The sequence below is a fragment of the Phyllobates terribilis genome, unplaced genomic scaffold (assembly GCF_046119375.1).
Source record: "Phyllobates terribilis strain yellow unplaced genomic scaffold, ASM4611937v1 Scaffold_12__6_contigs__length_324123572, whole genome shotgun sequence".
Taxonomy (NCBI): domain Eukaryota; kingdom Metazoa; phylum Chordata; class Amphibia; order Anura; family Dendrobatidae; genus Phyllobates; species Phyllobates terribilis.
Window position 1 is genome coordinate 19,440,900 of NW_027362772.1, and position 144,179 is coordinate 19,585,078.

General features: G+C 43.5%; 2 protein-coding genes across 3 annotated transcripts in view; both read right to left on the reverse strand.

Annotated features, from left to right (window-relative positions):
- Window positions 1-47,025: 47,025 nt before the first annotated feature.
- LOC141171939 (sodium/potassium-transporting ATPase subunit gamma-like) lies at window positions 47,026-78,621 on the reverse strand. Of its 2 annotated transcripts, none has more exons than XM_073655652.1 (6): window positions 78,201-78,621; window positions 53,345-53,380; window positions 52,149-52,223; window positions 50,227-50,260; window positions 49,415-49,455; window positions 47,026-47,857 (listed from the first exon to the last, which is right to left on the reverse strand). In XM_073655652.1, exons 1-6 carry the CDS (start codon window positions 78,229-78,231, stop codon window positions 47,838-47,840), a joined length of 237 nt encoding a protein of 78 aa, XP_073511753.1. In that variant the 5' UTR covers window positions 78,232-78,621; the 3' UTR covers window positions 47,026-47,837. The 2 variants fall into 2 exon arrangements, with proteins under 2 accessions (XP_073511753.1, XP_073511752.1); XM_073655651.1 differs by lacking the exon at window positions 78,201-78,621 and adding an exon at window positions 54,573-54,682.
- A 37,311-nt stretch (window positions 78,622-115,932) lies between these two features.
- The window catches only part of FXYD1 (FXYD domain containing ion transport regulator 1), a 41,376-nt gene continuing 13,129 nt past the window's right edge, over window positions 115,933-144,179 (reverse strand). The window contains exons 2-8 of the mRNA XM_073655653.1: window positions 141,445-141,505; window positions 134,932-134,973; window positions 120,839-120,913; window positions 119,154-119,190; window positions 118,890-118,939; window positions 118,472-118,505; window positions 115,933-116,459 (exon numbers count right to left, since the gene is read on the reverse strand). Coding sequence (XP_073511754.1) covers window positions 118,483-118,505; window positions 118,890-118,939; window positions 119,154-119,190; window positions 120,839-120,913; window positions 134,932-134,973; window positions 141,445-141,499 — 282 coding nt within the window. The 5' untranslated portion in view covers window positions 141,500-141,505 and the 3' untranslated portion in view covers window positions 115,933-116,459; window positions 118,472-118,482. The remainder of the gene's footprint in view (window positions 116,460-118,471; window positions 118,506-118,889; window positions 118,940-119,153; window positions 119,191-120,838; window positions 120,914-134,931; window positions 134,974-141,444; window positions 141,506-144,179) is intronic.

Genomic DNA, 144,179 nt, shown 5'->3' on the forward strand with positions numbered 1-144,179 from the left:
ACCAGCAGAATAGTGAGTGCAGCTCTGGAGTATAATACAGGATGTAACTCAGGATCAGAAATGTACTGTATGTACACAGTGACTGCACCAGCAGAATAGTGAGTGCAGCTCTGGAGTATAATACAGGATGTAACTCAGGATCAGTAATGTAATATATATGTACACAGTGACTGCACCAGCAGAATAGTGAGTGCAGCTATGGAGTATAATACAGGATGTAACTCAGGATCAGTAATGTACTGTATGTACACAGTGACTGCACCAGCAGAATAGTGAGTGCAGCTCTGGAGTATAATACAGGATGTAACTCAGGATCAGTAATGTAATGTATGTACACAGTGACTGCACCAGCAGAATAGTGAGTGCAGCTCTGGAGTATAATACAGGATGCAACTCAGGATCAGTACAGGATCAGTAATGTAATGTATGTACACAATGACTGCACCAGCAGAATAGTGAGTGCAGCTCTGGAGTATAATACAGGATGTAACTCAGGATCAGTAATGTATGTACACAGTGACTGCACCAGCAGAATAGTGAGTGCAGCTCTGGAGTATAATACAGGATGTATCTCAGGATAAGCAATGTAATGTATGTACACAGTGATTGCACCAGCAGAATAGTGAATGCTGCTCTGGAGTATAATACAGGATGTAACTCAGGATCAGTAATGTAATGTATGTACACAGTGAATGCACCTGCAGAATAGTGAGTGCAGCTCTGGAGTATAATACAGGATGTAACTCAGGATCAGTAATGTAATGTATGTACACAGTGAGTGCAGCTCTGGAGTACAATACAGGATGTAACTCAGGATCAGTAATGTAATGTACGTACACAGTGACTGCACCAGAAGAATAGTGAGTGCAGCTCTGGAGTATAATACAGGGTGTAATTCAGGATCAGTAATGTAATGTATGTACACGGTGACTGCACCAGCAGAATAGTGAGTGCAGCTCTGAAGTATAATACAGGATGCAACTCAGGATCAGTAATGTAATGTATGTACACAGTGACTGCACCAGCAGAATAGTGAGTGCAGCTCTGGAGTATAATACAGGATGTAACTCAGGATAAGCAATGTAATGTATGTACACAGTGACTGCACCAGCAGAATAGTGAGTACAGCTCTGGAGTATAATACAGGATGTAACTCAGGATCAGTAATGTAATGTATGTACACAGTGACTGCACCAGCAGAATAGTGAGCACAGCTCTGGAGTAAAATACAGGATGTAACTCAGGATCAGTAATGTACTGTATGTACACAGTGACTGCACCAGCAGAATAGTGAGTGCAGCTCTGGAGTATAATACAGGATGTAACTCAGGATCAGTAATGTAATGTATGTACACAGTGACTGCACCAGCAGAATAGTGAGTGCAGCTCTGGAGTATAATACAGGAGGTAACTCAGGATCAGTAATGTAATGTATGTACACAGTGACTGCACCAGCAGAATAGTGAGTGCAGCTCTGGAGTATTATACAGGATGTAACTAAGGATCAGTAATGTAATGTATGTACACAGTGACTACACCAGCAGAATAGTGAGTGCAGCTCTGGAGTATAATACAGGATGCAACTCAGGATCAGTACAGGATCAGTAATGTAATGTATGTACACAGTGACTGCACCAGCAGAATAGTGAGTGCAGCTCTGGAGTATAATACAGGATGTAACTCAGGATCAGTAATGTAATGTATGTACACAGGGACAGCACCAGCAGAATAGTGAGTGCAGCTCTGGAGTATAATACAGGATGTAACTCAGGATCAGTAATGTAATGTATGTACACAGTGACTGCACCAGCAGAATAGTGAGTGCAGCTCTGGAGTAAAATACAGGATGTAACTCAGGATCAGTAATGTAATGTATGTACACAGTGACTGCACCAGCAGAATAGTGAGCGCAGCTCTGGGGTATAATACAGGATGTAACTCAGGATCAGTAATGTAATGTATGTACACAATGACTGCACCAGCAGAATAGTGAGTGCAGCTCTGGAGTATAATACAGGATGCAACTCAGGATCAGTAATGTAATGTATGTACACAGTGACTGCACCAGCAGAATAGTGAGTACAGCTCTGGAGTATAATACAGGATGGAACTCAGGATCAGTAATGTAATGTATGTACACAGTGACTGCACCAGCAGAATAGTGAGCACAGCTCTGGAGTAAAATACAGGATGTAACTCAGGATCAGTAATGTACTGTATGTACACAGTGACTGCACCAGCAGAATAGTGAGTGCAGCTCTGGAGTATAATACAGGATGTAACTCAGGATCAGTAATGTAATGTATGTACACAGTGACTGCACCAGCAGAATAGTGAGTGCAGCTCTGGAGTATAATACAGGATGTAACTCAGGATCAGTAATGTAATGTATGTACACTGTGACTGCACCAGCAGAATAGTGAGTGCAGCTATGGAGTATAATACAGGAGGTAATTCAGGATCAGTAATGTAATGTATGTACACAGTGACGGCACCAGCAGAATAGTGAGTGCAGCTCTGGAGTATAATACAGGATGTAACTCAGGATCAGTAATGTAATGTATGTACACAGTGACTGCACCAGAAGAATAGTGAGTGCAGCTCTGGAGTATAATACAGGATGCAACTCAGGATCAGTACAGGATCAGTAATGTAATGTATGTACACAATGACTGCACCAGCAGAATAGTGAGTGCAGCTCTGGAGTATAATACAGGATGTAACTCAGGATCAGTAATGTAATGTATGTACACAGTGACTGCACCAGCAGAATAGTGAGTGCAGCTCTGGAGTATAATACAGGATGCAACTCAGGATCAGTACAGGATCAGTAGTGTAATGTATGTACACAATGACTGCACCAGCAGAATAGTGAGTGCAGCTCTGGAGTATAATACAGGATGTAACTCAGGATCAGTAATGTAATGTATGTACACAGTGACTGCACCAGCAGAATAGTGAGTGCAGCTCTGGAGTATAATACAGGATGTATCTCAGGATAAGCAATGTAATGTATGTACACAGTGACTGCACCAGCAGAATAGTGAGTGCAGCTCTGCAGTATAATACAGGATGTATCTCAGGATAAGCAATGTAATGTATGTACACAGTGACTGCACCAGCAGAATAGTGAATGCGACTCTGGAGTATAATACAGGATGTAACTCAGGATCAGTAATGTAATGTATGTACACAGTGAATGCACCTGCAGAATAGTGAGTGCAGCTCTGGAGTATAATACAGGATGTAACTCAGGATCAGTAATGTAATGTATGTACACAGTGAGTGCAGCTCTGGAGTACAATACAGGATGTAACTCAGGATCAGTAATGTAATGTACGTACACAGTGACTGCACCAGCAGAATAGTGAGTGCAGCTCTGGAGTATAATACAAGATGTAACTCAGGATCAGTAATGTAATGTATATACACAGTGACTGCACCAGCAGAATAGTGAGTGCAGCTCTGGAGTATAATACAGGGTGTAACTCAGGATCAGTAATGTAATGTATGTACACGGTGACTGCACCAGCAGAATAGTGAGTGCAGCTCTGAAGTATAATACAGGATGCAACTCAGGATCAGTAATGTAATGTATGTACACAGTGACTGCACCAGCAGAATAGTGAGTGCAGCTCTGGAGTATAATACAGGATGTAACTCAGGATAAGCAATGTAATGTATGTACACAGTGACTGCACCAGCAGAATAGTGAGTGCTGCTCTGGAGTATAATACAGGATGTAACTCAGGATCAGTAATGTAATGTATGTACACAGTGACTGCACCAGCAGAATAGTGAGTACAGCTCTGGAGTATAATACAGGATGTAACTCAGGATCAGTAATGTAATGTATGTACACGGTGACTGCACCAGCAGAATAGTGAGTGCAGCTCTGGAGTATAATACAGGATGTAACTCAGGATCAGTAATGTAATGTATGTACACAGTGACTGCACCAGCAGAATAGTAAGTTCAGCTCTGGAGTACAATACAGGATGCAACTCAGGATCAGTACAGGATCAGTAATGTAATGTATGTACACAATGACTGCACCAGCAGAATAGTGAGCGCAGCTCTGGAGTATAATACAGGATGTAACTCAGGATCAGTAATGTAATGTATGTACACAGTGACTGCACCAGCAGAATAGTGAGTGCAGCTCTGGAGTATAATACAGGATGTAACTCAGGGTCATTAATGTAATGTATGTACACAATGACTGCACCAGCAGAATAGTGAATGCAGCTCTGGAGTATAATACAGGATGTAACTCAGGATCAGTAATGTAATGTATGTACACAGTGACTGCACCTGCAGAATAGTGAGTGCAGCTCTGGAGTATAATACAGGATGTAACTCAGGATCAGTAATGTAATGTATGTACACAGTGACTGCAACTGCAGAATAGTGAGTGCAGCTCTGGAGTATAATACAGGATGTAACTCAGGATCAGTAATGTAATGTATGTACACGGTGACTGCACCAGCAGAATAGTGAGTGCAGCTCCGGGGTATAATACAGGATGTAAATCAGGATCAGTAATGTAATGTATGAACACAGTGACTGCACCAGCAGAATAGTGAGTGCAGCTCTGGAGTATAATACAGGATGTAACTCAGGATCAGTAATGTAATGTATGTATACAGTGACTGCTCTAGCAGAATAGTGAGTGCAGCTCTGGAGTATAATACAGGATGTAACTCAGGATCAGTAATGTAATGTATGTACACAGCGACTGCACCAGCAGAATAGTGAGTGCAGCTCTGGAGGATAATACAGGATGTAACTCAGGATCAGTAATGTAATGTATGTACACAGTGACTGCAACAGCAGAATAGTGAGTGCAGCTCTGGAGTATAATACAGGATGTAACTCAGGATCAGTAATGTAATGTATGCACACAGTGACTGCACCAGCAGAATAGTGAGTGCAGCTCTGGAGTATAATACAGGTTGTATCTCAGGATAAACAATGTAATGTATGTACACAGTGACTGCACCAGCAAAATAGTGAGTGCTGCTCTGGAGTATAATACAGGATGTAACTCAGGATCAGTAATGTAATGTATGTACACAGTGACTGCACCAGCAGAATAGTGAGTGCAGCTCTGGAGTATAATACAGGATGTAACTCAGGATCAGTACAGGATCAGTAATGTAATGTATGTACACAGTGACTGCTCCAGCAGAATAGTGAGTGCAGCTCTGGAGTATAATACAGGATATAACTCACAATCAGTAATGCAATGTATGTACACAGTGACTGCACCAGCAGAATAGTGAGTGCAGCTCTGGAGTATAATACAGGATGTAACTCAGGATCAGTAATGTAATGTATGTACACAGTGACTCCACCAGCAGAATAGTGAGTGCAGCTCTGGAGTATAATACAGGATGTAACTCACGATCAGTAATGTATGTACGTACACAGTGACTGCACCAGCAGAATAGTGAGTGCAGCTCTGGGGTATAATACAGGATGTAACTCAGGATCAGTAATGAAATGTATGTGCACAGTGACTGCACCAGCAGAATAGTGAGTGCAGCTCTGGAGTATAATACAGGAGGTAACTCAGGATCAGTAATGTAATGTATGTACACAGTGACTGCACCAGCAGAAGAGTGACTGCAGCTCTGGAGTATAATACAGGATATAACTCAGGATCAGTAATGTAATGTATGTACACAGTGACTGCACCAGCAGAATAGTGAGTGCAGCTCTGGAGTATAATACAGGATGTAACTCAGGATCAGTAATGTAATGTATGTACATAGTGACTGCACCAGCAGAATAGTGAGTGCAGCTCTGGAGTATAATTCAGGAGGTAACTCAGTATCAGTAATGTAATGTATGTACACAGTGACTGCACCAGCAGAAGAGTGACTGCAGCTCTGGAGTATAATACAGGATATAACTCAGGATCAGTATTGTAATGTATGTACACAGTGACTGCACCAGCAGAATAGTGAGTGCAGCTCTGGAGTATAATACAGGATGTAACTAAGGATCAGAAATGTAATGTATGTACACAGTGACTACACCAGCAGAATAGTGAGTGCAGCTCTGGAGTATAATACAGGATGCAACTCAGGATCAGTACAGGATCAGTAGTGTAATGTATGTACACAATGACTGCACCAGCAGAATAGTGAGTGCAGCTCTGGAGTATAATACAGGATGTAACTCAGGATCAGTAATGTAATGTATGTACACAGTGACTGCACCAGCAGAATAGTGAGTGCAGCTCTGGAGTATAATACAGGATGCAACTCAGGATCAGTACAGGATCAGTAATGTAATGTATGTACACAATGACTGCACCAGCAGAATAGTGAGTGCAGCTCTGGAGTATAATACAGGATGTAACTCAGGATCAGTAATGTAATGTATGTACACAGTGACTGCACCAGCAGAATAGTGAGTGCAGCTCTGGAGTATAATACAGGATGCAACTCAGGATCAGTACAGGATCAGTAGTGTAATGTATGTACACAATGACTGCACCAGCAGAATAGTGAGTGCAGCTCTGGAGGATAATACAGGATGTAACTCAGGATCAGTAATGTAATGTATGTACACAGTGACTGCACCAGCAGAATAGTGAGTGCAGCTCTGGAGTATAATACAGGATGTAACTCAGGATCAGTAATGTAATGTATGCACACAGTGACTGCACCAGCAGAATAGTGAGTGCAGCTCTGGAGTATAATACAGGTTGTATCTCAGGATAAACAATGTAATGTATGTACACAGTGACTGCACCAGCAAAATAGTGAGTGCTGCTCTGGAGTATAATACAGGATGTAACTCAGGATCAGTAATGTAATGTATGTACACAGTGACTGCACCAGCAGAATAGTGAGTGCAGCTCTGGAGTATAATACAGGATGTAACTCAGGATCAGTACAGGATCAGTAATGTAATGTATGTACACAGTGACTGCTCCAGCAGAATAGTGAGTGCAGCTCTGGAGTATAATACAGGTTGTATCTCAGGATAAACAATGTAATGTATGTACACAGTGACTGCACCAGCAAAATAGTGAGTGCTGCTCTGGAGTATAATACAGGATGTAACTCAGGATCAGTAATGAAATGTATGTGCACAGTGACTGCACCAGCAGAATAGTGAGTGCAGCTCTGGAGTATAATACAGGAGGTAACTCAGGATCAGTAATGTAATGTATGTACACAGTGACTGCACCAGCAGAAGAGTGACTGCAGCTCTGGAGTATAATACAGGATATAACTCAGGATCAGTAATGTAATGTATGTACACAGTGACTGCACCAGCAGAATAGTGAGTGCAGCTCTGGAGTATAATACAGGATGTAACTCAGGATCAGTAATGTAATGTATGTACATAGTGACTGCACCAGCAGAATAGTGAGTGCAGCTCTGGAGTATAATTCAGGAGGTAACTCAGTATCAGTAATGTAATGTATGTACACAGTGACTGCACCAGCAGAAGAGTGACTGCAGCTCTGGAGTATAATACAGGATATAACTCAGGATCAGTAATGTAATGTATGTACACAGTGACTGCACCAGCAGAATAGTGAGTGCAGCTCTGGAGTATAATACAGGATGTAACTCAGGATCAGTATTGTAATGTATGTACACAGTGACTGCACCAGCAGAATAGTGAGTGCAGCTCTGGAGTATAATACAGGATGTAACTAAGGATCAGTAATGTAATGTATGTACACAGTGACTACACCAGCAGAATAGTGAGTGCAGCTCTGGAGTATAATACAGGATGCAACTCAGGATCAGTACAGGATCAGTAATGTAATGTATGTACACAATGACTGCACCAGCAGAATAGTGAGTGCAGCTCTGGAGTATAATACAGGATGTAACTCCGGATCAGTAATGTAATGTATGTACACAGTGACTGCACAAGCAGAATAGTGAGCACAGCTCTGGAGTAAAATACAGGATGTAACTCAGGATCAGTAATGTACTGTATGTACACAGTGACTGCACCAGCAGAATAGTGAGTGCAGCTCTGGAGTATAATTCAGGAGGTAACTCAGTATCAGTAATGTAATGTATGTACACAGTGACTGCACCAGCAGAGAAGTGACTGCAGCACTGGAGTATAATACAGGATATAACTCAGGATCAGTAATGTAATGTATGTACACAGTGACTGCACCAGCAGAATAGTGAGTGCAGCTCTGGAGTATAATACAGGATGTAACTCAGGATCAGTATTGTAATGTATGTACACAGTGACTGCACCAGCAGAATAGTGAGTGCAGCTCTGGAGTATAATACAGGATGTAACTAAGGATCAGTAATGTAATGTATGTACACAGTGACTACACCAGCAGAATAGTGAGTGCAGCTCTGGAGTATAATACAGGATGCAACTCAGGATCAGTACAGGATCAGTAATGTAATGTATGTACACAATGACTGCACCAGCAGAATAGTGAGTGCAGCTCTGGAGTATAATACAGGATGTAACTCCGGATCAGTAATGTAATGTATGTACACAGTGACTGCACAAGCAGAATAGTGAGCACAGCTCTGGAGTAAAATACAGGATGTAACTCAGGATCAGTAATGTACTGTATGTACACAGTGACTGCACCAGCAGAATAGTGAGTGCAGCTCTGGAGTATAATACAGGATGTAACTCAGGATCAGTAATGTAATGTATGTACACAGTGACTGCACCAGCAGAATAGTGAGTGCAGCTCTGGAGTATAATACAGGATGCAACTCAGGATCAGTACAGGATCAGTAATGTAATGTATGTACAGAATGACTGCACCAGCAGAATAGTGAGTGCAGCTCTGGAGTATAATACAGGATGTAACTCAGGATCAGTAATGTAATGTATGTACACAGTGACTGCACCAGCAGAATAGTGAGTGCAGCTCTGGAGTATAATACAGGATGCAACTCAGGATCAGTACAGGATCAGTAATGTAATGTATGTACACAATGACTGCACCAGCAGAATAGTGAGTGCAGCTCTGGAGTATAATACAGGATGTAACTCAGGATCAGTAATGTAATGTATGTACACAGTGACTGCACCAGCAGAATAGTGAGTGCTGCTCTGGAGTATAATACAGGATGTAACTCAGGATCAGTAATATAATGTATGTACACAGTGACTGCACCTGCAGAATAGTGAGTGCAGCTCTGGAGTATAATACAGGATGTAACTCAGGATCAGTAATGTAATGTATGTACACAGTGAGTGCAGCTCTGGAGTACAATACAGGATGTAACTCAGGATCAGTAATGTAATGTACGTACACAGTGACTGCACCAGCAGAATAGTTAGTGCAGCTCTGGAGTATAATACAAGATGTAACTCAGGATCAGTAATGTAATGTATATACACAGTGACTGCACCAGCAGAATAGTGAGTGCAGCTCTGGAGTATAATACAGGGTGTAACTCAGGATCAGTAATGTAATGTATGTACACGGTGACTGCACCAGCAGAATAGTGAGTGCAGCTCTGGAGTATAATACAGGATGCAACTCAGGATCAGTAATGTAATGTATGTACACAGTGACTGCACCAGCAGAATAGTGAGTGCAGCTCTGGAGTATAATACAGGATGTAACTCAGGATAAGCAATGTAATGTATGTACACAGTGACTGCACCAGCAGAATAGTGAGTGCTGCTCTGGAGTATAATACAGGATGTAACTCAGGATCAGTAATGCAATGTATGTACACAGTGACTGCACCAGCAGAATAGTGAGTACAGCTCTGGAGTATAATACAGGATGTAACTCAGGATCAGTAATGTAATGTATGTACACGGTGACTGCACCAGCAGAATAGTGAGTGCAGCTCTGGAGTATAATACAGGATGTAACTCAGGATCAGTAATGTAATGTATGTACACAGTGACTCCACCAGCAGAATAGTGAGTGCAGCTCTGGGGTATAATACAGGATGTAACTCAGGATCAGTAATGTAATGTATGTACACAGTGACTGCACCAGCAGAATAGTGAGTGCAGCTCTGGAGTATAATACACTGTCTAACTCAGGATCATTAATGTAATGTATGTACACAGTGACTGCACCTGCAGAATAGTGAGTGCAGCTCTGGAGTATAATACAGGATGTAACTCAGGGTCATTAATGTAATGTATGTACACAATGACTGCACCAGCAGAATAGTGAATGCAGCTCTGGAGTATAATACAGGATGTAACTCAGGATCAGTAATGTAATGTATGTACACAGTGACTGCACCTGCAGAATAGTGAGTGCAGCTCTGGAGTATAATACAGGATGTAACTCAGGATCAGTAATGTAATGTATGTACACGGTGACTGCACCAGCAGAATAGTGAGTGCAGCTCTGGGGTATAATACAGGATGTAACTCCGGATCAGTAATGTAATGTATGAACACAGTGACTGCACCAGCAGAATAGTGAGTTCAGCTCTGGAGTATAATACAGGATGCAACTCAGGATCAGTACAGGATCAGTAATGTAATGTATGTATACAGTGACTGCTCTAGCAGAATAGTGAGTGCAGCTCTGGAGTATAATACAGGATGTAACTCAGGATCAGTAATGTAATGTATGTACACAGCGACTGCACCAGCAGAATAGTGAGTGCAGCTCTGGAGGATAATACAGGATGTAACTCAGGATCAGTAATGTAATGTATGTACACAGTGACTGCACCAGCAGAATAGTGAGTGCAGCTCTGGAGTATAATACAGGATGTAACTCAGGATCAGTACAGGATCAGTAATGTAATGTATGTACACAGTGACTGCACCAGCAGAATAGTGAGTGCAGCTCTGGAGTAAAATACAGGATGTAACTCAGGATCAGTACAGGATCAGTAATGTAATGTATGTACACAGTGACTGCACCAGCAGAATAGTGAGTGCAGCTCTGGAGTATAATACAGGGTGTAACTCAGGATCAGTAATGTAATGTATGTACACGGTGACTGCACCAGCAGAATAGTGAGTGCAGCTCTGGAGTATAATACAGGATGCAACTCAGGATCAGTAATGTAATGTATGTACACAGTGACTGCACCAGCAGAATAGTGAGTGCAGCTCTGGAGTATAATACAGGATGTAACTCAGGATAAGCAATGTAATGTATGTACACAGTGACTGCACCAGCAGAATAGTGAGTGCTGCTCTGGAGTATAATACAGGATGTAACTCAGGATCAGTAATGCAATGTATGTACACAGTGACTGCACCAGCAGAATAGTGAGTACAGCTCTGGAGTATAATACAGGATGTAACTCAGGATCAGTAATGTAATGTATGTACACGGTGACTGCACCAGCAGAATAGTGAGTGCAGCTCTGGAGTATAATACAGGATGTAACTCAGGATCAGTACAGGATCAGTAATGTAATGTATGTACACAATGACTGCACCAGCAGAATAGTGAGCGCAGCTCTGGAGTATAATACAGGATGTAACTCAGGATCAGTAATGTAATGTATGTACACAGTGACTGCACCAGCAGAATAATGAGTGCAGCTCTGGAGTATAATACAGGATGTAACTCAGGATCAGTAATGTAATGTATGTACACAGTGACTCCACCAGCAGAATAGTGAGTGCAGCTCTGGGGTATAATACAGGATGTAACTCAGGATCAGTAATGTAATGTATGTACACAGTGACTGCACCAGCAGAATAGTGAGTGCAGCTCTGGAGTATAATACACTGTCTAACTCAGGATCATTAATGTAATGTATGTACACAGTGACTGCACCTGCAGAATAGTGAGTGCAGCTCTGGAGTATAATACAGGATGTAACTCAGGGTCATTAATGTAATGTATGTACACAATGACTGCACCAGCAGAATAGTGAATGCAGCTCTGGAGTATAATACAGGATGTAACTCAGGATCAGTAATGTAATGTATGTACACAGTGACTGCACCTGCAGAATAGTGAGTGCAGCTCTGGAGTATAATACAGGATGTAACTCAGGATCAGTAATGTAATGTATGTACACGGTGACTGCACCAGCAGAATAGTGAGTGCAGCTCTGGGGTATAATACAGGATGTAACTCCGGATCAGTAATGTAATGTATGAACACAGTGACTGCACCAGCAGAATAGTGAGTTCAGCTCTGGAGTATAATACAGGATGCAACTCAGGATCAGTACAGGATCAGTAATGTAATGTATGTATACAGTGACTGCTCTAGCTGAATAGTGAGTGCAGCTCTGGAGTATAATACAGGATGTAACTCAGGATCAGTAATGTAATGTATGTACACAGCGACTGCACCAGCAGAATAGTGAGTGCAGCTCTGGAGGATAATACAGGATGTAACTCAGGATCAGTAATGTAATGTATGTACACAGTGACTGCACCAGCAGAATAGTGAGTGCAGCTCTGGAGTATAATACAGGATGTAACTCAGGATCAGTACAGGATCAGTAATGTAATGTATGTACACAGTGACTGCACCAGCAGAATAGTGAGTGCAGCTCTGGAGTAAAATACAGGATGTAACTCAGGATCAGTACAGGATCAGTAATGTAATGTATGTACACAGTGACTGTGTAGCACCCTGAGGATTCGGCTGCTACAGGGGTATTGCACCTCAACCCAGAGGTGTGATATCCCACTCCCGGGTAAGGATGGAGTGTGGAACTGAGCTCGGTAGGCTGCATGCACTACACACATCCCATTTCCGAGGAACAGGCCGACGGTACTCCCACTTAGAAATGTGCAGGTACGACCGAGTCTGTTCCTGGCTGGAGTGGGAGGGGGGTGGTACATCCCAAGTAGTGTAGGGGCAGATAGGGGGAGCAGCCTGGGTAAAGATAGGAGCTCATTGGGTGCTGGTCGCCTGAGCTCACACATAGAGGGTGTATATAAGGTGGGCACCAACTAAGAACAGGGTCAGTCTGTCAGAGTAAGAAGCAGAGGAGCAGAGAAGCCCCAGAGAGAGAGAGAGGAGAAAGAAAGAGAGACCCAGAGGGGGAAACAGAAGAAAGGAACTCTGAGAACCCAAAGTCCATCAGCGGGTGAAGAGTTGGCATCAGGGTACCGGAACCCAAGCTGGTGGGGGCAAAAACACTCCCCAGCCAGAGACCGGAGGCCGTGGGCAGCGTCTGCCACGGCCACCCACCACATCCACCACGAAGGCATACCACGTGGAGGGTCAGGGAACCCAAGGCCAAGGGTCTCCCAACAGAAGGCCCGAGGGAGCTGTACCTGGGTGGATCAATAGTGGGGACGGCCAGTGAAAGGACAGAAGGAGAGCTCAGGGTCACGCTCCGGACTTGCTTGGGGGTTTGCTGAATCCAGGACCTGGTGGATGCAGCACGGCTCGGGAGGTCACTTAAAGCTGGAGTGACCGGAACATCAGCAGTGAGTAAAGACCCTTAACTGCATAACCCGACTCTGTCTTCATTTAACACCTATGCTGCACCACCACAACCCCCATCCTCTGCACCTGACCCCCTGAGGCTATACCCCACCCGTTGGGGGTTATACCATAAAAAGCTGCACCTACACCATCAGCCTCAGCGCACCCTGCTGCAGCGGCGGCCGTAGTGACCGCAATACAACGGGTGGCGTAGTCGACATTAAGAACTTAATAACATCTGTAGGACTGCCACATACTCTGAGCTTGACACCCTGGGCACGGACCGGGTCATAGCCGCTCGGAAGACTACAACCCCCATCTGATCCGGCTCCGGATATTCCCATAAAGAATATGGCCCAGGGGGCGCGTCAACTGCACCAGCAGAATAGTGAGTGCAGCTCTGGAGTATAATACAGGATGTAACTCAGGATCAGTAATGTAATGTATGTACACGGTGACTGCACCAGCAGAATAGTGAGTGCCGCTCTGGAGTATAATACAGGATGTAACTCACGATCAGTAATGTATGTACGTACACAGTGACTGCACCAGCAGAATAGTGAGTGCAGCTCTGGAGTATAATACAGGATGTAACTCAGGATCAGTAATGTATGTACACAGTGACTGCACCAGCAGAATAGTGAGTGCAGCTCTGGAGTATAATACAGGATGTAACTCAGGATCAGTAATGTAATGTATGTACACAGTGACTGCACCTGCAGAATAGTGAGTACAGCTCTGGAGTATAATACAGGATGAAACTCAGGATCAGTAATGTAATGTATGTACACAGTGACTGCACCAGCAGAATAGTGAGTGCAGCTCTGGAGTATAATACAGGATGTAACTCAGGGTCATTAATGTAATGTATGTACACAATGACTGCACCAGCAGAATAGTGAATGCAGCTCTGGAGTATAATACAGGATGTAACTCAGGATCAGTAATGTAATGTATGTACACAGTGACTGCACCTGCAGAATAGTGAGTGCAGCTCTGGAGTATAATACAGGATGTAACTCAGGATCAGTAATGTAATGTATGTACACGGTGACTGCACCAGCAGAATAGTGAGTTCAGCTCTGGAGTATAATACAGGATGCAACTCAGGATCAGTACAGGATCAGTAATGTAATGTATGTATACAGTGACTGCTCTAGCAGAATAGTGAGTGCAGCTCTGGAGTATAATACAGGATGTAACTCAGGATCAGTAATGTAATGTATGTACACAGCGACTGCACCAGCAGTATAGTGAGTGCAGCTCTGGAGTATAATACAGGATGTAACTCAGGATCAGTAATGTAATGTATGTACACAGTGACTGCACCAGCAGAATAGTGAGTGCAGCTCTGGAGTATAATACAGGATGTAACTCAGGATCAGTAATGTAATGTATGTACACAGTGACTGCACCAGCAGAATAGTGAGTGCAGCTCTGGAGTATAATACAGGATGTATCTCAGGATAAGCAATGTAATGTATGTACACAGTGACTGCACCAGCAAAATAGTGAGTGCTGCTCTGGAGTATAATACAGGATGTAACTCAGGATCAGTAAGGTAATGTATGTACACAGTGACTGCACCAGCAGAATAGTGAGTGCAGCTCTGGAGTATAATACAGTATGTAACTCAGGATCAGTAATGTAATTTATGTACACAGTGACTCCACCAGCAGAATAGTGAGTGCAGCTCTGGGGTATAATACAGGATGTAACTCAGGATCAGTAATGTAATGTATGTACACAGTGACTGCACCAGCAGAATAGTGAGTGCAGCTCTGGAGTATAATACAGGATGTAACTCAGGATCAGTACAGGATCAGTAATGTAATGTATGTACACAGTGACTGCTCCAGCAGAATAGTGAGTGCAGCTCTGGAGTATAATACAGGATGTAACTCAGGATCAGTACAGGATCAGTAATGTAATGTATGTACACAGTGACTGCTCCAGCAGAATAGTGAGTGCAGCTCTGGAGTATAATACAGGATATAACTCAGGATCAGTAATGTAATGTATGTACACAGTGACTGCTCCAGCAGAATAGTGAGTGCAGCTCTGGAGTATAATACAGGATGTAACTCACAATCAGTAATGCAATGTATGTACACAGTGACTGCACCAGCAGAATAGTGAGTGCAGCTCTGGAGTATAATACAGGATGTAACTCAGGATCAGTAATGTAATGTATGTACACAGTGACTCCACCAGCAGAATAGTGAGTGCAGCTCTGGGGTATAATACAGGATGTAACTCAGGATCAGTAATGTAATGTATGTACACAGTGACTGCACCAGCAGAATAGTGAGTGCAGCTCTGGAGTATAATACAGGATGTAACTCAGGATCAGTAATGTAATGTATGTACACAGTGACTGCACCAGCAGAATAGTGAGTGCAGCTCTGGAGTATAATACAGGATGTAACTCAGGATCAGTACAGGATCAGTAATGTAATGTATGTACACAGTGACTGCACCAGCACAATAGTGAGTGCAGCTCTGGAGTAAAATACAGGATGTAACTCAGGATCAGTACAGGATCAGTAATGTAATGTATGTACACAGTGACTGCACCAGCAGAATAGTGAGTGCAGCTCTGGAGTATAATACAGGATGTAACTCAGGATCAGTAATGTAATGTATGTACACGGTGACTGCACCAGCAGAATAGTGAGTGCCGCTCTGGAGTATAATACAGGATGTAACTCACGATCAGTAATGTATGTACGTACACAGTGACTGCACCAGCAGAATAGTGAGTGCAGCTCTGGGGTATAATACAGGATGTAACTCAGGATCAGTAATGTATGTACACAGTGACTGCACCAGCAGAATAGTGAGTGCAGCTCTGGAGTATAATACAGGATATAACTCAGGATCAGTAATGTAATGTATGTACACAGTGACTGCACCAGCATAATAGTGAGTGCAGCTCTGGAGTATAATACAGCATGTAACTCAGGATCAGTAATGTAATGTATGTACACCGTGACTGCACCAGCAGAATAGTGAGTGCAGCTCTGGAGGATAATACAGGATGTAACTCAGGATCAGTACAGGATCAGTAATGTAATGTATGTACACAGTGACTGCTCCAGCAGAATAGTGAGTGCAGCTCTGGAGTATAATACAGGATATAACTCAGGATCAGTAATGTAATGTATGTACACAGTGACTGCTCCAGCATAATAGTGAGTGCAGCTCTGGAGTATAATACAGCATGTAACTCAGGATCAGTAATGTAATGTATGTACACAATGACTGCACCAGCAGAATAGTGAGTGCAGCTCTGGAGTATAATACAGGATGCAACTCAGGATCAGTACAGGATTAGTAATGTAATGTATGTACACAGTGACTGCTCCAGCAGAATAGTGAGTGCAGCTCTGGAGTATAATACAGGATATAATTCTGGATCAGTAATGTATGTACATAGTGACTGCACCAGCACAATAGTGAGTGCAGCTCTGGAGTATAATACAGGATGTAACTCAGGATCAGTAATGTAATGTATGTACACGGTGACTGCACCAGCATAATAGTGAGTGCAGCTCTGGAGTATAATACAGGATGTAACTCAGGATCAGTAATGTAATGTATGTACACAGTGACTGCACCAGCAGAATAGTGAGTGCAGCTCTGGAGTATAATACAGGATGTAACTCAGGATCAGTAATGTAATGTATGTACACAGTGACTGCACCAGCAGAATAGTGAGTGCAGCTCTGGAGTATAATACAGGATGTATCTCAGGATCAGTAATGTAATGTATGTACACAGTGACTCCACCAGCAAAATAGTGAGTGCTGCTCTGGAGTATAATACAGGATGTAACTCAGGATCAGTAATGTAATGTATGTACACAGTGACTGCACCAGCAGAATAGTGAGTGCAGCTCTGGAGTATAATACAGGATGTAACTCAGGATCAGTACAGGATCAGTAATGTAATGTATGTACACAGTGACTGCTCCAGCAGAATAGTGAGTGCAGCTCTGGAGTATAATACAGGATGTAACTCAGGATCAGTACAGGATCAGTAATGTAATGTATGTACACAGTGACTGCTCCAGCAGAATATTGAGTGCAGCTCTGGAGTATAATACAGGATGTAACTCACAATCAGTAATGCAATGTATGTACACAGTGACTAAACCAGCAGAATAGTGAGTGCACCTCTGGAGTATAATACAGGATGTAACTCAGGATCAGTAATGTAATGTATGTACACAGTGACTCCACCAGCAGAATAGTGAGTACAGCTCTGGAGTATAATACAGGATGTAACTCAGGATCAGTAATGAAATGTATGTGCACAGTGACTGCACCAGCAGAATAGTGAGTGCAGCTCTGGAGTATAATACAGGAGGTAACTCAGGATCAGTAATGTAATGTATGTACACAGTGACTGCACCAGCAGAAGAGTGACTGCAGCTCTGGAGTATAATACAGGATATAACTCAGGATCAGTATTGTAATGTATGTACACAGTGACTGCACCAGCAGAATAGTGAGTGCAGCTCTGGAGTATAATACAGGATGTAACTCAGGATCAGTAATGTAATGTATGTACACAGTGACTGCACCAGCAGAATAGTGACTGCAGCTCTGGAGTATAATACAGGATGTAACTCAGGATCAGTAATGTAATGTATGTACAAAGTGACTGCACCAGCAGAATAGTGAGTGCAGCTCTGGGGTATAATACAGGATGTAACTCAGGATCAGTAATGTAATGTATGTACACAGTGACTGCACCAGCAGAATAGTGAGTGCAGCTCTGGAGTATAATACAGGATGTAACTCAGGATCAGTATTGTAATGTATGTACACAGTGACTGCACCAGCAGAATAGTGAGTGCAGCTCTGGAGTATAATACAGGATGTAACTAAGGATCAGTAATGTAATGTATGTACACAGTGACTACACCAGCAGAATAGTGAGTGCAGCTCTGGAGTATAATACAGGATGCAACTCAGGATCAGTACAGGATCAGTAATGTAATGTATGTACACAATGACTGCACCAGCAGAATAGTGAGTGCAGCTCTGGAGTATAATACAGGATGCAACTCAGGATCAGTACAGGATCAGTAATGTAATGTATGTACACAATGACTGCACCAGCAGAATAGTGAGTGCAGCTCTGGAGTATAATACAGGATGTAACTCAGGATCAGTAATGTAATGTATGTACACAGTGACTGCACCAGCAGAATAGTGAGCACAGCTCTGGAGTAAAATACAGGATGTAACTCAGGATCAGTAATGTACTGTATGTACACAGTGACTGCACCAGCAGAATTGTGAGTGCAGCTCTGGAGTATAATACAGGATGTAACTCAGGATCAGTAATGTAATGTATGTACACAGTGACTGCACCAGCAGAATAGTGAGTGCAGCTCAGGAGTATAATACAGGATGTAACTCAGTATCAGTAATGTAATGTATGTACACAGTGACTGCACCAGCAGAATAGTGAGTGCAGCTCTGGAGTATAATACAGGATGCAACTCAGGATCAGTACAGGATCAGTAATGTAATGTATGTACACAATGACTGCACCAGCAGAATAGTGAGTGCAGCTCTGGAGTATAATACAGGATGTAACTCAGGATCAGTAATGTAATGTATGTACACAGTGACTGCACCTGCAGAATAGTGAGTGCAGCTCTGGAGTATAATACAGGATGTAACTCAGGATCAGTAATGTAATGTATGTACACAGTGAGTGCAGCTCTGGAGTACAATACAGGATGTAACTCAGGATCAGTAATGTAATGTACGTACACAGTGACTGCACCAGCAGAATAGTGAGTGCAGCTCTGGAGTATAATAGAAGATGTAACTCAGGATCAGTAATGTAATGTATATACACAGTGACTGCACCAGCAGAATAGTGAGTGCAGCTCTGGAGTATAATACAGGATGTAACTCAGGATCAGTAATGTAATGTATGTACACAGTGACTGCACCAGCAGAATAGTGAGTACAGCTCTGGAGTATAATACAGGATGTAACTCAGGATCAGTAATGTAATGTATGTACACGGTGACTGCACCAGCAGAATAGTGAGTGCAGCTCTGGAGTATAATACAGGATGTAACTCAGGATCAGTACAGGATCAGTAATGTAATGTATGTACACAATGACTGCACCAGCAGAATAGTGAGCGCAGCTCTGGAGTATAATACAGGATGTAACTCAGGATCAGTAATGTAATGTATGTACACAGTGACTGCACCAGCAGAATAATGAGTGCAGCTCTGGAGTATAATACAGGATGTAACTCAGGATCAGTAATGTAATGTATGTACACAGTGACTCCACCAGCAGAATAGTGAGTGCAGCTCTGGGGTATAATACAGGATGTAACTCAGGATCAGTAATGTAATGTATGTACACAGTGACTGCACCAGCAGAATAGTGAGTGCAGCTCTGGAGTATAATACACTATCTAACTCAGGATCATTAATGTAATGTATGTACACAGTGACTGCACCTGCAGAATAGTGAGTGCAGCTCTGGAGTATAATACAGGATGTAACTCAGGGTCATTAATGTAATGTATGTACACAATGACTGCACCAGCAGAATAGTGAATGCAGCTCTGGAGTATAATACAGGATGTAACTCAGGATCCGTAATGTAATGTATGTACACATTGACTGCACCTGCAGAATAGTGAGTGCAGCTCTGGAGTATAATACAGGATGTAACTCAGGATCAGTAATGTAATGTATGTACACGGTGACTGCACCAGCAGAATAGTGAGTGCAGCTCTGGGGTATAATACAGGATGTAACTCAGGATCAGTAATGTAATGTATGTACACAGCGACTGCACCAGCAGAATAGTGAGTGCAGCTCTGGAGTATAATACAGGATGTAACTCAGGATCAGTAATGTAATGTATGTACACAGTGACTGCACCAGCAGAATAGTGAGTGCTGCTCTGGAGTATAATACAGGATGTAACTCAGGATCAGTAATGTAATGTATGTACACAGTGACTGCACCTGCAGAATAGTGAGTGCAGCTCTGGAGTATAATACAGGATGTAACTCAGGATCAGTAATGTAATGTATGTACACAGTGAGTGCAGCTCTGGAGTACAATACAGGATGTAACTCAGGATCAGTAATGTAATGTACGTACACAGTGACTGCACCAGCAGAATAGTGAGTGCAGCTCTGGAGTATAATACAAGATGTAACTCAGGATCAGTAATGTAATGTATGTACACAGTGACTGCACCAGCAGAATAGTGAGTGCAGCTCTGGAGTATAATACAGGATGTAACTCAGGATAAGCAATGTAATGTATGTACACAGTGACTGCACCAGCAGAATAGTGAGTGCTGCTCTGGAGTATAATACAGGATGTAACTCAGGATCAGTAATGTAATGTATGTACACAGTGACTGCACCAGCAGAATAGTGAGTACAGCTCTGGAGTATAATACAGGATGTAACTCAGGATCAGTAATGTAATGTATGTACACGGTGACTGCACCAGCAGAATAGTGAGTGCAGCTCTGGAGTATAATACAGGATGTAACTCAGGATCAGTACAGGATCAGTAATGTAATGTATGTACACAATGACTGCACCAGCAGAATAGTGAGCACAGCTCTGGAGTATAATACAGGATGTAACTCAGGATCAGTAATGTAATGTATGTACACAGTGACTGCACCAGCAGAATAATGAGTGCAGCTCTGGAGTATAATACAGGATGTAACTCAGGATCAGTAATGTAATGTATGTACACAGTGACTGCACCAGCAGAATAGTGAGTGCAGCTCTGGAGTATAATACACTATCTAACTCAGGATCATTAATGTAATGTATGTACACAGTGACTGCACCTGCAGAATAGTGAGTGCAGCTCTGGAGTATAATACAGGATGTAACTCAGGGTCATTAATGTAATGTATGTACACAATGACTGCACCAGCAGAATAGTGAATGCAGCTCTGGAATATAATACAGGATGTAACTCAGGATCAGTAATGTAATGTATGTACACAGTGACTGCACCTGCAGAATAGTGAGTGCAGCTCAGGAGTATAATACAGGATGTAACTCAGGATCCGTAATGTAATGTATGTACACAGTGACTGCACCTGCAGAATAGTGAGTGCAGCTCTGGAGTATAATACAGGATGTAACTCAGGATCAGTAATGTAATGTATGTACACGGTGACTGCACCAGCAGAATAGTGAGTGCAGCTCTGGAGTATAATACAGGATGCAACTCAGGATCAGTACAGGATCAGTAATGTAATGTATGTATACAGTGACTGCTCTAGCAGAATAGTGAGTGCAGCTCTGGAGTATAATACAGGATGTAACTCCGGATCAGTAATGTAATGTATGTACACAGCGACTGCACCAGCAGAATAGTGAGTGCAGCTCTGGAGGATAATACAGGATGTAACTCAGGATCAGTAATGTAATGTATGTACACAGTGACTGCACCAGCAGAATAGTGAGTGCAGCTCTGGAGTATAATACAGGATGTAACTCAGGATCAGTAATGTAATGTATGCACACAGTGACTGCACCAGCAGAATAGTGAGTGCAGCTCTGGAGGATAATACAGGATGTAACTCAGGATCAGTAATGTAATGTATGTACACAGCGACTGCACCAGCAGAATAGTGAGTGCAGCTCTGGAGGATAATACAGGATGTAACTCAGGATCAGTAATGTAATGTATGTACACAGTGACTGCACCAGCAGAATAGTGAGTGCAGCTCTGGAGTATAATACAGGATGTAACTCAGGATCAGTATTGTAATGTATGTACACAGTGACTGCACCAGCAGAATAGTGAGTGCAGCTCTGGAGTATAATACAGGATGTAACTCAGGATCAGTAATGTAATGTATGTACACAGTGACTGCACCAGCAGAATAGTGAGTGCAGCTCTGGAGTATAATACAGGATGTATCTCAGGATAAGCAATGTAATGTATGTACACAGTGACTGCACCAGCAAAATAGTGAGTGCTGCTCTGGAGTATAATACAGGATGTAACTCAGGATCAGTAATGTAATGTATGTACACAGTGACTGCACCAGCAGAATAGTGAGTGCAGCTCTGGAGTATAATACAGTATGTAACTCAGGATCAGTAATGTAATGTATGTACACAGTGACTGCTTCAGCAGAATAGTGAGTGCAGCTCTGGAGTATAATACAGGATGTAACTCAGGATCAGTACAGGATCAGTAATGTAATGTATGTACACAGTGACTGCTCCAGCAGAATAGTGAGTGCAGCTCTGGAGTATAATACAGGATATAACTCAGGATCAGTAATGTAATGTATGTACACAGTGACTGCTCCAGCAGAATAGTGAGTGCAGCTCTGGAGTATAATACAGGATGTAACTCACAATCAGTAATGCAATGTATGTACACAGTGACTGCACCAGCAGAATAGTGAGTGCAGCTCTGGAGTATAATACAGGATGTAACTCAGGATCAGTAATGTAATGTATGTACACAGTGACTCCACCAGCAGAATAGTGAGTGCAGCTCTGGGGTATAATACAGGATGTAACTCAGGATCAGTAATGTAATGTATGTACACAGTGACTGCACAAGCAGAATAGTGAGTGCAGCTCTGGAGGATAATACAGGATGTAACTCAGGATCAGTACAGGATTAGTAATGTAATGTATGTACACAGTGACTGCTCCAGCAGAATAGTGAGTGCAGCTCTGGAGTATAATACAGGATATAATTCTGGATCAGTAATGTATGTACATAGTGACTGCACCAGCACAATAGTGAGTGCAGCTCTGGAGTATAATACAGGATGTAACTCAGGATCAGTAATGTAATGTATGTACACGGTGACTGCACCAGCAGAATAGTGAGTGCAGCTCTGGAGTATAATACAGGATGTAACTCAGGATCAGTAATGTAATGTATGTACACAGTGACTGCACCAGCAGAATAGTGAGTGCAGCTCTGGAGTATAATACAGGATGTAACTCAGGATCAGTAATGTAATGTATGTACACAGTGACTGCACCAGCAGAATAGTGAGTGCAGCCCTGGAGTATAATACAGGATGTAACTCAGGATCAGTAATGTAATGTATGTACACAGTGACTCCACCAGCAGAATAGTGAGTGCAGCTCTGGAGTATAATACAGGATGTAACTCAGGATCAGTAATGTAATGTATGTACACAGTGACCGCACCTGCAGAATAGTGAGTGCAGCTCTGGAGTATAATACAGGATGTAACTCAGGATCAGTAATGTAATGTATGTACACAGTGACTGCACCAGCAGAATAGTGAGTGCAGCTCTGGAGTATAATACAGGAGGTAACTCCGGATCAGTAATGTAATGTATGTACACAGTGACTGCACCAGCAGAATAGTGAGTGCAGCTCTGGAGCATAATACAGGAGGTAACTTAGGATCAACTGTTTATATAAAAATGTGGTGTTCTTTCAGAGGGGACATCGAATACCCCAAAATCTGATGACCTTTTCTAATGTCTTCTCTCCTTTATTGTCCACAACAGTTGGAAACTCACCGCTTTTGTCGTTTTCGGCAGCAAGTTCCGCGACATCTTCCACCTGTAAGTGAAACAAGAGATTTTGTTATCTCAGAAGATAAACCTGTTCTCCCAATCCTTTTATAAGGTCGCAGCTTTGTGTAATCGCATAGTTTCATCTTTGCTTTGTTTGTAACTGTTTTTCTATGGTTTCTTTGCAATGTTTCTGTGGTCGGCCGCTGTCAGGCTTTGCTTCATTGCACTGATGTACGGAGCGGCGTTCTTAAGTAGCACATGCTATATATACATGGTATATACACCGTCCAGGAGCGGCACCATCACAACAGATACTCACACGTCAGCACCAGGATGCCGATTACGCACAGGATCAGCGCACAGATCAGACCCCACTTTCTCAGACTTTTGTAATCTGCGATGTGGAAACAATGTAACAATCAACTTCCAAACCAAGTCCTGCAGTTTAACTCTAGGGATTTATTTATGAGGCAATTTCTCAAGGGGTTAACACTGACATATCTGTCTGTGCTAGAAACAATGAAATATTTATGGTTTTATTTTTATTTTTTTTTATCATAGTTCAGCATTTTTCGGGGGGCAATATTCAGGACTTCTATAGAAAGGAAAGAAGAAGCTGCAAATGTGCAGCCCCCTCTCCCTTCAGTGTGTTGTTCTCAGTATATACCATAAATGCCCGAGAAGGGATGACCCCTCTATAACAACATTATAGTAATAGTATAGATATTATGTCTTGTTTTAATTACTTTGTAATAATATTTTGCTACATAAGAGATTAGTTCATTTTACTCACCGTAGTCGAAAATCTCATCATATTCCTTTCTTAATTCCTCATCTGAAATGTAACAAATATTTTTATTTTTTTTAAGCAGCTGCTAATTATTTTCCTATTGTGCTTTAATTACATAATGGATCGCCCTAGTCACGTGATGCGGAGAGGTCAGATGAACCTGTTAATTAATTATAACTATTAATTGTACCAACTTGTCACGTGATCGATCATTATTTTTGAGTTATTCCATATCCACACGATGGGCGATTAACCTCTCGAGCTCAATTCAGAGAACAGGGCTCGACTTTCGCTCCATTCATTGTCTATGGGACTGTCCATTTCTGACAGTCCCATAGACAATGAATGGAGCGAAGGTTGAACATCTGAATCTCTGGAGCCAATGTCAGTCCTGATCTTGGGGTCGAATCCGCAAGTTATTTAGACTTTCTTTTTATTTCTCCTCTTGATATCCATGTGTTTATAGAGTGTAGTAGATAGGTGGGCGCTATAAGACGAGTCTCCTCTCACCTGGGATCCTGGTGGTCACGGTAAATTTTGGTCTCCTGCCTCCTTTTGGGGACATGAACATTGTAGAGGTTTCTATAAGTAACAAGAACACATTAACTATGTGATGACCAGATCTCATCTCCTAGATGGTTACAACTTGCTCAATTCACATTGATTATGAAATATAGAATAATCCCGATAAAAGGCTACAAATTATTACTAGAGTCAAATAAAATGACTCAATTTGTGACAATATTTAAGATCTCTGCTTGCTGTCAGATAAATGAAAAATGCTTATTCACACCTTAAGATTAAAAATCCACTAACATCTCATACTTCTTAAAGCAGAAGGTCTGTTACAATTGCTTAGAGGACAATCCTCTCTGAGCTATTAGAACTTGTTTGCAACAATGTATCAGTCTGGATTCCAAGATGTTGATCTCAGAGAGGATTATTGTCAAGAAGTTTTAGTTCTTTATGGATTTTCAATCACTAAGTAAACAGTCATGGACGAAAGTGTTGGAACCCTTGAAATTGTTCCAGAAAATGAAGTATTTCTCCCAGAAAATTATTGCAATCACACAAGTTTTCTTATACACAGGTTTATTTTTTTGTGTGTATTGAAACAGCACAGAAGATAAGGCAAATTGGACATAATTTCACACTAAACCCCAAAAATGGGCCGAACAAAATTGTTGCATCTTTCCAAAATTGTGGGTAAACAATTTTGTTTCCAGCATGTGATGCTCGTTCAGACTCACCTGTGGCAAGTAACAGGTGTGGGCAATGTGAAAATCACACCTGACACCAGATAAAGAGGAGAGAAGTTGCCTCAATCTTTGCATTGTGTCTGTGTGTGCCACACTAAACATGGAGAACAGAAAGAGGAGGTGAGAACTGTCTGAGGTCTTGAGAACCAAAACTGGCAAACAATATAAAAAATCTTAAGGTTACAAGTCCGTCACCAGAGATCTTGATGTTCCTTTTTCCTTGTTGTGTAACATAATCGAGAAGTTTACAACCCATGGAACTGTATCTAATCTCTCTGGATGTGGATGACAGAGAAAAATTGATGAACGGTTGCAACGCAGGATAGTCCAGATGGTGGATAAGCAGCCCCAATCAAGTTCCAAAGAAATTCAAGCTGTCCTGCAGGCTCGGGGTGCATCAGTGTCAGCGCGAACTATCCGTCCACATGTGAATGAAATAAAATGCTATGGCGGGAGACCCAGGAGATCCCCACTGCTGACATAGAGATATAAAAAAGCTAGATTGCAGTTTGCCAAAATGTGCATGAGTAAAGCCCCCGTCTCACATAGCGAGATCGCTGCTGAGTCACGGTTTTGGTGACGCAACAGCGACCTCACCAGCGATGTCGCTATGTGTGACACTTTGCAGTGATCAGGCCCCTGCTGTGAGGTCGCTGATCGCTGTAGAATGTCCTGGAACTTTTTTTGGTCATTGCCCTCCCGCTGGTCAGCACACATCGCTGTGTGTGACCAGCGGGAGCAGCGATCAGGCTGGTAACCATGATAAACAGCAGGTTACTAGGGGCGCACGCGCACTTAGTAACCCGCTGTTTATCATGGTTACGAGCCTGCTAAAGTGAGCAGTAACCTCCCGCTCACCGTAGCAGAGTGGTAACCATGATAAACAGCGGGTTACTAGGTGCGCGTGTGCCCCTAGTAACCCGCTGTTTATCATGGTTACCAGCCTGCTCCTGCTTCAGCAGGCTGGTAACCAGGAGCCGGACATCGTGGAAAGATTCTTTCCACGATGTCGCTGCTCCCCTGATCGCTGGTGAGCCTGCCTGTTTGACAGCTCACCAGCGATCACATAGCGACGCGGCAATGATCCCTGACAGGTCGTATCATTGTCGGGATCGCTGTAGCGTCTCTAAGTGTGACGGGGTCTGTAGCCAAAATCCTTATGGGAAAGTATCTTGTGGACAGATGAGACCAGGATAGCACTTTATGGTAAAGCACATCATTCTACTGTTTAACGAAAATGGAATGAGTCTACAAAGAAAAGAACACAGTACCTACAGTCAAATATGGTGGAGGTTCACAGATGTTTTGGGGTTGTTTTGCTGCGACTGACACTGGGTGTCTTGACTGTGTGAAAGGAATCATGAAATCTGAAGGTTACCAAAGGATTTTGGGTTGCAATGTAGTACCCAGTGTCAGAAACCTGGGTTTGCATCCTAGGTCATGGGTCTTCTCGCAGGACAATGACCACAAACATACTTCAAGAAGCCCCCAGAAATGGATGGTAAAAAAAGCGCTGGAGAGTCCTGAAGTGGCGGCAATGAGTCCGGGTCTAAATCCCATTGATCACCTGTGGAGAGATCCAGGGCCAGCGTCAGCACCCGGGCAAATGCCGGGGCCCTGAGCAGGCAGAGGGGCCCACTGGCGGTCGCGCACCCCGCTGGGCTATGGGCGGAGGAGAGCGGTGTCAGCGCCCGCCCTTCTCCGCCGCTTGCTCAGGGCCCCGGCAGCCGGATACTTACCTCTCCCCTTGCCTCTGCTGATCCGCTGTCTTCCTGCTCTGCGCTCCCTGTGACGTCTCAGGTCAGAGGGCGCGGTGACGTCTTTACACCGCGCCCTCCCCTGAGCCGTCACAGGGAGCGCTGAGCGGGAAGACGCCGACAACGCTGGAGTTCGGACCCGAGCAGCGGGCAGCAGGTGAGGAGAAGGGAGGTGAGTATTTGATTTTTTTTTTTAATGTATGAAGGCATGGGGCAGTATAAAGAGAAGGGGGGGTGGCATCCTCCATGGAGCATTATAAAGAGAGGGGGGGGGCATCCTGCATGGGGCATTATAAAGAGAGAGGGGGACATCCTGCATGGTGCATTATAAAGAGGGGGGGTGACATCCTGCATGGGGCATTATAAGGTGGGGAACAGCCTGCATGGGGCATTATAAAGGGGGGGGCAGCCTGTATGGGGCATTATGTGGGGGGTAACAGCCTGCATGGAGCATTATAAGGGGGTGACAGCCTGTGTGGGGCATTATGTGGGGGGGTAACAGCCTGCATGCAGCATTATATGGGGGCCAGTATCCTGTATGGAGCGTTATAAGGGGATCGGTATCCTGTATGGAGCATTATAAGGGGACCTGTATCCTGTATGGAGCGTTATATGGGGGCCAGTATCCTGTATGGAGTTTTATAAGGGGACCAGTATCCTGTAGGGAGCGTTATATGGGGGCCAGTATTCCGTATGGGGCCTTATATGGGGGCCGGTATTCCGTATGGAGCGTTATAAGGGGACCGGTATCCTGTATGGAGCGTTATAAGGGGACCAGTATCCTGTATGGAGCGTTAAATGGGGGCCAGTATCCTGTATGGAGCTTTATAAGGGGACCAGTATCCTGTATGGAGCGTTATATGGGGGCCAGTATTCCGTATGGGGCCTTATATGGGGGCCAGTATTCCGTATGGGGCCTTATATGGGGGCCAGTATTCCGTATGGAGCCTTATATGGGGGCCAGTATTCCGTATGGAGCCTTATATGGGGGCCAGTATTCCGTATGGAGCCTTATATGGGGGCCAGTATTCCGTATGGAGCCTTATATGGGGGCCAGTATTCCGTATGGAGCCTTATATGGGGGCCAGTATTCCGTATGGAGCCTTATATGGGGGCCAGTATTCCGTATGGAGCCTTATATAGGGGCCAGTATTCCGTATGGAGCCTTATATGGGGGCCAGTATTCCGTATGGAGCCTTATATGGGGGCCAGTATTCCGCATGGAGCCTTATATGGGGGCCAGTATTCCTTATGGGGCCTTATATGGGGGCCAGTATTCCTTATGGGGCCTTATATGGGGGCCAGTATTCCGTATGGGGCCTTATATGGGGGCCAGTATTCCGTATGGAGCCTTATATGGGGGTCAGTATTCCGCATGGAGCCTTATATGGGGGCCAGTATTCCGTATGGAGCCTTATATGGGGGCCAGTATTCCGTATGGGGCCTTATATAGGGGCCAGTATTCCGTATGGGGCCTTATATGGGGGCCAGTATTCCGTATGGAGCCTTATATAGGGGCCAGTATTCCGTATGGAGCCTTATATGGGGGCCAGTATTCCGTATGGAGCCTTATATGGGGGCCAGTATTCCGTATGGGGCGTTACATGGGGGCCAGTATTCTGTATGGGGCGTTACATGGGGGCCAGTATTCCGTATGGAGCCTTATATGGGGGCCAGTATTCCGTATGAAGCCTTATATGGGGGCCAGTATTCCGTATGGGGCCTTATATGGGGGCCAGTCTCCTGTATGGAGCGTTATATGGGGGCCAGTATTCTGTATGGAACGATTTGCTGGTTTCTGAGCTATTGTGGAATTTACAATAGATATCACTCATGTAATGTAAGAAGTGAAATCTTCGGCATTGTCCTATATATATATATATATATATATATTTCTCCGCCGTATCTCTGCATCATTAATCCTGGTATGTGTTAAAGGGGCCACTGAGACTCTTTTGCCCGGGGCCCAGAAAAACCTGGAGTCGGCCCTGGAGAGATCTTACAATTGCTGTTGGGAGAAGACGTCTTCACATAGGAGACCTGGAGCAGATTGTAAGAAGAGTCCAAGATCCCAGCTGAGAGGTGGAAGAAGCTGATGGTTATAGGAAGTGATTGATTGCAGATATTTATTCCAAAGGAGCAACCAAATATTAAGCTGAGGGAGCCAACATTTCCAGGAATGACTGTAAACAAGAATGTTTCTATTCATTGACAGCAAGGACAGGTTTTTAAAAAGATAGAATAGACATAAAAGTTTTAGTAAATTTTAGAACTTTTCATTAGTGTTCATATCTGTCTGACCTGTACCTGTTGTCATTGCTGGGGGGTCTGTAGTGTCATCGCTGCTGCTGCTGCTGCTGCTGTTTTGCGACTGGTCTTCTTGATAAACTGCATAAAATAATGACATCACCTATAATAAACTTGCAGATTGTGTTGTAGTCCTGATATGTTCGTATAAGCTTTTCATCACTTAAAGGGGATGTCCACTTCCCCTCCCCCAAAAATACTTTTACTAATGTTTATTATATGATTATAAAGAAGTGACTAATATATTTTTTATTTTCATCACCCAACAGCATCTCCACTTTCTCTGTATTTGAATGGTAGTGGCCGACTGCTTAATTTAACAGCTAGACCAGCTCCCTTCAGTCAAGGATGATGCGCGCACACAGAGAAGGGGGCTGGTTTAGCTATTGAAATGAGCAATTTCCCAGAAAACGAAAAGTTGTTTCCCTTTTTTGTTACTTTTGAGCAATTTTTGTATTTGCACTTCTTATTACCCAGCGTCGTCCTCTGCGCTGCTGAATCCTCCGTGCTCGGCCTGGTGCTGTCTGGTAATGTTGATGCTGCAAACGCTGAATATAATCATGATAGAAATCAGATTAGTGAAGGAAATGGACACTTATCATTCTAGTCTTCTCTCCAGGGTCCTTGGGGTATGCGCACACAGAGGATTTTTTTTTTTTGAGGGGGGCCAATTTCTTATGGAAATTTTTGTTTCTTGAAATGGATTTTGCAGCCTTTTGTGTGGAGCAGATTTCATCAGCGGGGAAAAAAAACACCTATGGACCGCAGAGTGTTTTTACAATAAAACAAGAATAGCGCGATTATTTCATGGATTCTTATACAGTGGTGGCCAAAAGTATTGGCACCCCTGCAATTCTGTCAGATAATACTCAGTTTCTTCCTGAAAATGATTGCAATCACAATTTCTTTGGTCTTATTATCTTCATTTAATTTGTCTTCAATGAAAAAACACAAAAAGAATTGTCCTAAAGCCAAATTGGATATAATTCCACACCAAACCTAAAAAAGGAGGTGGACAAAAGTATTGTCACTGTTTGAAAAATCATGTGATGCTTCTCTAATTCGTGTAATTAACAGCACCTGTAACTTACCTGTGGCACCTAACAGGTGTTGGCAATAACTAAATCACACTTGCAGCCAGTTACCATGGATTAAAGTTGACTCAACCTCTGTCCTGTGTCCTTGTGTGTACCACATTGAGCATGGAGAAAAGAAAGAAGACCAAAGAACTGTCTGAGGACTTGAGAAACCAAATTGTGAGGAAGCATGAGCAATCTCAAGGCTACAAGTCCATCTCCAAAGACCTGAATGTTCCTGTGTCTTCCGTGCGCAGTGTCATCAAGAAGTGTAAAGCCCATGGCACTGTGGCTAACCTCCCTAGATGTGGACGGAAAAGAAAAATTGACGAGAGATTTCAACGCAAGATTGTGCGGATGGTGGATAAAGAACGTCGACTAACATCCAAACAAGTTCAAGCTGCCCTGCAGTCCGAGGGTACAACAGTGTAATCCCATACTATCCGTCGGCGTCTGAATGAAAAGGGACTGTATGGTAGGATACCCAGGAAGACCCCACTTCTTACCCCGAGACATAAAAAAGCCAGGCTGGAGTTTGCCAAAACTTACCTGAGAAAGCCTAAAACGTTTTGGAAGAATGTTCTCTGGTCAGATGAGACAAAAGTAGAGCCTTTTGGGAAAAAGCATCAACATAGAGTGTACAGGAAAAAAAAAGAGCCATTCAAAGAAAAGAACACGGTCCCTACAGTCAAACATGGCGGAGGTTCCCTGATGTTTTGGGGTTGCTTTGCTGCCTCTGGCACTGGACTGCTTGACCGTGTGCATGGCATTATGAAGTCTGAAGACTACCAACAAATTTTGCAGCATAATGTAGGGCCCAGTGTGAGAAAGCTGGGTCTCCCTCAGAGGTCATGGGTCTTCCAGCAGGACAATGACCCAAAACACACTTCCAAAAGCACTATAAAATGGTTTGAGAGAAAGCACTGGAGACTTCTAAGGTGGTCAGCAATGAGTCCAGACCTGAATCCCATAGAACACCTGTGGAGAGATCTCAAAATGGCAGTTTGGAGAAGGCACCCTTCAAATATCAGGGACCTGGAGCAGTTTACCAAAGAAGAATGGTCTACAATTCCAGCAGAGCATTGTAAGAAACTCATTGATGGTTACCGGAAGCGGTTGTTCGCAGTTATTTTGGCTAAAGGTTGTGCAACCAAGTATTAGGCTGAGGGTGCCAATACTTTTGTCTGGCCCATTTTTGGAGTTTTGTGTGAAATGATCAATGATTTGATTTTTGCTTCATTCTCTTTTGTGTTTTTTCCTTGCAAGCAAATTAAATGAAGATAATAATACCAAAGAATTTGTGATTGCAAACATTTTCAGGAAGAAACTGAGTATTATCTGACAGAATTGCAGGGGTGCCAATACTTTTGGCCACCACTGTAAGTACCCCTGGTGCTTCTGTCTTCAGATTACATCTCCAGTAATATAATCTTGATTTGGCACCACCTGGTCTTGAAATATTTGCAGGAAATTGTACATTTTCTATCAACTAGCCACTAAAGGGCACAGTGCACCACTGTAGATTTCAGCCTTCTGTCTTGGGCTTCAATGCAGAAGACCTACAGGTGCATCTCAGTAAATTAGAATATCATCAAAAAGTTAATTTATTTCAGTTCTTCAATACAAAAAGTGAAACTCCTATATTATATAGAGTCATTACACACAGAGCGATCTATTATATAGAGACATTACACACAGAGGGATCTATTATATAGAGTAATTGCACACAGAGGGATCTATTATATAGAGCCATTACACACAGAGGGATCTATTATATAGAGACATTACACACAGAGGGATCTATTATATAGAGACATTACACACAGAGGGATCTATTATATATAGTGATTACACACAGAGGGATCTATTATATAGAGTCATTACACACAGAGGGATCTATTATATAGAGACATTACACACAGAGGGATCTATTATATAGAGTCATTACACGCAGAGGGATCTATTATATAGAGACATTACACACAGAGAGGTCTATTATATAGAGTCATTACACACAGAGGGATCTATTATATAGAGTCATTACACGCAGAGGGAACTATTATATAGAGACATTACACACAGAGGGATCTATTATATAGAGTCATTACACACAGAGGGATCTATTATATAGAGTCATTACACACAGAGGGATCTATTATATAGAGTAATTGCACACAGAGGGATCTATTATATAGAGTCATTACACACAGAGGGATCTATTATATAGAGTCATTACACACAGAGGGATCTATTATATAGAGTAATTGCACACAGAGGGATCCATTATATAGAGACATTACACACAGAGGGATCTATTATATATAGTGATTACACACAGAGGGATCTATTATATAGAGTCATTACACACAGAGGGATCTATTATATAGAGACATTACACACAGAGGGATCTATTATATAGAGTCATTACACGCAGAGGGATCTATTATATAGAGACATTACACACAGAGAGGTCTATTATATAGAGTCATTACACACAGAGGGATCTATTATATAGAGTCATTACACGCAGAGGGAACTATTATATAGAGACATTACACGCAGAGGGATCTATTATATAGAGTCATTACACACAGAGGGATCTATTATATAGAGTCATTACACACAGAGGGATCTATTATATAGAGTAATTGCACACAGAGGGATCTATTATATAGAGTCATTACACACAGAGGGATCTATTATATAGAGTCATTACACACAGAGGGATCTATTATATAGAGTAATTGCACACAGAGGGATCTATTATATAGAGTCATTACACACAGAGGGATCTATTATATAGAGTCATTACACACAGAGAGATCTATTATATAGAGTCATTACACACAAAGTGATCTATTTCATGTGTTTATTTCTGTTAATGTTGATGATTATGGCTTACAGCCAATGAAAACACAAAAGTCATTATCTCAGTAAATTAGAATAATTAACAAAAAACACCTACAAAGGCTTTCTAAGCTTTTGAAAAGGTCCCTTAGTCTGTTTCAGTAGGCTCCACAATCATGGGGAAGACTGCTGACTTGACAGATGTCCAGAAGGCAGTAATTGACACACTCCACAAGGTCCCAGAGTCTGGGGGAAGAGTGGAGAGGCCACAATCCAAGCTGCTGGAGGTCTAGTGTGAAGTTTCCACAATCGGTGATGGTTTGGGGAGCCATGTCATCTGCTGGTGTAGGTCCACTGTGTTTTATCAAGACCAAAGTCAGCGCAGCCGTGTACCAGGACATTGTAGAGCACTTCATGCTTCCCTCTGCCGACAAGCTTTTTGGAGATGGAAATGTCATTCTCCAGCAGGACTTGGCTCCTGTCCACACTGCCAAAAGTACCAATACCTGGTTTACACACAACAGTATCACTGTGCTTGATTGGCCGCAAACTCGCCTGACCTTAACCCCATAGAGAATCTATTATAGAGAATCTATGGGGTATTGTCAAGAGGAAGATGAGACCCCAGACCCAACAATGCAGACGAGCTGAAGGCGGCTATCAAAGCAACCTGGGCTTCCATAACACCTCAGCAGTGCCACAGGCTGATCGCCTCCATGCCACATTGCCGCATTGATGCAGTAATTGATGCACAAGGAGCCCGACCAAGTATTGAGGGCATTTACTGAACAGACATTTCAGTAGGACATTTCGGATTTTAAAAACATTTTTCAAGCTGTTATTAAAGTATTCTAATTTACTGAGATAATGACTTCTGTGTTTTCATGGGCTGTAAGCCATAATCATCAACATTAACAGAAATAAACACGTGAAATAGATCCCTCTGTGTGTAATGACTCTATAAAATAGATCCCTCTGTGTGTAATGACTCTATATAATAGATCCCTCTGTGTGTAATCACTCTATATAATAGATCCCTCTGTGTGTAATGACTCTATACAATAGATCCCTCTGTGTGTAATGACTCTATACAATAGATCCCTCTGTGTGTAATGACTCTATATAATAGATCACTCTGTGTGTAATGACTCTATATAATAGATCCCTCTGTGTGTAATGACTCTATACAATAGATCCCTCTGTGTGTAATGACTCTATATAATAGATCCCTCTGTGTGTAATGACTCTATATAATAGATCCCTCTGAGTGTAATGACTCTATATAATAGATCTCTCTGTGTGTAAGACTGTGTGTAATGACTCTATACAATAGATCCCTCTGTGTGTAATGACTCTATATAATAGATCCCTCTGTGTGTAATGACTCTATACAATAGATCCCTCTGTGTGTAATGACTCTATATAATAGATCCCTCTGTGTGTAATGACTCTATACAATAGATCCCTCTGTGTGTAATGACTCTATATAATAGATCACTCTGTGTGTAATGACTCTATATAATAGATCCCTCTGTGTGTAATGACTCTATACAATAGATCCCTCTGTGTGTAATGACTCTATATAATAGATCCCTCTGTGTGTAATGACTCTATATAATAGATCTCTCTGTGTGTAAGACTGTGTAATGACTCTATACAATAGATCCCTCTGTGTGTAATGACTCTATATAATAGATCCCTCTGTGTGTAATGACTCTATACAATAGATCCCTCTGTGTGTAATGACTCTATATAATAGATCACTCTGTGTGTAATGACTCTATATAATAGATCCCTCTGTGTGTAATGGCTCTATACAATAGATCTCTCTGTGTGTAATGACTCTATATAATAGATCCCTCTGTGTGTAATGACTCTATATAATAGATCCCTCTGTGTGTAATGACTCTATATAATAGATCTCTCTGTGTGTAAGACTGTGTGTAATGACTCTATACAATAGATCCCTCTGTGTGTAATGACTCTATATAATAGATCCCTCTGTGTGTAATGTCTCTATATAATAGATCCCTCTGTGTGTAATGACTCTATATAATAGATCCCTCTGTGTGTAATGACTCTATATAATAGATCCCTCTGTGTGTAATGACTCTATATAATAGATCCCTCTGTGTGTAATGACTCTATATAATAGATCCCTCTGTGTGTAATGTCTCTATATAATAGATCCCTCTGTGTGTAATGACTCTATATAATAGATCCCTGTGTGTAATGACTCTATATAATAGATCCCTCTGTGTGTAATGACACTATATAATAGATCCCTCTGTGTGTAATGACACTATATAATAGATCCCTCTGTGTGTAATGACTCTATATAATAGATCCCTCTGTGTGTAATGACTCTATATAATAGATCCCTCTGTGTGTAATGACTCTATATAATAGATCCCTCTGTGTGTAATGACTCTATATAATAGATCCCTGTGTGTAATGACTCTATATAATAGATCCCTCTGTGTGTAATGACACTATATAATAGATCCCTCTGTGTGTAATGACACTATATAATAGATCCCTCTGTGTGTAATGACTCTATATAATAGATCCCTCTGTGTGTAATGTCTCTATATAATAGATCCCTCTGTGTGTAATGTCTCTATATAATAGATCCCTCTGTGTGTAATGACTCTATATAATAGATCCCTGTGTGTAATGACTCTATATAATAGATCCCTCTGTGTGTAATGACACTATATAATAGATCCCTCTGTGTGTAATGACTCTATATAATAGATCCCTCTGTGTAATGTCTCTATATAATAGATCCCTCTGTGTGTAATGACTCTATATAATATAGGAGTTTCACTTTTTGTATTGAAGAACTGAAATAAATTAACTTTTTGATGATATTCTAATATAGTGAGAAACACTTGTAAGTTGACCCTTTTTTTTACATCATGCCGCGGTTCACAATCTATATATACAATCATTGCCAAAAGTGTTGGCACCCATGAAATTGTTCCAGAAAATAAAGTATTTCTCCCAGAACATTATCACAATTCCACATGTTTTGTTATACACAGGTTTATTTCCTTTGTGTATATTGGAACAACACAAAAAAAAACAGAAAAAAATGCAAATTGGACATAATTTCACACAAAATCCCAAAAATCGGCCAGACAAAATTGTTTGCACCCTCAACTTAGTATTTGTTTGCACCCTTTGAAATAAAGAACTGCAATCAATCACTTCCTATAACCATCAGCTTCTTACTCCTCTCAGCTGGGATCTTGGACTCTTCTTACAATCTGCTCCAGGTCTCCTATGTGAAGACGTCTTCTCCCAACAGCAATTGTAAGATCTCTCCACAGGTGATCAATGGGATTTAGATCCGGACTCATTGCTGCCATTTCAGATCTCTCCAACGCTTTGCTTCCATCCATTTCTGGGGGCTTCTTGAAGTATGTTTGGGGTCATTGTCCTGCTGGAAGACCCATGACCTAGGTCTTAAACCCAGCTCTCTATCCCTGGGCACTATATTGGCAACTAAAATCCTTTGGTAATCTTCAGGTTTCATGATGCCTTGCACAGATTCAATGCATCCAGTGCCAGAAGCAGAAAAACAACCTCAAAACATCTTTGACCTTCCACCATATTTGACTGTAGGTACAGTGTTCTTTTCTTTGTAGGCCTCACTCCATTTTCGGTAAACAGTAGAATGATGTGCTTTACCACAAAGCTCTATCTTGGTCTCATCTGTCAACAAGATGCATTCCAGAAGGAATTTGGCTTACTGATGTACATTTAGGTAAACTGCAATCTAGCTTTTTTTATGTCTCAGTGTCAGCAGTGGGGTCCTCCTGGGTCTCCTGCCATAGTGTTTCATTTCATTCACATGTGGACGGATAGTTGGCGCTGACACTGATGCCTCCTGAGCCTGCAGGACAGTTTCAATTTCTTTGCCACTTGATTGGGGCTGCTTATCCACCATCCGGACTATCCTGTGTTACAACCTCTTCATCAATTTATCTCTGCCGTCCACGTCCAGAGAGATTAGCTACAGAGCCATGGGCTGTAAACTTCTTCATTATCTTGCGCACCGTGGACAAAGGAACATCAAGATCTCTGGAGATGGACTTGTAACCTTGAGATTTTTTATGTTGTTTGGCAATTTTGGTTCTCAAGACCTCAGACAGTTCTCTTCTCCTCTCTCTGTTCTCCATGCTTAGTGTGGCACACACAGACACACAATGCAAAGCTTGAGTCAACTTCTCCCCTTTTTATCTGGTGTGATTTTCATATGGCCCACACCTGTTACTTGCCACAGGTGAGTCTGAACGAGCATCACATGCTGGAAACAAAGTTGCTTAGCTACAATTTTGGAATTTTGCCCGGCCCATTTTGGGGGTTTAGTGTGAAATTATATCCAATTTACCTTTTTTTTTTCTCTGTGTTTTTTTTTTTTTTTTTTTTTTTTTCTGTGTTGTTCCAATACACACAAAGGAAATAAACCTGTGTATAACAAAACATGTGGAATTGTGATAATTACTGGGAGAAATACTTTATTTTCTGGAACAATTTCAAGGGCGCCAACACTTTCAACCTTCACGGTAGATACAATGTTTATTTCATTGTGTTCTGTTTATTATTTTTCTGTATTTGTTTATTCTACACAGATCGTAAACATCCAGAACTCAGTGTTCACCCTGCTCCACCCTCCTGTCCTGTCTTACCTGCCGGGCTGGTGACGGTAACAGAAGCTGCAGGGAAATACCAGTGATCAGTATATATATTAGATTATTATACAGTGTGGATATATTATTACATCTATGGATTGTGCTGAGCCTAAATGATCACACGTGATATACTGAATAAAGCTCTGGCAGCCCCAGTTATTGAGAAGTACTGCAAGTTTCTAACAAACGTTGCTCACCATTTTCAAGGTCTCTGCTTGCTGTCAGCAAACGAGGCTAAAAGCAATGCATAAGCCTAGCAAATCTCACAGCTGAGGTTTTGTTACAGTTGCATCCATCACAACTTAGAAAAAGTTGCGACAAAGTTTGATACTAAAGGAAGGCGACCCAAGTAACTTTATTAACTTATTTATTTAACTTTATTGCTCTTTTTGAGAAATATCCTGACATCTTACCTGGTGATACCGGGAGGATGAGAATAAGGAGCAGCAGTCCGGGGACGCTCTGAGGAAGAATAAGAGAATTAGACCAAGACTATAACTATGGGGCAGATTTACCCCTTGCGTTCCTTATTGAGGTTGATAGGAGTAGGAGAGGAGCCGCCATTTATGATTATTGGCGCTATATATTCAGTAAATGCAATTCATTTTGTGATTTGTGTTTTTTAAAGCTTTTTTTTCTGCAAAAAAGGAAACAGTCAGCAATCAGATGGGCTGCCATTGATCTCACTGAGCATTCCTAGTGTTCACCTCTACATTTAAAGCCTCCTTTTTCGATTCTTTCCACATTGCTGACGGACTCCGGGATCTATTATGTATCCAGGTAGCCAGGTTTTCTTTTTACCTTGCCCTAGTTTTATAGCTGGTTAATAGAAAAGGACTTGCGGGGTCCCCACCTGGCACCTAATAATTGCCTCCCACCTGGACCCCTGGATCCGGCAATGTGTCACGGTTTCCATTAATAATGCACATTTCTACAGAATGTCTGATTTGTATCGATTCATTATCATTTTCAATATCTCTGCTTGCTGCAATTTAAAGGAAACCATCAATGTTTCTCTCCTGGCTATCCTCGTCATGCCATTATTATTGTACAGATATCTGAGCTGTCACAGCGCAGAATTACATCCTCCGGAAATATTCGGTTCAAGTCACTGACAGCAAGCACAAATATTGGAAATAATAACTAAAAATTATACACAGTGGAATCTGACATGATAAAACGACAAAACTACCTGAGACCCATATGTCCCTGAGATGGCGGGGTACCCCTGACACCCTAGAAATGAAAAGTGTCATTTGTAAAGAGTCAGAGGGGCGGAGCTTGTCCCTTCCGCCCCCGGCAGGGCATTGTCTTTAGTATGTTAGTTAATTGTTTTCTGTGTTTCTCTTTAAGGCTGAAGCAACAGCGGAATAGCAGAAATGTTACATTGTTTCCGTCTTTGTATCGGTCTTCTTTGTTTCCATCCGGTAGTTTCTTACCTTATTGATGCTTGGATTTCGCATATAGGGAATCATGATGGTCTCCTCCAGATGTGCCGGGACCCCGAGTAACCCGAGAGCTGCGGATTAGTGGGGTGACGGCGATCGGAGGGGGGTATACAGGGAGGATGAGAAGAATGAGCTCTGAGCACGTGAAACTTGTGCGTCCAACATTAGAGGAAGTACCGAAGTGAGCAATTTCCTCCACTCGCCACATCCTTCATGACTAATCCTCTGCGAGAAGGTGGAACACAGCGAGAAACACTGCACAAAGAGGCTAAAGCCGCCCAAAAGCCAGGCTATCCTGTGTGATACTGCCTGCTGAGCCGTGTATCTAATCCTATCCTGTGTGATACTGCCTGCTGAGCCGTGTATCTAATCCTCTCCTGTGTAATACTGTCTGCTGAGCCGTGTATCTAATCCTATCCTGTGTGATACTGTCTGCTGAGCTGTGTATCTAATCCTCTCCTGTGTGATACTGTCTGCTGAGCCGTGTATCTAATCCTCTCCTGTGTGATACTGTCTGCTAAGCCGTGTATCTAATCCTCTCCTGTGTGATACTGCCTGCTGAGCCGTGTATCTAATCCCATCCTGTGTGATACTGCCTGCTGAGCTGTGTATCTAATCCTATCCTGTGTGATACTGCCTGCTGAGTTGTGTATCTAATCCTATTCTGTGTGATAATGTCTGCTGAGCTGTGTATCTAATCCTATCCTGTGTGATACTGTCTGCTGAGCTGTGTATCTAATCCTATCCTGTGTGATACTGTCTGCTGAGCCGTGTATCTAATCCTATCCTGTGTGATACTGTCTGCTGAGCCGTGTATCTAATCCTCTCCTGTGTGATACTGTCTGCTGAGCCGTGTATCTAATCCTATCCTGTGTGATACTGTCTGCTGAGCTGTGTATCTAATCCTATCCTGTGTGATACTGTCTGCTGAGCTGTGTATCTAATCCTATCCTGTGTGATACTGTCTGCTGAGCCGTGTATCTAATCCTCTCCTGTGTGATACTGTCTGCTGAGCCGTGTATCTAATCCCATCCTGTGTGATACTGTCTGCTGAGCCGTGTATCTAATCCTCTCCTGTGTGATACTGTCTGCTGAGCTGTGTATCTAATCCTCTCTTGTGTGATACTGTCTGCTGAGCCTTGTATCTAATCCTATCCTGTGTGATACTGTCTGCTGAGCTGTGTATCTAATCCTCTCCTATGTGATACTGTCTGCTGAGCTGTGTATCTAATCCTATCCTGTGTGATACTGTCTGCTGAGCCGTGTATCTAATCCTATCCTGTGTGATACTGTCTGCTGAGCTGTGTATCTAATCCTCTCCTATGTGATACTGTCTGCTGAGCTGTGTATCTAATCCTATCCTGTGTGATACTGTCTGCTGAGCCGTGTATCTAATCCTATCCTGTGTGATACTGTCTGCTGAGCCGTGTATCTAATCCTATCCTGTGTGATACTGTCTGCTGAGCAGTGTATCTAATCCTCTCCTGTGTGATACTGTCTGCTGAGCCGTGTATCTAATCCTATCCTGTGTGATACTGTCAGCTGAGCTGTGTATCTAATCCTCTCCTGTGTGATACTGTCTGCTGAGCTGTGTATCTAATCCTCTCCTGTGTGATACTGTCTGCTGAGCTGAGTATCTAATCCTATCCTGTGTGATACTGTCTGCTGAGCTGTGTATCTAATCCTCTCCTGTGTGATACTGTCTGCTGAGCTGTGTATCTAATCCTATCCTGTGTGATACTGTCTGCTGAGCTGCGTATCTAATCCTCTCCTGTGTAATACTGTCTGCTGAGCCGTGTATCTAATCCTCTCCTGTGTGATACTGTCTGCTGAGCTGCGGTATCTAATCCTCTCCTGTGTGATACTGTCTGCTGAGCTGTGTATCTAATCCTCTCCTGTGTGATACTGTCTGCTGAGCCATGTATCTAATCCTCTCCTGTGTGATACTGTCTGCTGAGCTGTGTATCTAATCCTCTCCTGTGTGATACTGTCTGCTGAGCCATGTATCTAATCCTATCCTGTGTGATACTGTCTGCTGAGCCATGTATCTAATCCTCTCCTGTGTAATACTGTCTGCTGAGCCGTGTATCTAATCCTCTCCTGTGTGATACTGTCTGCTGAGCTGCGGTATCTAATCCTCTCCTGTGTGATACTGTCTGCTGAGCTGTGTATCTAATCCTCTCCTGTGTGATACTGTCTGCTGAGCCATGTATCTAATCCTCTCCTGTGTGATACTGTCTGCTGAGCTGTGTATCTAATCCTCTCCTGTGTGATACTGTCTGCTGAGCCATGTATCTAATCCTATCCTGTGTGATACTGTCTGCTGAGCCGTGTATCTAATCCTCTCCTGTGTGATACTGTCTGCTGAGCTGCGGTATCTAATCCTTTATTTACCGTAATTACTGATTATATGGAGTTGTATCCCATCCTGGCACTGTATTTTTATAGAGTGATGTATATCCTATCTAATAATTGATGTATACATCTAGAGCAGCTGATGGACGTCAGCGCTGCAGACGATTTTCAGCCATTGCAGGGTTAATAGTGCAGAGCTCCCCTGCGCGGTGCAGCCGCATTGCACAGCAGATCCCCTGTGACTGAGGGGTTGATACTGCAGCACATTGCAGGGTCTCTTCTTAGTGCACAGACCTTGTACATTTTGGGGTCTGGCCATTGTAGGGTTAATAGTTAGGGCAGGGGCCCCTGTGAGGGGGTGTAGGGGCCCCTGTGAGGGTCCACAGGCTTCCTGCTGCAGGTGGAGCACAGAACAGTGGAATCCCTGCTGCATTATTTATCAGTCTCATTTAATAATTCACCCATCTGTGTGCAGAAATAGAGGCGAGGGATGGAGGCGGCAACGGGGGGCTCCACTCCTCTCTGATCTCAGCTTCGGGGGTTTTATTCATTGATTCTATCATCATTATCCCGACATTGCAGCAGGTGCCCTAATATCCCCGGAATATAATGTCTTCCCGTAATTTCATGTTCATCTGTTTCTAGGAAAATTGGGAGACAACCAAAAGTGGAACAGCACATAGGGGGTCCACCAAGACCACCACATTACAAGGGAAGGGGAGAAGCGGAAAAGGTGATGGTCATGCCAGCTGAGAGGGTCCTGTCATTTCACCCATTGTGGCTCTGACCCTTGTGCTCACAGGGTGGTCTTGTTCCTTGTGCTCCTTAGAAAACTCTTCTGTCCCATGAAATTCACCCTTGAGGTGGCTTTGTTCCCTTTATTTTCCCTCAACATGGCGCTATCACCTGGGCCTCCAGGGAGCAGCTCTTTTTCCTGCACCACCCCTCCCTCCACAAGTGTGACTGTTTTCTGGACTCCCCTTCTTTACATGGGGTTCCTTTCCCTGGAGGGGCTCTGTTTATCTGGGCTGTCTCTTCCCGAGAGGTGGAGTGGCTCTGTTATCTTAGCATTCTTCCCTGAGGTGGCTCTGCTATCTAGGCACTTCCACTCCCCCCACCCTAGCGGTAGCACTGTTGTCTTTGCGCTATAGAAACCTACACATTTACCCCAGGAATGGCTCTGTTATCTGTATGCCCTTTCTCCCCTCCCGCCATCATTGGCTCTATATGGGCACTCTTCCTCTTCTGGGGCTTGACCTGTTAGCTTGGTGCTCTGTTATTTGGATGCTCTTTCCTCTGGGGCTGGTTCTGTTATTTGGGCTCTTCCTTCAGTTGTGGCTTTGTTATCCAGGCCTTCTACCCAGCCAGAGGTTGCTCTTTTATGTGGGCACTCCTACTTCTAGGAGTGGCTCTGTAATCTGGCCTCTTTTATGAGTATGGCTCTGTTATTGGGCGTGCTCCCCGGGGCTTGGCTATGCTAGCTGGGCTCTTCCCCAGGGATGGCTCTGTTACCTTAACTCTTTCCTTGGGGTGTCACTGTTATTTGTGTTGTGGCTCTGTTATCTGGGTTCTTTTTGCAGGGCTTGGTTCTGTTATCTAGGCTCTTCCATGGAGGGGAGACTTGGCTCTGTTACCTGGGCTCTTCGCCAGGAGTGGTTCTGCTATCTGAACTCTTTCCTTGGGGTGTTACTGTTGTGTTGTGGCTCTGTTATCTGGGTGCTCTCCCTGTGGTTTGGCTCTGTTATCTGAACTCTTTCCATGGAGTGGCACTGTTATCTGGGCTCTTCCTGCGAGGGTTGGGCACTGTTATCTAGGCTCTTCCCTGTGGCCTGGCTCTGTTATCTGGGTTCTTCCCTAGGGGGTGCTTTGTTCTTTTATCTGGGCTCTTCCCTGGGGTGGGACTTGGCTCTGTTATCTGGACTGTTCCCTGGGGTGGGGACTTGGCTCTGTTATCTGGACAGTTCCCTGGGGTGGGAACTTGGTTCTGTTATCTGGACTGTTCCCTGGGGTGGGGACTTGGCTCTGTTATCTGGACTCTTTCCTGGGGTGGGGACTTGGCTCTGTTATCTGGACTGTTCCCTGGGGTGGGGACTTGGCTCTGTTATTTGGGCTCTTCCCTTGGTGGACTTGGTTCTGTTATCTGGGCTCTTCTTTGGGGGGGGGGGGGGGCTTGGCTCTGGTATCTGAACTGTTCCCTGGGGGCTTCCCTGGGATTTTGGCTCTGGTATCTGAACTCTTCCCTTAGGGGAGAGCTGGATTCTGTTATTTAGGCTCATCCCTTGGGGGCTTGGCTCGGTTATTTGGGCTCTTCCCTTGGGGGGGGCTTGGCTCGGTTATTTGGGCTCTTCCCTTGGGGGGGCTTGGCTCGGTTATTTGGGCTCTTCCCTTGCGGGGGCTTGGCTCGGTTATTTGGGCTCTTCCCTTGGGGTGGCTTGGCTCGGTTATTTGGGCTCTTCCCTTGGGGTGGCTTGGCTCGGTTATTTGGGCTCTTCCCTTGGGGGGCCTTGGCTCGGTTATTTGGGCTCTTCCCTTGGGGGGCCTTGGCTCGGTTATTTGGGCTCTTCCCTTGGGGGGGCTTGGCTCGGTTATTTGGGCTCTTCCCTTGGGGGGGGCTTGGCTCGGTTATTTGGGCTCTTCCCTTGGGGTGGCTTGGCTCGGTTATTTGGGCTCTTCCCTTGGGGTGGCTTGGCTCGGTTATTTGGGCTCTTCCCTTGGGGGGGGCTTGGCTCGGTTATTTGGGCTCTTCCCTTGGAGGGGCCTGGCTCGGTTATTTGGGCTCTTACCTTGGGGGGGCCTGGCTCAGTTATTTGGGCTCTTCCATTAGGGGGGAATTGGCTCGTTTATCTGGGTTCTTCCCTGGGGACTTGGCTCTGTTATTTGGGCTCTTCCCTGGGGGAAAGCTTGGCTCTGTTATCTGGGCTCTTCCCTGGGGTCTTGGCTCTGTTATCTGGACTCTTCCCTGGGGAGGGGGCTTGGCTCTGTTATTTGGGCTCTTCTCTCAGTGGACTTGGTTCTGTTATCTGGGCTCTTCCCTGGGGTCTTGGCTCTGTTATCTGGACTCTTCCCTAGGGGGGGGGGGCTTGGCTCTGTTATGTGGGCTCTTCCCTCAGTGGACTTGGTTCTGTTATCTGGGCTCTTCCTTGAGGGGGGGGGGTGCTTGGCTCTGTTATCTGGGCTCTTCCCTGGGGTCTTGGCTCTGTTATCTGGACTCTTCCCTGGGGGTGGGGCCTGGCTCTGTTATTTGGGCTCTTCCCTCAGTGTACTTGGTTCTGTTATCTGAGCTCTTCCTTGAGGGGGGGCTTGGCTTTGTTATTTGGGCTCTTCCCTGGGGGGAAGCTTGGCTCTGTTATCTGGGTTCTTCCCTGGGGTCTTGGCTCTGTTATCTGGACTCTTCCCTGGGGGGGGGCTTGGCTCTGTTATTTGGGCTCTTCCCTCAGTGGACTTGGTTCTGTTATCTGGGCTCTTCCCTGGGGTCTTGGCTCTGTTATCTGGACTCTTCCCTGGGGGGGGGGGGCTTGGCTCTGTTATGTGGGCTCTTCCCTCAGTGGACTTGGTTCTGTTATCTGGGCTCTTCCTTGAGGGGGGGGTGCTTGGCTCTGTTATCTGGGCTCTTCCCTGGGGTCTTGGCTCTGTTATCTGGACTCTTCCCTGGGGATGGGGCTTGGCTCTGTTATTTGGGCTCTTCCCTCAGTGGACTTGGTTCTGTTATCTGGGCTCTTCCTTGAGGGGGGGCTTGGCTTTGTTATTTGGGCTCTTCCCTGGGGGGAAGCTTGGCTCTGTTATCTGGGCTCTTCCCTGGGGTCTTGGCTCTGTTATCTGGACTCTTCCCTGGGGGGGGGGGGGCTTGGCTCTGTTATTTGGGCTCTTCCCTCAGTGGACTTGGTTCTGTTATCTGGGCTCTTCCCTGGGGTCTTGGCTCTGTTATCTGGACTCTTCCCTGGGGGGGGGGGCTTGGCTCTGTTATGTGGGCTCTTCCCTCAGTGGACTTGGTTCTGTTATCTGGGCTCTTCCTTGAGGGGGGGGTGCTTGGCTCTGTTATCTGGGCTTTTCCCTGGGGTCTTGGCTCTGTTATCTGGACTCTTCCCTGGGGATGGGGCTTGGCTCTGTTATTTGGGCTCTTCCCTCAGTGGACTTGGTTCTGTTATCTGGGCTCTTCCTTGAGGGGGGGCTTGGCTTTGTTATTTGGGCTCTTCCCTGGGGGGAAGCTTGGCTCTGTTATCTGGGCTCTTCCCTGGGGTCTTGGCTCTGTTATCTGGACTCTTCCCTGGGGGGGGGGGGCTTGGCTCTGTTATTTGGGCTCTTCCCTCAGTGGACTTGGTTCTGTTATCTGGGCTCTTCCTTGGGGGGGCTTGGCTCTGTTATCTGGGTGCTGCCTCTGTCCAGTTCCTCCAATGCTTTGATTGTGCGGGTACATTTTTATCTTACGTGACTGCTCTTACAAAGCTCCAGAATCTTTTATCGCTGACCCCATTTAGAGTTAGCAGCTCCTTTAAATGTACTCAGTTACATAGAATTTACTGTGTAATTCCAATCCCAAGACACAAGAATCGCAAAAGACTAAGAATTTATAGAAATAACTTATTTTATTGGCGCGTCTGGGGAAGAAGAGCGAAAAAAATCTAATTTGCATATATAATCCATGCGCATATATCAGATATAGATCTATCCTCTTACAGCCATTTATTAATATAGATTTATGTCACATGCTATATACAAATAATTTTAAGGGGGGGGGTCACTTTTTCCCACCATCCACCCGATTAACCCATTCATTCGTGGAAGAGAGACCTGCAGAAGAGCAGCGGCGACAGACCTGGGTGATCAGCATCAGACCTGGTGGGGTGCTAGCTTTGTATATTCATATGGGGTGGGGGTGGGGAGGGTCAGTGTTACCCATTAACCCCCTAGATCTTGCATTTTGGAGAGATTGTGAATCTGTCCAATCTTTTTGGTAGCTGCTTGGACCCTACATTCTAGATGCGGATGCGGTGGGGGAGGGGAGGAGGTAGCCCGCAGCTTTGTGCTAAGATTTGATATTTTGAAAGGATATTCCCATTGAATGGATGGATCTGCTCAGCCATAGCACCCCCTGTCTGAATCTCTTTGTGCATCTCACTCTGTGTTTCAGGTTGGAGGTGTCTTGGAGTCAATCTTCTAGGAAGAGGAGAAATGGAAGCTCTGTGCGTATTTCTTTTTTTGGCCGTGGGAATAGGGGAGTCACGCAGGGGAGAGACACGCATGCATTGAACACGCTATCCGGGACATTGACATTGATGGGGGACATATTCTTTTTGATCCCTTCCCCCATCGTTACATGACGAGAGGGAGTCCAGAGACTGAATTCTGCAGCAGAAATGGAGGGTGGAGGACTGTGGACTATACGCTTCCGGCAGGAGCTGAGGGGGAAAAGGAAACAATTGATACATTACATAATAGATGTCCAAGGAAAGTGACATCACCTCCAACCCCCTCTAACAATACTAGGTCCAGGACCTCTCTTCTTTCCCTCCAAAAATTTTAGTACCACATCTTTTAAGAAATTTAGAAAAATACGGAAAATGTAGCACTACTTCCTTTAAAAAAAAAAAAATTGCACCATTCCTGTCCCATTCAGTATCTCCACCGAGAAATCTGGCACCGCTCTTGAACTTCTTCCACCGCCACCCAATTGAGGAAATCTACCACCACTCACTTCTTTCAAGACGTCTGGCACCACCCCAGTCCTTTTTAATAAATCTGACCCCACCCCCATCGGGAATCTGGATCGACAGTCATAGGGACATCTGACCCCACCCTCATCGGGAAATCTTCTACCACCCCCCATCAGCAAACCTGGCATTGCTCCCCATTCTTTAAAAATCGGACCTGCCCACATCTAAACATAAGGCCCTGCCCCCCATTCTTTTCAAGAAATCTAGCCCCACCCCATAAGGAGATCTGGTCTCGTCCCCATTACTTTCTAGAAATTTGGCCTCACCCCCAATTCCGCTCTGGAAATCTGCCCACCTCCCATTCCATTCTCTAATCAGGCACCGCCCTACCTAGATCTGACCCCACCCCATTCCATTCTGGACATTTGGCCCTGTCCCATTCCTTTATAGATTTTTGGCTACTCCCCTCCCCCCCCCCATTCTATTCTAGAAATATGGCCACACCCACATTACTTTCTAGAAATCTGGATGCAAACCCATTCTGCTCAAGAAATCTGGCCCCACACCCATTTCATTCTAGAAATCAAGCACCGCCCCAATCAGGAAATCTGGCCCCGCCCCCATTCTGTTCTAGAATTATGCCCCTCCCCATTCCGTTCTAGAATTATGCCCCCCCCCCCCCTCATTCCATTCTAGAAATCTGGCCCCAACCCCCATTTCGTTCTAGAATTCTGGCCCCAACTCCCTTTCTGTTCTAGAAATTTGGCCCCAACCCCCATTCCTTTCTAGAAATCTGGCCCCAACCCCTAATAATCATACACCGCAACAATCAGGAAATCTGGCCCCAACCCCCATTCTGTTCTAAAATCTGGCCCCACCTCCATTCCTTTCTAATAGTCATACACTGCCCCAATCAGGAAATCTGGCCCCATCCTCAGTCTGTTCTAGAAATCTTACTCCACCCCCATACCCTTCAAGAAATTGGACAGTACTCCCACTGCCTGGGACATTTCCAGTTGGGGGATTTACTATAAATTACAGGTGGGGGGTGGTTTCCTTTACTTAATTCCCCCTCCCATCTTCCAAATCGGAGATCTGGTACTATACGAGAGTGACTCTATGCCTGGAGAATCCAGCAATGAGACTGTGTAATACATCAGTTCTCCTGTGGCGGCGCTGTAGAAGAATGAAATACCTGCAGATTCAGGATGATCGCCGGAGGACAATCAATGATCAGACAGTCAAGACAACAACACAAAAAGGGATTGATCAGTAGAGAACTCGCTAAAGGATTGCACTTACTTTGAGTTTGTAGAGGCTGGCGTCCATCGGATTGGGATCCACTAAGTTGAAAAGTAAAAAAATGTAAATGTAATATTATATTTTATAATAAAATTTTTGATATAATGAGCAGCTCTGAAACAAATCTGCTGCCCCCGGTGGCAGCTATAGAGAATGATAGGAGTATGTCAGATTTGCCTTGCTGGAATGCTCATGCCCCCTTGTGGCCGCTTTAGTGAATTACTTCTCAAAATATATATAGTTTAGAGCAAATGTATAATTATGTGAGGGGGCTCCGAAAATGAGGTTTCAAGTAAATGGACCACTAGATAAATGCAATAAGTGCCTTTGAAATGTAATAAATGATTAATGCCGATTTAAGAACTATTGATGAATACCAGACAGAGCGGAAGGTGGGGGGCTCTATAAATATAACATGTCCATCTGAGCCTCAGCTGTGGCGGATGGTATAAAAGAGACTGGGCAATTCATTATAGAAGCTGGCACAGCAGGTGCGATGCCTCTGATGGCAGCGGGTTCATCCAGAGCCGACCCCTCGCTGGGGGCAGATTGACAGCGATTCCTTGTCCATAAAAGCTGCTATTGTTACGAATGGTATCACACTGGCGCTGATACAATGTATTCATCCTGCCCGGCAGGAGCGGCATTATGGAGGCAGAATGTTCAGTCTGATAGAAATGATCCAAAAAAAAAGTTTAAATCTGAAGTTAAAGTGAAGATAGAGAAGTGTCAGGATATTTGAGCGGGGGAGGGGATACGGGCTGGGAAGGGGCAGGGATACAGGCTGGGCAGGGGCGAGGCTTGTCACTTACTTTGCATTCCTTTGTTTGCATTTGAATTTATTACCTGTTTAAAAATAGAAAAGATATAGAATCAAATATACAGAAAGGGTTGAGTATATAGGACTGGTCTGATCCCTCTGGGGTCCGTCCACTACTGGAGAGATCATTAGGAAAAAATGTATATATTTTCCAACAGAAACTCCCCTGAGGGTCCCAGTTTACCTTGGGCCCCATCCCTCTTCCTATTTCTTTACTGACTGACACCTCTTTTCAACCTAGTCCTGATTTAATTACTGAGAGTGTGTTACAATGCATCAGTGCAGGGATTTCTTTGTGATGTTAAAGGGGTTGTCCAGTGAAAACATGTAATCGCCTATCCTCGGGCGGGTAGGCGATAAGTTATTAATTGTTAGGGGGCCGACAGATGGAGACAGGGAACCTTTTATCTTTGTAAGGATGGAGCGACAGGGTGCACAGTGTGGCAGCCATTGAGATGAATGGTCATATATGTGATGTAGAGACTAATCGAGTTCTCCAGAGTAAGAGCCAATTCTAAAGAGCCGCTATCAGTTCTGGCTCATAGATGGGGGTCCAGTAAGGGGCCCATGATTGATGAGGGACATTATAGAAGGAAGAGACTCAGGATGGGGGGTCATTATACCAGGAAAGGGCCCAGGATGGGGGACATTATACCAGAATGGGGCTCAGGATGGAGAACATTATACCAGGAAGGGGCCCAGGATGGTGGACATTATTACTGGAAGGGGCTCAGGATGGGAGACATTATACCAAGGAGCCCAGGATGGGGGGCATTATTACTGGAAGGGGCACAGGATGGGGGACATTATTACTTGAAGGGGCCCAGGATGGGGGACATTATTACTGGAAGGAGCCCAGGATGGGGGACATTATTACTGGAAGGGGCACAAGAAGGGGAAATTATACCAGGAAGGGGCACAGGATGGGGGACATTATATCAGGAAGGAGGACATTATTACTGGAAGGGGTCCAGGATGAGGGACATTATTACTGGAAGGTGAACAGGATGGGGGATATTTATACCAGGAAGGGGCACAGGATAGGGGACATTATACCAGGAAGAAGCCCAGGATGGAGGACATTATTACTGGAAGGAACACAGGATGGGGGATATTATATCAGGATGGGGCACAGGATGGGGGACATTATACCAGGAAGGAGCCCAGGATGGAGGACATTATTCCAGGAAGGGGCCCATGATGGGGGTTATTATTACTGGAAGGGGCCCAGGATGTAAGACATTATACGAGGAAAAGGGATTTTATTCCGGGAAGGGGCCCAGGATGGGGGACATTATAACAGAAAGAGGTCCAGGACAGGGGCTGTTGTTACAGAAAGGGTCCGAGGATGAAAGACATTATTACAGGATGGGGGCCAGGACTGGGAACATTATTACTGGAAGGGGCCCAGGTTGGGCGACATTATTCAGGGAAGGTGCCCATGATGTGGGACATTATACCAGGAAGGTGCCCAGGTTGGGCGAAATTCTGACAGGAAGAGGCCCAGGACAGAGGATGTTATTACAAGAAGGGGCCAGGACAAGGAACGTTATTACAGGATGGGGCCAGGACGGGAAACATTATTACAGGATGGGGACACTATTACATGGAGGATGAACATGTATGTCTTTACAGGATCTTGGCCCATACATCTGACCAATATGGAGGTAGAGGCCCAGGTCCAAATTTTGCACCAGGGCCCATGGGACTCTAGTTATGCCAGAGGCCATTAACACTTCCAAAACAGGTGTAATCGTGCATCATGAGAAGCTATTGGACTACAAAGGTCCCATATATTGTTCTTCTCTTGACCTCTTCTGTCTGTGTTTACTACTGCCATAATAGGACGTATGGACAGGGGTCTTCTACATGAAACTACCCCTTTAATTATGGCCAGGGGATGGCGATACTTACTGATAGCAGTGATGATCCCCAGTACAAACATGACGATTGCAAGAATAAGTCCGGTCATCCGAAGAGTTTCATAGTCTGAAATCAGAGAAGGTTGGAGAAGTGATGGATCCCCGGGGGCAGTGCAAGGACACGGAGCTTCTTACCCTGCTGCCATGTACACAGTATTATAGATAATGCTGCTATACATTGTCCTTACAGTATTGCTGTACAGTATTCCCCCTTTCATCCTATTGTGGCACTGTATGGCAGCATTATTTATAGCACTGTGTACATTGGTATTATTCGGGCATGAAGTGATAAAATGTAAGCAGTCTACAGAAATACTAGAGCACAGCATTGCAGTATTATTATTATTATTATTATTATGATATCAGCACTGTATAGCAATACTATTGGGACACTGTATGGCGGCATTATTTAAAATTCTGTGTACAATGGGAATATTTGGGCGTAGTATAGTGATATGACATGAGCTCTGTATAACAATACTACTTGGCACTGTCTGGCGGCAATATTTATATTACTGTGTACACTGTTATTATTTGGGCATATTATAGTGATATGGGAGCTGTATAGAAAAATATCAATGAAATGTATGACGGCATTTATACTTCTGTATATATTAGTATTGTTTGGGCATATTATAGTGATATGATGTGAGCTATATACCAATACTATTTGGGCACTGTATGGCAGCATTATTTATAATATTGTGTACATTGGTATTTGGGAATGTTATAATGATGACAGCACTGTATAGCAATACTATTAGGGCACTGTATGGCTGTATTATTTATAATATTGTGTACATTGGTATTTGGGCATATTATAGTGATATGATGTGAGCGCTGTATAGCAATACTATTAGGGCACTGTATGGCAGTATTATTTATAATATTGTGTACATTGGTATTTGGGCATATAATAGTGATATGATGTGAGCGCAGTATAGCAATACTATTAGGGCACTGTATGGCGGTATTATTTATAATATTGTGTTCATTGGTATAGAATATAGTGACCATGTCAGAACTGTATAGGAATATTGTTAGGAGATGTAATATGGAATATGGGCATTGGATAGCAGTACTATATGGCAGCCCTGAAAAAGTTGTATTCAATTATCGCCTTAAAATACTGGTGGAATAAATGTACCTGATCCTCATAATATTCTATTATCAACATTCTGGACTTACCATAGACAAAAGGGTTTTCATTTCCATATATGTTAACTGTGAGGAAGACAGAAAAGTCCAAATTATAATGATCACATGACCTTTGTGTTAACCCCATGCAGCCCATTCCTTTCCACACAAGAATATAGAGTAAAATGCATCAATTTCACCACAATACAGAAATGTCCAACCTTGATGCTTATTACCAAATTCAGACCCCCAACTTGCAGACTTCCCCCTTTGCCAGAAGTATAAGGGATAATTTTTAGGCTTGGAGTCATTTATTAGGTTTAATTTTTTGGGTAGTCTTGTAGGGTCTCAGGTGCCCAAGCAATAAAGGGTTTATCTAACGGTAGAGACCCCCAGACTATACTCTTTGAATGCATATACTTAGGGGTCTCTGTGGAGAAAAGTTCAGGACTATATTAAGTGTGAGTGCAAAGTGAGTTCAGGATCCTTAAGAGCATTAATTCCTGAGGGCCGGAGCTAAAAGTCTACGATTGATTTTATTTCTAAGTGACTGAGCCTACTTTTAGCAGCGTGCTGGGAATCTAATGGTTGCACAATTTTATGTAGGTAGGGTTTAACAGCCCAGATCTGAGTATTTCAAAGCTCGGAGTCTTCATTGCAACTCCATTGCTGGCCACCAGGAGGCAGAAGAGAGCAAGAGTTGGAAGATATTTACTGACAAGCCAAATTATGCAGCAAAACAAAGTTAATTAGTATTAGACCCAGAGCGGAGATTGAATGAAGCGGCGGCGTCGTGCATCTCATTTTATGCCGCTCGTTTGTACTGAGACACAAAATAAACACAGACTTGTTACAATTCACAACTTCCAGGGAGTGGTCTCTTTAATTTAAGGCTCTGAAAGTAAAATCCACGTCATGTGCTACATTGTGTGAATCCTGTGCCGGTGCCAAAATAAATACAACCGCCATGTGGCGCCAAATGTAGCTGAATATAGTCATTGATCCCTCATGAGCAACAATTGTCACTTTAAAATTAAAATAGATGTATGGGAAGGACAAAGGCCCACAACCTAACATATGACCATGGGTTCCCCCATTGCTCTTAATGTCGGCCCACAGCCTAACATATGACCATGAGTTCCTCCATTGCTCTTACTGTCGGCCCACAGCCTAACATATGACCATGGGTTCCTCCATTGCTCTTACTGTCGGCCCACAGCCTAACATATGACCATGGGTTCCTCCGTTGCTCTTACTGTAGGCCCACAGTGTAACATACCTGGCGGCGTCCTTGCATGGTGGTCCATCTCCCACTGTGCAAGAGCGCGCACTTGATCTCCTGTCCAGAATGTCTCTCTGGCTTCCCTCCATGCTGTCTGTTTGTTTCTGCTGCTTAAGGGCGGCGCCCGATCACTTCCTGCTTTTTGTACCTGCTGTGGGTCAAACCCCTTGTGCGTCCTCAGCCTATTGCTGTCTGTCACCTGGTATATAACCCAGCTGCTCCAATCAATCCCTGCCTGAGCATAGTGTTTCATTCAGTGTGTGCTTGCACTCTGAAGGTGCCAGTTCCCGTTCTGTGTTCTCTTGTCTGCCTATCCTGGAGGCTGTATTTCCAGGCCTGTCTGAACACGCTCCTAGCCTGTTCCTCCTGCCTTCTAGGGGCCGATTGTAACGGGTCTGGGAGGCGGAACCTCTGAGCTACTATACAAGGGGGCGGCCCTTGTAAGGGAGCGGGTGGCAGTCTCTGGATGAACGGACAGGGAGATACGGCAAGTGATCAGGGCAGTCTCTGGGTAAAGGGTAGGTACGACCTGTGATGGCAGAGCCTCCGGGTAGGCTAGCAGGCAGATGGTAGATGTGTGCTCCCAGGTGAGCAAGCGAGAGTCTCTGGAATAACAGGTGGTCACGGCACGTGACGGCGGAACCTCCGGGCTGGCAAGCAGGTAGGTAACGGAGAAGCGCTCCCAGGTGAGCGGGCAAGAGTCTCTGGAATAGCTGGAGGTCACCGCACGTGACAACGGGACCTCCGGGCTGGCAAGCAGGCAGGTAACGGAGATGCGCTCCCAGGTGAGCGGGCAAGAGTCTCTGAGATAGCTGGTGGTCACAGCACGTGACAACGGAGCCTCCGGGCTGGCAAGCAGGCAGATAACGGAGAAGCGCTCCCAGGTGAGCGGGCAAGCTGGTCCATAGACAGACTGACCGGAGTAGTAAGGCAGACCGTCGGACCTCAGGCAAGCAGGCAGGTAGCTGATATGCGCTCCCAGGTGAGCGGGCAGGCTGGTCCTTTAGACAGACTGACAGGAGTAGTAAGGCAGACCGTCGGACCTCAGACTGGCAGACAGGTAACAAGTATTCAGGCAGGTAACTGGCAGGTAACTGGCAGGTAACTGGCAGGTAACTGGCAGGAAACTGGCAGGAAACTGGCAGGAAACTGGCAGGAAACTGGCAGGAAACTGGCAACGGGACCTGAGGGCTGAAGCACAGGTGAGACACAGGTGCAAACAACATTGCTCGGGCACCGCCATTTTGGAGGAGGTGCCTTAAATATGATGAAGTCCTCCGGCCATTGGCCGGGGACTCTTTAGGGCGGCGCGCGCGGCCCCTTTAAGAGGAGGGGAGCGCGCGCGCGCGCGCCCTAAGCACAGGGGCCGGGAAGGAGCGCGCGCTGAGAGCAGAGCAGGAGGAGGACGCCGGGACGGAGCGCGCGCTGACAGCAGAGCGGGGGGAGGAAGCCGGGCACGGAGCAGAGCGGTGAGGGGAGCAGCGTCCCTGCCTAGCAGAGGGCAGGGACGCCGGCACTACAGTACCCCCCCTTTTAGGCCCCCCCTTTTTTAGGCCAGACAGAAATTTAGCTAGGATGAGAGGGGCATGGATGTTCTCCCGGGGCTCCCACGTTCTCTCCTCAGGACCAAACCCCTTCCAATCTACCAGGAAAAAGGTCTTTCCTCTTACCCTTTTGGTGGCAAGAATGTTCTCTACCTCAAACTCGTCCTCAGCAGAAACCGGAGCAGGAGGCGTACCTGTAGACTTGGAAAAAGAGTTAAGCACCACAGGTTTGAGGAGAGACACATGGAAGGAGTTAGGGATCCGTAAGTTGGCCGGGAGTTTCAATTTATAGGCCACCGGGTTGATCTGACTGATGACCTCCAGTGGGCCGATGAACCGAGGCCCTAACTTATAGGAAGGGATCTTGAGCCGGACATATTTGGACGAGAGCCAGACTTTATCCCCAGGGCGGAATTGAGGAGGGTCCAGACGTTTTTTGTCAGCGTGTCTTTTCATACGCTCGGATGACAGAAGGAGTGCGGACCGGGTACTCTCCCATATGGAGGAAAATTTGTTAACAAGAGATTCCGCAGCCGGATTGTCCGCCGAGGTGGAGACGGGAAACGGGATCCGAGGATGCTGACCGTAGACTACAAAAAACGGGGATTTGGAGGAAGACTCGCTCTCGTGATTGTTGTACGAGAATTCGGCCCATGGCAGGAGATCCACCCAGTCAGAATGGTGGGCATTAACGAAGTGCCGAAGGTAACTGGTCAGGTTCTGATTGATCCGCTCCACTTGACCATTAGACTGTGGGTGGTAAGCGGAGGAGAAGTCCAGGGTGACGTCCAGCAATTTACAAGTGGCTCTCCAGAAACGGGAAGTGAACTGTACCCCACGATCCGACACGATGTGACGGGGCAGGCCATGAAGACGGAAGATGTGGCGGATAAAGTCTTTAGCCAGCTCGGGTGCAGACGGAAGACCTGGCAGTGGAGTGAAGTGAGCCATCTTGGAGAAGCGGTCAGCGACCACCCAAATGACCGTACAACCGGCAGAGACGGGCAGATCAGTAATGAAGTCCATCGCTATATGCTGCCAGGGGGCAGCAGGTACTGGCAGAGGTAGGAGGCGGCCGGCCGGCAGGTGTCTCGGAACTTTGTTGCGGGCGCAGGACACACAGGCAGAAACAAAGTCTATTACATCCTTGTGCAGGTTAGGCCACCAGTAGTGCCGGGTAATAAGCTGGAGGGTCTTTTTCTGACCGGCGTGGCCAGCTAGTTTAGACGAATGACCCCAGTGTAGGATCTTCTCCCGATCAGGTACTGGTACGAACGTCTTACCAGGAGGAAGACGATTTAGACTCACGGGAGCCACCTGCATTACTCTGGCGGGATCGATGATATGTTTCGGATCCTCCTCGAGATCAGACACCAGAAAGGATCGAGTCAAGGCGTCCGCCTTGACGTTTTTGTCAGCCGGGCGAAAATGAAGGACAAAATCAAAACGAGCAAAAAACAAGGACCACCGGGCTTGGCGCGGGTTAAGTCTCTGGGCATGCTGGAGGTAAGCCAAGTTCTTGTGGTCAGTGTAAATTATTACCGGGTGAAGAGCCCCCTCGAGCAGGTAACGCCACTCCTCCAATGCCAGTTTGATGGCCAATAACTCTCGGTCTCCTATGGAATAGTTGCGCTCAGAGGAGGAGAAGAGTTTAGAGAAGAAGCCACAAGTTACCATCCTCCCGGAAGATGATTTTTGAGTAAGTACCGCTCCGGCTCCAGAGGAGGAGGCGTCAACTTCCAGGAAGAACTGCTTGTTGCCATCTGGGCGATGCAGCACCGGGGCGGAAGAGAAGGCCTGTTTAAGGGAAAGAAAGGCCTCCTCTGCTTCGGGTGGCCACTCTTTGGGATTAGTACCTTTACGGGTGAGCGCAGAAATTGGGGCCGTCCGGGAAGAGAAGTGTGGTATGAAGAGGCGGTAGTAGTTGGCGAAGCCCAGGAATCGCTGAATGGCCTTCAACCCCTCCGGTCGGGGCCATTTCTCGATGGCAGACAGTTTCTCAGGATCCATTTGTAGGCCGGTCTGAGAGATAATGTAGCCCAGAAACGGAAGCGAGGTCTGCTCAAAGAGGCACTTCTCAAATTTAGCGTAGAGATGGTTCTGCCTTAGCCTGAGCAGGACCTGACGAACGTCCCTCCGGTGAGTCTGGAGATCCGGAGAGAAGACCAAGATGTCGTCCAGGTACACCACTACGCAGGAGTAGAGAAGGTCCCGGAAGATGTCATTGACCAACTCTTGAAAAACGGCAGGAGCGTTACAGAGACCAAAGGGCATTACCAGGTATTCATAGTGGCCGTCCCGGGTGTTGAATGCCGTCTTCCATTCATCCCCCTGACGAATACGAACCAGGTTGTACGCCCCACGAAGGTCCAGTTTGGTGAAGATCCTAGCCCCCCTCAGACGATCAAATAATTCTGGAATGAGCGGAAGGGGGTACTTATTCTTCACCGTGATCAGGTTTAGGCCTCTATAGTCTATACAGGGACGGAGAGAGCCGTCCTTCTTTTTGACGAAAAAGAAGCCTGCTCCCGCCGGGGAGGTAGATTTCCGGATGAATCCTCTGGCCAGATTCTCCTCAATATATTCGGACATTGACCGGGTCTCAGCAGCGGATAAAGGATAGATACGCCCACGGGGAGGAGTAGTACCGGGTAGCAGATCGATGGGACAGTCGTATGGTCTATGTGGTGGTAATGTCTCTGCCTCCTTTTTATTAAAGACATCTGCATAAGACCAATAAGGAATCGGAAGTCCAGGTAGATTAGCTGGGGTAGGAGAGGGACGGACGGGATGGACGGGAACCAGGCAGGTTTTATGACAGTCTTGTCCCCAGCGAAGGACCTCTCCGGTTTGCCAGTCTAGCACGGGTGCATGTCTCTGGAGCCAGGGCAGACCTAGCAAGAGGGCGTGAGAGAGTCCAGGCAGAACATGAAAGGAGATACTTTCAGAATGCAGCATTCCCACCTGCAGGGTAATGGATTCGGTGATGAGTTGAATGGGGCGAGGTAAGAGGCCCCCATCCACGGCAGCGACAGACAAGGGTACCGCCAGAGGTTTGGTGGGGATGCGGTATTTCTCAACCAGGGACTGTGAAATAAGGTTCCCGGCTGCTCCAGAGTCAAGTTGGGCTAGTTCGAAATAACGGTTCTCCCCGTAGATGATCGAAACTGACAACAGCAGGGATAGAGAGGATTTATTCTTGTCTAGGTGGACCTCTCTGAGCGAACCTAGACACAGGCGTTTCCCGACCTCTCCGGGCAGGCACGGATCCGGTGCTCCTTACTGCCACAGTAGAAGCAGCTCCCCTCGGCACGGCGTGAGTCCTGACGGGTTTTGACCATCTTGGTCTGGTCGACCTGCATAGGCTCAGGAGAGTGTACCTGGGGAGAGATGGAGGGAATGACTGGTTTCTGGAAAGTAGGAGCTAAACGTGGAATCCTTCTCTCACGGGTGACCTCTTTGGCACGCTCCTGGAACCGTAGGTCAATCCGGGTGGCAAGAGTTATTAAGTCATCGAGAGTGGTAGGAATGTCCCGACCGGCAAGTTCATCTTTAATACGGCCGGACAGACCCTCCCAGAAGACGGAAACCAGAGCGTCGTTATCCCAGGCCAGCTCCGAGGCAAGGGTACGGAACCGTATGGCATATTGGCCCACGGTGAGACTCCCCTGACGGAGGCGTAGCAACGATGATGCAGATGAGGTCTTCCGTCCGGGTTCGTCGAAGACTTTCCGGAAAGCCGTGAGAAAAGCAGGCAAGTTGGACACCAGGGGGTCTCCTCTCTCCCATAGAGGATTCAGCCAGGCCAGGGCCTCCCCGGTGAGATGGGACATGATGAAGGCAATTTTGGCCCGGTCGGAGTTAAACTGGTAGGACAAAAGTTCAAAATGCAGGGTGCACTGATTTAAGAAGCCCCGAGCCTGGACGGGGTCGCCTCCGAAGCGAGGAGGTGCAGAAAGCCGGGGTCCGGGGTAGGATACCATAGTATTAGTGGGCAGCGGAGCTGCCGGATTGCAAGATATGGCACTGGCGGAGGTTGTTGGTGGATCAGACAGAGTGTTCAGGCGAGTATTAACATTCCGCAGGTGACCCAGGATGGCCTCCTGTTGGGACCTCTGACGGGACAGTTCAAGACAGAGGTCCGAGAGCGAGGGAGCTTGGGTGCCACCGGGTTCCATGGCCCGAGCAAACTGTAACGGGTCTGGGAGGCGGAACCTCTGAGCTACTATACAAGGGGGCGGCCCTTGTAAGGGAGCGGGTGGCAGTCTCTGGATGAACGGACAGGGAGATACGGCAAGTGATCAGGGCAGTCTCTGGGTAAAGGGTAGGTACGACCTGTGATGGCAGAGCCTCCGGGTAGGCTAGCAGGCAGATGGTAGATGTGTGCTCCCAGGTGAGCAAGCGAGAGTCTCTGGAATAACAGGTGGTCACGGCACGTGACGGCGGAACCTCCGGGCTGGCAAGCAGGTAGGTAACGGAGAAGCGCTCCCAGGTGAGCGGGCAAGAGTCTCTGGAATAGCTGGAGGTCACCGCACGTGACAACGGGACCTCCGGGCTGGCAAGCAGGCAGGTAACGGAGATGCGCTCCCAGGTGAGCGGGCAAGAGTCTCTGAGATAGCTGGTGGTCACAGCACGTGACAACGGAGCCTCCGGGCTGGCAAGCAGGCAGATAACGGAGAAGCGCTCCCAGGTGAGCGGGCAAGCTGGTCCATAGACAGACTGACCGGAGTAGTAAGGCAGACCGTCGGACCTCAGGCAAGCAGGCAGGTAGCTGATATGCGCTCCCAGGTGAGCGGGCAGGCTGGTCCTTTAGACAGACTGACAGGAGTAGTAAGGCAGACCGTCGGACCTCAGACTGGCAGACAGGTAACAAGTATTCAGGCAGGAATCAGGCAGGTAACTGGCAGGAAACTGGCAGGAAACTGGCAACGGGACCTGAGGGCTGAAGCACAGGTGAGACACAGGTGCAAACAACATTGCTCGGGCACCTCCATTTTGGAGGAGGTGCCTTAAATATGATGAAGTCCTCCGGCCATTGGCCGGGGACTCTTTAGGGCGGCGCGCGCGGCCCCTTTAAGAGGAGGGGAGCGCGCGCGCCCTAAGCACAGGGGCCGGGAAGGAGCGCGCGCTGAGAGCAGAGCAGGAGGAGGACGCCGGGACGGAGCGCGCGCTGACAGCAGAGCGGGGGGAGGAAGCCGGGCACGGAGCAGAGCGGTGAGGGGAGCAGCGTCCCTGCCTAGCAGAGGGCAGGGACGCCGGCACTACACCGATTACCTAGACCCGCTCCTGTATCTTGTCTGTCCTGTCTGAACACGCTCCTAGCCTGTTCCTCCCGCCTTCTAGGGGCCGATTACCTAGACCCGCTCCTGTATCTTGTCTGTCCTGTCTGAACACGCTGCTTGCCTGTTCGTCCTGCCTCTCTGGGGGCCGTATTCCCAGACCCGCTCCTGTATCCCGCTGCAGTGTCGGTCTCTTCCGTACACTCAGTTCCAGTCTGAACTCTCTCCTATCCTTTACCTGTTTTGCCTCTATGTCCGTTCCTTTCCTTTTTCTGCAGAGTCTGAACTCGTACCTAACTCCTGCTTGTTGTCTCTGTACTCCCGTTTGTGAGTTTGTGGTCCACTCGCTACTTCACTGCAAGTACCCTGTGGGTATCTGGCTCTGCCTTTCCCTTCCTGTCTGTTCCGTGTGAACAGAGCCCTGTCCCCCCTGCTCAGCCTTGCCTGCTCTGACTCCTTTGCTCACCGCTCCGGCGGTTCTAGCCTGCTCTGACTCCTTTGCTCACCGCTCCGGCGGTTCTAGCCTGCTCTGACTCCTTTGCTCACCGTTCCGGCGGTTCTAGCCTGCTCTGACTCCTTTGCTCACCGCTCCGGCGGTTCTAGCCTGCTCTGACTCCTTTGCTCACCGCTCCGGCGGTTCTAGCCTGCTCTGACTCCTTTGCTCACCGCTCCGGCGGTTCTAGCCTGCTCTGACTCCTTTGCTCACCGCTCCGGCGGTTCTAGCCTGCTCTGACTCCTTTGCTCACCGCTCCGGCGGTTCTAGCCTGCTCTGACTCCTTTGCTCACCGCTCCGGCGGTTCTAGCCTGCTCTGACTCCTTTGCTCACCGCTCCGGCGGTTCTAGCCTGCTCTGACTCCTTTGCTTACTGCTCCGGCGGTTCTAGCCTGCTCTGACTCCTTTGCTCGCTGCTCCGGCAGCCTTGCTCCGCTCTGACCCTTTTGCTCACTGCTCTGGCAGTCTTGCTCCGCTCTTATCCTTTTGCTCACTGCTCCGGCAGTCTTGCTCCACTCTTGCTCACCGCTCCAGGCGGTCTCGTCCTGCTTTACTCTTGCTCACTGCTCCGGCAGTCTCGCTCAGCTCTGACCCTTTGCTCACCGCTCCTGGCGGCCTCGTCCTGCTCTGCTCTTGCTCACCGCTCCAGGCGGTCTCGTCCTGCTCTGCTCTTGCTCACCGCTCCAGGCAGTCTCGTCCTGCTCTGCTCTTGCTCACCGCTCCAGGCGGTCTCGTCTTGCTCTGCTCTTGCTCACCACTCCAGGCGGTCTCGTCTTGCTCTGCTCTTGCCCACCGCTCCAGGCGGTCTCGTCCTGCTCTGCTCTTGCCCACCGCTCCAAGCGGTCTCGTCCTGCTCTGCTCTTGCCCACCGCTCCAGGCGGTCTCGTCCTGCTCTGCTCTTACTCACCGCTCCAGGCGGTCTCGTCCTGCCCTGCTCTCGCTCACCTCTCTGGGCGGCCTCACTCTGCTGTTTGTCTGCCACATCTGTGGTTCTGTTCCAGAGTCCCAGTGTGTACTGGGTCCTATCCCGCCTGTGTTCCTACCTGATAGTGCCTTCCTGTCTGCACTCTAGCCGTGCTTGCCTGTACCCCCCCTGCCTGCATACCCGCCTGCCCGCATACCAGTCATGCCTGCCTATTCCCACCAGTCTGTGTGCCAGCCTAACCAGTCTGTTCCTGTATTCCCCTGTGTGGGTCAACAGCCGTGTCCAGGGTCTGTCCTGGAGTAGCACCTGGTCCCTCTGCTCGGTTCCTCCTTGGTGCACTGGCGTCGTATGCCGTCGTGCGACCCTGGTCGGATCGGGTGAATACCTAGTTACGCCCCTCCAGGCATTCACTCTCCGGCACGGTCCAGTGGAATCACATGCACACGCCGCTCAGCCCGGGCGTGTGCATTACACACAGCCTAACATATGACCATGGGTTCCTCCATTGCTCTTCCTGCACCGTGGGGTCCAAACCAATTTGTAACTTTTGCATTTGTGCCAATGGACAAAATAGACAGGACTTGCAGACGATGGGGGGCGGCTTTGGGACCTGTTAACCTTGGATTGCTTTCTTCTTATTGGAGACAATGTGAAAGCTTCCCACGATGGACTGGTGCTAGGGTCGGCCCTATGGTGGATGAGCATGTTGGAATAAATTGCCCTAGAAGCTAAAAGAGGCCACTTTGGGGTATTTTTTGGAATTTTTCACGCATGTAACAATGAGTGAATCCTTCAGAACGAGACTAAAAGCTCAAATACAGTAAATGTTTCAGCAGGAAAAGCGAGGAAGGGGCTGGAGGGGGCAGACGGCACTTTGGGGATTTCTTAGGTCAGCAGGGAACCCTCAGCACGTCTCATGGAGCTTCTCCTATTCATCGCCTTGTAAGAAGACATTGAGTCAGCACATTCACAGCCGACTGCTCCTGACAAGAGCCGGAGGAAAGCCGTCCATTAACCACAGAGTGATCGGAGGAGAGCCGTCCATTACCACAGAGTGATCGGAGGAGAGCCGTCCATTACCACAGAGTGATCGGAGGAGAGCCGTCCATTAACCACAGAGTGATCGGAGAAGAGCCGTCCATTAACCACAGAGTGATCAGAGAAGAGCCGTCCATTAACCACAGAGTGATCGGAGGAGAGCCGTCCATTAACCACAGAGTGATCGGAGGAGAGCCGTCCATTACCACAGAGTGATCGGAGGAGAGCCGTCCATTACCACAGAGTGATCGGAGAAGAGCCGTCCATTAACCACAGAGTGATCGGAGAAGAGCCGTCCATTAACCACAGAGTGATCGGAGAAGAGCCGTCCATTAACCACAGAGTGATCGGAGGAGAGCCGTCCATTAACCACAGAGTGATCGGAGGAGAGCCGTCCATTAACCACAGAGTGATCGGAGAAGAGCCGTCCATTAACCACAGAGTGATCGGAGGAGAGCCGTCCATTAACCACAGAGTGATCGGAGGAGAGCCGTCCATTAACCACAGAGTGATCGGAGGAGAGCCGTCCATTAACCACAGAGTGATCGGAGGAGAGCCGTCCATTAACCACAGAGTGATCGGAGGAGAGCCGTCCATTAACCACAGAGTGATCGGAGGAGAGCCGTCCATTAACCACAGAGTGATCGGAGGAGAGCCGTCCATTAACCACAGAGTGATCGGAGGAGAGCCGTCCATTAACCACAGAGTGATCGGAGGAGAACCGTCCATTAACCACAGAGTGATCGGAGGAGAGCCGTCCATTAACCACAGAGTGATCGGAGGAGAGCCGTCCATTACCACAGAGTGATCGGAGGAGAGCCGTCCATTACCCACAGAATGATCGGGGGAGAGCCGTCCATTACCCACAGAGTGATCGGGGGAGAGCCGTCCATTACCACAGAGTGATCGGAGGAGAGCCGTCCATTACCCACAGAGTGATCGGAGGAGAGCCGTCCATTACCCACAGAGTGATCGGAGGAGAGCCGTCCATTACCCACAGAGTGATCGGAGGAGAGCCGTCCATTACCACAGAGTGATCGGAGGAGAGCCGTCCATTACCACAGAGTGATCGGAGGAGAGCCGTCCATTAACCACAGAGTGATCGGAGGAGAGCCGTCCATTAACCACAGAGTGATCGGAGGAGAGCCGTCCATTAACCACAGAGTGATCGGAGGAGAGCCGTCCATTACCACAGAGTGATCGGAGGAGAGCCGTCCATTACCCACAGAGTGATCGGGGGAGAGCCGTCCATTACCCACAGAGTGATCGGGGGAGAGCCGTCCATTAACCACAGAGTGATCGGAGGAGAGCCGTCCATTAACCACAGAGTGATCGGAGGAGAGCCGTCCATTACCACAGAGTGATCGGAGGAGAGCCGTCCATTACCACAGAGTGATCGGAGGAGAGCCGTCCATTAACCACAGAGTGATCGGAGGAGAGCCGTCCATTAACCACAGAGTGATCGGAGGAGAGCCGTCCATTACCACAGAGTGATCGGAGGAGAGCCGTCCATTACCCACAGAGTGATCGGGGGAGAGCCGTCCATTACCCACAGAGTGATCGGAGGAGAGCCGTCCATTACCACAGAGTGATCGGAGGAGAGCCGTCCATTACCACAGAGTGATCGGCAGCGGCCGGTTTCCCTCTCTACCTATCAGCACGAATATAGGAGGAAACCGGTTACTGAGCCTAAATGTAAAATGAATGGAAAGAGACGCTGAGAATAATTGTATAAACGTTGTGGAACCTGAAAAGTCCATATTATACCAGAAGTATCAGTATTATAGAAGTATTTACAGAAAACATCACGGCCTTATTCAGTGTTTGCAGCATCACAGCAGATGACGGTTTTAAGTCTTAACCTAAAGTGACATTAATGCAGCATTGAGCAATAAACATCTAAACACGGCGCGTCCTTAACAGGGAGGCGAAGGTCACTACAGCGATCAGGACGGACACTTCACTGAAAAAGCAGATTTGGAAAATGACTTTTGAATAACATAATGCAAATAGCAAAAGCTACTAAATGCGATTTTATATATAGATGATATCGCTATAATTTATTCAATCTTAACTGAAAAGTTGTGTAATGCTGCCCTTTATATACAAGAATATAACTACTATAATACTGCCCCCTATGTACAAAAATATATCTACAATAATACTGCTCCTATGTACAAGAATATAACTACTATAATACTGTCCCTATGTATAAGAATATAACTACTATAATACTGCCCCATATGTACAAGAATATAACTACTAAAATACTGCCCCTTTGTACAAGAATATAATGACTATAATACTGCCCCCTATGTACAAGAATATAACTACTATAATACTGTTCCCTATGTACAAGAATATTGTATCATCCCTGGCGGTGTGCTTGCATAGTGCACCACCTCCCACTATGCAAGACCGCAATCTTACCCATCAGTCCAGCCTACAAACCTTGCTCCAGTTCATGCTGTGTGCATGTCTCTTGTCTGATTGCTTAGGGCGGCGGCCCGGTTACTTCTTGATTCTTATAGCTGCTGTGGGTGCGCTCCTAATGCGTCCACAGCCTATTGCTGTGAGTCACTGGATATTTAAACCCCCTCCACCCAGAAGGAGGTGCCTGAGCAACACCTTCTCTCAGTTTGTCTTTGCAACTGAATTGCCAGGTCCTGTCCTGTATCATGTCTGTTTCCGCCACTCTGGGGGCTGCATACCCAGACCTGTTACCTGTGACTTCTAGTCTGTTTGTCACCCTGGGGGCTGTATACCCAGGCTCGTTCATGTATCTCATTGCAGTATCAGTTCCTGTCGGAACTGTCTCCTAGCCTGTTACCTGTTTGTCTATATGTCCTTACCTTCCCTTTTCTTAAAGTGTCTGAACCTGCACCTAACTCCAACTCGTTGTCTCTGTACTTCTGTTTGTGAGTTTTGTGTCCACTCGCTACTTCATAGTAAGTACCTTGTGTGTATCTGGTTCTGATTGTCCCTTTTCCCTTCCTCCGTATCTACCTCCTGTGTTCTAGCCATCTTCCTGTATTTTCCAGTCTGTTCCATGTGAACAGAGTCCTGTCCTCTCTGCCAGCACCTTCAGCCCTGTTCGGCTCTGCTTGCTCACCGCGCCAGCGGTTTCCCGCTGCTCTGCCTTGCCCACCGCTCCGGCGGTTTCCCTCTGCTCTGCCTTGTCCACCACACTTGTGGTTTCGCTCTGCTCTGCCTTGTCCACCGCACCTGTGGTTTCGCTCTGCTCTGCCTTGTCCACCGCACCTGTGGTTTCGCTCTTCTCTGTCTTGTCCACCACACCTGCGGTTTCGCTCTGCTCTGCCTTGTCCACCGCACCTGCGGTTTCGCTCTGCTCTGTCTTATCCACCGCACCTGCGGTTTCGCTGTGCTCTGTCTTGTCCACCGCACCTGCGGTTTCGCTCTGCTCTGCCTTGTCCACCGCACCTGCGGTTTCGCTCTGCTCTGCCTTGTCTACCGCACCTGCGGTTTTGCTCTGCTCTGCCTTGTCCACCGCACCTGCGGTTTTGCTCTGCTCTGCCTTGTCCACCGCACCTGCGGTTTTGCTCTGCTCTGCCTTGTCCATCGCATCGATTGTTCCTCTCTGGTCTGCCTTGTCCTCCGCTCCGGCGGTTTCGCTTTACTCTGCTTGTCTACCGCATCTGCGGCTCTGTTCCTGTCTCCAAGTCTGTACTGGACCCTATCCAGCCTGCGCTCCAACCTGCTAGTATCTCCCTGTCTGCACTCCAGCCGTGCTTGCCAGTATCTCCCTGTCTGCACTCCAGCCGTGCTTGCCAGTATCTCCCTGTCTGCACTCCAGCCGTGCTTGCCAGTTCCCACCTGTCTGCATACCAGCCGTGCTTGCCAGTGCCCACCTGTCTGTATACAAGCCGTGTTTGCCAGTGCACACCTGTCTGCATACTAGTCGTGCTTGCCAGTACCCACCTGTCTGCATACCAGCCGTGCCTGCCAATACCCACCTGCCTGTTCCTGCATTCCCCAGTGTGGGTCAACAGCTGTGTCCAGGGTCTGACATGGAGTAGCACCTGGTCCCTCTGCTCGGTTCCTCCTTGGTTCACAGAGTTGACTGAGACGCCGTGCGACCTTGGTCGGATCGGGTTGATACTTAGTTACGCCCCTCCAGGCACTCCTCGGTTCATGGTACAGTGGGATCACTAATCACGATCACGCCAGTCAGTTCGGGCACGAGCGGACAAATATAACTACTATAATACTGCCCCCTATGTACATGAATATAACTGCTATAATTTCTGCCCCCTATGTACAAGAATATAACTGCTATAATACTGCCCCCTATGTACATGAATATGACTGCTATAATACTACCCCCTATGTACAAGAATATAACTACAATAATACTGCTCCTATGTACAAGAATATAACTACTATAATACTGCTCCTAAGTACAAGAATATAACTACTATAATACTGCTCCTATGTACAAGAATATAACTAGTATAATACTGCCCCCTATGTACAAGAAAATAACTACTATAATACTGCCCCCATGTACAAGAATATAACTACTATAATACTGCCTCCTATGTACAAGAATATAACTACTATAATACTGCCTCCTATGTACAAGAATATAACTACTATAATACTGCTCCTATGTACAAGAATATAACTACTATAATACTGCTCCTATGTACAAGAATATAACTACTCTAATACTGCTAACTATGTACAAGAATATAACTGCTATAATACTGCCCCCTATGTACAAGAATATAACTACTATAATACTGCTCCTATGTACAAGAATATAACTACTCTAATACTGCTAACTATGTACAAGAATATAACTGCTATAATACTGCCCCCTATGTACAAGAATATAACTACTATAATACTGCCCCCTATGTACATGAATATAACTGCTATAATACTGCCCCCTATGTACAAGAATATAAGTACTATAATACTGCTAACTATGTACAAGAATATAACTGCTATAATACTGCCCCCTATGTACAAGAATATAACTACTATAATACTGCCCCTTATCTACATGAATATAACTGCTATAATACTGCCCCTTATGTACATGAATATGACTAATATAATACTGCCCCCTATGTACAAGAATATAAGTACTATAATACTGCCTCTATGTACAAGAATATAACTACTGTAATACTGCTCCTATGTACAAGAATATAACTACTATAATACTGCCCCCTATGTACAAGAATATAACTACTATAATACTGCCCCTATGTACAAGAATATAACTACTATAATACTGCTCCTATGTACAAGAATATAACTACAATAATACTGCTCCTATGTACAAGAATATAACTACTATAATACTGTTCCTATGTACAAGAATATAACTACTATAATACTGCCCCTATGTATAAGAATATAACTACTATAATACTGCCCCTATGTATAAGAATATAACTACTTTAATACTGCCCCCTATGTACAAGACTATAACTGCTATAATACTACCCCCTATATACAAGAATATAACTATTATAATACTGCCCCTATGTACAAGAATATAACTACTATAATACTGCCCCCTATGTACAAGACTATAACTACTATAATACTACCCCCTATATACAAGAATATAAGTATTATAATACTGCCCCTATGTACAAGAATATAACTACTATAATACTGCCCCATGTACAAGAATATAACTACTATAATACTGCCCCTATGTACAAGAATATAACTACTATAATACTGCTCCTATGTACAAGAATATAACTACTATAATACTGCCCCCTATGTACAAGAATATAACTACTATAATACTGCTCCTATGTACAAGAATATAACTACTCTAATACTGCTAACTATGTACAAGAATATAACTGCTATAATACTGCCCCCTATGTACAAGAATATAACTACTATAATACTGCCCCCTATGTACATGAATATAACTGCTATAATACTGCCCCCTATGTACATGAATATGACTAATATAATACTGCCCCCTATGTACAAGAATATAAGTACTATAATACTGCCTCTATGTACAAGAATATAACTACTGTAATACTGCTCCTATGTACAAGAATATAACTACTATAATACTGCCCCCTATGTACAAGAATATAACTACTATAATACTGCCCCTATGTACAAGAATATAACTACTATAATACTGCTCCTATGTACAAGAATATAACTACTATAATACTACTCTCTATGTACAAGAATATAACTACAATAATACTGCTCCTATGTACAAGAATATAACTACAATAATCCTGCCTCCTATGTACAAGAATATAACTACTATAATACTGCTCCTATGTACAAGAATATAACTGCTATAACACTGCTCCTATATACAAGAATATAACTACTATAATACTGCCCCTATGTACAAGAATATAACTACTATAATACTGCTGCTATGTACAAGAATATAACTACTATTATACTGCTCCTATGTACAAGAATATAACTACTATAATAGTGCTCCTATGTACAAGAATATAACTACTATAATACTGCCCCTATGTGCAAGAATATAACTACTATAATACTGCTCCCTATGTACAAGAATATAACTACTATAATACTGCTCCTATGTACAAGAATATAACTACTATAATAGTGCTCCTATGTACAAGAATATAACTACTATAATACTGCCCCTATGTACAAGAATATAACTACTATAATACTGCTCCTATGTACAAGAATATAACTACTATAATAGTGCTCCTATGTACAAGAATATAACTACTATAATACTGTCCCATGTACAAGAGTATAACTACTATAATACTGCCCCTATGTACAAGAGTATAACTACTATAATACTGCCCCTATGTACAAGAATATAGCTACTATAATACTGCACCTATGTACAAGAATATCACTACTATAATACTGCCCCTATGTACAAGAATATAACTACTATAATACTGCCCCTATGTACAAGAATATCACTACTATAATACTGCTCCTATGTACAAGAATATAACTACTATAATACTGCCCCTATGTACAAGAATATAACTACTATAATACTGCTCCTATGTACAAGAATATAACTACTATAATACTGCCCCTATGTACAAGAATATAACTACTATAATACTGGCCCCTATGTACAAGAATATAACCACTATAATACTGGCCCTATGTACAAGAATATCACTACTATAATACTGCTCCTATGTACAAGAATATAACTACTATAATACTGCCCCATGTACAAGAATATAACTACTATAATACTGCCCCATGTACAAGAATATAACTACTATAATACTGCCCCTATGTGCAAGAATATAACTACTATAATACTGCTCCCTATGTACAAGAATATAACTACTATAATACTGCTCCTATGTACAAGAATATAACTACTATAATAGTGCTCCTATGTACAAGAATATAACTACTATAATACTGCCCCTATGTACAAGAATATAACTACTATAATACTGCTCCTATGTACAAGAATATAACTACTATAATAGTGCTCCTATGTACAAGAATATAACTACTATAATACTGTCCCATGTACAAGAGTATAACTACTATAATACTGCCCCTATGTACAAGAGTATAACTACTATAATACTGCCCCTATGTACAAGAATATAGCTACTATAATACTGCACCTATGTACAAGAATATCACTACTATAATACTGCCCCTATGTACAAGAATATAACTACTATAATACTGCCCCTATGTACAAGAATATCACTACTATAATACTGCTCCTATGTACAAGAATATAACTACTATAATACTGCCCCTATGTACAAGAATATAACTACTATAATACTGCTCCTATGTACAAGAATATAACTACTATAATACTGCCCCTATGTACAAGAATATAACTACTATAATACTGTCCCCTATGTACAAGAATATAACTACTATAATACTGCTCCTATGTACAAGAATATAACTACTATAATACTGCCCCATGTACAAGAATATAACTACTATAATACTGCCCCATGTACAAGAATATAACTACTATAATACTGCTCCTATATACAAGAATATAACTACTATAATACTGCTCCCTATGTATAAGAATATAACTACTATAATACTGCCTCCTATGTACAAGAATATAACTACTATAATACTGCCCCCTATGTACAAGAATATAACTACTATAATACTGTTCCTTATGTAATTTGTAGTTGTAGGTGAAGTAATACACTGTAGATGCTTTGTCTTGCTCGGTCACGGTGATTTGACTTGTTTTATTTGGCACAGTTAGTAGAGTTACTTTCTGTGTAGTTACTATGGGTCATTTTGGAAGTTTTTTCCTTGCTGCCTGGAGGAAATATTTGTAGCTTCTACCATTTCCATATCATCAGGCTTCTTGGATGTGTATGCTCTTTGACATATTTTAGATTATTTCCTATCCTTACCTCTTCTTGTCTTTCAGACAACTGATAATGTCTTTTGCACTGGGCTCGACTATTAGGGGGTTTCCTTTGTTACACGGTGTTGAGTTAAAGCTGAATATTGATTTATTCCAACATATTGCACACACAGGAGTAAAAGGAGTTTGGATCAGGCCACTCTGTGAGATTAATAGTGATGTCATTAGTGTGTTACTGGATTGAGTATTGATAACGGGGCATTTTTTCCATGGGCTCGGGAAAAGGAGATTGTGAATACAGTTTGAGAAGCTCAATATGATTTTAATGAAAGGTTTGTAACACATTACATAGTTCTTGTTTCAAGCTGTTCACTCAAGGATTTAATTTTGAATTTTGAATTTTATTACATATAACTTTTCTTTTTGACCCTTGAGTTGTACAAAATATCAACAGTCTTTTATCCATCTAGATCACAATGTTCAACTAAGTTCCCTAATGACCACAGGTGAAACAACAAAGTGGTTACAATTTAGCCATTTACATCAATATATTCATCTAAGCTCCCTAATGACTACAGGTGACACAGCAAATCAGTAGCTTCAATTTAATTATAGCTTATGTATACAGGGTCTATATGTATATAGTAGTTTTTTTATATATATATATATATATATATATATATATATATATATATATATATATATATATACACCTAATTTCACAGGACCCAACAAGCAGCAATAACTGCTCCACTGTAGGCCATCAACAGAACTTAACTAAGTTTCCCTTGACCAGAGGTGACACTGCAAAACTATAAGAAAACTGTACTCCAAGTTATTTATATAGAGGCAGGAAAAACAAGACAACATCAACAATAGCAATGACACCTAAATCTAGGCAATCTACATAATCTAAGTTCCCCAATGACCACAGGCAACACTACAGTACTTTAAAAAAAAAATTTAGAGATACTAATGCACCATGGTATATCCTACTGGTTTCTCCATTGTAGACCATATAAGTCAAATATTATCAACTCACTGGTCTAAATGAAAAGCCATAATGGCTGCACTCTTGACCATCAACTTAAATAATCTCCCCTATGACCAGAGGTGAAACTATTGAGCTATAACAAAAGTACATTTCAGACCATGCGAACAGAGGCTTTATTAAACAGACTCGCAGGACAAACATAATGCAATAACTCCTACGTACAAGGTTATCTAATTAACTTAACTAAGCTCCCCTATAACTACAGGTGACCCTACAGAGCTGTGAAACATAAAGAGTCTAATATTGATCCTATCTGTATTTTAGCTCATGCAAATATAATATCAACTCTCTTGAGTCTAAAAATATCAATTATTTGTGCACTGAATATAATAAACTTCACTAAACTAAGCTCCCTGTGACTACATATGACCATATTAAAACTATAAAGATCTTCATTATGATATCTGTATATTAGACCATTATTGACATAAAAATATTCAACTTACAAGACTGAACAATAAGCAATTAAAATAGGCAGTGTAGATCATCTATGTAACTAAACTAAGCTCCACAATGACCACAGGTGATATTAGAGAGCTGTTGACTTTTATTTAGCATCTTTATATTTGTATTCTAAGCAATATACAAAAAATATTCAATTCATAGGAATCAAAGAATAGCAATAACTACTGAACTCTAGACAAGCAACAAAACTAAGCTCCCCTATAACCACAGGTGTCAATAAAGAATGGTATTTGTATTCTGGGCCATATACATCAAATACTCAAACTCTTTAATCAGTAAATATCAATATTAACTACACTGTGTGTTCTATATGGCAACTACATCACTAAACTACACTACCTATAGCTAGAGGTGATACAGTAAAACATCTAATGATCCTTGTAATAGTATCTGCATTTAAGGTGTTTTACATGAAATTTTCAATCACAATGTAATTAGCAATTACATTGGTTAGTATAGGTCATCTGTGTAACTGAACTAAGCTCTGCTATGACCACAGGTGACAGCAGAGAGGAGTTAATTATAAAGATGCTGAAGAATTCTGTTGCCTGTATTTTAGGCAATATACAAAAAAATTCAACTCAGGACTCAAAATATAGCAATAGCAACTACGCTCTAATTTACATAACTTGACTAAGCTCCCCTATAACTACAGGTAACCCTACAGAGCTGTGAAACATAAAGAGCTAAATATTGATACTATCTGTATTTTAGGTCATGCAAATATAATATCAACTCTATTGAGTCAATACATATCAATTATTTGGGCAGTGTATATCATCTAAATCACTAAACTAAGCTCCCTATGACTACAGGTCACAATGTTAAAACAATAAAGATCCTCATCATGAGGTCTGTATTCTAGGCCTTTAACATAAAAATATTCAACTTACAAGAGTCAACAATTCGCAATGGGCAGTGTAGATAATCTATGTAGCTAAACTAAGCTCCACAATGACCACAGGTGATATTAGAGAGCTGTAGACTTTTATTTAGCATCTTTTTAATTTTAATTTGAATATTTTTTATATATTGCTTATTATACAAAGTCATAGGACTCAAAGAATAGCAATAACTACTGAACACTAGGCAATCTGCATAACTTAACTAAGCTCCCTTATAACTACAGGTGGAAATACAGAATGATATTTGTATTCTGGACCATGTGCATAATATACTCAAACTCCCTTTAGTTAATAAATAACAATAATAACTGCATTATATGCTCTGTATGCCAACTACATCACTAAACTAAGCTCCCTATAACGACAGGTGAAACTGTAAAAAAAAAAATAAAGATCCTTGTCATGATATCTGCATTTTACACCATTTACCTAAAAATATTCATCTCACAAGACTTAACAATTAACAATTACACTGGGCATTGTAGATAATCTATGTAACTAAACTAAGCTCCACTATGACCCCAAATGATATCATAGAGCTGTTAACTCTATTATTTATCATTATATTTGTATTTTAGGCAATATACTAAAATATTCAAATCATAGGACTCAAAGAATAGCAATAGAATAGCACGCCAGCCAATCTACATAACTTAACTAAGCTCCCCTATGACCACAGGTGGCATGTAGTAAAATCTAAAATGAAAAAAGGCTATTTTTTATATTGTCTGTATTTTAGGCCATGTACATGACTCACTTGAGTCTATATACAGCAATATTAATTCCATTGTAACTAATCTACTTCACTAAACTAAGCTCCCCCATGACTGCAGGTTACTCTGTGGAAAAATAAATCATAATAAAGATATAAGTATTCTAGGCCATATACATAATAATAAAATCACAGGACTTAATAAATAGCAATAAGATAATTGAACTGTCTTGTTGTTACCAGTTGAACTATGTAACTAACCTAAGCTCCCCTATGACTAAAGGTGAGACTGTGGAAAGATATATCATAATAAAGATATATGTATTCTAGGCCATATACATAATAATAAAATCACAGGACTTAATAAATAGCAATAAGATAATTGAACTGTCTTGTTGTTACCAGTTGAACTATGTAACTAACCTAAGCTCCCCTATGACTAAAGGTGACACTGTGGAAAAATAGATCATTATAAAGATATAAGTATTCTAGGCCATGTATATAATAATATTAAAATCACAGGACTTAATAAATAGCAATAAGAAGGCTCAACTGGTAACAATAAGATAGTTCAACTCTGTAACTATACTAAGCTCCCCTATGACTGCAGGTGATACTGTGGAAAACAAATCATAATAAAGATATAAGTATTCTAGGCCATGCAGATAATAATATTAAAATCATAGGACTTAATTCAACTATCTTATTGCTATTTATTATGTAACTAAACTAAGCTCCCCTATGACCACAGGTGACATTGAGAAGATGTAAAAAAAAAAGAACCCGTTATTAAACCTCAGGAAGATTAAGACATTGAACCCTAACTATTATAATCAATGGGCTTTCTGTGAAATGCATGGATATGCTTGTACATGTAGATCTTTATGTGGCTGCTTTTGACTTTGGCTCATAAATGAGGATTTTAAACTAAGTACCCCAAGGGAATGAAATCCTAGTCTCGTATTAAAGAGTTTTCTTCCAAGCTTGAGCTCCTATTACCTCCTGCAGGGAAGACAATACCTACCTGGTAGATATCTGGAGGCCATTTTGCTCTTACCTTGGGCAATACAGCGGAATCTAGGGTTGAGAAGCTTCTGACTGGTCTCTAACTTTCTTCTTACTCTGACCACATAAAAGTTAGACCTCCCACGTGGCCTTTTATGGTGCCACCATACACCTCACCTAAGGATTGTCCCATAGATCTGTATAGTGTCAGGTATATTTGGCATTGGAAGAAAGAGATGCCAACATAAGGGAAGAGTCCATATAGTCTCCAGGAATATAGGATCTTGAATAGTTGCTAAGTGACTGACCAGACGAGGAAAGAAGCCTTGCAGAAGTCAGAGACAATTAGTTAGGTGATGCCGCTGCCGCGGGTAAAGCGATTTCTTTTTATAGGTCGTCAGTTTGGTTCAGTGCCTTCATTACTGCTGAATACATTAAAACATCTGCACAGCCTGGCACCCTGAGTGGCACCGGGAGGGGCGGCGGGCATCCTTTTATTCTTGGAGAACAGATCAGGGAAGCTCAGGAGATCCTATGTCTGGAGTCCCCGAGTGGAGCCACGGGGAAAACCTTAGCAGCTGGCTGCCCCATTATTCATTCCAAGCCAATCCATAGGTCTTCCCGAAAGCTCATCCCAGGACACCATTTCGGGCAAGGAACCAAATTTTAATTTTTATTATTATTACATACTACTAACCAGTTATATAAAAGTAAAAAAAAGTGCATGCATCATCTAGGAGGGGTGCACAATTTGCTCTGCTAGTCTAACCTCTAGAGGACCACCGGTGGCCATTCATATCAGTGCATGCCCAAAGTAAGCTGTGTAATTCTCAAAGATTCCTGGGGAGAGCAATTACACCATAGTGTCACCTCCAGGGGGGCACCAGTAGCAAGCCCAACTAGTCTTAGGAGCACCATCTACAGTCCATACTCATTGATACCCCCCAAAAAAAGTTCTTGCACCCTTTTTGGAGCAATACATCTGATTAAACCCAATTCTGGATCTCCATTGATGATTTTACAGAATTCTACACTGGGAATGACTGTAGGGGGGTTAGCACTCATTTTGGGTCACTTCAAATATTTTGGGACCACCTGCACAATTTTGTGCCAATTAGGTAACATTTTCGAAAAGTATTAGCACAATCATCATGTTCTTCACCCCCATCATCCTAATCATTGCGGTTGCCCCCATTAGGACTGGGCTCCTACAACCCAACCCCTTCCCCTCCTCCGTTCCCCATTCATCCTCCTCACTTTCTCCAAGTCTCCTCCAGCAGCTCCTGCCCATTCTTAAATCTTAATGCAGCTCAGCCCCAATCTGTCACTCTGCGGATAATCTCAGACGCCCAATGTGTGCCCCATGCCCCTCGCTCTGTCCCTGTGTGACTCCTCAAGTGCGATCCTAAAGACTGCGGAGAACTTTCAATGAACCCACCCTTCATGACCCCAATCCCTGCATATTGCACCCTCTAAACCTTCTGCATGGTCAGTAACCCCCCAGAATTGACCCTGTCCCCCTCCTGTGAGCCCCCCTGATTCATTATTAACCCCATGTGCTCCAGCTTGCAGCAGCAGATAGGAAGAGCTGGGACACTGCAATGCACCTGCAGTAAGGATGGAGGAGGAACATACTGCAGAGAAGACGGTCCTCCCTGCAGAATATGGACCCCAGACCTGAAGACGTGCCATGCGGACCAGACATCACCCAAAACTAAACCCTATAACTCTTTACATGCCTTATAAAGGGGTTTGCACCCAGCAGCATGCACCAGGGTGTATTAACCCCTTAGACACCAAATCTCTATAACACCTGCACACACATTCCCCCCCCCCCCTTCTTTTCCTACCTGTTCCGCTTCTTTCGGTTGGGGTGGCCATACTGCAGTGCCGGAGGGAGTGACCCTAATTTGCCTATTCTTGTATTGGGGTGCAGAGTTCGGTGCCAATCTATGGGGTGCTATGTCCTATATGGTGTGTGCATGGGTGATGGCAGGAGTCAGAGCATGTAGCAGAGCCCAGTGTGTGCAGTGGATGTAGTGTAGGATCTGCCTGCTCGTATAGAGTGGAGCACTGCAGACCTGAAGTCACACAGCTGGCTAAGGTGGGGAGAAGAGGAGGGGGTCCTTACATTTATCCCTCTCTCCCAGGGGGCTCTGTCTCTCTACCAATCACTGCAAGTCTAAACCGCCATTGGCCCCTGGATTGGAGAGATGCTCGGGATGGCTGCAGCTGATTTAGTGCTGAGAGTGCGGAGGAGATGCGGGAAAATAAACTGACCCCATCCCAGGAACAGCGCCCCCAACAGACCACAGAATGGTCACACCTAATACATTGCTATAAGAATGGCTTGTACCAAATGACATACTTAGCTTTGCTACATTAAAGGGGAAGTCTATCTTTTGGAATTCATTTTTTTTGTAATCAGGTTTCATTTTGCAACATTTGCCTTCTTTAGCCTCTAGCTGCAAACTGGGTTAACTGAGAATCTGTCAGTGAGCTCATTCTTGACGGTCCAATGGGAGAATTTCTAACTCTCTTATCTGTCTTTGTCTGAGCTCCTCTCAGCTGATTTATCACATCAAATTTAAATGTGCAGAGAAACAAGGCGCCCGGAAATGCCAAATGGTGCAAAATTGGTAATGAAACCGAATTCCAAAAATGATTTTACAAATAAAAAATGTCCCCAGAGTTGGAAAACCTCATTAACATATATAGTGCATGGAAGATCTATCTAACCCTCACGGCTCAGTTATGCCTCACACCTTGGCTCTGCTACATAGTCGTCCTATACCGAATGAACTCTGCTGCATGAGCTGCACCCGACCAACTGGGATCCCTACATTGACACGTGCTCTGCAACACCTGAAAAGCCATTAGTTTTGCTGACTCCTCACAGCTCTGCTCCACGGGACACACGAGAGCCTCACCTCAGCTCTGCTGCTCTGACAAACTCAGCTCTGCTACGCTGCTTTTAGTTGTGTTTAGTCGCATCCAATATACTTGGCTCTGCTGCACCTGACACACTCAGCTCCATGTTCATTTTGGCTCTGCTACACCGAGACTCATCTCTGCTGTAGCATATTCAGCTCTGCTGAATCCATCTATGTCTAAAGTGCTGCCCCTGACAAGCTTGGAAACATGAATAAATCATGCTCTGCAACACATGACTTGGCCATATCATCCCTGCTGCATCTGACACACTGGACTCCACCTCATTTGACATTCGGTCCTCCTAAATTAACAAAGTGGGCTCTGCTGCACCTGAGCCCTCGCCACATGTCCTCATATGACCCATCCTGCTGCTCCATCCATTGGCATCTCCTCAGTCCTCCAAATCCAGACTGTACAGCCGCATCCATGCCCCTGGTCCAGCCCTTTAAAGCATCTTTGCACCAACCCCCTGTCTGCATCTCCCCTCCCCCATTACATTGCTGCATGATGAACCAACCCACAGCTCCATGTTCACATCTCCCAAATCTATAACCAATTCTGCACATCCCATAAATCCCCTGTTAGCCATGCCATCCATTCAGAGAAAGCTGGAGATTTAGCCATTTCTGAGTATATTCTCCTTTAAGGAACACTGATCAGAAAAGTGATACATTGTATTCTATCAAGCCCCGCCCCCAGACTGAGCAGAATACAATGTATCCCTCTTCTCCAGAGTGTTCCTTTAAGTTCATTCCTCCACTTCTGCTATTAACTACTTATGTTCCTGGCCGCTTTACCTTCAGACTTGCCCAATCTCCTGTTCCTCGGCTTCTCCTGTGATTCTTAGAATGTAATAAAATATAAATTAAGTTGTATCGACAAAATGGTTCAGGATCATAAGTGAAAAAAAATGACTCTGGTTATAGTGTGTAGGAGGCGAGATTTATTCTCTGGGTTTTCCTCCCCACATTTATCTCATGTGTCTCTGAATACACAGATTAGATACATTTATGTGTTTCTTCTATGTATTTGTGTGTTTTGTATCTGTATGTGTACATACAGTGGGGAAAATAAGTATTTGATCCACGGCCGATTTTGCAGTTTTTCCCCACCTACAAAGAATGGAGAGGTCTGTAATTATTATCGTAGGTCACTTCACCTGTGAGAGACAGAATCTAAATTGTATGATTTTTACATAATTAAATTGCATTTTATTGCATGAAATTAGTATTTGATCACCGACCAACCAGCAAGAATTCTGCCTCTCACAGACCTGATAGTTTTTAAGAAGCTCTCCTACTCTGCACTCATTACTTGTATTAATTGTACCTGATTGAACTCATTACCAGTATAAAAGACACCTGTCCACAAACTCCATCACACTCCAGCCTCTCCACCATGGCCAAAACCAAAGAGTTGTCTAAGGACACCAGGGACAAAATTGTAGACCTGCACAAGACTGGGATGGGCTACAGGACAATAGGCAAGCAGCTTGGTGAGAAGGCAACAACTGTTGGCACAATTATTAGAAAATGGAAGAAACACAAGATGACGGTCAATCTTCCTCTGTCTGGGGCTCCATGCAAGATCTCACCTCGTGGGGTAAGGATGATTCTGAGAAAGGTCCGCAATCAGCCCAGAACTACATGGGAGAATCTGGTCAATGACCTGAAGAGAGCTGGGACAACAGTCTCACACATTAACAGTAACACAGTACGCCATCATGGATTAAAATCCTGCAGGGCACACAAGGTCCCCCTGCTCACTCCAGCACATGTCCAGGCCCCTTCGAAGTTCACCAATGACCATCTGGATGATCCAGAGGAGGCATGGGAGAAGGTCATGTGGTCAGATGAGACCAAAATAGAACTTTTTGGTGTCAACTCCACTCGCCGTTTTTGGAGGAAGATGAAGGATGAGTACAACCCCAAGAACACCATCCCAACCGTGAAGCATACTGGGGAAACATCATACTTTGGGGGTGTTTTTCTGCAAAGGGGGTAGGACAACTGCACCGTATTGAAGGGAGGATGGATGGGGTCATGTATCGCGAGATTTTGGCCAACAACCTCCTTCCCTCAGTAAGAGCATTGAAGATGGGTCAATGATCCAAAACAAACAGCCAGGGCAACTAAGGAGTGGCTCTGTAAGAATCATTTCAAGGTCCTGGAGTGGCCAAGTCAGTCTCCAGACCTGAACCCAAAAGAAAATCTTTGAAGGGAGCTGAAACTCAAAGTTGCCCAGCGACAGCCCCGAAACCTGAAAGATCTGGGGAAGATCTGTATGGAGGAGGGTGCCAAAATCCCTGCTGCAGTGTGTGCAAACCTGGTCAAGAACTACAGGTAACGTCTGACCTCTGTAACTGTAACAAAGGTTTCTGGACCAAATATTAAGTTCTGTTTTTCTATTGTATCAAATACTTATTTCATGCAATAAAATGCTAATTAATTATGTAAAAATCATACAATATGATTTTCTGGATTTTCTTTTTAGATTCTGTCTCTCACAGGTGAAGTGACCTACGATAAAAATTAGAGACCTCTCCATTCTTTGTAGGTGGGAAAACTTGCAAAATTGGCCGTGTATCAAATACTTATTTTCCCCACTGTACAACAATGTGCCAAAGTTTAAGGCTGGTGTGTAAAAGATGTTGCAAAGTAAGAAGCTTCCAAAAATAGAAGTGCTAGTTTATTTTCATCAATTAACAAAATGAAAAAGTGAATGAACAATAGAAAAATCTGAATCAGTAATTGGAGACCGGCTTTTATCTTCAAATCCGCATCAGTTCTTCTTGTAGGTAGTTACACAAAGTCAGGGATTGTGTAGGATTATAGTCAGGTGTATGAGTAACCAATTATGTGAAATATTCAACGGTAACAGAAGCATATAGATCCCTGGAGGCCGGAGAGCGGCACAATAATGAGGGTCTGCAGGAGCCGTGATGCACGATGGAGGGTTCGGCAAGTTTTGTGGCTTCATTTCAGCAATTGGAGTTGGGGATTTGGTCAGGATTAATGGTGTCCTCAATGCTGATAAATCCAGGAGACACTTAACTATGATGTAATATCATCAGGAGGCATGTGATTGGCTCCAAATTTATTCTGTAGCCGGACAATGACCCCCAACATCCAGCCAATGTCATTAATAACGGGGAGTCCAAGATGTGATGATCCAGCCCCACAGTGCCCTGATCTCACATCATCCCGTCTATCTTGGATCACATGAAGAGACAGAAGGATCTGAACAATCCTCATACACAGAAGATCTGGGATCAGTAAACTAATAGCAGTATCCACCAAAATCAAATATTTATTTTATTTATTCATCGAGCCATGGCGACTTAATGGATCAACGCTCTGTAGGAAGATCGATCTTGTGCAAGTCTAGATAGGTCCACCAGGGTCTTCTCCACCATTATCTTGATTGTATTAATCCATCAGGTTGCTGGTCTGTCCCTTCGTCTTCTTCCTTCTGACCATGATGTCCTTCTCGAGTGATTGCTCTTTTCGTATGATGTGTCCAAAGTAGGCAAGTAGTAGCTTCGTGTTCCTTGCTTCGAGTGACGTCTTCCTTGATTTATTCCTAGATTGTTTGTTCTTCTTGCCCTTCATGGTATTGATAACGTCCTTCTCCAGCACCACATTTCGAAGGCGTTGATTCTTCTCCTGTCTTGTTACTTTATCGTCCAGGTTTTGCATCCATATGTTACTACAGAGAAGACCAGACTATGAACGAGCCGTGTCTTTGTCATCAGTGACATGTTCCTCAACTTGAAGCCCTTGACCAGTGACTTCATTGTTGATTTGCCCATAGTTATTCTCCTACTTTCTCCCAGTGTCGTCACTCCATCTTGAGTAGGTTGAAGTCCTTTACAACTTCCAGTTCGTCACCGTCCATCTCAAATGTGTCCTGGTCGTACCTTTGTCTTCTTTGTGTTGAGTAGGAGTCCGATTCTCCAGCTTTCCATCTTGACACTCCGCAATAAGTCCTTCGTTCCATCTAGTCTTGTTGCCATCAATGTTGTATCTTCAAGATTGTTGATGACTCGTTTAGCACTTTCGATTCCTTCTTCTTTTTTGACAAGTCCAGCCTTCCTGAAAATAGCTTCTTCATATAGATTGAAGAGAAATATATTTCTTTAAAAAAGTCCCCCATTGTGGCTCCTATACAGAACATGGAACGTGCCATAGAATAGTAATATTCCCCTTTGCTCCCCATACAGCATTAATGGCCCTTCCCAGTGGCACTTATACAGTAGTAACGCAGACCCTTTTCTGCCCCCGTACAGTAGCATCATCCATCTTGTATGGCCCGATACAGATGTATCATTTCCCATTGCGGCCTCTACATACTGATAATACCATCACAGTGGTCCTTATATCCTCATAATGCCCCCATATAGTAATAATACCCTACAGTGGTCTTCTTCACAACAGTTAAGAAAAAACTACTATCTCGGCTTCTGTGACCCCCAAAAAATTCCAGACTAGGTCACAATCATACTCTCTTGTATTTGTGTATATGTGTGTAAATGTACAATGTATACAATTTAAATATTCTTAAAAATATACAGTATATTAATTTATAATCAAACGTGGTTTTTTTTTTGCCCGGCACTCACTAGTTCTTCTCATGAGCAGCGGTGTGACGATCTCCAGGTGATCAGATCAGTGGGGAAGTTTCCATTGTTTGCATAAAAAGTCTACAGGAAACTATAAGTAATAATATAAATATTTATGTTTTAGTGAAACAGTCCTGTTCGCTCATCTCCTTCTCATCGGCTGCCGGGCTTCTGATGTGTCCATGTCCTGCTCCACTGTAATTGGATTAATAGAACAAGAAATATTCGATGATATCTGACAATGATTAACATAAATCTTCACATCCAGATTAAAAAGCCAAAAAACATCAGCAGAATGTACTGACCCTGAAGATGAAGGATCAGGAAACAGGAGGTTTATTGTTTACATTCAGCTCTGAAAATATACCCTAATCTCCTCCAAGAGATGGAGTGAAGGAGTGAAAGAGGTCTGTGTGTCAAATGGTCAAAATCCACACAGGTTTTAATAAATTCTTCTCTCCATCACATTAAATTGCATGTATTATTACATCCTGTATTATACTCCAGAGCTGCACTCACTATTCTGCTGGTGCAGTCACTGTGTACATACATTACATTACTGATCCTGAGTTACATCCTGTATTATACTCCAGAGCTGCACTCACTATTCTGCTGGTGCAGTCACTGTGTACATACATTACATTACTGATCGTGAGTTACATCCTGTATTATACTCCAGAGCTGCACTCACTATTCTGCTGGTGCAGTCACTGTGTACATACATTACATTACTGATCGTGAGTTACATCCTGTATTATACTCCAGAGCTGCACTCACTATTCTGCTGGTGCAGTCACTGTGTACATACATTACATTACTGATCGTGAGTTACATCCAGTATTATACTCCAGAGCTGCACTCACTATTCTGCTGGTGCAGTCACTGTGTACATACATTACATTACTGATCCTGAGTTACATCCTGTATTATACCCCAGAGCTGCACTCACTATTCTGATGGTGCAGTCACTGTGTATATACATTACATTACTGATCCTGTACTGATCCTGAGTTACATCCTGTATTATATTCCAGAGCTGCACTCACTATTCTGCTGGTGGAGTCACTGTGTACATACATTACATTACTGATCCTGAGTTACATCCTGAATTATACTCCAGAGCTGCACTCACTATTCTGCTGGTGCAGTCACTGTGTACATACATTACATTACTGATCCTGAGTTACCGCCTGTATTATACTCCAGAGCTGCACTCACTATTCTGCTGGTGCAGTCACTGTGTACATACATTACATTACTGATCCTGTGTTACATCCTGTATTATACTCCAGAGCTGCACTCACTATTCTGCTGGTGCAGTCACTGTGTACATACATTACATTACTGATCCTGAGTTACATCCTGTATTATACCCCAGAGCTGCGCTCACTATTCTGATGGTGCAGTCACTGTATACATACATTACATTACTGATCCTGAGTTACATCATGTATTATACTCCAGAGCTGCACTCACTATTCTGCTGGTGCAGTCACTGTGTACATACATTACATTACTGATCCTGAGTTACATCCTGTATTATACTCCAGAGCTGCACTCACTATTCTGCTGGTGGAGTCACTGTGTACATACATTACATTACTGATCGTGAGTTACATCCTGTATTATACTCCAGAGCTGCACTCACTATTCTGCTGGTGCAGTCACTGTGTACATACATTACATTACTGATCGTGAGTTACATCCTGTATTATACTCCACAGCTGCACTCACTATTCTGCTGGTGCAGTCACTGTGTACATACATTACATTACTGATCCTGAGTTACATCCTGTATTATACTCCAGAGCTGCACTCACTATTCTGCTGGTGCAGTCACTGTGTACATACATTACATTACTGATCCTGAGTTATATCCTGTATTATACTCCAGAGCTGCACTCACTATTCTGCTGGTGCAGTCACTGTGTACATACATTACATTACTGATCCTGAGTTACATCCTGTATTATACCCCAGAGCTGCGCTCACTATTCTGCTGGTGCAGTCACTGTGTACATACATTACATTACTGATCCTGAGTTACATCCTGTATTACACTCCAGAGCTGCACTCACTATTCTGCTGGTGCAGTCACTGTGTACATACATTACATTACTGATCCTGAGTTACATCCTGTATTATACCCCAGAGCAGCACTCACTATTCTGATGTTGCAGTCACTGTGTACATACATTACATTACTGATCCTGTACTGATCCTGAGTTACATCCTGTATTATACTCCAGAGCTGCACTCACTATCCTGCTGGTGCAGTCACTGTGTACATACATTACATTACTGATCCTGAGTTACATCCTGTATTATACTCCAGAGCTGCACTCACTATTCTGCTGGTGCAGTCACTGTGTACATACATTACATTACTGATCCTGAGTTATATCCTGTATTATACTCCAGAGCTGCACTCACTATTCTGCTGGTGCAGTCACTGTGTACATACATTACATTACTGATCCTGAGTTACCTCCTGTATTATACTCCAGAGCTGCACTCACTATTCTGCTGGTGCAGTCACTGTGTACATACATTACATTACTGATCCGGAGTTGCATCCTGTATTATACTCCAGAGCTGCACTCACTATTCTGCTGGTGCAGTCACTGTGTACATACATTACATTACATTACTGATCCTGATTTACATTCTGTATTATACTCCAGAGCTGCACTCACTATTCTGCTGGTGCAGTCACTGTGTACATACATTACATTACTGATCCTGAGTTACAGCCTGTATTATACTCCAGAGCTGCACTCACTATTCTGCTGGTGCAGTCACTGTGTACATACATTACATTACTGATCCTGAGTTACAGCCTGTATTATACTCCAGAGCTGCACTCACTATTCTGCTGGTGCAGTCACTGTGTACATACATTACATTACTGATCCTGAGTTACATCCTCTATTATACTCCAGAGCTGCACTCACTATTCTGCTGGTGCAGTCACTGTGTACATACATTACATTACTGATCCTGAGTTACATCCTGTAGATCTTTTATTATAAAAATGAAAAACATAACAATAATAATAACAGAAACATAACAAAATTAATAACTAGAAAATAAACAATGTAATGAACTGGTCCAGCCGCTCCCTCTCTCCTCACACACATATTATACATATATACACAATAATAACTACCTACACTGTGACATCTGGTCCGGTTACCAAACAAATAATAACAATATAATAAACAATAACCGACAAATTATATACAAACTAATATATACACTTTTTTTTTTTTTTTTTTTTATAAAATAAATACTAACTATATAAATATATACAAGACAAAACAAAACCCCCCACACTCAAGCCCACCAGTCCCTCCCCGGCACTGACCTGAGAGCTGGTCCTGCGTCTCATGCCTCAGTCCATGTCCAACGTCCATAGGCCAGATCAGGCAGTGCCAGTTTTTCACCCAAATAACCAGTGTCCCACAAGATGAACCCACCTCCCCCCTTTTCCCTCCACCCAACCTAACACCTCCATCCAAACCCATATATACAATATATACAGAAACAAACAATACAATAACCACAACTGACAAAGCCCAAGTTCGGCGCCTGCAGCCCTACATCACTGTCTACTGATCAATAAAACAAAAATCTATGGTGTCAGCAGCAGCCCCCCACCAGGAGAGGAGATGACCAGACTAGGGCACACTAAAAGAAAAGCACCTCCAGAGGAGAGCGGCCCTCCGTGTACCCAGTCTCTCATACTCCAGAGAACGCACCTTCACCAGGTCACCGAGTATGGTCCTAAACACATCGTCCACTGGGAGGATTTTCCGCTGCGTCGATACTAAGCACCGTGCGTTCCACGTGTGATACCTAACCACTGCACTAACTAGAAATAAGGTGCAGCGGTCCTGACCACCCAGGTCCCCGAATGCTCCATAGGCCCATTCCGCATAAGAAAGACCGGCCAGCCGGGGCCAGCCAATGGAGGTGCCCACCCTGTTGTACACCTCTGTGTTAAAGGGACAACGAAGCAGGAAGTGGTCCATGCTTTCAAGCATGGTACCACAATGCTCCCGAGGACAGTTCCTGTCCTCAGAGCTCCTACACTTCAGATTGTCCCATGGAAGCAGCGCCAAGCCAAGTCCCAAACCTTCGAGGGGATCCTGATAGAATTCAAAAGATGCAGACCCACCCCAAGATCCCGACTTGGGCAATCCCTGAGCGCCAGAGGCCTCTGAAAATGGGTCAACAGAACCCTTTTGTCAAGGAGCTTCCTTGGCAGAGTCCTGACCTCCCACATTCCCAGACCCCACCGGCGAATTACCTTCAGAACCACGGTAGCGTAAGCCGGGAGATGTCCATGCGGTGTGCGGAGATCCTTCACTTGCCCTCCTGTCTCCCATTCCTGGAAGAAAGGCTGAAACCATCCCTTACAGGAGAATACCCACGGAGGAGCTCTCTCTTTCCAGAGGTTTGCAATATTGATCTTAATGAAGGTATTCACAAGGAATACCACAGGGTTGACCATACCCAACCCTCCTAGTCTCCTCGTACGGTAAGTAACCTCCCTCTTGACCAGGTTCAGTCTATTCCCCCATAACAGTTGAAAGAACAAACTGTAGACCCGAGTCCAGAGAGGCTCTGGCAAGATGCACACACTGCCCAGATAGATCAGCAAAGGGAGCAGGTAAGTTTTGATCAGGTTTACCCTTTCCCTTAGGGTCAAAGACCAACACTTCCATTGGTTCACCTTCTGAGTGGCGATCTCTAGCCTGCTGTCCCAATTTTGTTTGGGGTAATCCCCCTGGCCAAATTCGATGCCAAGAACTTTTGCAGAGACTTTGGGTTCTAGAAGGGTGTCCGGGAGATCAAAACCAGGATCTCCTCCTCCCAGCCAGAGACTCTCACACTTATCCCGGTTGATCTTAGACCCGGATGCCTCCGAGTAGCGATTTACCTCTGACATCAGCCATTCTGCCTCCCCATCAGAGGAAACAAAAACGGTGACATCATCGGCATACGCCACCACTCTCAGAGTGGCTTCCGGTGCTGCCCGGTCCATCCCGACCCCAGCCAACGGTCCACGCTCCACCCTCCTAAGAAGTGGGTCAATCGCAAACACGTACAGTAGCGGGCTCAAGGGACAACCCTGGTGAACACCACACCCAACCTCAAAAGAGCTGCCAATCCAACCGTTCACAAGCGGGAAACTCTCTGCCCCAGCGTACAAGGTCTTAAGCCAATCAACAAAGCCCCCCGGCAGGCCATATCTCAGAAGGACAGACCAGAGGTACTCATGATTAACCCGATCAAATGCTTTTGCCTGGTCCAATGACAGCATGTACCCCTTCCAGTGACCAGCCCTACCCTGCTCAACCACCTCTCGGACACAGAGTACAGCACTAATTGTACTGCGGCCCGGAACAGAGCAATGCTGGGCCCCCGAAAGGAGCTGGGGTGCAAATTTCACCAGCCGATTAAACAGCACCTTTGCCAAAACCTTCCTGTCTGCATTGAGAAGCGCTATGGGACGCCAATTTTTAATGCAAGATGGGTCCTTACCCTTTGACAAGATGATCAGGGCAGACCTCCTCATTGACTTTGGCAGAGTGCCGAGGAAAGACACTCATTGAATACCTCAGTCAAGAGGGGAACCAAGGCGTCCTTAAAGGTCTTATAGAATTCAGATGTTAAGCCATCTGGACCGGGAGATTTCTTTAGGGCAAGCCCTTCAATCGCCAACTTAACTTCCTCTTCCCTGATCATCTCTGTCAAAACACCAAGAGAGGGGTCTACCCCTGGTTCGGGGACGGCTTCAGCCAGAAAAGCCGACATCTCATCCCAATCCAGATCCCTCTTCCCCAAGAGGTGCGAGTAGAAGAATCTGACGACCTCCAGGATCCCTGATCTGGATCTTTTCAGGGACCCCGCAGTGTCAACCAGTCCTGTAACAACTTTACTATTCACTGACATCTTGCAGTTTCTGTAAGGGTCGGGCGAGCGGTACTTCCCGTAATCCCTCTCAAAAACCAAAGATGCGTGTCTATCATACTGACACCTCATTAGCAAAGATTTCACTCTGGAGATCTCCTCGCAGCTACCTCCAGTTGAGACAAGATGCTCGAGTTTCCTCCTCAGGCCCTGATACAGGCGATACCTGTCCAGGCTCCTGAGGCTTGAGAGCTGGCGGAAGAATCTCGCCACCCTTTTCTTAAACATCTCCCACCACTCTGACTTACTACTACAAAGATCCAGCAAGGGTACCTGGCTCTGAAGAAAATCCTCAAAGGACTGTCTTATCTCCGCTTCTTCCAAGAGAGACGAATTGAGCCTCCAAAAGCCTCTTCCCATCCGGGGGGTCTCTGTAACATTCAGGGAAAACAAAATCAAACAATGATCGGAGAACTCCACCTCAACAACAGATACTGCTGAAGAGACGGCTTCCTCCTTTAAATAAAACCTGTCTATCCTGGACCTACAGTTACCTCTATGATAGGTGAACCCCTCGTGGCCTGGGGTGTGCCGGATGTGGACATCTACCAGGTGAGCCTCACTAGCTATACTATTAAGGGCGACGCTATCATAAGTCAGCTTGTCTCTGGAACCTCCTCTATCCCGGGGCCTCGTGACAGTGTTGAAGTCCCCTCCAAAGACGACCTGCCGACTCGTAAAAAGGTAGGGCTTGATCCTCGTAAAGAGACACTTCCGGTCCCACTTAGATTGGGGACCATAAATGTTAATGAGCCGAAGCTCCTGTCCCTTCATGAGGACATCTAATATCAGGCACCTCCCCATTTCTAACTCAATAACCAGTCGGCATTCTACCAGTGCGGTAAAAAGGACCGCCACTCCGCTATACGGCTCGGCCGCAAGAGACCAATAGGAGGGCCCGAGTCTCCACTCCCTCTTAGCTATAAACACCTCTGCCATATTTGGCAGCCTGGTCTCTTGCAAAAAGAAAATGTCAGCTTCAACCCGGCTGAGAAAATCAAAGGCCGCAAATCTAGCCATATTTGACTTAATGCTGGCGACATTAATGGACGCCAGCGTCAACGGAGTGGGTACCGCCATCATTGGTGATTGAGTTAGATGGCTTTCTTCTTCCCACTCCCCTTATCCTCTGCCTCAGAGGAGGAATCCTTCCCCCTCTTTAATGACACAGAGGTGTCCATTCCAGCATTTTTCCTTCTTTTCTCGTCCTCGTCTCCGGACTCTGGGCCAGTTCCTCCCCCCAAGGACCTTGCATCCCCAGGAGAAGGAGACTCGGCGCCCCCTGTAAGCTCCGCTGAAGCCGGAATCTCACCCTCAGCCTCCTCCTCAGAGGAAGAGATGTTATCAAGGGCTTGGAACCGGTTAGAAAGACCAACTAGAGGGGAGTCGGTTTTACCTTCCTTAGGTACCTTGGTCAGAGCGGGAGAAGATGTTTTATCTCCCTTCTTTCTCTTCTTTTTGGTGCCGAGCTTACGCTTGTGCTCTAGCCACCGCTTATTATCCTCATCCATACTTTCATAATGGGAGGATTCTGAGGCAGAGGCAGTCTCCTCCCTGTGGATCCTCCTGACCTCCTCATCCAACTCATCATCCCTTGGGGCCTCAGCAGCAACACTGGCATCCAGGACAGGGGCTGCCCCGGTAGTCTGGAGCTCGCCCCACTCCCTCTCCTGTCTGCGCTTGTCTAGACGCCTCAGCTGGGCAGGCGTCTTTTTATTGCTTTTCTTCCCTGGCCCCTCAGCTCCCCCACCCCTGCTAGTCCCCTCCCCAGCAGAATCGGCCTCACGGCTTACTCCCACCGGGGTCTCGACTGCATTAGCAAAGGAGCGAGAACAACGGCTGAATGGGTGACCTATCTCACCACACAGGTGGCACCTAATCTCCACACAAGAGGTGGCAAGATGGCCGACACCCCCACACAACGCGCATGTCTGCACGGTGCAGTTTGCACTGAAGTGTGTGGGGTCGCCGCACCTGTGACAGAGCTTCGGTTGCCCCTGATAGAAGACCAGGATACGATCCCTACCCAGGAAGGCAGACGATGGAATGTGGGCAACCGTACCACCTGAACGCTTAAGTTTTACCATAAACGTCCAGGCCCCTGACCAGATACCAAACTCGTTGCGGTTTTTCTTTGGCATCTCCACCACCTCTCCATACCGACCAAGCCACGTCATGATGTCATAGCAAGAAGGCGACAAGTTACGAGTCATCACGGTCACTTTCTTGATCTGGTTTTGGCGAGACACTGCCTGAACGGCAAAGTCTCGCCAGCCGGGCTCATTTTTTGCCAACTAATAATTCGCCCAGAAGAGCTCAAGCCCCTCCGGCCGAACAAAGCGGACATCAAACTCAGGCGTGGAATAGGGATGTATCAAGGCGTAGATGTCAATCGCCTTGAAGCCCATCCTCAGCAAGAGCTCCACAACTTTAGACCTTGGCGGACATGCATCACTGCCCCTCCACCGAAGACGGACCACATTCCTACGCACACTGCCTGGCCCGGCTGTTGGGAGGGACCACACTGTATCTCCCCCTTTTTGCTCTCGGAAGGCCCCGAGGCCATGCCTCTCTATCCAGAAGGATAGATCAACCTCTCGACCCTCTACCATTAGTGATCTCTCCCCCTTCTTTAGAGCCTCCAGAAGGCGCCGTTGCAACATGCTGTCCCGAAAGCCCGGAGACGAGGAGGATGCCCTATTTGCCCCGGAGGTGACACTGGCATAACTCTGGACAGGTGTTGCCACCCCCGGGGGGGCAACCGGACCAGTGCCCACATCAGCCCCAACAGTATCACCATTACCCACCTCCATCTCACCCTCCACCAAACCAACAACCACACCACTAGACAATGAATTATCCTCATTCACCTCCACCACCACATTCATTCCTGCTGGACCTGTAACAATGGTGGATGACCTTTTGACCTCCGCATTAGGCACAAGGGGCTCAGTCACCTCCATAGAACTGGAGGCGACCTCACCCCCGGTCTTATGTGTGCCCTCCACATCATCGGTCGGTAATTTCCGCTGTTTGGCATTTGGTATAATGTGCCGCTGATCTTTAGCTGCAGTTAGGCGCCATTGATCTTTAGCATCAGGATCTTCCGGACCAGCGACGCCAACACAAAATAGCACTTTCATGGGAGGACCGGAACGCTCAGCCCCGACAGCCCCCTCACACTGCCGCCGCTTCTTAACTAAGTGATCAGCGGCAACAGCATTCAGAGGCACCGAGGCTACCGGAGCTGCCCCCGACACCGGGCTGCTCCCCCCTCCCACTGAGGAGCGCACCACAGCATCGTGGCCTGACGGAACACCCGCCGCCGGGCCGCCCTCACTGTCCAGCCTCTCGGCTGATGCACCTCCTGCTACGTCCCCACTACTACAAGCAGAGACGGAGCTCTGCGCCTCACTACCGCGCTCTGTAATCTCCCCGCGCCTTTGCACCGGATCCACAGCAGAACCCGGGCTGGGCTGGGCAACGGGGCTTATACAGCGAGCTGAGCCTGCCGCCGACTCAGGGGGTACAGGGACGGGGGCATATACGTATCTTACCGCTTCCTGCTGCTTTGGCTTGGTCTTCTTTGCCTTTTTGTGGCCCCCAGGTGCTTCTTCTGGTAGATCATCACCAAGATGGAAGTTTTGGAGGCACACTGGGGACTCCAGGAGCTTAATCTCCGCCATTAGCGCCCCTCCCTGGCCGCTGCTGTCACTGTCCTCCCCAGAGCCGGCAGAACTGCGACCGGATGTCACTGTCGTCTGTCCTGCAGGGAGCTCGCTGCACGTGGCCTGCGGGTGACTTTGAAGGCTGCCAGGTGGGGCTTCCTGCTGGTCATCATCCCTCTTATCATCCACCTGGCTCTCAGGCAGCAGCCCTATCTGCCTTTGCTCTCTGGTATCAGCCATTTCTCTGTAGCGGTCTTCATTTATTAGTTTTTCTTTGAATGGACCACTCTGCTCTCTGATGGTGGCTTTCCTTATTTCCAGCAGGTGAATCTCGCTGGTCAGCCTCTTTACTTCAGCCTGGAGCTTGGCCTTCCTTGGTTTGGAGGCCCCTGCAGCTTTTGCGCTTGTGCAGCGCAGCTCCTCCCAGAGCCTCCTGATGAGCTTACTGGCATCTTCATACTCACGGAGGCGGATCATGACCCAGGAGGCATAGGTGGACACAGACTCCCGGGTTCCCTGCAGCGCCCACCCCCCCCTCAGAGAGGTCGGCCTCACCTCCGTGAGCACTCAGCTTTCCTCCGGAAGGAGCGCCATCTTGCACGCCGCTGTCAGGCTTTTCCTCCATGCTGGAAGCCTTGCGACTTCTAGGGGGTCTCCACAATCCCGGGGGGAGTAGGAGCCACATTGCTGCGACTCCTGGTGCAGCGTCTCACCCCCGAGTTCTCTGATGTGCAGGCCGGTTGCTGGTTTCTAATGCCCCCCGCCGGCCTGGTTCGGGAAGCAGAAGCCTGGGACTTGGCTCCATCACTCATCCCAGAAACCAGCTCCCTCCCTGGGAAAGAGAGAGAGCAGGTTCCCAGGTGGAGAGGTGTTGGTTTTTCAGAGATCAAGAGCTCACAACAGGATCTGCAGCCACCACACCCGTAATCAGCACACTGACTAGCAGCTGATCAGAGCTGCACCCAGTATGCTGCTGGTGCAATCACTGTGTACATACATTACATTACTGATCCTGAGTTACATCCTGTATTATACCCCAGAGCTGCACTCACTATTCTTATGGTGCAGTCACTGTGTACATACATTACATTACTGATCCTGAGTTATATCCTGTATTATACTCCAGAGCTGCACTCACTATTCTGCTGGTGCAGTCACTGTGTACATACATTACATTACTGATCCTGAGTTACATCCTGTATTATACTCCAGAGTTGCACTCACTATTCTGCTGGTGGAGTCACTGTGTACGTACATTACATTACTGATCCTGAGTTACATCCTGTATTATACTCCAGAGCTGCACTCACTATTCTGCTGGTGCAGTCACTGTGTACATACATTACATTACTGATCCTGAGTTACATCCTGTATTATACTCCAGAGCTGCACTCACTATTCTGCTGGTGGAGTCAATGTGTACATACATTACATTACTGATCCTGAGTTACATCCTGTATTATACCCCAGAGCTGCACTCACTATTCTGCTGGTGCAGTCACTGTGTACATACATTACATTACTGATCCTGAGTTACATCCTGTATTATACTCCAGAGCTGCACTCACTATTCTGCTGGTGCAGTCACTGTGTACATACATTACATTACTGATCCTGAGTTACCTCCTGTATTATACTCCAGAGCTGCACTCACTATTCTGCTGGTGCAGTCACTGTGTACATACATTACATTACTGATCCTGAGTTACATCCTGTATTATACTCCAGAGCTGCACTCACTATTCTGCTGGTGCAGTCACTGTGTACATACATTACATTACTGATCCTGAGTTACATCCTGTATTATACTCCAGAGCTGCACTCACTATTCTGCTGGTGTAGTCACTGTGTACATACATTACATTACTGATCCTGAGTTACATCCTGTATTATACTCCAGAGCTGCACTCACTATTCTGCTGGTGCAGTCACTGTGTACATACCATACATTACTGATCCTGAGTTACATCCTGTATTATACTCCAGAGCTGCACTCACTATTCTGCTGGTGCAGTCACTGTATACATACATTACATTACTGATCCTGAGTTACATCCTGTATTATACTCCAGAGCTGCACTCACTATTCTGCTGGTGCAGTCACTGTGTACATACATTACATTACTGATCCTGTGTTACATCCTGTATTATACTCCAGAGCTGCCCTCACTATTCTGCTGGTGCACTCACTGTGTACATACATTACTGATCCTGTACTGATCCTGATTTACATCCTGTATTATACTCCAGAGCTGCACTCACTATTCTGCTGGTGCAGTCACTGTATACATACATTACATTACTGATCCTGAGTTACATCCTGTATTATACTCCAGAGCTGCTCTCACTATTCTGCTGGTGCAGTCACTGTGTATATACATTACATTATTGATCCTGAGTTACCTCCTGTATTATACTCCAGAGCTGCACTCACTATTCTGCTGGTGCAGTCACTGTGTACATACATTACATTACTGATCCTGAGTTACATCCTGTATTATACTCCAGAGCTGCACTCACTATTCTGCTGATGTAGTCACTGTGTACATACATTACATTACTGATCCTGAGTTACATCCTGTATTATACTCCAGAGCTGCACTCACTATTCTGCTGGTGCAGTCACTGTATACATACATTACATTACTGATCCTGAGTTACATCCTGTATTATATCCAGAGCTGCACTCATTATTCTGCTGGTGCAGTCACTGTGTACATACATTACATTACTGATCCTATACTGATCCTGAGTTACATCCTGTATTATACTCCAGAGCTGCACTCACTATTCTGCTGGTGTAGTCACTGTGTACATACATTACATTACTGATCCTGAGTTACATCCTGTATTATACTCCAGAGCTGCACTCACTATTCTGCTGGTGCAGTCACTGTGTACATACATTACATTACTGATCCTGTGTTGTAGCCTGTATTATACTCCAGAGCTGCACTCACTATTCTGCTGGTGCAGTCACTGTGTATATACATTACATTACTGATCCTGAGTTACCTCCTGTATTATACTCCAGAGCTGCACTCACTATTCTGCTGGTGCAGTCACTGTATACATACATTACATTACTGATCCTGTACTGATCCTGAGTTACATCCTGTATTATACTCCAGAGCTGCACTCACTATTCTGCTGGTGTAGTCACTGTGTACATACATTACATTACTGATCCTGAGTTACATCCTCTATTATACTCCAGAGCTGCACTCACTATTCTGCTGGTGCAGTCACTGTGTACATACATTACATTACTGATCCTGTGTTATATCCTGTATTATACTCCAGAGCTGCACTCACTATTCTGGTGGTGCAGTCACTGTGTACATACATTACATTACTGATCCTGAGTTACATCCTGTATTATACTCCAGAGCTGCACTCACTATTCTGTTGGTGCAGTCACTGTATACATTTATTACATTACTGATCCTGAGTTACATCCTGTATTATACCCCAGAGCTGCACTCACTATTCTGCTGGTGCAGTCACTGTGTACATACATTACATTACTGATCCTGAGTTACATCCTGTATTATACTCCAGAGCTGCACTCACTATTCTTCTGGTGCAGTCACTGTGCACATACATTACATTACTGATCCTGAGTTACATCCTGTATTATACTCTAGAGCTGCCCTCACTATTCTGCTGGTGCAGTCACTGTGTACATACATTACTGATCCGGAGTTACATCCTGTATTATACTCCAGAGCTGCACTCACTATTCTGCTGGTGCAGTCACTGTATACATACATTACATTACTGATCCTGAGTTACATCCTGTATTATACTCCAGAGCTGCACTCACTATTCTGCTGGTGCAGTCACTGTGTACATACATTACATTATTGATCCTGAGTTACCTCCTTTATTATACTCCAGAGCTGCACTCACTATTCTGCTGGTGCAGTCACTGTGTACATACATTACATGACTGATCCTGAGTTACATCCTGTATTATACTCCAGAGCTGCACTCACTATTCTGCTGGTACAGTCACTGTGTACATACATTACATTACTGATCCTGAGTTACCTCCTGTATTATACTCCAGAGCTGCACTCACTATTCTGCTGGTGCAGTCACTGTGTACATGCATTACATTACTGATCCTGAGTTACATCCTGTATTATACTCCAGAGCTGCACTCACTATTCTGCTGGTGCAGTTACTGTGTACATTCATACATTACTGATCCTGAGTTACATCCTGTATTATACTCCAGAGCTGCACTCACTATTCTGCTGGTGCAGTCACTGTGTACATGCATTACATTACTGATCCTCAGTTACATCCTGTATTATACTCCAGAGCTGCACTCACTATTCTGCTGGTGCAGTCACTGTGTACATACATTACATTACTGATCCTGAGTTACATCCTGTATTATACTCCAGAGCTGCACTCACTATTCTGCTGGTGCAGTTACTGTGTACATTCATACATTACTGATCCTGAGTTACATCCTGTATTATACTCCAGAGCTGCACTCACTATTCTGCTGGTGCAGTCACTGTGTACATGCATTACATTACTGATCCTCAGTTACATCCTGTATTATACTCCAGAGCTGCACTCACTATTCTGCTGGTGCAGTCACTGTGTACATACATTACATTACTGATCCTGAGTTACATCCTGTATTATACTCCAGAGCTGCACTCACTATTCTGCTGGTGCAGTCACTGTGTACATACATTACATTACTGATCCTGAGTTACATCCTGTATTATACTCCAGAGCTGCACTCACTATTCTGCTGGTGCAGTCACTGTGTACATACATTACATTACTGATCCTGAGTTACATCCTGTATTATACCCCAGAGCTGCACTCACTATTCTGCTGGTGGAGTCACTGTGTACATACATTACATTACTGATCCTGAGTTACATCCTGTATTATACTCCAGAGCTGCACTCATTATTCTGCTGGCGCAATCACTGTGTACATACATTACTGATCCTGAGATACATCCTGTATTATACTCCAGAGCTGCACTCACTATTCTGCTGCTGCAGTCACTGTGTACATACATTACATTACTGATCCTGAGTTACATCCTGTATTATACTCTAGAGCTGCACTCACTATTCTGCTGGTGCAGTCACTGTGTACATTCATACACTACTGATCCTGAGTTACATCCTGTATTATACTCCAGAGCTGCACTCACTATTCTGCTGGTGCAGTCACTGTGTACATGCATTACATTACTGATCCTCAGTTACATCCTGTATTATACTCCAGAGCTGCACTCACTATTCTGCTGGTGCAGTCACTGTGTACATACATTACATTACTGATCCGGAGTTACATCCTGTATTATACTCGAGAGCTGCACTCACTATTCTGCTGGTGCAGTCACTGTGTACATACGTTACATTACTGATCCTGAGTTACATCCTGTATTATACTCCAGAGCTGCACTCACTATTCTGCTGGTGCAGTCACTGTGTACATATATTACATTACTGATCCTGAGTTACATCCTGTATTATACTCCAGAGCTGCACTCACTATTCTGCTGGTGCAGTCACTGTGTACATACATTACATTACTGATCCTGAGTTACATCCTGTATTATACCCCAGAGCTGCACTCACTATTCTGCTGGTGCATTCACGGTGTACATACATTACATTACTGATCCTGAGTTACATCCTGTATTATACTCCAGAGCTGCAGTCACTATTCTGCTGGTACAGTCACTGTGTACATACATTACATTACTGATCCTGAGTTACATCCTGTATTATACTCCAGAGCTGCACTCACTATTCTGCTGGTGCAGTCACTGTGTACATACATTACATTACTGATCCTGAGTTACATCCTGTATTATACCCCAGAGCTGCACTCACTATTCTGCTGGTGCAGTCACGGTGTACATACATTACATTACTGATCCTGAGTTACATCCTGTATTATACTCCAGAGCTGCACTCACTATTCTGCTAGTGCAGTCACTGTATACATACATTACATTACTGATGCTGAGTTACATCCTGTATTATACTCCAGAGCTGCACTCACTATTCTGCTGGTGCAGTCACTGTGTACATACATTACATTACTGATCCGGAGTTACATCCTGTATTATACTCGAGAGCTGCACTCACTATTCTGCTGGTGCAGTCACTGTGTACATACGTTACATTACTGATCCTGAGTTACATCCTGTATTATACTCCAGAGCTGCACTCACTATTCTGCTGGTGCAGTCACTGTGTACATATATTACATTACTGATCCTGAGTTACATCCTGTATTATACTCCAGAGCTGCACTCACTATTCTGCTGGTGCAGTCACTGTGTACATACATTACATTACTGATCCTGAGTTACATCCTGTATTATACCCCAGAGCTGCACTCACTATTCTGCTGGTGCATTCACGGTGTACATACATTACATTACTGATCCTGAGTTACATCCTGTATTATACTCCAGAGCTGCAGTCACTATTCTGCTGGTACAGTCACTGTGTACATACATTACATTACTGATCCTGAGTTACATCCTGTATTATACTCCAGAGCTGCACTCACTATTCTGCTGGTGCAGTCACTGTGTACATACATTACATTACTGATCCTGAGTTACATCCTGTATTATACCCCAGAGCTGCACTCACTATTCTGCTGGTGCAGTCACGGTGTACATACATTACATTACTGATCCTGAGTTACATCCTGTATTATACTCCAGAGCTGCACTCACTATTCTGCTAGTGCAGTCACTGTATACATACATTACATTACTGATGCTGAGTTACATCCTGTATTATACTCCAGAGCTGCACTCTCTATTCTGCTGGTGCAGTCACTGTGTACATACATTACAGTACTGATCCTGAGTTACATCCTGTATTATACTCCAGAGCTGCACTCACTATTCTGCTGGTGCAGTCCCTGTGTACATACATTACATTACTGATCCTGAGTTACATCCTGTATTATACTCCAGAGCTGCACTCACTATTCTGCTGGTGCAGTCCCTGTGTACATACATTACATTACTGATCCTGAGTTACATCCTGTATTATACTCCAGAGCTGCAGTCACTATTCTGCTGGTGCAGTCACGGTGTACATACATTACATTACTGATCCTGAGTTACATCCTGTATTATACTCCAGAGCTGCACTCACTATTCTGCTGGTGCAGTCCCTGTGTACATACATTACATTACTGATCCTGAGTTACATCCTGTATTATACTCCAGAGCTGCACTCACTATTCTGCTGGTGCAGTCACTGTGTACATACATTACATTACCGATTCTGAGTTACATTCTGTATTATACTCCAGAGCTGCACTCACTATTCTGCTGGTGCAGTCACTGTGTACATACATTACATTACTGATCCTGAGTTACATCCTGTATTATACTCTAGAGCTGCGCTCACTATTCTGCTGGTGCAGTCACTGTGTACATACATTACATTACTGATCCTGAGTTACATCCTGTATTATACTCCAGAGCTGCACTCACTATTCTGCTGGTGCAGTCACTGTGTACATACATTACATTACTGATCCTGAGTTACATCCTGTATTATACTCCAGAGCTGCACTCACTATTGTGCTGGTGCAGTCACTGTGTACATACATTACATTACTGATCCTGAGTTACATCCTGTATTATACTCCAGAGCTGCACTCACTATTCTGCTGGTGCAGTCACTGTGTACATACATTACATTACTGATCCTGAGTTACATCCTGTATTATACTCCAGAGCTGCACTCACTATTCTGCTGGTGCAGTCACTGTGTACATACATTACATTACTGATCCTGAGTTACATCCTGTATTATACTCCAGAGCTGCACTCACTATTCTGCTGGTGCAGTCACTGTGTACATACATTACATTACTGATCCTGAGTTACATCCTGTATTATACTCCAGAGCTGCACTCACTATTCTGCTGGTGCAGTCACTGTGTACATACATTACATTACTGATCGTGAGTTACATCCTGTATTATACTCCAGAGCTGCACTCACTATTCTGCTGGTGCAGTCACTGTGTACATACATTACATTACTGATCGTGAGTTACATCCAGTATTATACTCCAGAGCTGCACTCACTATTCTGCTGGTGCAGTCACTGTGTACATACATTACATTACTGATCCTGAGTTACATCCTGTATTATACCCCAGAGCTGCACTCACTATTCTGATGGTGCAGTCACTGTGTATATACATTACATTACTGATCCTGTACTGATCCTGAGTTACATCCTGTATTATATTCCAGAGCTGCACTCACTATTCTGCTGGTGGAGTCACTGTGTACATACATTACATTACTGATCCTGAGTTACATCCTGAATTATACTCCAGAGCTGCACTCACTATTCTGCTGGTGCAGTCACTGTGTACATACATTACATTACTGATCCTGAGTTACCGCCTGTATTATACTCCAGAGCTGCACTCACTATTCTGCTGGTGCAGTCACTGTGTACATACATTACATTACTGATCCTGTGTTACATCCTGTATTATACTCCAGAGCTGCACTCACTATTCTGCTGGTGCAGTCACTGTGTACATACATTACATTACTGATCCTGAGTTACATCCTGTATTATACCCCAGAGCTGCGCTCACTATTCTGATGGTGCAGTCACTGTATACATACATTACATTACTGATCCTGAGTTACATCATGTATTATACTCCAGAGCTGCACTCACTATTCTGCTGGTGCAGTCACTGTGTACATACATTACATTACTGATCCTGAGTTACATCCTGTATTATACTCCAGAGCTGCACTCACTATTCTGCTGGTGCAGTCACTGTGTACATACATTACATTACTGATCGTGAGTTACATCCTGTATTATACTCCAGAGCTGCACTCACTATTCTGCTGGTGCAGTCACTGTGTACATACATTACATTACTGATCGTGAGTTACATCCTGTATTATACTCCAGAGCTGCACTCACTATTCTGCTGGTGCAGTCACTGTGTACATACATTACATTACTGATCGTGAGTTACATCCAGTATTATACTCCAGAGCTGCACTCACTATTCTGCTGGTGCAGTCACTGTGTACATACATTACATTACTGATCCTGAGTTACATCCTGTATTATACCCCAGAGCTGCACTCACTATTCTGATGGTGCAGTCACTGTGTATATACATTACATTACTGATCCTGTACTGATCCTGAGTTACATCCTGTATTATATTCCAGAGCTGCACTCACTATTCTGCTGGTGGAGTCACTGTGTACATACATTACATTACTGATTCTGAGTTACATCCTGAATTATACTCCAGAGCTGCACTCACTATTCTGCTGGTGCAGTCACTGTGTACATACATTACATTACTGATCCTGAGTTACCGCCTGTATTATACTCCAGAGCTGCACTCACTATTCTGCTGGTGCAGTCACTGTGTACATACATTACATTACTGATCCTGTGTTACATCCTGTATTATACTCCAGAGCTGCACTCACTATTCTGCTGGTGCAGTCACTGTGTACATACATTACATTACTGATCCTGAGTTACATCCTGTATTATACCCCAGAGCTGCGCTCACTATTCTGATGGTGCAGTCACTGTATACATACATTACATTACTGATCCTGAGTTACATCATGTATTATACTCCAGAGCTGCACTCACTATTCTGCTGGTGCAGTCACTGTGTACATACATTACATTACTGATCCTGAGTTACATCCTGTATTATACTCCAGAGCTGCACTCACTATTCTGCTGGTGGAGTCACTGTGTACATACATTACATTACTGATCGTGAGTTACATCCTGTATTATACTCCAGAGCTGCACTCACTATTCTGCTGGTGCAGTCACTGTGTACATACATTACATTACTGATCGTGAGTTACATCCTGTATTATACTCCAGAGCTGCACTCACTATTCTGCTGGTGCAGTCACTGTGTACATACATTACATTACTGATCCTGAGTTACATCCTGTATTATACTCCAGAGCTGCACTCACTATTCTGCTGGTGCAGTCACTGTGTACATACATTACATTACTGATCCTGAGTTACATCCTGTATTACACCCAAGAGCTGCACTCACTATTCTGATGGTGCAGTCACTGTGTATATACATTACGTTACTGATCCTGAATTACATCCTGTATTATACTCCAGAGCTGCACTCACTATTCTGCTGGTGCAGTCACTATGTACATACATTACATTACTGATCCTGTACTGATCCTGAGTTACATCCTGTATTATATTCCAGAGCTGCACTCGCTATTCTGCTGGTGGAGTCACTGTGTACATACATTACATTACTGATCCTGAGTTACATCCTGAATTATACTCCAGAGCTGCACTCACTATTCTGCTGGTGCAGTCACTGTGTACATACATTACATTACTGATCCTGAGTTACATCCTGTATTATACTCCAGAGCTGCACTCACTATTCTGCTGGTGCAGGCACTGTGTACATACATTACATTACTGATCCTGAGTTACCTCCTGTATTATACTCCAGAGCTGCACTCACTATTCTGCTGGTGCAGTCACTGTGTACATACATTACATTACTGATCCTGAGTTACATCCTGTATTATACTCCAGAGCTGCAGTCACTATTCTGCTGGTGCAGTCACGGTGTACATACATTACATTACTGATCCTGAGTTACATCCTGTATTATACTCCAGAGCTGCAGTCACTATTCTGCTGGTGCAGTCACGGTGTACATACATTACATTACTGATCCTGAGTTACATCCTGTATTATACTCCAGAGCTGCACTCACTATTCTGCTGGTGCAGTCACGGTGTACATACCTGTACTGATCCTCTTTTACCTCTTTCTCTGGTGACATAAGACCTTACATGGTGCCTTTATAATACATAGTGATGGGTGGTCTCGGGCTTCTTATATATTGGAGGTCCATGTACCTCCTGTGTTATGCCCCGTGTTTCTCCTGCTCCCCCCGGGTGACCGGCCATTATCCTGAGTGATGCTTGTTCCCTATGGATCATTGTTTCCTTAGATTGGATTTCAGGGTTTGGGATGAGAAGTTTTGCTTCGGTTGCAGAGTCCCCGTCCTTATAGATGTCTGCAGGGCAGGGAGTGCGGAGTCAGAAGCAGGGGCGATGCTATCACTGCCTCTAATGGAGAGGAGATCTCCAATCACGTCTAGGAATCTGACCCACTACTGCCCCCTTCTGCTCACTATCAAGAACGTCCCCGGTGGCAGCATATTAATAATTCACCACAAAACACAATGTAACAATTAATAGAGACATTAAATATTTTCTTTATTTTGCAAATAAATTTATTCTGCTAAGGAAATTTTATTACTTATGAGAGGAATCTGTAGATGACGCACTGTTATGGGGGATCTGTGGATGATGCTCTGTTATGGGGGATCTGTGGATGATGCACTGTTAAGGGGATCTGGATGATGCACTGTTATGGGGGATCTGTGGATGATGCTCTGTTATGGGGGATATGTGGATGATGCACTGTTAAGGGGATCTGGATGATGCACTGTTATGGGGGATCTGTGGATGACGCACTGTTATGGGGGATCTGGATGATGCACTGTTATGGGGGATCTGTGGATGACGCGGTGTTATGGGGGATCTGTGGATGACGCGCTGTTATGGGGGATCTGTGGATGACGCGCTGTTATGAGGATCTGTGGATGATGCTCTGTTATGAGGATCTGTGGATGACGCACTGTTATGGGGGTTCTGTGGATGATGCACTGTTATGGGGGATCTGTGGATGATGCACTGTTAAGGGGATCTGGATGATGCACTGTTATGGGGGATCTGTGGATGATGTACTGTTATGGGGGATCTGGATGATGCACTGTTATGGAGGATCTGTGGATGATGCACTGTTATGGGTGATCTGTGGATGATGCACTGTTATGGGGGATCTGTGGATGATGCACTGTTATGGGTGATCTGTGGATGCCGCTGTTATGGGGGATCTGCGGATGACGCACTGTTATGGGGGATCTGTGGATGACGCACTGTTATGGGGGATCTGTGGATGATGCACTGTTATGATGGATCTGTGGATGATGCACTGTTATGGAGGATCTGTGGATGATGCACTGTTATGGGTGATCTGTGGATGCCGCTGTTATGGGGGATCTGCGGATGACGCACTGTTATGGGGGATCTGTGGATGACGCACTGTTATGGGGGATCTGTGGATGATGCACTGTTATGGGGGATCTGGATGATGAACTGTTATGGGGGATCTGTGGATGACGCGCTGTTATGAGGATCTGTGGATGATGCACTGTTATGGGGATCTGTGGATGACGCACTGTTATGGGGGATCTGTGGATGATGCACTGTTATGGGGGATCTGTGGATGATGCACTGTTAAGGGGATCTGGATGATGCACTGTTATGGGGGATCTGTGGATGATGTACTGTTATGGGGGATCTGGATGATGCACTGTTATGGAGGATCTGTGGATGATGCACTGTTATGGGTGATCTGTGGATGATGCACTGTTATGGGGGATCTGTGGATGCCGCTGTTATGGGGGATCTGCGGATGACGCACTGTTATGGGGGATCTGTGGATGACGCACTGTTATGGGGGATCTGTGGATGATGCACTGTTATGATGGATCTGTGGATGATGCACTGTTATGGAGGATCTGTGGATGATGCACTGTTATGGGTGATCTGTGGATGCCGCTGTTATGGGGGATCTGCGGATGACGCACTGTTATGGGGGATCTGTGGATGACGCACTGTTATGGGGGATCTGTGGATGATGCTCTGTTATGGAGGATCTGTGGATGATGCACTGTTATGGGTGATCTGTGGATGCCGCTGTTATGGGGGATCTGCGGATGACGCACTGTTATGGGGGATCTGTGGATGACGCACTGTTATGGGGGATCTGTGGATGATGCACTGTTATGATGGATCTGTGGATGACGCACTGTTATGGGGGATCTGTGGATGACGCACTGTTATGGGGGATCTGTGGATGACGCACTGTTATGGGGGATCTGTGGATGATGCACTGTTATGGGGATCTGTGGATGACGCACTGTTATGGGAGATCTGTGGATGACGCACTGTTATGGGGGATCTGTGGATGACGCGCTGTTATGGGGGATCTCTGGATGACGCGCTGTTATGGGGGATCTCTGGATGACGCGCTGTTATGGGGGATCTCTGGATGACGCACTGTTATGGGGGATCTGTGGATGATGCACTGTTATGGAGGATCTGTGGATGATGCACTGTTATGGGTGATCTGTGGATGCCGCTGTTATGGGGGATCTGTGGATGACGCACTGTTATGGGGGATCTGTGGATGATGCACTGTTATGATGGATCTGTGGATGACGCACTGTTATGGGGGATCTGTGGATGACGCACTGTTATGGGGGATCTGTGGATGACGCACTGTTATGGGGGATCTGTGGATGATGCACTGTTATGGGGATCTGTGGATGACGCACTGTTATGGGAGATCTGTGGATGACGCACTGTTATGGGGGATCTGTGGATGACGCGCTGTTATGGGGGATCTCTGGATGACGCGCTGTTATGGGGGATCTGTGGATGATGCACTGTTATGGAGGATCTGTGGATGATGCACTGTTATGGGTGATCTGTGGATGCCGCTGTTATGGGGGATCTGTGGATGACGCACTGTTATGGAGGATCTGTGGATGATGCACTGTTATGATGCATCTGTGGATGATGCACTGTTATGGAGGATCTGTGGATGACGCACTGTTATGGGGGATCTGTGGATGACGCACTGTTATGGGGGATCTGTGGATGACGCGCTGTTATGGGGGATCTGTGGATGACGCGCTGTTATGGGGGATCTGTGGATGACGCGCTGTTATGGGGGATCTGTGGATGACGCGCTGTTATGGGGATCTGTGGATGACACACTGTTATGGGAGATCTGTGGATGACGCACTGTTATGGGAGATCTGTGGATGACGCGCTGTTATGGGGGATCTGTGGATGACGCGCTGTTATGGGGATCTGTGGATGATGCGCTGTTATGGGGGATCTGTGGATGACGCGCTGTTATGGGGGATCTGTGGATGACGCGCTGTTATGGGGATCTGTAGATGACGCACTGTTATGGAGGATCTGTGGATGATGCACTGTTATGGGGGATCTGTGGATGACTCACTGTTATGAGGCATCTGTGGATGACGCGCTGTTATGAGGCATCTGTGGATGATGCGCTGTTATGGGGGATTTGTGGATGATGCGCTGTTATGGGGGATCTGTGGATGACGCACTGTTATGGGGGATCTGTGGATGACGCACTGTTATGGGGGATCTGTGGATGACGCACTGTTATGGGGGATCTGTGGATGACGCACTGTTATGGGGGATCTGTGGATGACGCGCTGTTATGGGGGATCTGTGGATGACGCGCTGTTATGGGGGATCTGTGGATGACGCGCTGTTATGGGGGATCTGTGGATGACGCGCTGTTATGGGGGATCTGTGGATGACGCGCTGTTATGGGGGATCTGTGGATGACGCGCTGTTATGGGGGATCTGTGGATGATGCATTCTTATGGGGGATCTGTGGATGATGCACTGTTATGGGGGATCTGTGGATGAAGCGCTGTTATGGGGGATCTGTGGATGACGCGCTGTTATGGGGGATCTGCGGATGACGCGCTGTTGTGGGGGATCTGTGGATGACTCGCTGTTATGGGGGATCTGTGGATGACACTGTTATGGGGGATCTGCGGATGACGCGCTGTTGTGGGGGATCTGTGGATGACGCGCTGTTGTGGGGGATCTGTGGATGACTCGCTGTTATGGGGGATCTGTGGATGACACTGTTATGGGGGATCTGCGGATGACGCGGTGTTATGGCGGATCTGTGGATGATGCACTGTTATGGGGGATCTGTGGATGATGCACTGCTGTGGGGGATCTGTGGATGACGCACTGCTATGGGGGATCTGTGGATGATGCACTGTTATGGGGGATCTATGGATGATGCTCTGTTATGAGGGATCTGTGGATGATGCAGTGTTATGGGGGATCTGTGGATGCCGCTGTTATGGGGGATCTATGGATGATGCACTGTTATGGGGGATCTATGGATGATGCACTGTTAAGGGGGATCTGTGGATGATGCACTGTTATGGGGGATATGTGGATGACTCTCTGTTATGGGGGATCTGCAGATGATGACACTGTTATGGAGGATCTGTGGATGACGCGCTGTTATGGGGGATCTGTAGATGACGCGCTGTTATGGGGGATCTGCGGATGATGCACTGTTATGGGGAATCTGCGGATGACGCACTTATTGGGGATCTGTGGATGACGCACTGTTATGGGGGATCTGCGGATGATGCACTGTTATGGGGGGGATCTGCGAATGATGCGTTGTTATGGGGGATCTGGATGATGCACTGTTATGGAGGATCTGTGGATGACGCACTGTTATGGGGACTATATATTTAGCCATATACTTCTCACCCTGAGGACAGGATATGGGGTGAGATACATGTTGAATACCGGCTACTACATGTCGGCTCTGCTGCTGCCTGAGACAATGGCGGCGCCTCCTCGCTGCGTCCCACTGACCTACATGCGGCAGATGCTGCTGGTGCGCTGTGCTCTTCTCGCTGTGCTCTTTTCGCTGTGCTCTTTTCGCTGTGCTCTTTTCGCTGTGCTCTTTTCGCTGTGCTCGGCTCGCTGCGCTCGGCTCGCTGTGCTCTTCTCGCTGAGATTCGCTTCAGCTTGTGTCACTTCTGCCGTCCTCTTAATGAGGAGATTGTATTTGTACTCAGTCATAAGCGACAGGAAGGAGGGGAGACCTCATACTGGAAATCCCATAGGGACCCCACTATTTTCATGCCATACTGGACCCACAATAAACTGCTGAACGGCGTCTACGTGATAGTGTGGCACCCCAGGGGTCTGGTTTCCCACAGTAATGTAATGTTATGTCTGAGAGCAGGTGGGAGGTCCTTTGGTCAGGGATCCTGTGCATGCCACACCTCCTGCCCAGTCTTGGGAGGGGAAGACCTTCCCCTATATAATCCCGGGGCTGAAGCAGGGTTAGTCAGTCAAGGAGAGTAGAGACAAGAAACAGTCACAGGAAGAAACAGCAGAAGCTCAGTGGGAGCAATACTACTACAAGTCAGGGGCTGGCAGCTGCAGAGCTCGCCCTGACTGAGAAGCTTTCTTACCGGACCCGGCGTCCGAGGCTGTGGGGACTAACTCTTACCCAGCAGCAGAAGCCGACCGGCAGGGGATTTCAGGTCCTCAGGCCCAGAAACCCGAAGGCACGGTCACACGCGTGGGAGGTGTGGCATGCACAGGATCCCTGACCAAAGGACCTCCCACCTGCTCTCAGACATAACATTACATTACTGTGGGAAACCAGACCCCTGGGGTGCCACATTAGCGCCATACTGGACCCACAATATACCGCTGAATGGTGTCTACGTGATAGGGCCATACTGGACCCACAATATACCGCTGAACGGTGTCTACGTGATAGCGCCATACTGGACCCAGGCGGGGGGGATCTGTGGATGACGCACTGTTATGGGAGATCTGTGGATGACGCGCTGTTATGGGGGATCTGTGGATGACGCGCTGTTATGGGGATCTGTGGATGACGCACTGTTATGATGGATCTGTGGATGACGCACTGTTATGGGAGATCTGTGGATGATGCCGTGTTATGGGGGATCTGTGGATGATGCACTGTTATGGGGAATCTGTAGATGACGCACTGTTATGGAGGATCTGTGGATGATGCACTGTTATGGGGGATCTGTGGATGACTCAATGTTATGGGGGATTTGTGGATGATGCGCTGTTATGGGGGATCTGTGGATGACGCACTGTTATGGGGGATCTGTGGATGACGCACTGTTATGGGGGATCTGTGGATCACGCACTGTTATGGGGGATCTGTGGATGATGCACTGTTATGGGGGATCTGTGGATGACGCACTGTTATGGGGCATCTGTGGATGACGCACTGTTATGGGGGATCTGTGGATGACGCGCTGTTATGGGGGATCTGTGGATGACGCGCTGTTATGGGGGATCTGTGGATGACGCGCTGTTATGGCGGATCTGTGGATGATGCATTGTTATGGGGGATCTGTGGATGATGCACTGTTATGGGGCATCTGTGGATGACGCACTGTTATGGGGGATCTGTGGATGACGCGCTGTTATGGGGGATCTGTGGATGACGCGCTGTTATGGGGGATCTGTGGATGACGCGCTGTTATGGGGGATCTGTGGATGACGCGCTGTTATGGCGGATCTGTGGATGATGCATTGTTATGGGGGATCTGTGGATGATGCACTGTTATGGGGGATCTGTGGATGACGCGCTGTTATGGGGGATCTGTGGATGACGCGCTGTTATGGGGGATCTGCGGATGACGCGCTGTTGTGGGGGATCTGTGGATGACTCGCTGTTATGGGGGATCTGTGGATGACACTGTTATGGGGGATCTGCGGATGACGCGGTGTTATGGCGGATCTGTGGATGATGCACTGTTATGGGGGATCTGTGGATGATGCACTGTTATGGGGGATCTGTGGATGATGCACTGTTGTGGGGGATCTGTGGATGACGCGCTGCTATGGGGGATCTGTGGATGACGCACTGTTATGGGGGATCTGTGGATGATGCAGTGTTATGGGGGATCTGTGGATGCCGCTGTTATGGGGGATCTATGGATGATGCACTGTTATGGGGGATCTGTGGATGATGCACTGTTATGGGGGATATGTGGATGACTCTCTGTTATGGGGGATCTGCAGATGATGACACTGTTATGGAGGATCTGTGGATGATGCGCTGTTATGGGGGATCTGTAGATGACGCGCTGTTATGGGGGATCTGCGGATGATGCACTGTTATGGGGAATCTGCGGATGACGCACTTATTGGGGATCTGTGGATGATGCACTGTTATGGGAGATCTGTGGATGATGCACTGTTGTGGGAGATCTGTGGATGATGCACTGTTATGGGGGATCTGTGGATGATGCACTGTTATGGGGGATCTGTGGATGATGCACTGTTATGGGGGATCTGTGGATGATGCACTGTTATGGGGGATCTGTGGATGATGCACTGTTGTGGGGGATCTGTGGATGATGCACTGTTGTGGGGGATCTGTGGATGATGCACTGTTATGGGGGATCTGTGGATGATGCACTGTTATGGGGGATCTATGGATGATGCTCTGTTATGAGGGATCTGTGGATGATGCAGTGTTATGGGGGATCTGTGGATGCCGCTGTTATGGGGGATCTATGGATGATGCACTGTTATGGGGGATCTGTGGATGATGCACTGTTATGGGGGATATGTGGATGACTCTGTTATGGGGGATCTGTGGATGATGCACTGTTATGGGGGATCTGTGGATGACGCGCTGCTATGGGGGATCTGTGGATGACGCACTGTTATGGGGGATCTATGGATGATGCTCTGTTATGAGGGATCTGTGGATGATGCAGTGTTATGGGGGATCTGTGGATGCCGCTGTTATGGGGGATCTATGGATGATGCACTGTTATGGGGGATCTGTGGATGATGCACTGTTATGGGGGATATGTGGATGACTCTCTGTTATGGGGGATCTGCAGATGATGACACTGTTATGGAGGATCTGCGGATGATGCACTGTTATGGGGAATCTGCGGATGACGCACTTATTGGGGATCTGTGGATGACGCACTGTTATGGGGGATCTGCGGATGATGCACTGTTATGGGGGGGATCTGCGAATGATGCGCTGTTATGGGGGATCTGGATGATGCACTGTTATGGAGGATCTGTGGATGACGCACTGTTATGGGGACTATATATTTAGCCATATACTTCTCACCCTGAGGACAGGATATGGGGTGAGATACATGTTGAATACCGGCTACTACATGTCGGCTCTGCTGCTGCCTGAGACAATGGCGGCGCCTCCTCGCTGCGTCCCACTGACCTACATGCGGCAGATGCTGCTGGTGCGCTGTGCTCTTTTCGCTGTGCTCTTTTCGCTGTGCTCTTTTCGCTGTGCTCTTTTCGCTGTGCTCTTTTCGCTGTGCTCTTTTCGCTGTGCTCGGCTCGCTGCGCTCGGCTCGCTGTGCTCTTCTCGCTGGGATTCGCTTCAGCTTGTGTCACTTCTGCCGTCCTCTTAATGAGGAGATTGTATTTGTACTCAGTCATAAGCGACAGGAAGGAGGGGAGACCTCATACTGGAAATCCCATAGGGACCCCACTATTTTCATGCCATACTGGACCCACAATAAACTGCTGAACGGCGTCTACGTGATAGCGCCATACTGGACCCACAATATACCGCTGAATGGTGTCTACGTGATAGGGCCATACTGGACCCACAATATACCGCTGAACGGTGTCTACGTGATAGCGCCATACTGGACCCACAATATACCGCTGAACGGTGTCTACGTGATAGCGCCATACTGGACCCACAATATACCGCTGAATGGTGTCTACGTGATAGGGCCATACTGGACCCACAATATACCGCTGAACGGTGTCTACGTGGTAGGGCCATACTGGACCCACAATATATCGCTGAATGGTGTCTACGTGATGGGGCCATACTGGACCCACAATATACCGCTGAACGGTGTCTACGTGATAGGGCCATACTGGACCCACAATATACTGCTGAACGGTGTCTACGTGGTAGGGCCATACTGGACCCACAATATATCGCTGAATGGTGTCTACGTGATGGGGCCATACTGGACCCACAATATACCGCTGAACGGTGTCTACGTGATAGGGCCATACTGGACCCACAATATACTGCTGAACGGGGTCTACGTGATAGCGCCATATTGGACCCACAATATACCGCTGAACAGTGTCTACGTGATAGCGCCATACTTGACCCACAGTATACAGCTAATAGGTGTCTACGTGATAGCACCATACTGGACCCACAATATACCGCTGAACGGTGTCTACGTGATAGCGCCATACTGGACCCACAAAATACCGCTGAATGGTGTCTACGTGATAGGGTCATACTGGACTCACAATATACAGCTAAATGGTGTCTACGTGATAGCGCCATTCTGGACCCACAATATACCCCTGAACGGTGTCTAAATGGATAGGGCCATACTGGACCCACAATATACCGCTGAACGGTGTCTACGTCATAGCGCCATACTGGACCCACAATATACCGCTGAACGGTGTCTACGTGATAGCGCCATACTGGACCCACAATATACCCCTGAACGGTGTCTACGTGATAGCGCCATACTGGACCCACAATATACCGCTGAACGGTGTCTACGTGATAGCGCCATACTGGACCCACAATATACCGCTGAACGGTGTCTACGTGATAGCGCCATACTGGACCCATAATATACCGCTTAACGGTGTCTTCGTGATAGGGCCATACTGGACCCACAATATACCGCTGAACGGTGTCAACGTGATAGCGCCATACTGGACCCACAATATACCGCTGAACGGGGTCTACGTGATAGCGCCATACTGGACACACAATATACTGCTGAATGGTGTCTACGTGATAGCGCCATACTGGACTCACAATATACCGCTGAACGGTGTCTACGTGGTAGGGCCATACTGGACCTACAATATACCGCTGAACGGTGTCTACGTGATAGGGCCATACTGGACCCACAATATACCGCTGAACGGCGTCTACGTGATAGGGCCATATTGGACCCACAATATACCGCTGAACGGTGTCTACGTGATAGCGCCATACTGGACCCACAATACCACTGAACGGTGTCTACGTGATAGTGCCATACTGGACCCACAATATACCGCTGAACGGCGTCTACGTGATAGGGCCATACTGGACCCACAATATACTACTTATTAGTGCCTTACTGCACATGCATAATTTTGCCCATGCAAAGGTTCCAATATACTGCCATAAAGTGCCAACATAATAGTGCCACAAAGTGTCTGTATAATAGTATCACACCTACCTAACAGTGCCCATACACGTGTGCTATACTATGCATATAACAGTATCACATCACATCTATGTAACCGTGTCTATACAATAGTGCCATACTGGATCTACAATACAGGGACCTACAGCGGCCGCGTAATAGGCATGGTTTGATACGATCATACAAACACTGTATGACACGATGTAACAATGCCCATACAGTAGTGGACCTACAATATACTGCCATAAAGTGGCAGCTTAATAATGACAGGGTCTAAATTATAGTATCACACCACATCTATGTAACAGTGCCTATACACTAATGTCATACTGGAGCTACAATATACTGCCATACAGTGGCTGTATAATAGTGTCATAAAGTGTCAACATAAAAGTGCCATGCCTCATCTCCATAATACTGCCATACAGAACCCAAAATATATACATTGCCTGGACAATCATGCCATACAGCACCTAGATATATAGTGACCATGCAGCAGTGCCATACAGGGCTCCCAATATACTGCCATACAGTACCTGAATAACAGTGCCATATAGTGCCCACATTATGCTGTTACTCAGTGCCAACATCTGAATGTCACGCATGGTGTGGGAAAGACTAATGCAACACGAAGGGATGAGGGGAGGGTAGCCCAAACGCTAGGGAAAGGGGGAGTGGAGACCCCTAGGCAGATCTAATATCACCCTGCCTACCCTACCGTCCCTATATAAGTTCCACACCTATCGCCGAACAGGGAATCTAATCCCTTTATATCCCTAGAGCTTGGCCCTGAATAGGGGGGGTGAGCACTGGCCAGTCCCCACTATAAACTAAAGACAAAAAGGGAGACAAACAAAGGGGGGAAACTTAGCTTCAGCAGACACCAGAAGAGTAACACCAAATGTCCTTCAAGGGCACCAGAGAGGAAGCTAGCCGACTTCTATTGCTCCAAGCCTTTCCAAGGGAAAATGAGAATATCACCGGCGACTCCCTGAAACAGACAGAGTTATAAACACCCAGCCCAGTGTGTGTCAATCAGAGCAGGAAGGAAGTTGCCGCTGGGTCCAAAAGTAAGATGGATTAAGAAGGCACCGACGATGCCAAACGCAGAGACCTTCTGCAGCCAGATCCAGTGCGACTGTCTGTTACATCTGACACACCCGTGACACTGGTGCCTCCTGTTTGTCATAGTATAGTGTCTGCATAATAGTTCTTACATACATTATACTGCCATACAATGGCTATGTAACAGTGACATACAGTGACCACACTGTTATCATACAATGCCTGCATATTAGCGCTATAATAAAATAACTGACACGGCAAACGCTCAATGTCGCACCCAGATATCGGCAAATAAGTAACAACCAAAGATATTCCAAAAAGTGTATTTTATTCTTACAGGTTTGTGGATTACTAGTAAAGCTTGAGATAATATTTGGTCGGCGGATTCCTAAATTGGCTTGAATGTTATTTTTACTATATTTTTTATATACAGATGTGTAATATTATATTTATATATTACTCCAAATCTTAGGACTTTTTCTTATATACAATATAAAACAATTTGGCTTATAATAAACAGAACTGTAATATGATTATAGCACAGGGCGGAGGTGGGGGTAGTGCTGTATAAGCATCTGCGGGAGGCTAGTAAAGCTTAGTGTTTGCCCAGGGGTGGCCAAAAAACGCGTCGGGTGAGAATCTTGCAGTTGTGCAGATATAATGGGTCTTTGCAGCACTGAGAGAGTTATGATGTCTTGGTGTGCTCAGAAGGTCACACGATGAAAATGGCGCTCTTCTTCCTCCCTCCCCTGTTTTCTTGAGCAGGACCTGAATATGTCTCCTAATGCACATTTATACAGGCGTGCAAGGGCAAAATTTGGGGAAATTGTCACTGTTGAAAAAAGAAAAAAAAAGTTACATTTTGAAGACGTGTTATATTTTAATTCTACAGAATGGGAGCAATTACTTTCATTGAAAAGCTTCTCAAAATCTGAGTTAAAAGTTGGGCGAAACCAAGCCTAAAACAGAGGTTTGCTGTGGTGTAATGTGAAGCGTTGCTGTCATGTCCAGTGACTTTTCAGCATAAGATATTGTGTGAGTACATGAGGAATAACACCAATTTTGGCCATTATGTGACTTGTATCCTCCAGTTTTCCCCTCTGCATGCTTTCTCTCTAAATTTCAGTTGTCTCTGAGCTAGTGGAGACTAGCTGCTATCATGTCTCCCATACACAGCACACACAGACATTAAGTACTACATAGAGATAAGAGAGCAGGAAGAAATCCAGAACAGCAGCAGATTGGAGGACATTATGACCGAGTACTGAGCAGTGTAGCTGTGAATACTGAATTGAGGTGATATCAAGCACTAAAAAGCAGCAACTTAGAGGGCATTTTACAGCAATACTGAAAAGTGCAGCTGTGACTACAGCATTGAGATAAGACAAAACATTGATGACTGGTAATATAGAGGACTTTATACAGCAGTACTGAGCAATGCAGCTGTGATTGCAGCATTGAGGCAAGACAAAACATTGATGAGCAGTAATATAGAGGACATTATACAGCAGTACTGAGCAGTATAGCTGTGATTGCAGCATTGAGATAAGACAAAACATTGATGTGCGGTAATAGAGAGGCCATTATACAGCAGTACTGAGCAGTATAGCTGTGACTACAGCATTGAGTTAAGACAAAACATTGATGAGCAGTAATATAGAGGACTTTATACAGCAGTACTGAGCAGTATAGCTGTGACTACAGCATTGAGGTGAGACAAAACACGTACTGATAAGCTGCAATATAGAGGATGCTATACAGCAGTATTGAGCAGTGTAGTTGTGACTACATTTCAGAATTCCAGTTGTCCTTCTACAGTTTGACCACTAGTGGCTGCTATTGTTCACCTTAATAATTGTACTGCAATCCCACTCCTTACCACTGGAGGCTTCTGCTGTGTTCTGCAATTGCCCTTTACTAAGATGGAAGATTTATTTATTTTACTCACATATATAGCGCCATTAATTCCACAGCGCTTTACAGACATTAAGGGCACTGTCCCCATTGGGGCTCACAATCTAAATTCCCTATCAGTATGTCTTTGCAATGTGAGAAGAAACCGGAGAACCCAGAGGAAACCCACGCAAACACGGAGAGAACATACAAACTCCTTGCAGATGTTGTCCTTGGTGGGATTTGAACCCATGACCCCAGCGCTGCAAGGCTGCTGTGCTAACCAATGAGCCACCGTTCTGAACCTGTGGGATCCATCTTGTTTCCTGTTTGGGCCTATTTAAAGCCACATGGATCTCTCACTCATTGCTTGAGTATTGTGTCTAGCTGTTCGCCTAGTTTCCAGTTGCCAAGCTCCTGAACATTCTTACCTAGATTGTTCTCACCCATCTATGGATTGTTTCTTTCAACTCCTTTTGCTAGCTACAAGAACTTTTACTACTGCCTGCTGTTCCTGCTTGTGCTCCATCGGCCACTGGTTTCCAGCAGTACTATGCCAGTATCGTAACACTACAGCTTGAGGTGATACAAAACACTTACTGATAAGCAGCCATATAGAGGACATTATACAGTAGTGCTGATGAGCAGTGCTGCTGTGAATCCAGCTCTAGTGTGAGATGATGCACTTATTAAAAAATAACGCCATGGAATATATTATAAAGCTGCAGTGTAATGTTTCTGTATCCTGTAATACCTGGAATTTTACTCCATACAATTCCATAGGGAGGGGGTGAAGTGGCTCAGACGTGCATCATTTAAATCTTTCGGTCATGCTCTGCCCTCTGTGGTCCTGTATAGGGTATTACACAGCTTTCCTCACCATAGAGCAACGATGCCCTGACTCATTAGTACATTAATTTATGGGGGTTTAATATGGCCTTAGCTCTACTTACCGTACTGTACACTACAATCTTCTGCTGGATAAACCTAAATGTAAAGTTTGCAAAAAAAAAAAATAGAAACAGTCAAGTTACCACTTGTAACATTATAAGCAAAACTTTCTCATGAAGTAGAACTCCTTTAAGAATGCCAAGGCCATTTAAAGGCACAAGCACCATTACTAAACATGGGCTCGTGAATCACAATGTAACTTCTAGGAAAGGTAATATTTTATCAATAAGAATGCTAATAAAATAAATACATTATATTGTAAATAAAAGTAAATGGCTTCTAACTTCTCCCCGATATTCTAACACGGAGATAGTCATCCACATAACAACCCACAAAGCTTTTAATTAATGCCACGGCTATCGATAATCTTACAGGCATATTTACCATAGTACCACTAATCAGGATTAGGGTCATACGTACGTCTGATGGATGCTCGGAAGGATCCTTCCTCTTCTATAGGTTCTCCAGTTCTGTGGATAGAAAATGTTACTTCTTAAAATAGATTCATTTATTGAAAGATTCCAATGGAAAGGAATATAATAGCAAACAATCTACTTTTTTATATTATAGATGGGCTGGTGTATCTTTGGGCTACGGAGTATTGGGAGGATGATGAAGGACACTCCAAGCAAAAAAACATCTAAAAATCTTTTCATTTTTATTTATCCGTTTCAGTTATTTTACCTTTGGTGCTGATTGAATTTACAACGACATTTTCTGCCTAAGGAAAAAAATGAAAAACAAAACATTAATTATAAATACATGACGTGCTGCAATCATATTTTTTTTTAATTCCCTTAAAAATCAAAGTTAGTCAGTTATTTAATCATAGTTTTATTAATCAGAAATACAATCGACACTGCCCTGTAATTATGAGATTACTATTCTGGCTTGGTTCTCTAATGAGAAGATGACTCTGCTGACCCTGCCCTATAATAATAATAATGCGATAACCCTGCTGTCTAAATAAAATGAGATAACGCTGCTGTCCCTACTCTGTAATGATAATGTGATGACTCTGTTGTCCCTACTCTCTAAATAAAATAAAGATGACTCTGCTGTCCCTCTCCTCCAATGAAGGAATCTGCTTTCCCTACTCTCTAAATAAAGAGATGACTCTGCTGTCACTGCTTTCTAATGATAATCAGAAGAGTCTGCTGTCCCTGCTCTCTGAGATGGCTCTATGAGATGACTTTGCTGCCTCTGCTCTCTAATAATAATTTGATAACTCTGCCTTCTCTGCCCTCTAATAAAAATTAGATAACACTGCTGACCCAGGTCTCTGATTATAAGATGACTCTCCTGACCCCACTCTCCAATGATAGTGAAATGATTCTGCTGACCCTGTCCTCTAATGATTATGAGATGACTCTGCTGACCCTGCCCTTTAATGATAATGAGATGACTCTGTTGACCCTCCTGCCACAGAGATGACTCTGCTATCAAAGCTCTCTAATGACAATGAGATAACTCTGCTGTCCCTGCTCTCTAATGATAGTGAGATGAGTCTCCTGACCCTGTCCTCTAATGACAATGAGATGAGACTGCTGACCCTGCTCTCTAATGATAGTGAGATGACTCTCGTGACACTGTCCTCTAATGATAATGAGATGACCCTGCTGACCCTGCCCTTTAATGATAATGAGATGACTCTGTTGACCCTCCTGCCACAGACAGAGATGACTCTGCTGTCCCTGCCATCTAATGATAGTGAGATGACTCTGCTGACCCTCCCACCTCAGACATTGAGATGACTATGCTGTCCCTGCTCTCTAATGATTTAGATGATTCTGCTGATCCCACTCTCTAATGATAGTGAGATGACTCCGCTGACCCTGCCCATCAATGATGGCACTGCTGACCCTGCCTTCTAATGATGAGATGACTCTGCTGACCCTGCCCTCTGACAATAAGATGACTCTGCTGACCCTGTTCTCTAATGACTATGAAATGACTCTGCTAACTCTCTTCTCTAATGACTATGAGATGACTCTGCTGACCCTGTCCTCTTAGGATGTTCAATGAATGATATTACAATAGGGGCAATATATGGCTATTGTCATGTTTTCCTGCAGTGAGGGTATGTCTGGATACGACTGAGGTATGTGACCAGATGTATAAGACAGCCTGATTACACATCCTGCTCTGCAGTGTACAGATATATACTGTTATAATAAATGGGGCTTAGTTTCTAGATGTGATGTTCTTTAATACTGGATCAGGGCATGTTTTGGCCATTCTCGCAGCTATACTTAATATGTCTTATGCCAGTCAGTAATATGTCATTGGCATTGCTTATCCACGGCTGACAGACATTGAGAAATTTACATGGCCTCTGTCCCTGGAGGATCAGTCAAAACATCACTCACTCAAAATGATGAGTATTCCCAGGATAAAGAGAACGCCGGCAAAGACGAGGCCACCGATCCGCAGGGAGTGATAATCTGGGGAGAGAGGAATGTGTGATACAGTCAGGACAGAAATACTAAGAGATTAGATACAGTATCAGCAGCAGGGGCGCGGGGGATGCGGACAATGTACAGAATGTAAAGTGTGTGAACACAATACATAAGGTCACATTCACAACAAGTATAGTGTGTACCCCGGGCGAATCCTAATGTACACGCTAAACGTACCCAGAGGGGAGCATTAGTCAGAAGGAGTCCATATGGGGGTCCTTAATGATATTTGTATCGTATGTCCAATTTACATCAAAATGTGGCAATAAATGATGAATCAACATAGTAAACTACGACATGACTTGTACATAGGAGCAGTATTATAGTAGGTATATTCTTGTACACAGGGGCAGTATTATAGTAGTTATATTCTTGTACATAGGGGTAGTATTATAGTAGTTATATTCCTGTACATAGGAGCAGTATTATAGTAGTTATATTCTTGTACATAGAGGCAGTATTATAGTAGTTATATTCTTGTACATAGAGGCAGTGTTATAGTAGTTATATTCTTGTACATAGGGGCAGTATTATAGTAGTTATATTCTTGTACATAGAGGCAGTGTTATAGTAGTTATATTCTTGTACATAGAGGCAGTGTTATAGTAGTTATATTCTTGTACATAGGAGCAGTATTAAAGTAGTTATATTCTTGTACATAGGAGCAGTATTATAGTAGTTATATTCTTGTACATAGGAGCAGTATTATAGTAGTTATATTCTTGTACATAGGGGCAGTATTATAGTAGTTATATTCTTGTACATAGGAGCAGTATTATAGTTATATTCTTGTACATAGGGGCAGTATTATAGTAGTTATATTCTTGTACATAGGGAGCAGTATTATAGTAGTTATCTTCTTGTATATAGGGGCAGTATTATAGTAGTTATATTCTTGTATATAGGGGCAGTATTATAGTAGTTATATTCTTGTACTGAGGAGCAGTATTATAGTAGTTATATTCTTTTACATAGGGGCAGTATTATAGTAGTTATATTCTTGTACATAGGGAGCAGTATTATAGTAAATATATTCTTGTACATAGCAGACAGTATTATAGTAGTTATATTCTTGTACTGAGGAGCAGTATTATAGTAGTTATATTCTTGTACATAGGGGGCAGTATTATAGTAGTTATATTCTTGTACATAGGGAGCAGTATTATAATAGTTATATTCTTGTACATAGGGGCAGTATTATAGTAGTTATATTCTTGTACATAGGAGCAGTATTATAGTAGTTAAATTCTTGTACATAGGAGCAGTATTATAGTAGGTATATTCTTTTACATAGGAGCAGTATTACAGTTGTTATATTCTTGTACATAGGGGGCAGTATGATACTAGTTATATTCTTGTACATAGGAGCAGTATTATAGTAGTGATATTCTTGTACATAGGAGCAGTACTATAGTAGTTATATTCTTGTACATAGGAGCAGTATTATAGTTATATTCTTGTACATAGGGGCAGTATTACAGTAGTTATATTCATGTACATAGGGAGCAGTATTATAGTAGTTATATTCTTGTACATAGGAGCAGTATTATAGTAGTTATATTCTTGTACATAGGGGCAGTATTATAGTAGTTATATTCTTGTACATAGCGGGCAGTAGTATATTAGTTATATTCTTGTACAGAGGAGCAGTATTATAGCAGTTATATTCTTGTATATACGGGCAGTATTATAGTAGTTATATTCTTATACAGAGGAGCAGTATTATAGTAGTTATATTCTTGTACATAGGGGCAGTATTATAGTAGTTATATTCCTGTACATAGGGAGCAGTATTATAGTAGTTATATTCTTGTATATAGCAGACAGTATTATAGTAGTTATATTCTTGTACTGAGGAGCAGTACTATAGTAGTTATATCCTTGTACATAGGGAGCAGTATTAGAGAAGATATTTTCTTATACATAGGAGGCAGTATTATAGTAGTTATATCCTTGTACATAGGGGGCAGTATTATAGTAGTTATATTCTAGTACATAGGAGCAGTATTACATTTGTTATATTCTTGTACATAGGGGGCAGTATTATAGTACTTATATTCTTGTACATAGGAGCAGTTTAAAGTAGTTATATTCTTGCACATAGGAGCAGTATTATAGTAGTTATATTCTTGTACATAGGAACAGTATTATAGTAGTTATATTCTTGAACATAGGAGCAGTATTATAGTAGTTATATTCTTGTACATAGGAGCAGTACTATAGTAGTTATATTCTTGTACATAGGAGCATTATTATAGCAGTTATATTCTTGTACATAGGGGCAGTACTATAGTAGTTATATTCTTGTACATAGGAGCAGAATTATAGTAGTTATATTCATGTACATAGGAGCAGTATTATATTAGTTATATTCTTGTACATAGGAGCAGTATTATAGTAGTTATATTCTTGTACATACGGGCAGTATTATAGTAGTTATATTCTTGTACATAGGGAGCAGTATTATAGTAGTTATATTCTTGTACATAGCAGACAGTATTATAGTAGTTATATTCTTGTACTGAGGAGCAGTATTATAGTAGTTATATTCTTGTACATAGGGGGCAGTATTATAGTAGTTATATTCTTGTACATAGGAGCAGTATTATAGTAGTTATATTCTTGTACATAGGAGCAGTATTATAGTAGGTATATTCTTTTACATAGGAGCAGTATTACAGTTGTTATATTCTTGTACATAGGAGCAGTATTATAGCAGTGATATTCTTGTACATAGGAGCAGTACTATAGTAGTTATATTCTTGTACATAGGAGCAGTATTATAGTTATATTCTTGTACGTAGGGGCAGTATTATAGTAGTTATATTCGTGTACATAGGGAGCAGTATTATAGCAGTTATATTCTTGTACATAGGAGCAGTATTATAGTAGTTATATTCTTGTACATAGGAGCAGTATTATAGTAGTTATATTCTTGTACATAGCAGACAGTATTATAGTAGTTATATTCTTGTACTGAGGAGCAGTACTATAGTAGTTATATCCTTGTACATAGGGAGCAGTATTAGAGTAGATATTTTCTTATACATAGGAGGCAGTATTATAGTAGTTATATCCTTGTACATAGGGGACAGTATTATAGTGGTTATATTCTTGTACATAGGGGTAGTATTATAGTAGTTATATTCCTGTACATAGGAGCAGTATTATAGTAGTTATATTCTTGTACATAGAGGCAGTATTATAGTAGTTATATTCTTGTACATAGAGACAGTGTTATAGTAGTTATATTCTTGTACATAGGGGCAGTGTTATAGTAGTTATATTCTTGTACATAGAGGCAGTGTTATAGTAGTTATATTCTTGTACATAGAGGCAGTGTTATAGTAGTTATATTCTTGTACATAGGAGCAGTATTAAAGTAGTTATATTCTTGTACATAGGAGCAGTATTATAGTAGTTATATTCTTGTACATAGGAGCAGTATTATAGTAGTTATATTCTTGTACATAGGAGCAGTATTATAGTAGTTATATTCTTGTATTGAGGAGCAGTATTATAGTAGTTATATTCTTGTACATAGGAGCAGTACTATAGTAGTTATATTCTTGTATATAGGGGCAGTATTATAGTAGTTATATTCTTGTACTGAGGAGCAGTATTATAGTAGTTATATTCTTGTACATAGGGGCAGTATTATAGTAGTTATATTCTTGTACATAGGGAGCAGTATTATAGTAAATATATTCTTGTACATAGCAGACAGTATTATAGTAGTTATATTCTTGTACTGAGGAGCAGTATTATAGTAGTTATATTCTTGTACATAGGGGGCAGTATTATAGTAGTTATATTCTTGTACATAGGGAGCAGTATTATAATAGTTATATTCTTGTACATAGGGGGCAGTATGATACTAGTTATATTCTTGTACATAGGAGCAGTATTATAGTAGTGATATTCTTGTACATAGGAGCAGTACTATAGTAGTTATATTCTTGTACATAGGAGCAGTATTATAGTTATATTCTTGTACATAGGGGCAGTATTACAGTAGTTATATTCATGTACATAGGGAGCAGTATTATAGTAGTTATATTCTTGTACATAGGAGCAGTATTATAGTAGTTATATTCTTGTACATAGGAGCAGTATTATAGTAGTTATATTCTTGTACATAGGGGCAGTATTATAGTAGTTATATTCTTGTACATAGCGGGCAGTAGTATATTAGTTATATTCTTGTACAGAGGAGCAGTATTATAGCAGTTATATTCTTGTATATACGGGCAGTATTATAGTAGTTATATTCTTATACAGAGGAGCAGTATTATAGTAGTTATATTCTTGTACATAGGGGCAGTATTATAGTAGTTATATTCCTGTACATAGGGAGCAGTATTATAGTAGTTATATTCTTGTATATAGCAGACAGTATTATAGTAGTTATATTCTTGTACTGAGGAGCAGTACTATAGTAGTTATATCCTTGTACATAGGGAGCAGTATTAGAGAAGATATTTTCTTATACATAGGAGGCAGTATTATAGTAGTTATATCCTTGTACATAGGGGGCAGTATTATAGTAGTTATATTCTAGTACATAGGAGCAGTATTACATTTGTTATATTCTTGTACATAGGGGGCAGTATTATAGTACTTATATTCTTGTACATAGGAGCAGTTTAAAGTAGTTATATTCTTGCACATAGGAGCAGTATTATAGTAGTTATATTCTTGTACATAGGAACAGTATTATAGTAGTTATATTCTTGAACATAGGAGCAGTACTATAGTAGTTATATTCTTGTACATAGGAGGAGTATTATAGTAGTTATATTCTTGTACATAGGAGCAGAATTATAGTAGTTATATTCTTGTACATAGGAGCAGTATTATATTAGTTATATTCTTGTACATAGGAGCAGTATTATAGTAGTTATATTCTTGTACATAGGGGCAGTATTATAGTAGTTATATTCTTGTACATAGGGAGCAGTATTATAGTAGTTATATTCTTGTACATAGGGGCAGTATTATAGTAGTTATATTCTTGTACATAGGGAGCAGTATTATAGTAGTTATATTCTTGTACATAGCAGACAGTATTATAGTAGTTATATTCTTGTACATAGGAGCAGTATTATAGTAGTTATATTCTTGTACATAGGAGCAGTATTATAGTAGGTATATTCTTTTACATAGGAGCAGTATTACAGTTGTTATATTCTTGTACATAGGAGCAGTATTATAGCAGTGATATTCTTGTACATAGGAGCAGTACTATAGTAGTTATATTCTTGTACATAGGAGCAGTATTATAGTTATATTCTTGTACGTAGGGGCAGTATTATAGTAGTTATATTCGTGTACATAGGGAGCAGTATTATAGCAGTTATATTCTTGTACATAGGAGCAGTATTATAGTAGTTATATTCTTGTACATAGGAGCAGTATTATAGTAGTTATATTCTTGTACATAGCAGACAGTATTATAGTAGTTATATTCTTGTACTGAGGAGCAGTACTATAGTAGTTATATCCTTTTACATAGGGAGCAGTATTAGAGTAGATATTTTCTTATACATAGGAGGCAGTATTATAGTAGTTATATCCTTGTACATAGGGGGCAGTATTATAGTAGTTATATTCTAGTACATAGGAGCAGTATTACATTTGTTATATTCTTGTACATAGGGGGCAGTATTATAGTACTTATATTCTTGTACATAGGAGCAGTTTAAAGTATTTATATTCTTGCACATAGGAGCAGTATTATAGTAGTTATATTCTTGTACATAGGAGCAGTATTATAGTAGTTATATTCTTGTACATAGGAGCAGTATTATAGTAGTTATATTCTTGTACATAGGAGCAGTACTATAGTAGTTATATTCTTGTACATAGGAGCATTATTATAGCAGTTATATTCTTGTACATAGGGGCAGTATTATAGTAGTTATATTCTTGTACATAGGAGCAGAATTATAGTAGTTATATTCTTGTACATAGGAGCAGTATTATAGTAGTTATATTCTTGTACATAGGAGCAGTATTACAGTTGTTATATTCTTGTACATAGGAAGCAGTATTATAGTAGTTATATTCTTGTACCAAGGGGCAGTATTATAGTAGTTATATTCTTGTACATAGGGAGCAGTATTACAGTAGTTATATTCTTGTACATAGCAGACAGTATTATAGTAGTTATATTCTTGCACTGAGGAGCAGTATGATAGCAGTTATATTCTTGTACATAGGAGCAGTATTACAGTTGTTATATTCTTGTACATAGGGAGCAGTATTATAGTAGTTATATTCTTGTACATAGGGGCAGTATTATAGTAGTTATATTCTTGTACATAGGGAGCAGTATTATAGTAGTTATATTCTTGTACATAGCAGACAGTATTATAGTAGTTATATTCTTGTACTGAGGAGCAGTATTATAGTAGTTATATTCTTGTACATAGGAGCAGTAATATAGTAGTTATATTCTTGTACATAGGAGCAGTATTATAGTTATATTCTTGTACGTAGGGGCAGTATTATAGCAGTTACATTCGTGTACATAGGGAGCAGTATTATAGCAGTTATATTCTTGTACATAGGAGCAGTATTATAGTAGTTATATTCTTGTACATAGGAGCAGTATTATAGTAGTTATATTCTTGTACATAGGGGCAGTATTATAGTAGTTATATTCTTGTACATAGCGGTCAGCATTATAGTAGTTATATTCTTGTACAGAGGAGCAGTATTATAGCAGTTATATTCTTGTATATAGGGGCAGTATTATAGTAGTTATATTCTTATACAGAGGAGCAGTATTATAGTAGTTATATTCTTGTACATAGGGGCAGTATTATAGTAGTTATATTCTTGTACATAGGGAGCAGTATTATAGTAGTTATATTCTTGTATATAGCAGACAGTATTATAGTAGCTATATTCTTGTACTGAGGAGCAGTATTATAGTAGTTATATCCTTGTACATAGGGAGCAGTATTATAGTAGATATTTTCTTGTACATAGGAGGCAGTATTATAGTAGTTATATCCTTGTACATAGGGGGCAGTATTATAGTAGTTATATTCTAGTACATAGGAGCAGTATTACATTTGTTATATTCTTGTACATAGGGGGCAGTATTATAGTACTTATATTCTTGTACATAGGAGCAGTTTAAAGTAGTTATATTCTTGCACATAGGAGCAGTATTATAGTAGTTATATTCTTGTATATAGGAGCAATATTATAGTAGTTATATTCTTGTACATAGGAGCATTATTATAGCAGTTATATTCTTGTACATAGGGGCAGTATTATAGTAGTTATATTCTTGTACATAGGAGCAGTATTATAGTGGTTATATTCTTGTACAGAGGAGCAGTATTATAGTAGGTATATTCTTGTACATAGGAGCAGTATTAAAGTTGCTATATTCTTGTACATAGGGGGCAGTATTATAGTAGTTATATTGTACATATGAGCAGTATTATCGTAGTTATATTCTTGTACATAGGGGCAGTATTATATTAGTTATATTCTTGTACATAGGAAGCAGTATTATAGTAGTTATATTCTTGTACATAGGGGCAGTATTATAGTAGTTATATTCTTGTACATAGGGGGCAGTATTATAGTAGTTATATTCTTGTACATAGGGGGCAGTATTATAGTAGTTATATTCTTGTACATAGGAGCAGTATTATAGTAGTTACATTCTTGTACATAGGAGCAGTATTATAGTAGTTATATTCTTGTACATAGGGGCATTATTATAGTAGTTATATTCTTGTACATAGTGGGCAGTATTATAGTAGTTATATTCTTGTACAGAGGAGCAGTATTATAGTAGTTATATTCTCGTACATAGGGGCAGTATTATAGTAGTTATATTCTTGTAAAGAGGAGCAGTATTATAGTAGTTATATTCTTGTACAGAGGAGCAGTATTATAGTAGTTATATTCTTGTACATAGGGGCAGTATTATAGTAGTTATATTCTTGTACATAGGGAGCAGTATTATAGTAGATATATTCTTGTACATAGCGGGCAGTATTATAGTAGTTATATTCTTGTACATAGCGGGCAGTATTATAGTAGTTCTATTCTTGTACATAGCGGGCAGTATTATATTAGTTATATTCTTGTACAGAGGAGCAGTATTATAGCCGTTATATTCTTGTACAGAGGAGCTGTATTATTGTAGCTATATTCTTGTATATAGGAGCAGTATTATAGTAGTTATATTCTTGTACATAGGAGCAGTATTATAGTAGTTATATTCTTGTACAGAGGAGCTGTATTATGGTAGCTATATTCTTGTATATAGGAGCAGTATTATAGTAGTTATATTCTTGTACATAGGAGCAGTATTATAGTAGTTATATTCTTGTACATAGGAGCAGTATTATAGTAGTTATATTCTTGTACATAGGGGCAGTATTATAGTAGTTATATTCGTGTACATAGCAGAGAGTATTATAGTAGTTATATTCTTGTACATAGGAACAGTATTATAGTAGTTATATTCTTGTACATAGGGGCAGTATTATAGTAGATATATTCTTGTACATAGCGGGCAGTATTATAGTAGTTATATTCTTGTACAGAGGAGCAGTATTATAGTAGTTATATTCTTGTACATAGGGGCAGTATTATAGTAGTTATATTCTTGTACATAGGGAGCAGTATTATAGTAGATATATTCTTGTACATAGGAGCCGTATTATAGTAGTTATATTCTTGTACATAGGGGACAGTATTATAGTAGTTATATTCCTGTACATAGGGGCAGTATTATAGTAGTTATATTCTTGTACATAGGGGCAGTATTATATTAGTTATATTCTTGTACATAGGGGGCAGTATTATAGTAGTTATATTCTTGTACATAAGGGCAGTATTATAGTAGTTATACTCTTGTACATAGGGGACAGTATTATAATAGTTATATTCCTGTACATAGGGGCAGTATTAAAGTAGATATATATTTGTACATGGGAGCAGTATTATAGTAGTTATATTCTTGCACATATGGGCAGTATTATAGTAGTTATATTCTTGCACATATGGGCAGTATTATAGTAGTTATATTCTTGTACATAGGAGCAGTATTATAGTAGTTATATTCGTGTACATAGGGGACAGTGTTATAGTAGTTATATTCTTGTACATAGGAGCAGTATTATAGTAGATATATTCTTCTACATAGGAGCAGTATTATAATAGTTATATTCTTGTACATAGGGGTATTATTATGGTAGTTATATTCTTGTACATAGCGGGCAGTATTATATTAGTTATATTCTTGTACAGAGGAGCAGTATTATAGCAGTTATATTCTTGTATATAGGGGCAGTATTATAGTAGTTATATTCTTATACAGAGGAGCAGTATTATAGTAGTTATATTCTTGTATATAGCAGACAGTATTATAGTAGTTATATTCTTGTATTGAGGAGCAGTATTATAGTAGTTATATCCTTGTACATAGGGAGCAGTATTATAGTAGATATTTTCTTGTACATAGGAGGCAGTATTATAGTAGTTATATCCTTGAACATAGGGGGCAGTATTATAGTAGTTATATTCTAGTACATAGGAGCAGTATTACATTTGTTATATTCTTGTACATAGGGGGCAGTATTATAGTAGTTATATTCTTGTACATAGGAGCAGTATTATAGTAGTTATATTCTTGTACATAGGAGCAGTATTATAGTAGTTATATTCTTGTACATAGGAGCATTATTATAGCAGTTATATTCTTGTACATAGGAGCATTATTATAGCAGTTATATTCTTGTACATAGGGGCAGTATTATAGTAGTTATATTCTTGTACATAGGAGCAGTATTATAGTAGTTATATTCTTGTACATAGGAGCAGTATTTTAGTAGTTATATTCTTGTACATAGGAGCAGTATTACAGTTGTTATATTCTTGTACATAGGGAGCAGTATTATAGTAGTTATATTCTTGTATATAGGGGCAGTATTATAGTAGTTATATTCTTGTACTGAGGAGCAGTATTATAGTAGTTATATTCTTGTACATAGGGAGCAGTATTATAGTAAATATATTCTTGTACATAGGAGCATTATTATAGTAGTTATATTCTTGTACATAGGGGCAGTATTATAGTAGTTATATTCTTGTACATAGGGAGCAGTATTATAGTAGTTATATTCTTGTATATAGGGGCAGTATTATAGTAGTTATATTCTTGTACTGAGGAGCAGTATTATAGTAGTTATATTCTTGTACATAGGGAGCAGTATTATAGTAAATATATTCTTGTACATAGGAGCATTATTATAGTAGTTATATTCTTGTACATAGGGGCAGTATTATAGTAGTTATATTCTTGTACATAGGGAGCAGTATTATAGTAGTTATATTCTTGTACATAGCAGACAGTATGATACTAGTTATATTCTTGTACATAGGAGCAGTATTATAGCAGTGATATTCTTGTACATAGGAGCAGTACTATAGTAGTTATATTCTTGTACATAGGAGCAGTATTATAGTTATATTCTTGTACATAGGGGGCAGTATTATAGTAGTTATATTCTTGTACATAGGAGCAGTATTATAGTAGTTATATTCTTGTACATAGGAGCAGTATTATAGTAGTTATATTCTTGTACATAGGAGCAGTATTATCGTAGTTATATTCTTGTACATAGGGGCAGTATTATATTAGTTATATTCTTGTACTTAGGAAGCAGAATTTTAGTAGTTATATTCTTGTACATAGGGGCAGTATTATAGTAGTTATATTCTTGTACATAGTGGGCAGTATTATAGTAGTTATATTCTTGTACAGAGGAGCAGTATTATAGTAGTTATATTCTCGTACATAGGGGCAGTATTATAGTAGTTATATTCTTGTACAGAGGAGCAGTATTATAGTAGTTATATTCTTGTACAGAGGAGCAGTATTATAGTAGTTATATTCTTGTACATAGGGGCAGTATTATAGTAGTTATATTCTTGTACATGGGGAGCAGTATTATAGTAGATATATTCTTGTACATAGCGGGCAGTATTATAGTAGTTATATTCTTGTACATAGGGGGCAGTATTATAGTAGTTATATTATTGTACATAGCGGGCAGTATTATAGTAGTTATATTCTTGTACATAGCGGGCAGTATTATAGTAGTTATATTCTTGTACAGAGGAGCTGTATTATGGTAGTTATATTCTTGTATATAGGAGCAGTATTATAGTAGTTATATTCTTGTACATAGGAGCAGTATTATAGTAGTTATATTCTTGTACATAGGGGCAGTATTATAGTAGTTATATTCGTGTACATAGCAGAGAGTATTATAGTAGTTTTATTCTTGTACTGAGGAGCAGTATTATAGTAGTTATATTCTTGTATATAGGGGCAGTATTGAAGTTATATTCTTTTACATAGGGAGCGGTATTATAGTAGATATATTCTTGTACATAGGAGCAGTATTATAGTAGTTATATTCTTGTACATAGGAGCAGTATTATAGTAGTTATATTCTTGTACATAGGGGCAGTATTATAGTAGTTATATTCTTGTACAGAGGAGCAGTATTATAGTAGTTATATTCTTGTACATAGGGGCAGTATTATAGTAGTTATATTCTTGTACATAGGGAGCAGTATTATAGTAGATATATTCTTGTACATAGGAGCCGTATTATAGTAGTTATATTCTTGTACATAGGGGACAGTATTATAGTAGTTATATTCCTGTACATAGGGGCAGTATTATAGTAGTTATATTCTTTTACATAGGGGCAGTATTATAGTAGTTATATTCTTGCACATAGGGGCAGTATTATAGTAGTTATATTCTTGTACATGAGGGCAGTATTATAGTAGTTATACTCTTGTACATAGGGGACAGTATTATAGTAGTTATATTCCTGTACATAGGGGCAGTATTATAGTAGTTATATTCTTGTACATAGGGGCAGTATTATAGTAGTTATATTCTTGTACATAGTGAGCAGTATTATAGTAGATATATATTTGTACATGGGAGCAGTATTATAGTAGTTATATTCTTGCACATATGGGCAGTATTATAGTAGTTATATTCTTGTACATAGGAGCAGTATTATAGTAGTTATATTCGTGTACATTGGGGACAGTGTTATAGTAGTTATATTCTTGTACATAGGAGCAGTATTATAGTAGTTATATTCTTGTAGATAGGGGCAGTATTATAGTAGTTATATTCTTGTACATAGGGAGCAGTATTATAGTAGATATATTCTTGTACATAGGAGCAGTATTATAATAGTTATATTCTTGCACATAAGGATCAGTATTATAGTAGTTATATTCTTGTACATAGGAGCAGTATTATAGTAGTTATATTCTTGTCCATAGCGGGCAGTATTATAGTAGTTATATTCTTGTACATAGAGGCAGTTATAGTAGTTATATTCTTGTACATAGAGGCAGTTATAGTAGTTATATTCTTGTACATAGGGGCAGTATTATAGTAGTTATATTCTTGTACATAGGGGACAGTATTATAGTAGTTATATTCTTGTACATAGGGGCAGTATTATAGTAGTTATATTCTTGTACATAGGGGCAGTATTATAGTAGTTATATTCTTGTACATAGGGGCAGTATTATAGTAGTTATATTCTTGCACAGAGGAGCAGTATTATAGTAGATATATACTTGTACATAGGGGGCACTATTATAGTAGTTATGTTCTTTTACATAGGAGCAGTATTATAGTAGTTATATTCTTGTACATAGAAGCAGTATTATAGTAGTTATATTCTTGTACATAGGAGCAGTATTATAGTAGTTATATTCTTGTACATAGGGAGCAGTATTATAGTAGATATATACTTGTACATGGGAGCAGTATTATAGTAGTTATATTCTTGTACATAGGGGGCACTATTATAGTAGTTATATTCTTTTACATAGGGGTACTATTATAGTAGTTATATTCTTTTACATAGGAGCAGTATTATAGTAGTTATATTCTTGTACATAGGGGGCACTATTATAGTAGTTATATTCTTTTACATAGGAGCAGTATTATAGTAGTTATATTCTTGTACATAGCGGCAGTATTATAGTAGTTATATTCTTGTATATAGGAGGCATTATTATAGTAGTTATATTCTTGTATATAGGTGGTAGTACTATTCTTGGCAGTACTATTCTTGGCAGTATTATAGTAGTTATATTCTTGTACATAGGGGGCAGTATTATAGTAGTTATATTCTTGTATATAGGTGGCAGTATTATAGTAGTTATATTCTTGTACATAGGAGGCAGTATTATAGTAGCTATATTCTTGTATATAGGTGGCAGTATTATAGTAGTTATATTCTTGTACATAGAAGCAGTATTATAGTAGTTATATTCTTGTACATAGGGGCAGTATTATAGTAGTTATATTCTTGTACATAGGGGCAGTATTATAGTAGTTATATTCTTGTACATAGGAGCAGTATTATAGTAGTTATGATTTTATACATAGGGGCGGTATTGTACTTTGTGGCTGATTAACACCAGTCATGTAATAAGTGTATTTGCTGTTTACTGAATGAAGCTTTTCTCTTGTGGGTTTGAAAGCTACAGATTTGTTATTTTCTAATCTCTTCAACTGTTTTATATATGAAATGTATTTCTATATTTCTGGAAGATTCGCCTCTGGCAGATCTTTCCATGCACTGAGTTTACAGATGTGGATTAAACTCTGACTCCCAGGTCTCATGAGATAGAGATTAATTTATGAGAGAAATTATGTGATATTTACTGAACGATAGCTGACCCCGGCATAACCGGCCATTAAAGAGGAACGGAGAAATTGTATAATAATTCAAAGTATTAATTTTTTTTTTTAAAAAAAAAAGGATAATTTTTCAGTTGAGATTAAATTTCAGTGGTTTTCAGGCTAATATTAAAAAAAACTAATCTTAGTAGACTTGTTTGTATTTTATGTACAACACAACAAAACGGAAAAAAATATATTATTCAAACAGAGAAGTAATGGGAAATGTTACCATAATAGAATGGGTCACGTTCTTGATTTGTATCCTCGGATTCTGAGCAAAAAGAAAAAAATCAAGGTAATTTTACTTCCAGAGAAACAGAGTTGAGCAGAAAGCAGCAGGAGTGAATCAGATCCCGACCCCTGTGGGCTTTTTGTTACTTGCTGTATACTGTATATTAGATCCTGTGTTTAGCCCTTTCTATCACAACTGGGTCACGAGGAGTGGCGGGTATTTTTTCCAAATTTGTGGAAAGTGTTGTCTGGAACTATGTGATGTGTGGCTAAATCTACTCAACATTTCAGATCCATTTTGGAAAGATACAAAGTAGTATTCAGAATTGGTGAGGATATTAAGTGGGCAGCATTGTGGCTTTGCAATGCTGGTGTCCTGAGTGAAAATTGCACCAAGGACATCAGCAAGGAAATTGTATGTTCTTCCCGTGTTTGCGTAGGTTTCCTTCTGTTTCCTTTCACAATAGAAAAATATACTGTAGGAAAGCCAGGTAGGACTGGGTTAAATCCTAGCACTGCAGGTCTTGATTAGATGCACCTGGCTAGCTTTGACTAAAACCTACAGAAGACAAAAAATATATCTCATACCCTACCATCATTATATATAAATGTAAAGCAAAGTTGCATAATAAATATAGGGTACTTAGTGAACTATTTTTGATCAAAAAAAGTATACAAGCCGTCCCACCAGCGGCAAGGTGACCCTAAATTGGGACGGTACCTATACTGTCTATATTAAAAACCTTACTGTATATCAAAGTTGAAGTAATGCAAGCCGTCCCGCTGGTGGGATGGCTTGTATACTTTTTTTTGATCAAAAATAGTTCACTAAGTACCCTATATTTATTATGCAACTTTGCTTTACATTTATATATAATGATGGTAGGGTATGAGATATATTTTTTGTCTTCTGTAGGTTTTGCTTCTTTTTGCTAGTGTGAACATGCTCCTATTTCTTGCATGTCTACCATCTTAGACCTCAGTTCACATTGCTTGGTTTTCTGTCTTGTTTGCATTCTGTGCAATTTAAGGGTGTGGCATCCCCTTTGTTGAGCTGATTAGTATATGTGTAGCTTACCACGGGCCTAGGTGGTCTGGAGTTGGGACCCGGTCCTATTTGTCTACCCTTTTATATGCATTACTTCAACTTTGATATACAGTAAGGTTTTTAATATAGACAGTATAGGTACCGTCCCAATTTAGGGTCACCTTGCCGCTGGTGGGACGGCTTGTATACTTTTTTTGATCAAAAATAGTTCACTAAGTACCCTATATTTATTATGCAACTTTGCTTTACATTTATATATAATGATGGTAGGGTATGAGATATATTTTTTGTCTTCTGTAGGTTTTGCTTCTTTTTGCTAGTGTGAACATGCTCCTATTTCTTGCATGTCTACCATCTTAGACCTCAGTTCACATTGCTTGGTTTTCTGTCTTGTTTGCATTCTGTGCAATTTAAGGGTGTGGCATCCCCTTTGTTGAGCTGATTAGTATATGTGTAGCTTACCACGGGCCTAGGTGGTCTGGAGTTGGGACCCGGTCCTATTTGTCTACCCTTTTATATGCATTACTTCAACTTTGATATACAGTAAGGTTTTTAATATAGACAGTATAGGTACCGTCCCAATTTAGGGTCACCTTGCCGCTGGTGGGACGGCTTGTATACTTTTTTTGATCAAAAATAGTTCACTAAGTACCCTATATTTATTATGCAACTTTGCTTTACATTTATATATAATGATGGTAGGGTATGAGATATATTTTTTGTCTTCTGTAGGTTTTGCTTCTTTTTGCTAGTGTGAACATGCTCCTATTTCTTGCATGTCTACCATCTTAGACCTCAGTTCACATTGCTTGGTTTTCTGTCTTGTTTGCATTCTGTGCAATTTAAGGGTGTGGCATCCCCTTTGTTGAGCTGATTAGTATATGTGTAGCTTACCACGGGCCTAGGTGGTCTGGAGTTGGGACCCGGTCCTATTTGTCTACCCTTTTATATGCATTACTTCAACTTTGATATACAGTAAGGTTTTTAATATAGACAGTATAGGTACCGTCCCAATTTAGGGTCACCTTGCCGCTGGTGGGACGGCTTGTATACTTTTTTTGATCAAAAATAGTTCACTAAGTACCCTATATTTATTATGCAACTTTGTTTTACATTTATATATAATGATGGTAGGGTATGAGATATATTTTTTGTCTTCTGTAGGTTTTGCTTCTTTTTGCTAGTGTGAACATGCTCCTATTTCTTGCATGTCTACCATCTTAGACCTCAGTTCACATTGCTTGGTTTTCTAGCTTTGACTAAGAAGAAGGACATGTGTTATCCTTGCTCTCTCTGGGCAGAGGGGGGAGGGTATGTAGGAAAGCCAGGTAGGACTGGATTAAATCCTAGCACTGCAGGTCTTAATTAGATGCACCTAGCTAGCTTTGGCTAAGAAGAAGGACATGTGTTATCCTTGCTCTCTCTGGGCAGAGGGGGAAGGTATGTAGGAAAGTCAGGTAGGACTGGGTTAAACCTAGCACTGCAGGTCTTGATTAGTTGCACCTGACTAGCTTTGACTAAGAAGAAGGACATGTGTTACCCTCCCCCTCTGCCCAGAGAGAACAAGGATAACACATGTCCTTCTTCTTAGACAAAGCTAGCCAGGTGCATCTAATCAAGACCTGCAGTGCTAGGTTTAACCCAGTCCTACCTGACTTTCCTACATCCCTTCCCCCTCTGCCCAGAGAGAGCAAGGATAACACATGTCCTTCTACTTAGTCAAAGCTAGCTAGGTGCATCTAATTAAGACCTGCAGTGCTAGGATTTAATCCAGTCCTACCTGACTTTCCTACATACCCTCCCCCTCTGCCCAGAGAGAACAAGGATAACACATGTCCGTCTTCTTAGTCAAAGCTAGCCAGGTGCATCTAATCAAGACCTGCAGTGCTAGGTTTAACCCAGTCCTACCTGACTTTCCTACATACCCTCCCCCTCTGCCCAGAGAGAACAAGGATATTTAGGTAAGTCAGGTAGGACTGGATTAAATCCGAGCACTGCAGGTCTTAATTAGATGCACCTAGCTAGCTTTGACTAAGAAGAAGGATATGTGTTATCCTTGCTCTCTCTGGGCAGAGGGGGAAGGTATGTAGGAAAGTTGGGTAGGACTGGGTTAAATCATAGCACTGCAGGTCTTGATTAGATGCACCTGGCTAGCTTTGACTAAGAAGAAGGACATGTGTTATCCTTGTTCTCTCTGGGCAGAGGGGGAGGGTATGTAGGAAAGTCAGGTAGGACTGGGTTAAATCCTAGCACTGCAAGTGTTGATTAGATGCACTTGGCTAGCTTTGACTAAGAAGAAGGACATGTGTTCACTTTGCTCTGTTTCAGTCAACTGGAGAAGCTGAGCAGAGTGGATTGTGTTGGAGCTGGGGAGAGACAAACCAGAGTCTCTCTGAAAGAAGTCTACCCAGGGCCATGTGCACCAAACTGCAAGTATCAATAGTTTCTATGGACAATACCATTTTGTTTGACTGAACTGGGACTAGTTCAGCCGTGTATGAATTGACAGGGTCAATTATGTTTAGTTATCCTGTGGACAAAGTTAGGGATTTTGTGTTTAACATTTTGTTAAACGTATTGTGCAACCTTTGGAAATAAACATCATATTGTTTTGATACTATAATCTAGTGCATGTGTGAACACTGCCTTCTGCTGAGCATGAATCCCTACATTTGGTGTTTGAATGCGGAAAACAGTCCCAAAGGGAAGGGTGACTACAATGTAAAGATTGTATGTCATGGGTAAAGGCAGTTACAGCTTTGCAAACAGTTTTAAAGCATGTAGGAGCTTGTTAAGCAGCTGGTCCAGGCCAATCTTCAGTTTCAGCAGCAGCAGACCCAACAGGAAATTAACAAACTCCTGATCCAGCAGTTTCCCCAGCAGGAGTTATAGCAACAGATGTTACAGCAGCAGCATCTGCAACAGTTATAGCAGAACCAGAATTAACAGCAGCAGCACTTGCTACAACAGCAGCATTATCATCAGATGGCTCTCTTGACAAACTATCCGGGCCAAGGAAACAGCACTTTCTGCCAGCCAAAGTGATGGTACCCATGTCAGCCAAACAGTATGGGAGGCCTTCCAGAAAATGTCTCTGGAGGATGATGTCGAGGCTTTCCTAACTGTCTTTTAGTGTGTGGCAGACCAGAGCCATGGGTAGAGGTCCTAAAGCCGTACCTTACTGAGGAATCGCAGTAAGCATACTATGACCTTGCCCTGCAGGATGCCAAACAGTATAGCACACTAAAGGTGCACATTTGGGTGCAGCCCTGGCCATCAGGGCACAATTGGTGAACCTCTAGAGCCACCAAATGGACAAACCACTCCAGTCCCAAATGTTCAACCTGTTATACCTGGCTGCAGCCTGAGACCTGCTCTAAGGCACAGATGGTGTAATGAGTGGTAGTGGATTGATTTATCCACTCATTACCTAGGTCATTCACAGCTGGGTTGCCCAAGGAGATCCCCAGAATGCAGGTGACCTTATGAGCCTTGTGGATAGGTCCTTGGCTGTGGAGAATTCCCTAAGCAATCAAGGGAGCCTGAGGTCACTTTTCTGGAATACACCATCTAAGTCCACGTCTGAGGGGTGCACAAATACCTAGGAGGGGTAAGAGCCAGATTCTCAGATCATTGTCTGTTGGAGGTGTCATGCCCTGAGACATATATCAGCCCATTGTCAACTGGTATCAGAATCAATGAACTGCTCTGTAGGCCAGCTCTACTCATACATTGCCTCCCCTGCCTGTAGTGCTGTTCCTCATGCTAGCGAGGGACCTCAGGTGACTGTGAATGATGTCCAAGTAATGGGACTCCTGGACTCAGCGAATTTGTCCCTGGTAAAAGCCACACTAACGCATGTGCTAATCCCTGGGAAGGGGTAGGGGGCAAGACTTATCTATGGAGATGCCAAGAACTATCTCATGGACCTAGTCAACATGCGCACAGACTGTGGTCTCATGTCCCACGAAGTGGAAGTGGTCAAGGACTTGTGGCATGCTATTGTTATCGGTCGAGATTTTCCTTTGTTCTGGGACTTTTGGGGTAAAATTGTAACACTTACTAGTCCAGTATACCACCAGGAATTGGCTATGGTAACAAGGTCACATGATGCAAACGGTGAATTTCCTTTCACTGTATGGACTAGAAAGGAGGATGAGGAAGCATCCCCTGAAGCCAATATCCCTGACCTGGAGGAGTCCTAGGACAGTTTGGGGACTTTTCGACTCAAGGACTTAACAGTAAAAGGTACCAAGGAAAATGTAAATGTGTTCAATGGTGTTCCCCAGGAGCCGATAATTGTGTTCTGCAATTGGCCAGGTATAATGATCTGCTGTGTCGAGGGACCAAAGTGAAGGGTCAGGTAAAAGAGCACCTCCTCATGGCCAAAGAGGAAAAATCCAGGGGGTATAATCGGTTGGCTAGAGTGAAATAGTTTAAGCCTAGGGATCGGACACTTGTGTTAGTGCCCACAGTGAAGGGGAACTTCCTTACCCAGTGGCAGGGAATCTATAGGGTGGTGGAAAAGGTGGGGGAGGTCCACTGTAAAGTAAATGAACCAAAGAAAAGGCATTTCTTCCAGATACATTATTGCAACCGACTAAAACCATGGAAGATTAGGGACCATCTCAAAACTGCTTGCTGATTGGCCCAATCAAAGGCCAACTATGCGGGTGTCAAAGTAGCAGGAAATTTGTCACCTTCCCAAAAACAGCATGGTCGAAAATAGTTACCAAAAAATAGGGGCAGGTTTGTGGAGGTACTAAGTCACACTCACATGACCAAGCATGAGCCTCCAACTCAAGCCAATTTAACGCCTTGTAGGCATTTTGGGTTGGCAGATGGTGCCTAGCACTCTGGTTGGTCAGAGGGGGAGGGTATGTAGGAAATCCAGGTAGGACTGGGTTAGATTCTAGCACTGCAGGTCTTGATTAGATGTACCTGGCTAACTTTGACTAAGAACCAGGACTTATATTCACCTTGCTCCCTCTGTCAGCTGGGAAAGCTGAGCAGAGTGGGTTGTGTTGGAGCTGGAGAGAGACAAACTAGAGTCTCTCTGAAAGGAGTCTGTACAGGGCCATGTGCACCAAACTGCAAGTATCAGTGGTTGCTATGGAGAATAGCAATTTTGTTTGAATGAACTTTAACTAGCTCAGCCGTGTAAGAATAGTCAGGGTCTATTTCGCTTAGTTAGCACCTGGTAAAGGCCGGGACTTTGTGTTTATGGTTTTGTTTTCGGTGCTGTGCAACCTGTGGAAATAAACATCACATTGTTTTGATACAGAAATTCAGTGCCTGTGTGAACACTAATCTAATGCCTACCTGAGAGCGTGAATTCCTAAAATACTGATATGGAATTTAGTTTCTAGTCCCTAATGGAAACACTAAGATGATAATGTATACAAATCTGTGGAATATGATGGCGCTGTACACGTGAGTAAAATAAATAAATAAAATGCTTACCAAGAGCAGCTGTCATCGCAACTGAACAGCAAAAGAAAAAAAGGAAAGCCTCCATGATCACCTGTAGTAAGACAAGGGTAGTTATATTCTTGTACATAGAGAGCAGTGTTATAGTAGTTATATTCTTGTACATAGGAGCAGTATTATAGTAGTTATATTCTTGTACATAGGAGCAGTATTATAGTAGTTATATTCTTGTACATAGGAGCAGTATTATAGTAGTTATATTCTTGTACATAGGAGCAGTATTATAGTAGTTATATTCTTGTACATAGGGGGCAGTATTATAGTAGTTATATTCTTGTACATAGGGGGCAGTATTATAGTAGTTATATTCTTGTACATATGAGCAGTATTATAGTAGTTATATTCTTGTACATAGGGAACAGTATTATAGTAGTTATATTCTTGTACATAGGGGCAGTATTATAGTAGTTATATTCTTGTACATAGGGAACAGTATTATAGTAGTTATATTCTTGTACATAGGAGCAGTATTATAGTAGTTATATTCTTGTACTCAGGGGCAGTATTATAGTAGTTATATTCTTGTACATAGGGGCAGTATTATAGTAGTTATATTCTTGTACATAGGAGTAGTATTATAGTAGTTATATTCTTGTACATAGGAGGCAGCATTATAGTAGTTATATTCTTGTACATAGGAGTAGTATTATAGTAGTTATATTCTTGTACATAGGAGGCAGCATTATAGTAGTTATATTCTTGTACATAGGGAGCAGTATTATAGTAGTTATATTCTTGTACATAGGGGCAGTATTATAGTAGTTATATTCTTGTACATAGGGGTAGTATTATAGTAGTTATATTCTTGTACATAGGGGGCTGTATTATAGTAGTTATATTCTTGTACCTAGGAGCAGTATTATAGTAGTTATATTCTTGTACATAGGGGGCAGTATTATAGTAGTTATATTCTTGTACATAGGGGGCAGTATTATAGTAGTTATATTCTTGTACATAGGGGGCAGTATTATAGTAGTTATATTCCTGTACATAGGGGGCAGTATTATAGTAGTTATATTCTTGTACATAGGGGCAGTATTATAGTAGTTATATTCTTGTACATAGGAGTAGTATTATAGTAGTTATATTCTTGTACATAGGAGGCAGCATTATAGTAGTTATATTCTTGTACATAGGAGCAGTATTATAGTAGTTATATTCTTGTACTCAGGGGCAGTATTATAGTAGTTATATTCTTGTACATAGGGGCAGTATTATAGTAGTTATATTCTTATACATAGGGGGCAGTATTATAGTAGTTATATTCTTGTACATAGGAGGCAGCATTATAGTAGTTATATTCTTGTACATAGGGAGCAGTATTATAGTAGTTATATTCTTGTACATAGGGAGCAGTATTATAGTAGTTATATTCTTGTACATAGGGGCAGTATTATAGTAGTTATATTCTTGTACATAGGGGTAGTATTATAGTAGTTATATTCTTGTACATAGGGGGCTGTATTATAGTAGTTATATTCTTGTACCTAGGAGCAGTATTATAGTAGTTATATTCTTGTACATAGGGGGCAGTATTATAGTAGTTATATTCTTGTACATAGGGGCAGTATTATAGTAGTTATATTCTTGTACATAGGGGGCAGTATTATAGTAGTTATATTCTTGTAGTATTGGAGTAGTTATTTACAAATCCCAGCATTCTCTGACTTCCGCCTGTAGAAGGTTTCCACTATCTATAACTTATAAGGCCTCTTATGGTAGTAAAGTGTCAGATGATTTGCTCTTATCTCGATGTCAGGCCTCCTGTAGTTTTACTCTAATCTTCCCTGGGGATACAGTGTGTGATCTTTGTGTTGTAGAAATGTTTTCTGTAATTTGCCAGAATTCCCTGTTGTGCGTTTATTTGTCTTTGTCTAAAGTCAAAGGTTCACAGACTCGACCTCAGATATCACAAGGAACGCTTAATCACTGTAAAATTTGTAAATGATTGTGTTCTTCAGTCTTCTTCACCATGTTAATGAACTCTGCTTTGTGGATAGGAAAATGATTCTTTGCATTACCTGATACATCTCACAGCTGAGGGATTGTTACAATTGCTTCACTGTGATTGTCTGTTATCTGCACTGATACATTGTAACAGACATCCAGGAGAGAGATTTATGTTGCAGTTTCTCTAGATTTTATTCAATTGCATCAAACTTTCTTATCACCAAGACTTTATTATCAGTGATGATCTTATTTTTGGAGGATACATGGTGCTGTTTTGTTCTCCGAGATGATTTCCTACAGGATAGGATTAGGCGATGTTCATATGTTCGGTAATGACCCGTTAGAACGGATCTAGCAGCAATCTGTTGGCAAAAAAATTGATCTCTGCTGGATCCGTTTTTTTTTTTTAAACATTGAAGTCTATGGACAACAGATCTGTTAATCAGCGATCCATTATCTTCAATTTCTAATAGATCTATTTTTTGTTTGCTGGATCCATTCTACCAGATCATTGCTGGACCTGTAATATAGCCTTAGATACACAGTTCAATCAAAAAGTATCACACAGGATAGGATTAGATACTCAGCTCAGCAGACAGTATCGCACAGGATAGGATTAGATACACAGCTCAGCAGACAGTATCACACAGGATAGGATTAGATACACAGCTCAGCAGACAGTATCACACAGGATAGGATTAGATACACTGCTCAGCAGACAGTATCACACAGGATAGGATTAGATACATGGCTCAGCA

Bases quoted from the DNA above. Each gene is read 5' to 3' on its own strand.
- LOC141171939 (XM_073655652.1), bottom strand. From the start codon at position 78,231: ATGGCCACCCCAACCGAAAGAAGCGGAACAG. The intron at 52,224-53,344 runs GTAAGTCCAGAA...CTCTGATTTCAG, and splicing joins TGAAAACCCTTTTGTCTATG to ACTATGAAACTCTTCGGATG. The intron at 50,261-52,148 runs GTAAGTATCGCC...ATTTTTAAACAG, and splicing joins GGGGATCATCACTGCTATCA to GTAATAAATTCAAATGCAAA.